This window comes from Camponotus vicinus, unplaced genomic scaffold (assembly GCF_025532165.1).
Source record: "Camponotus vicinus isolate PSW18456_S1 unplaced genomic scaffold, iyCamVici1.0 SCAF_1, whole genome shotgun sequence".
NCBI lineage: Eukaryota > Metazoa > Arthropoda > Insecta > Hymenoptera > Formicidae > Camponotus > Camponotus vicinus.
In genome coordinates, this window is record NW_028141945.1 from 14,161,604 (window position 1) to 14,305,782 (window position 144,179).

General features: G+C 34.7%; 1 protein-coding gene across 7 annotated transcripts; it reads right to left on the reverse strand.

The window, feature by feature from the left end:
- Positions 1-16,051: 16,051 nt before the first annotated feature.
- On the reverse strand, positions 16,052-116,797 carry LOC145976348 (transcription factor hamlet). 7 transcript variants are annotated; one of them, XM_083107420.1, is made up of 10 exons: positions 82,538-82,691; positions 82,320-82,427; positions 76,787-77,015; positions 56,735-57,097; positions 55,400-55,629; positions 35,044-35,175; positions 33,211-33,337; positions 23,298-23,397; positions 20,096-20,252; positions 16,052-20,017 (listed from the first exon to the last, which is right to left on the reverse strand). In XM_083107420.1, the coding sequence occupies exons 4-10, from the start codon at positions 57,027-57,029 to the stop codon at positions 18,008-18,010; spliced, it is 3,051 nt and encodes a 1,016-aa protein (XP_082963546.1). In that variant the 5' UTR covers positions 57,030-57,097; positions 76,787-77,015; positions 82,320-82,427; positions 82,538-82,691; the 3' UTR covers positions 16,052-18,007. The 7 variants fall into 7 exon arrangements, with proteins under 7 accessions (XP_082963546.1, XP_082963545.1, XP_082963549.1 ...); XM_083107419.1 differs by having other exon boundaries at positions 82,320-82,691; XM_083107423.1 differs by lacking the exons at positions 82,320-82,427; positions 82,538-82,691 and adding an exon at positions 80,667-80,832.
- Between the last annotated feature and the right edge of the window lie 27,382 nt (positions 116,798-144,179).

The window sequence follows — 144,179 nt, forward strand, 5'->3', positions numbered from 1 at the left end:
GAAAAATGTAGCCTTCTCGTTTCGGGAAAAGAAAAAAGGGAAACTGTAAATAAGAAATAAAAAATAAGAAATAAAGTGGCAATTCACTAATAATAACCTACATTGAGAAAAAAGTTATAGTAATGGTAGCAAAAAAATAAAATTACTCACAAATAGCTGTTTTTAATAAGAAAATTTTGTAAAGATAGCAAAGTGTAATAATTTTTTGTCTAGATAAACAAAATTTGGTAAATTTCTTGAATTAACAAAACGATATTATTTCGTTACTCACATTTTGTGAGTAGTAATATGATGTTTGATCGTAGTTACTAAATAAATTTTCTTTTAGTAATTTGAACAAAATAATCTACTGTAGTAAAAAATATTTTTGTTAAATGTAGTATGAAATGATATATGATATCGAGTTAAACAAATAATTTTTTAATAAATATTTAAAGTTGGTCAGTATTACTAAATATTTTGTACAGAGCTTTGATTCGGCAGAGGACTCTCGTGCGGGCCATGCACAATAACGTGAACGAACATACGCAGAAGAAAGGACAATACGCAGCGAGTACATTGCGCATATCACGTCTATCAGTTTTGTATTGCGTGATTTTCTCTGCAGTCACTCTGTTCGTTCTCATCAGTATTAGTTTGTTTGATATGTATAAAACGAGAAAATATATTAGTGGTTTGTTCTAGATATTAAGTGAAAAAAGCAAGTGCAAAGACACAGTAAAATAATTAATAGATAATAAAGTGATAGACATTTGAAGTGACCGTTCAGTTTTTCGGTTAAAGAAAGTTTCTTTCTCTCCTCTCACAATTTCTTTTTTATGGATAGAAAAGTTGAAACTTTATTAAAACATTGGGGCTTTCCGAAGAAATTATTTATTTTACGTTAACAAAAAAGTTTTTTTGGCTATATTATTCTTACGTAATTGTTTTGTTTCGGTAACAAAATATTCTATTTTTTATTTTCAAAATCTTTGTACATCATACAAAACAGTTGTGTATTATTAAGTAAATGAATTCAACGAATTAAAATCGGCGTGGAAACCAAAGGTTTAATTGGTCGCATACCAACAATTAATTTTTGCGTCAGTAACAAAATTTTGTTTGCTGATACAAAACATTTCTCTCAGTGTAGTGCTATTATCGAGCAATGCATTTCAATTGGAAAAAAATTCCAATGAAATGTAAGAGCGTTCTTTTAAAATCTGCCCCCAATAATATAAAAAATTTGTTTTTCTTAATACGAGAAAGAGAATGATAGTTTTTTTTATGATGGATACAAAGAGCTATTATGTCGTTTTAGCTTGTCATGTATTGAAAATCTGTTACAATTAAAGTTGTTAGAATTTTTAATCTCTTAAAAGAATATGTTACGGTTGATAAGATATTTATGATTATGGGATCTATTAATGGAAAATTGTAAATTATTCTATTAAGGATCTATCAAATATTTCTAAATACACTTATTCAAGCTTAAAGTTATTCCAGATTGCTAAATACGAATGTATTTAGTATTGAAATTAATAAATTCAAGATGGCAAAAATCGGTAAAAGAATTCAACATTTACTATTTTAAATTTATCAATTTTGATATATTCAGCGATCTAAGAAACTTTTGTTAATAAAGAAGCTCGAAATTAAAAACCTATATTTAATATTTTATTAACTGTAATCGACAAATTCTTTTAAAAGATTAAAAGTTTTAACCATAATATGATAACCATACATAATATGATAAAATAAATTAAAATAGCTCCTTTTGCATCTTCAAGCGCAAATTTATATTTGTTACTTAAAATTGTAACGTGTCAAAACAATTTAGAAACTGAAATCATATTTAGCATCACTGAAAATTAATTAATTAATTAATTAATCTCTTCCTCGTGTTTTTTTATTGTTGTATTGTATACTTAAATATGTACAAAATCCAATTAATTGTCACACATTGCTCCGTCTCTTTAATACATTAACATTGAATTACTTTCTAAGGTTGTGCATTCCTTATATACGATCGTCGTCATGGCCGGCAGCGAGAATAAATCCGATATGAGAAAAGATGATGTATTGGACCATTCTCGCGTAACGTACGACGTGATCACGAGTGGACGCATTCGACCGGAATATTAAGTGTTCGAACATAGACATAAAAAATTTGTTATTTTTATTTAACATATACATATATGTATATCAGCTCTTGCGCTCCGTTAGATATCAGGACGAGTTTTCTATTGCATGATCACGATGCGCATTCAGAGTAATTATTATTCTCGTCCATGCTTCTCATATTATATTCCTCTTTATTTTCTGATACTTTACGAGCATAGATTAATGTTGAAAGAAAAAAAATGAGTTTTATCGCCGTTATTATCCAATCGCGAAATGGGCGATCTTACGTCACAAAAGATATTTTTTTACTTTTAAATAATAGTAAATTGATAAATATTTATCTAAGTTATTTTTTTAGAATTATTTTTTAATGATCATATATAATAATATGATAAGTCATATAAAATCTGACTATATTGATTTTTTCTCGGATAAAACATGACATAGTATTGAATTAACAGAGTATGTAAGTATTATAAGAGACACTTCCCTTTAATGAAAAGAATTAAATTTAATATGACACTTAATTTGCAAAAAAGTATAATTTTTTATTGATCGATGGTCGATTTATCCTGCCTGCTTTTAAGGTCACGCATATTATTAATCGGATAAGTAGGAACATACTTGTCATTATATCTCTCTCCTCACATATACACGTATATGTGCGTATGTATACTTGAAATTTATATTAAATGAATGCATTACACATTATTGCTTCTTTCATATTCTCTTGCGTAAATAATTATATAGTTCTATAATTAGAAAGCAACATTTTACGTTCTGCACGGTCGTTAGAGACATCTTACTCAGAATTGAAACTAGATATGAGCATACAAATTAATGCTATTGCTATCATAAATTATTATTTTAACATCTTATATAAATAGGAGTTGTGGAAGAGAATTTATAGGAATTTATAAACGATAAAATCGTAACTCTTGTAACAATATTTCTGTCAAGTATCCTACTGATTGTAAATAAATTTATATTTTTACATCATATCAAATAAATCCTTTTTTTCTCTAGTTCCTTTAATATTTTAAATAATTATTACAATTTTATTAGATAATAATTATTATAAAAATGATAATAGTTACTATAATTTTATACACAGAATCATAGATTTTCTATTTGTTTCTATATAAAATTTTCTATTATTCTATAATTTTCTATGTTTTTACTTTTTATTATTCTATAATTTTCTATTATTCTATTATTGTCTATTATTCTATTATTTTAAACAACTTTTACATTCTTGAACTCAGAGTAAAAAAATAATTTCGTTGGCTTTTAATGCCTTTATTGCATGCGACGAGAATTGCTGTCAGTTTTATGAATAAAATAACATCGACGAAATTAATAGAGACAGTAAAATCGCTGCAACTATTGACACGTTTTACACTATATCATTTGCAATTATTTTGAAATTTATCGATAATCTCAACGAGAAGTGATCTCGATAAAGCTCATTCGTTAAATAATTCATTTTTCGAAAATTACCTCTAGCGTATTCGAAGAAAAGCATTAAAAGAGACGATACCGTCGATATTTATCATAATATCTGTGCTCCTTGTAACGAACAGAGGATTCTCATGTTCCTCGTAAGAGAACCATAAGTGCGCCGGGCCCAGATGCGTAACACGCGATAGAAATAGGCGTAAACCGCAAGCATTCGAGAACGTAACGGTAGCGAGCGAAGAAATATTTCAGACGCGAGCCTGATACACAGTTATCCGAGAGATGTGAGATGGTCATAATTTTCTGGAATCAAAAAAAATTCAAGAGACCCAATCAGTCACGATAAGTGCTCGAGGTTAGGTCCTGGTGTAACAGGTGATCATGCGTTGAAATCACTTTTTAACTCAAGACAGGATAGAATGTCGAGTGCAAGCGCGATAAACATCAGATGTTCGAATGACACGAGATCTTCGATCGATTTTTATGAATTCTACAAATATAGAAAAAACAGATTTTCCCCGACTTTGGACGAAGTGCAACAGTATTCATAATAACGGGGGAGATGAAAGTAAGTTATGAGAAAGTGTTTACTGGTGTAATAGATTAGTGTCCGTCTCTGTATTGCTCTTTTTTTTTAAGCAAATAATTGATGGATGTTGCGATATAATAACGAGGTTGCCTTCCATGATTCATCGAAATCCATAGAGATATTTCGTCGTGGAAGCAAGCGTAATCTCGCTATGGGAAAACGATCGGTATTATAAGGGAAAGTAATATAATACTAAGCAATAATACGCCCCTTTCTCCTGTCAAGGAAGAAGCAAAAGGAGAGAGAGAGAGAGAGAATCGACATTTACAAGATAAAAATGTTAATCCGAGAAAATAACGTTATCTATCGACAGCTGTCATGTCTCTCGTTCTCATAAAACGCGATGAACGAGCGATCGAAGGCAAATTTTGCAGAATTTTGCTCCACTTTTCACGCTCGGTCGCACGGAAATCTTCCGCCATTCGATTCATCTCGCTTGTTCGACGAGGGAAACTTTGCGAAGCTATCTTCCGACACGTTCGATTTCTTTCGCTCTCGCAACAGCGGTTGGATTAATGCATACGTCGAATCTCTCGAGGTCGTCGTGTGTGTCGAGACGACATAAATTCTCTTCGATAACACCGAACAGTTAAGAAGTCGATTAATTTTGCGTGAGGAAAATTTTACTCTTGACTATAAGTCATATGCGAGTCGGGATTTTTTAGCGATTATTTCGCTGAACCATTTTCCTTCGAATTTACGACTTAACGGTGTAAACATTCAGCATCCGTTAGTATTATTATTATGTAAAATCTACCGTAAAAAATTATAGGTGCAAAATAGTATTATATTAAACTGTTAAAGGACTCTTATATTAAACAAAATGTAAAATAGTCTTAATTTCCTACAAAAAGAAAGTGATATAAAAATATAATGCACCAACTAAGACTAAAAATTTGTGCAAATTTAAATAAAAATCAAAGGATTGGAAATAATGTAATCGACCAAACTAGTCAGAATTTTTGTTTATTAATTACGACGTTCCGACCATATGGTTGTGGTCCTTTTCAAGTATATACTGGAATATGAAATTACAAATTAGGTTTTCAACGGTTTGAATAAACAGAATACCCACGAATTAAATGTGAACAATATGAGTACATACAGATCAAGTGATGGATATAACTCATAATATTGTAAACTGCACAAGTCACATTTGCAAGATCATTACACCTTATTAAATTTAAATCAAGAGATAAAAACGATGTGTCAGTGTGAGACTTCGTCAACGAACTAAATGTGTTAAATCAAAAAATAATAACGAACTACACGACCTTTATTATTTTGTCGTAGATGTTATTTAAACTATCCGTGTCTTTCTGTAGGTTGATTAAATTGTTGAATTTCTTTATAAAAAACATTTCAGCAATTTCTCTCTTTCGTACATATTTTTCATTGTGTAAAATATTAGGTTTCGACCAGTCAAATTCATGTCCAGATTCCAATCTATGTTTACTTATGACGGAATGATTTGTTTCATGTAATTTTATATTACTAAAATGCTCTTTCACACGAGTACGTAGATGTCTTTTTGTTTGCCCAATATACGACACATTACAATTTTTGCAATTTAATTTATATACAACATTTGTTTTATCGTTGTTATGTAAAATATCCTTACCGCGTTTTATTAAAGTATTTAGTTTCTTAGTTATTTTGTAGACGACATTAAAGCCACAACCTCGTAGTAGACGGCACAAACCATGACTCACGTTTTCCACATATGGTAATGAAATAAAAGATGTCCTGTCAAAACGTGTAATATTTGCGTCAAGAGTATTGTTGTGGTCACGATTATTTGAAAAATTAATTCTTTTTTGTATGTGTCGTTTTATGATATGTTCCGGGAAACAGTTATTAAGTAAGGTGTCATGTACTAACTCAATATTTCTTTGATGGAAACTGTCATTCGATAATAAAATTGCATGGTCAACTAAATTGTAAATGGTATTAATTTTGTATTTCAACGGATGGTTTGAATAGTAATTTATATATTAAATAAAATAAAAATTTATATTTTAAATAAAAATATTTTAATTTAAAACACTGTTGTGCAGAATAGTTTTAATTTCTAAAAATAATAATATTAAAAATTAAGTTTATCTAAAAATTGAAAATTAAAATTTAATATAAAATAAAAAAAATTAAAAATTAAAAAACTTGGCGCTGCTAATAAAATTGATAATATTTCTAAGCTAATTAATATACTTATAAAATTAAAAGAAATAGCTATATAATTTCTGAATAGTTCAATCAAATACAAATCAATAGTGTGTATGCTGGATTTTATTTAATTTAAAAATCGATCCGCTTAGCCGTTATTGAGATTCGATAATTTAAGGTATCTCTCTCTCAACTATCCGACTTGCATAAAGATACATGGTGCCTCGCCATTGCTACGCGTGAACTTGGCCCGAAACACTATCGTGTCTCTTGATTGTCTGTTATTGTCTATTTGGATAATATTATTAGTTGGTAATGTTATTATTTTAGATAATAACAGACTAATTTCATATACATTCATACATATTTAATTCATATAAAATCCTTCATCGAAAATATAAATTAAAGATTTGTACGTTCGGCCATCTATATGATTGCTTTTTTATTGTATTTCTTGAAACAAAAGAATTTAAAAATTTTTTAAAGATCTCTGTTAAAAATGTGATTATTTTTAGTTATTTTATATATGCGTGTGTGTATGTTTAACGTGTTCTAAATTTGAAAAGCGGATACATGTACATATAATATAAAATATAATATAATATATATATATTAAAAATCAACAATATGACGCTTTTTTTGGATAATCTGAGGCAAAAATTAAAAATATGACAATAAAAGTATATGTATTACAAATTTATTGTTGCAATTAGTTTCGACATTTTAAGAGTCAATTGTGCTGGCGAAGAATTAAAAAATGACTACAACTGATGTTAGGGAAACAATAAAAAATTCATAAATGTAAAAAGAGATTCAATAAGAAATATACAAGGAGCGATTAGTTAAGAAATCGGTTAAAAAAATACGCATGTTTCAATTATATACTGCGTGCTCCAAAACTAATGGATGCCCTTTTATAATAGCAGGTTCTCTACCTAATTTAGAAGTGACTTTTTTTCCCTAGCCAAAATGGCATCAACAATTTTCTCGAATTAATAAAAATAAAAATTAATAAAATTAATAAAAATTTCGATTAAAAAAAAAGTTTTTCACACATTCTATATATGTACATACATATATACATTGAAAATATCAGATCATCAGATTGTTGGAGAGATAGAAAGACATATTTTGAGGATTTGGCGAAAGGAAACTTCCCCCTCCTCCTCCTCCCACTCCTCCCCCGAGAGAGGATAGACGGCACGGGAGCGCGCGCGACAAAATTACACATATATATACAGGCGCGCGACCGCCTACACACACATATATACACACATGCACGACAAGACATCATCCGATATCTGCCTATGCGGCGAACGTGCTCCGGACAGCAGGGCGTGGTACGTTTATGTAAGGCACACCGGCGATTTTTTCGTCACCCGTTTCGCGCGGTCCTCTCGATTTATCCGTTTAGACTCTCTAGATCGTGGTAGTATCCCCCCCTCCCCTTCCCTCTCCGCCGGCGGCGCGAAACGCGCCTCTATCGAGGGAGAGAGATCTCCCCTGACATTTCGCCGGCGCGCGAGATGTCGCCGATTGAGATTCGATATTTCCTCCTGTGTGTGAATGGGATGCTCTCTCTCCGGTTCTCCTTTGTCCTCCTTCATTCTCACATTTCTCCCTTTCGCGGTGTGTGATTCATGGGATCTCCTGACATTTGCCTATCGATGCCCACGTGAGGGAGGGTCGACGATCCAAAGCGCATTCGTAGGCATGTGTATGTACATGCGGGACCGATTCTTTGATCTTCTTTAATCCCTTCCATTCACTTTGATAGGACGTAACACGGATCGCACGATAAGTAAGAAAAACTGAACTTATTTAGAAATAATGATCGAGGAATATGGCGACGATGTAAATTCTTCTGGCTGGAGTATTTAATATACTTTGTGAGAAAAAAACAGCTGAAAAATTTAGTAAAATTGAAGCTAGAAGTCATACAAGTCTCAACTATCATAAAAGATTTTGCAAAATATTTCATTTGAAAGAGCACATCTTTCGCATCGCAAAAATATCAAAGTTATTTCATCTTGGAATGTATTTTCTGTTTGTGAATAAAATCGCTCAATCATCTTCCTGTTACCTAAAGACATTTATTTAGCATAAATTTTCTCGTTTTGATCTATTTTAATAAACATCATTAAACTGTCATTATTTCAATCTAGATTGTATTTGATACAGATAAATCATATATTCCATATATTATATATTCAAATTTTTATACTCACGATATGCCATTAATAGTATTAAGCAGTATTAACAATAATTAGTAAGATTAGTTATGAATATTAGTAATATTAATCATATTAGTAACATTAATAATATTAATAATATTAAAAATATATAATAGTAATATATTTTTAATTATTATTACTATTATATATTTTTATAATATTACTAATATTACTAACATTACTAATTATAATATTGCTAATATTACTAATTATTGATATATTAGCAATATATAATAACATATTAGAGTAATACTAGTAACATTAGTAATATTTATGTGATTTATTTATTTTGAGAGACAAATATATAGGATAAAATTTGAAAAGAAATAAAATTATTATTCACTTCAATTAATATCTCGTCTTGTTAGATTAAATTTATGTGAAGGAATTTCCGATTGTGCGCATTAAAGGAGCAAATTTAGGATAATTGTGCAAAACGGGCGATAAAAATAAACGTCGTAAATGAAAGATTAATTGCATCGGAATCTGAGTCGCCTCTTTAAGCTACGTATTCGATGTTTCTTGCTCCGGAGGAATCCCTTGACATTTGCACTTCGTGCAATTGTGTACGTTGTATGCACGAAACATGTACGTTGTATGCACGTGGCTATGCGCCAGATCTCCACCCAACGCGCACACGACGACTCCCACATTGCTATCTGCTTGTTAAAAGGGACTTTTATTCGCGCAACTCACTTCCTTACGTAACCGAGATCTCCTCTCCGTTTAACGTTTTATAAAGTTGAAATATCGTGTCGTCGCGCGATTTACGCTTCATCGAATAGACACGAACGTGATCACATCGTGATTTCCAGATCGCAATTAATGTCGAATCCGCCTACGCGATAGATAGTTATCATCAGCTCCGTGGAGGACAACGCGAGCATTCGTTACAGGCGGGTCAGAGGATTCCCAAGAACGTATAAATGGCTGCTTGCGCGCGCGGATGCCAATATAACAATTATTATATGTATTAGAGGCTAATGATGAGGCACAATTAGCGACGGGAATTTTCCGATGCATCGATTGACTAATCATCAAGGTAGAAAAAGATCGGTTACATAAATCGCTTCTTCTACAAGCATCACAGTAAACATGGCGTTGTCTTGTGTATCTCGTCCTCTAGTGGAGGTTCTCTTCAGACAGATGACGAAATTTTATTCGGGTGATCTTGTGGGAGAAACAGTCAGCGTGTCTGAGTCTCACGATGAACGTCAAATAATTAGATCAAATTTTCTCGGCGAAAAATCCAAGCCTCTTCTCTGCCTATCGATCGCAATTAAGCATCGAAGTGTGATTTAATCTGCACTCCCTGAGGTAAAGAAACGTCATCCTACTATTAATCGCGGTTCGAAAGCCGATTAAAGTCAGTCATCGTCGCGTTTAATAAATCGACATCTTTTTTTTCTTCTTTAATCGTGCATCCCGATTCTTTTTGCCGATCAGAGGCGAGGCATCGCTAATCAAATTAATCGAGAGATTCTTCTCTTTCTCTTTTATTCCGCGAAAGAAAATCGGGCGGTAGAAAGGAAAATGCATGGCAAGAACGAGAGACTGCCTCAGCGAGTTCGATCTCGAACAGTGAAAGTAATGTAAACTGATTTGCTTAGGTGCTTAGAAGAGAGAGAGAGAGAGAGAGAGAGAGAGAGAGAGACAGAATCTTCTTAAGTTTATCTTTGGATACGCACGTCCTTCCTACATAAGTTTAGATGTACATGCGGACTAGTCAACGATTGATTATTCTTCATGAGCGCTGCATAAACCGATCCATCTTTTTTTACGAATTATTATTAGCGTAATTTATAATTCCGCGAGAAGACATGCGGAAAAACCTGTCTTACATCTCGAGGACAATCATCGTAGGTGGTGGCGATCGAGTTAATTATATAACTACATAAAAGAAGATGTTGATCGCGAACAACTTTTTGTAACAATGATACGATGCATGTAAAACGATAATTACGTGAACATCTCTCGGATAATTAATAAAATATGACGCAAAAACGCTCAAAAATGTTGACTTGCTAGTTCTCGAGAAACTCGGTGAAGTCGCATACGATTATGCAAGTCGATTATAATAATCGATAATGATACGCTGACATTATCGAGAATTTTTTTCGACAGATCGACCTTACAAAAATTCATGCTATTACTTAGGAAAATTATTTCGTGTGCGAGAGAGTGCACATACATATAATTTATCATGACCATCATGACCACAATAGTGTCGTGCATCTCTCAAGCGAATTATTCCTTTTCCATTTCACGATCTACGAGCTCGATCCGCCGTTATTGCGTACACAGATTAGAGATCAATGGGTGTGTTGCGCCGGTCAGATCGGGTACGCGATCATGCGTTAAAATGAAAGGAGACGCGCGACGTGCCGAGATGTGAGAAATAAGGAAAACTCTCGAGACTCGCCTGCTGTTCGCTTCGGTGTCCTAAAAGAAGAGAGCTCTGCAGTGCGAGAAACTTGATTCTCATCGTGCGACCATAGATCCGCGTTTCAATTATTATTCTCGAAATTTTTCTGCATCTTGGAAGTAAACCGAGCATCATGTGCATTTTTAAAGTCGCACGAGACTTAAAACAAGACAAAATATTCGTAAAACTATTGCATTAATATTAAAAATTTTCAAAAAATTTTGTCTTGATCTTGAATTAATTTTTGTAGCAAAAATTTCGTTTTATATCGTCTTGTTTCGATTTAATAATTTAATTCTTGTTTAATATTAAACAATTATTTAAAATAATATATATTTAACATAATATTATTTATGATAATTATTATTATAATTATTTATATCATTCGTTTATTTATGAAAATATGTTGTATTTCAATAAATAAATGAATGACATAAAAAGTTTAGTGTAGCTAAATAATTATGTAAAATTTTTATATTGTTTATTTTGTTTATTGCACTAAATGTTTTTAAATTTGTTAATATAAATGTTTTTTACTTATTAAATAAAATTTTTTAAATTTATATATAATATAATGATATTTTTCTTATCTAATTTACAAATAATATTTTAACATTTTGACAAGGCTAATAATTTTGATAATTTTACTCTCTTTTTATTATTAATATTGTTTTGTGTGATAACTAATTAAAAATTTTGCCTTAATCTTGTCTCAAATTTTCAATATCAAGGTTAGTCTTGATATCTTGCACAATTCTAGTTAGTTCTGTCCATTTTCCTGCTTTACTGAAACTCCTTAAACGCGATGATTTGCGGTTTTGAGAGCGATAAAATTATGCTCTGTTGTAGAGGCGCGAAATTTTACCGCCATCTTTCTTCTCTTTCTCGCATTCCGCAAATTGAAAAAATCGCGGCAAGAAATTTCGCGGGATTAATTAAAATTAAATCTTCGTCAAGATACGATGATAGATAATAGATAGCGGTGCGCACTATTAGCGATTCGCGGGCGATCTACTATCGATTTGTACCGCTAATCACTAGATCGATCGATCGGCCGGCGCGATTTTTTTCCACTTTCTAAACATTCGCTTTGGAACAAGCGCGCGGAATTTCGTGATTAGTTCGGTTGTTTTTGTCAACGTCATGCTGGCAATAATGCTCGTTGGCGCGTACAATTATTGCCTCATCGGTGCCATTGTAGGTTGTCTCTTGCTTGTCTTGGATCGCTCTTTCGCGATACAAAGCGATCGCCGATATTCCTGACTACATTTTGCGACAAAAGAAATCTCTTCTTGTCTCGCTTCTATTCATATTTCATTTTTCTTATTCGCATTTTAATTTGCACGCATTTGCACGTCGATCGAGCTGGAATTTAAAATAAAATAAATTTGTTCGTAGAAATTTTTATCTTTAATATAATACGATAATAATAACATTGCACTAAAAAGAATTTTAAAAATACAAGAAAGAAGAATAAAGAATAATAATAACAATATATATACAGGGTGTCCCGAAACTAACGCTTGATATTTTAAAGGCAGATTCTCTGGCCAATTTAAAAACGATTTTTCCTCGCGGCACTAATAGTTTTCGAGTTATAAACGATTGAAAATAAAGGGTTTTTCGCAAAATAAGGCTTATGGGAATAAATTATTAATAAAGTCACATTCTTTAGTTCATTTTAGGTAGAATTTACTTTAATAGAATTTTAATTTAAGGCTTAGTTAGAAAGATACATGATGACAAAAATTGGGAATATGCAAAAAATAATGATCTCCCTCGACATTTTCGCTGAGGAAAAATCGTTTTTAAATTGGCCAGAGAATCTGCCTTTAAAATATCAAGCGTTAGTTTCGGGACACCCTGTATAACAAAATATATAACAATATATAACAAATATATAACAATATATATAACAAAAATGAAATGAAAAAGGAAAGAAAAAAGAAGATGAAAAGAGACGTAAAGAAATATGTGTATGTGATAATCATTAATTATACAAATTTATTTAAATTTAATTAAGATAGTAAATTAACGCATTCTTAAAGATACTAGCTGATTGAATAAAAAATAAATCCTCTTACTTTCGGTTGGGTTTTTTCTTAAAAATCAGTATCAAGCGTCTTTTCCTGTAATGGAAATCGCGTTTCCATCTAATTTAATTTTTATTATGTTTCTACTTTGTAATTTACTGATATAAATTGACGGATATTTTTTGCATGCTGACGAAATCTGACTTCTACTTTCTCCTCTCCTTACCTACGTCTCTCCTTTGATTATCCCATTCGCACCCTTCATTAGCGCGACGAAGAAGTCTCGATCTCGGATTATATGACGCAAATATCAGTTTTTCTCCGTTGATTAAGACACGCTCTTTTTTACGATCGAATCAGACCGCAAGCTCGACGCGACGAGCGGATGCATTTCTTGCTCATCGACGTAAATTAACGGGCTCAAGAGATGTTTGTAACGAATCACGGTGGAATTTCGAAATTGAAATTGTCTAACAAAGGTCGTCGGCTTACTTTCCGTGCAACTGCATTCACTTTTACTTTGCGAGCAGAAAGTTGTTTACATGCATCACGATGTTATATAAAGGAAAAAAAAACGCAAGAAGATACATATATTATGTTCAGTAATATTTAGATTTAGATTCAGGGTAATTGATATCTGAAGAGTTCAAGTAGTGTTTCTTATAAATAGAGTGCTAAGCACATCGGTAATATTAATTTAATTTTTTGTTTTATTGAAATATGTTACTCGATTTTCTTCCACGATATCTTTTTACGTAACGATATTATCACCTTGTGCGCGTTTAAGTTCAACAAACATAAATGGCATAAGAGTGCGAAAAAAATATGGTAATAAATTACACATGTTGATGTCGATAATTTATCGCGCATCATGATCCAAAAATAATAAATTTATATCTATAAGAAATATGAATAATAAATTTATATCTATAAAATAACTCGATGAGTGATAAAGTGATGCTATTAGAGTGATAACTATTACAGCGTCGAATTAATCGACGTATTTACTCGTTTCCTTCGACGATTCAATGATAAGGGTCCAAGTGGCGCACGTGTGAACATTCAGTCAGATAGACTTGAATGGGATCGAATGGAGTATTATTATCGTCGATAATAATACAATACAGCTGAAGTTCGAGTGGGCGTCGAAGATCGATTCAAGCAAACGTATATCACATGTATATACACAGGCAAAGTTCAACCTTCATTAAATCAACGCCAGATCGCCCATCAATTAACTCATCCAGTCACACTCAAGATTACCTTCATTTCACAGCAGCATCTGTTTGCACGTTTCTAGGTTAATTGTTACCGATGTCAAAACAAATTAGTAATATAAAATTAATAATAAGAATAAATTAATAATCAAGAATAACTTAATAAATTAGAATAAATTAAGAAATAATTAAGAATAATTTAATTGTAGAGATTTATAAGAACAATTATTGTGTATTAAAATAGAAGTTTGTTTGTTATAATGTGTATAACTATAACAAGAAAATAATTCATAATCGTTTGTACTTATTATAATGTCAAAAATTGTATTTTTTATTGTAAAATGAATTGTTGCGTTATTGATTGCGAATTGTAGAATAAAGCGTGATCTAGTGTCTTGAGAGTGAATCAAATATTGAAGAACCACACGTCTCTTGCCTTTGGAGCAGGAATCATATTTATTGTCGATAAGAGAAGTATCTTTACTTCGCAATGAAATTCTGAAATTATTTAAATAAAAATTGATAAAAATCGCTCGAATAAATTGCATTGTTGCATTAATTTCTTCTTAGTCTTTAAAGAGTTTCATTTATTTCATATAAAATTGTTTATTAAATGCATGCAACGCCAGAGCGCAACACAAGCCAGTAAAACGATTACTAGAAAGGTCCCACACAGCACCAAGTCGTCTAAAAGTACTACTAAAACTGGACTTTTTTTGTCACAGACATCTTTTACTGACATCGTTAAGTCGACGGAAAGATGGCTAAAAGTCGTCTCATGACCCGAATTCAGTGACTTTTTAGTCTTGTCCATATGATGACTAAAAGCTGACTTGATTCATTCTATATAGATTATCGACACTCGGTAGTAGGAATACTTCAAACACGCAATAAATGGGCTATTTCTCCCATTTATCCGCCTAATTTCTAATAATCTGTTTAATATTCTGAATCCCAACAAGGAATCCAGATTATTAAATAAATTATTTTAAATTCAATTTGTCAGAAATTAAACTGATAAACAGTAATGTCAGGAAAAGGATGCGGCTCACACGCACACAATCATTCTGCGTAACACATGTATGTGGCTCTCTCTGATTGATGCGTGCGAGCAGTATCCTCTTTCTGGCATTACTGCTCGTAAAAGGCAAAAATATGCTTCAGGTCTTATATTAATTACTAATTCTTTATATACATTTCGTGATAAATATTAAATACGAGATAAGTTAAGAATGGCTCGAAGCGTAGCGGCAAGCGAAGAAACACGTGCCACATACTATTATGTCTTTTTTAAGGCATCTTTTTCGACAAAGCGAAAAGATGTCTTTACAGACATCTTTTCGTTTTGTCGAAAAGATAACTTAAAAAAGACATCTTTTCGTTATCTTTTAGTATAATGTGCTGTGTGGGGTACTTTATCATATGTGTGTATATAGTTTTATAATTAATAAAAATACACATTTGGCATTTGTTAAAAATAAGATTAAATATATCAGCTGTTATTTAATTTCTTTCCAATTTGTTGAAAAATAACTTGAGATTTTTATGCAAAGTATATTTCTTCCAGAGAATAATGTTTATAATTTATTTGATTTATTCTATTATTTAACTCTTTGTAAGAAAAGTAATATTATCTTGTTATTTTATTTATTTATATTATCTCTGTAAAGTCTAGGCAACACGTGCAAAATTATAATCGTTTATTAAATAATTTAGATAGGAATATAAAATAAAGGAGAAAATATCGACAGGTGAAATCATCGCTTGGATAAAATTTACAACTTGAAGTGTAATATTTTTAATAGTAATCATAATGAGAAGAGTTACAGAATGTTTTTTATACAATATGTATAGATAGACAGCGCCGTATAATATAGTTTTTCTTAAGTAATTCGTTTAATATATTTACGCTCTAATCACTTCATAAGTTTATTATTCTCTATAATGAAAGAGAGAGATAGAAATAGAGAGAGGAAAAGAGAGAGAGAGAGAGAGAGAGAGACAGAGATATGTAGAATGTGTATTCATAAAATCTTTACGTGAAAAAAAAAACAAGTAAAGCCCCAACTCGGTGCTTGATAAAGCAACGATATATCCTTTGTATCATTATTATTTTTTATTAATCGCGAGCGTACTTGGTACACATGTAATATGCTGTGTATGTGTCTATCCTTTAATATCTCAACGTCAACTTTCTCGTCATCGCGGTGACACACGTTATTAATCGGTAGAGATACGCGTTTCTTAAATATGCTTACTGAGGTGAGTGAAACGCGAGGAACGGTATGTGACTCTTCGTTCTTCGTTCTTCCAGTCGTACTAGAAAAAAAAAAGAGACCTCTCTAGGGAGAATCATATTTATATTTCTATTTATATATTAATAAAAATCGCAGAAGAATCTTTCCCTTCGTCTCTTTACAAATGTTATATATATATATATATCACGTAATAGAAATTTGTACAGTTCACTTCGCGATAAGATTTTCTTGTTGCCTTCTAATTATTTAATTATACACACGTTTTCGTCGCATCAATTTTTCGTCTTCCTCGCCTCGTGACCTCGCGGACTAACGTACATGAATTTTAATATACACGAACACTCCCGCGATGCGAGAGTGTTAGACTCTTCTCTCACTTCGCAGATCCTAGATCCTTCCATCCGACAGATCTCGCATCGAATGGAACTTGTCTCTGTCACTTTTGCTAGTGCGATCATCTTATTTCAACTATGTTTGAGTAAAATTCTCGAAAAATCCTCAAGATTCGAACCGATTGAAGCGATTACAAGCGCGATCGTCTTATAATAAAATTTTTACAACAGTTTAACTTCCACGACTCCTCCAAACGTAACGCGACTATAATACACTGTTAAAAATAAATCAGTTGATAATAGCGCACACGTAGATATATCTAGGATCTACAAACATCAGTGATTGAATTATCAATCGACGATGGATACATTGCAAGCAAATTTAACAATCTGCGAAACTTTTACAGGGACGCTTCGATCGTTCGATGCTTATGACGTACGATCCCTTTTGCCGAGCGACGTTGTAATAATAACGATAAATTAACTTTGTTAATAATAGCAATAAATAATCTTATACCGCACGCTTCTTTCAATCGAAGGCGAAGATGGGGAAGAGGAGGGGAGTAATATTTAATTACGTGCGCGTATTACATTCATATAACGAGTCTGTAAAACTAGGTGATAGAAGAGTTTTTGATATGCGTGTGTGTGTGCGTGTGAAAGGGGCGCTAACTGGTCCATTTGTCGTTCTTTATAATGCCTAGTGCAAACAAATGCGGAGCGTATAAAAGAATCGCATAACAATATCTTCGGGGATTTCATTCGCCGAGTTCCTTGCATTCTTTTTTTGTAGAGCACATGTTTTACAAGTGTACAACTGGAGTGGTTTTAATTCTTCTTGTGATTATATTCTCTGGAGATTTTTCCGGAATGAGTATACTGACGCGTAATTATCACTGTCGGCTGTCTTTCATGGATATTTACAATAGTATCACGAAGAATAACCCGATTATATAACTTGAAAATACGTTTGTCTCATAAAAGTGCAAGTTATCAATATTCTGTAAGATCAAAGTACGGCGGACCATTCTAAGCTAGGGTAATCCTGCGCGTTGGGGTGTTATCTCTCGAAATAACACCATCAAGAATCGGAAGTCTTAAGATGAAACGGTTACTCGCAAACAGTTGCGTACATTAAGGGAAAACGAGCACTCCCCGTCCTTCGAAGCGCAAATCATCCGGTTCGACCTCTGGGCTATGTCGAGATCTCGATCACCGGCTCCGCGGTATTATTATTGAGCAGTTCCTGCTTCTCTCTAAGTTTCAAGTCGTATTGCGAGGGCGACGGCGATTCCTTGGCCTCGATCGGCGATAGTCCATCCGTCTCTTCTAACGGAGATGCACCCTCTTCGCTATCTTCATCTTCATCGTACTCGACCATCTTACTCTCGTTTATCTCCCGTAGTCGATTGGGAATGTAGGCCGGGTGATGGGGCAAGCCATAGCCACCCTCACCTCCGTAAGTGACCTTGCCCATGAAGGATCTAATTTCGTCAAAGTACGTGTCCTCCCGCTCGTTCTCGTTGCTGCTGCCGGGCGAGTCGGCGACCGAAACCACGCCGCTACCATCGTCGGCCTCGTGCTTCTTAAGATGTCGGTCCAGATTGGTCTGCTGGCCGAAGCATCTCTCGCAGAGCGGACACTTGAATGGTCGTTGCTTGTCGTGGATGTTCCGGACGTGCCGTTGCAGGTTACTCGAGATGCTGAAGGATCGCTCGCAATACTTGCATTTGTACGGCTGCTCCCCGGTGTGCGTCCTCAGGTGCCTTGTGAGATTGGCTGAGCGGGGAAACACCTTGCCGCAGAACTTACAGGAGTACCGGTCCTTCATCTTGCCGTGGACGTGATGATGATGATGATGGTGGTGGTGATGAGGTGCCATCACAGCCTCCTGAAATGGTTTCACGCCGGGGAACGCGCTCAGCGGCGGCCGGGCGAGCAAATCGAAGCCACTTCCTGGCCTAGCGCCGCTGAGCCCGTTCATAAGTGAGCCTAAAAAAGGAAGCCGCGGTGGACCAAAGGGCGGGAGCGGAGGTATCAGTCTGGATTCCGGAGCGGCTGTTCCGGGGGGCGGTGGTGCGCCGGGAAATCCCGGAAAGGTCCCCGGGCCGCGATACATCGTCTCGAGAAACATTGGATGTATCGGTCTAGGATAAGCCATATGCGGCGGTGTATTGGTCGGCGGTTGTTCAGTCGGCAGACTGGTCCTCAATTGTTGGGGACTGTTGGGAACTTCCTTGGGATCGATTTCCATTGGCTGCGGAACAGCTGCATCCTCTTCCGGTTTCGGAGGATCAGGAGATGCTGGTGCCTCCTCCTTCGGCACCGGCGCCGGCGATGGTGTGCGACTCTTTCTGTTGGTTTTCAAAGTAATGTCTTGCTTCTTGGTCTGTATCCTTAAATCCAACGGCTGTTCTGTCGTTTCTTCCTTCGAGACGTTCGACGCGCTCTCGGTTTTTATTTTTCGCTCGTTGTTTCTAGCTGCTTCTCTCTTCTTGGACAGGTCGTCGTCGCTTTCCGGAGTCTGCAGAATCGGAGGTCTAGCTGGAGACGGCCTGAAGGTAGAGGTGGCCTCTTCCGCCGTAGAAGGAGATACTTTATTGTGTTGTGGCAGCACTCTTGGGGGAGTGAACCGTTCTTTCTTGAGAAAAGGGCTATCGCTTCTTTTCTCAGCTTCCTCGATTTTTGGCGGAAAAAGAAGAGGCGTATTCAGGAAATTCGGTGCGTTCGGAAAGATTCCCGGATAAGGACCCATCAGACTAGGTGGATAGAAGGGCAAACCGCCTGGCAGACTCACGGGAGGTTGTGGATACACCAGGAAGGGATTCGTCGTTCGCGTCGGTAACTGCGGCATAGTTCCTGGTGGGCCGGTCGGAGCGGTGGAGTCGCAAAATCGCTTATGCTTCGATAACGACGTTACCGTGCTGAAGGACTGTCCGCATTTAACGCATTTAATCTGCATGCGACAGTCGGCGTGCATGCGCTTGTGCCGGCATAAATTCGAGAACTGTGTGTACGCCTTGAAGCAGACCTCGCACTGGAAGGGCTTTACGCTGCTGTGGATGTGAGTATGTTGCTTCAGACCGGAACTGGTCGCGAAGGTCTTGCCGCACTCTGTGCAAGCGTGGCTCCTGGCACCCACGTGATGCGTTCTGATATGGCGCTGTAGGTTCGACGGGTCCGTGAAGACCTGCCGGATATTCGACTTTTAGCGATATTTTGAAGATGTTTCTAGATCGGGAGGATCTGGCTTTGGCGAGCGTAGCGCAAATTTAAGACTTACCTTCGGGCAATTCTCGCAAGGATAATTTCTGAGATCACCGTGAACGATTGCGCGATGCCGTACCAGAAGCGGCCGCCAGGCATAAGCACGAGGACAGCTGTCGCAACGGTGTTGCTCCGCTGGATATCTGTGACAGGTCACCAAGTGGCTGTCCAATCTGAAAGTAAATTATTCAAACAATCCATTAAACACGGCACATAAAAGTAATAAAATTAATTACAGATTAAAAATGATTTACATGTGTATGTCTCAAAATACATGTTACTGAATATAATGTATATTTCTAAAATAAAAGCAGAGAAATTTATCATAGCATCTTTTTTATTTCTTTAAAAATATTTTAAATAAATATACGGAAGATGAATGATGACAGCTCTCAAGCATTTACTTTATATCTTGCTAGAACTTTAATCGGAACACCAACAAGAGCAAGCAGGATGCTTTACGGTAACCGACTTGCGCCGACTGCGCCAGGGGCAAGTCCTGGATGATGACTAAGTGACTCTGCGGCGAGTAGCGGGTCTCGATTCTCATGTAATAACGTTCGCACGCCCCTGAAGAAGAGGGCAGCCGTCGCGCACGAACACACGCCGTCACGAAGAAAAGCCATCGTTAAGGGGCAGGGAGGAAGAGGGGAAGCTTCAGAGTGGTTGTCACGGGGTAGGCATGGGTTATCGTCATACGGGACGGCGCCGTGGTGTGCGGCAACATTGATTTTACACCCCCGGACACACGCGTCGTGTGAAAACCTATTCGCGGTGAGATAGTGCCTTCATGGTGACGGTGTGCCGTGCCAGATGAGCTGCAGGCACGCGACGCCTTCGATGATGTATAAGGGGGGTGGCCCTTGGCTCGCTCCCGATCCCGGCGTTAGAGTTTAACGCCCCCCACAACAGGTGAATCTGCCCCGTCGAGAAGTTGGATGCTTAGCCCAAGGTGAGAAAACGAACGGGATATTAGAAACGTAGACGGCATAGAGCTCAACCGGGTTTTCATCGAAACTTGAATATTTTTCACAGGTATTTGATAATTATTACAAGATTACTTTGGGAGTATCTCGTTTGACCACGTTGCGATTGACTACAGCCAATTATATCGACCTGTGCCTAGGGTAATCAGCAACGATTAACCAATCAGAGAGTCCTATTTTGAATTGGCCAATTGGCGACGTGGTCAATCGGGTACCCTCCGATTACTTTTATTTATTGAAAAAAAGTTTTAAACATTGCACTGTAACTGTATTTGCGCTACATGAAGTCGAATATGATTGGTTGAAGAAGTTGAAAACTAATAAGAGAAAGGGTTAAACAAGAAGGTAACACGATTTATCAAGAGAAGAAGATATTATTGGTTTTCAAATATAATATACTTTATGAGAAAAATTGACTACCACGGTTAATATTGTGATAATTAAAACCTCTCTCCTGAGAAAAGGTGCTCCAATATTACAAAAAGATCATGTTAGATAAACATCAATATTTGACTTTGCGTTGACGAACGGTTGGTGAATAAAAATCAATTTTTTTGTCGAAATAGAAAGTGACTCTCTCATCAGTTGCAGATGCTTGATTAAGTTTTTTACATTTAATGTGATACTTTCACAATAAAGTTGCATTTTTTATGCATCATAAAATTATAGAAAGAGAGAGAGAGAGAGAAAAGTCTTCTTCAGAATAATTTATAGAGCAACATCGCACTTAATTTGCCGCCATTTTATTCTTGCCGTCTGGCTTCGCATTAATTATTCCTTAATTACAGGCAATGACACGGCAAGGCGACAGAACCAAGGCTGGGTAAGCATGTTCAATCACAATGAACAAGGAGTCTTGAAGAAGAACATCGGAGAGAAAGAGACAGAGAGGGAGAGAACCACTTCTTGAAAACAGCTCGCTTGCGTGACAAAAGGCTTTCGCGAGCGCATAGCCTCCGAGATTTAAAGGCGATTACGCGTGGTGCTCAACCCCTGGATTTCATCGATTAATTAATAATTGACGATGAAGACCGTCCTCTTCAACGCTCGTCAGTCGATTATGAAAGCCGTTGTCTGTCTTGATTTCATGTTACCTCCCGGACACGTAATAGTCGCTCATCTGATTTCAAAAGCACATAACGATTCAACATGAATCCTTCATGAGATAGCACAATGTATCGTCATGTCAACGATGCGACTCGCCGGATAATGAAAAATGCGTGAAAATATGTATAAAAGACATCTCGCGCGAATAAAAGAGAGGTTTTTTTTTATATTAGAAGTAATCCTACAAAGTAGAATTGCATGAGATACCAAGATTAATCTTGATGTTATCTTCTTTTGTCTCGAAATTCGAGAGAAGATCAAGACAAGATTGTTAATTAATTGCCAATTAATTAAAAATCTTGATCAAAGTAAGATTATTGGCCTTGTCAAGATTATTGATTTAAAAAAAAGTAGCATATATATATTTAGAAATTATGAGAAAAATATGATTACATTATTCACAAATTTGAAAAATTTTATTTATAAAATAATGGTAAAGAATTTTATTTAACAAATAAATTTTACTTAATGAATAAAAACATTTATATTGACAGGTTTAGAAGTTAATAAAGAAAATATCAATATAAAATTTTACAATTATTCAGCTACACAAAACTTTGTGTACATACAATGATAGAAATGTTTTGAAAAATAAAAGAATGACCTAAATAATAATAATTATTATCGTAAAAATTATGTTAAATATTGTTCCAAGCATTATTTATTATTCATTATTGTTTAGTATTAGATAAAAATGGTTAATAAAATCGAGACAAGACGAAATTTTGGCTACAAAGACCCACTCAAGACTAATTGTAAGAGAAAATTTTTTATAAAAATTTTCAATACCAATACAATGTACTCTTATTTTGAGTCTTGCATGCAACTTTATTATGAAAAAGCTGAAAAGTCTATCCTCGATCAAGCATTATTATAATATTAAAGCGCGCGAAACTTGTATTAAACAAAAAAACAAATTATTTTAGTCGCTCGTGAAACAAAAAAAAATATAAAATATACATTTTTATCAAATATAAAACTTTTCGACGGAAAGAAGATGCTTGAATTTTTCTCATGCGTTTGTAATTCTCGAAATCGTAGTCTCGGAAAAGTATAATAAGCACAAAATTATTTCCTCCTTTTATTTTTTGATTCTTTAAAAAAACCGTGAATATAAGTGCTTACAGTTCAATATCTTGAAACGGTTTGTCGCAGACGGTGCATCTCGTTTCACCCTCCTCCTCGTCCTCTTTGTCCTCGTCGATGGTTCCGCTGTGCTGCGAAGCTGTAAATGACGTAATTATGATGTAATATACATATATAGGTTACAAGGTATTCCCGACACACATTAAGAAGGGGGATCGCGAACGAAAGTCGCGATTTCATCGCGTTATTAAACGCGTGTGTGATTGTGTGCATACATACAATGTGAATGCGAACGATCGCTGCTCTATAAATTACAATCCCCTGCCAACAATGATACGTGACCCGTCGCGGTGTGGGCGAATTACGTGATCCGGAACCGCGCGAGGGCCACAGAAGCGTGGCGTGACAAGTGGACACTCGCGGATTGTTCCTGAATTATTAAATTAAAGCGGCAGTATCGTCCGATTACTACAAAACGAAGACCACCAGGGATTCGACAATGATTTAACTAACTTCGTAGAAATGGCGGAAATAATTTTCCAATCAACGCGCGTAGCGTGAGATTTTAAAGTCAACTCGTCGTTGACTTTAAAATCTCACTGCAACATTAGCGCTTCTCGTCGCGTTGTCAAATTATTCGCGCAATTCAAATTTGCACCAGTGTTGAAGCAGACATTTTCGTCAGTTATTTATACGCAAAATTAATTTAAGCATGGTTTTAACGCGAATTATATAATATATCTCGAAAATCGCCGGTAATTAAAATTACGTAGTATCTTAATTATAAATTAATTTGCGCAGAGATACGCGATTATGGAAAGTTTCTAATGAATTTATTTACAAATTAATAAATATTTTACCGCAACATTTATAAATTAATAAATGTTGCGGCAAAATGATTAATAAAAATTTTATACGTCAATAATTTCAGAAATGCAACTACTAATTTATTGAATGTGTGTAATTATTTGCGTCGTTATTTTATAAAATATTTACCTAGTCTAGTTAATAATCCCTCTCTCAAATATATCGGGAACTCATCTGCCCCACATTAGTAATACGATTGTAAGCTTGGGAAACGTGAATCGCGAATGCGATTCCAGTTACTTCTCACTCTGTCACTTTTACCTTCTTAACAAATACCATTCGACACACAAGCGTTCGCGAAGACAATAGACACAATGATGTTCTAGTTAGTTGTTAGTTGACTACACTGTTATCCGATGATTGGAAACACAAGCGGGGGTGCTCGGAATCGCTCGCTATTGGTACGAGCGACGTAGGAGACTGGCCAATCATAGGTGACTCGGCAGTCCCCCTGCGGCGTTTCACCCCCCGAATATCAGAACACAACGGCAGGTAAAATCAGAAGTCCAAGGAGAAGGAGAGGGTGCAATTATCAACGATTGAACACGCAACTAGCATCAGTGCTATAGGATAAGGAATATCGCGAATACGCGTACGGATTGGCATCTGTCAATCAATTCTCTCTTTTCAAAATTTAATTTATGTTTTGTAAGATCTATTAAACAAATAAGAAAAAAAAAAGAGAGATTTATCCCGATACATAATAGACAAATTGAAAGGAACCAATTGTAACTGAAGATTTAGAAATTTAAAAAAAAAATTTTTTTCATCTTTCAAATAAACTCTTTTCGCACATGTGAAAGTTTAAGCGTACTTAATACGATCCAGTACGAGTTTGAACGATATCCGACCTCCAACGGTTATTTAAATCTGCCGCTACACTTGTTTCCACCATATGGTCGAGTGATGGCCCCCAACGGATCTTCATGGGAACTGGGCACAATACCCTGTACCACCAACTACGCCCAACACTATGCTACCATCTCTCTCCCCCACCCCCACCCCCCCAGCTTTTAGTACGTTAATCTCTCCACGACTAATTCGTAGCGGCATGCCGTAAATTTAGACAATGAAGGATGCGGCTGACTTCGAGTTCACCCTCGAAACGGTTTCGCTCGAATTCGCAGTATTAAAAAAAAATCCCGAGTAAAGAACGAGATAATAATTTTTTTTAATCTTCAAATAATTATAACTATAGTAAATATATTTATATTTACTATAAAATATATTTATTACTATTTATTTACCGTATTTCTATTTACTATGGTAAATATATTTATATAGCAAATTTATATAGTAAAAATTATATAAATTGTCTTTAGATATAATTAAAGAAAATAGGCTTCAAGTATATTATAAGATGTATTATATGGATACTAAAAAATGCAAAATAATATTTTTGTATAAACGTATGTAAATTTATTAAACAGCGTCATCTTTTGCAAGATTGTTAGAGAATAATAGAAAATGAAATGACAGAAAGATAAATAGAAAATTTTAAGTATGAATAAAAAATAGAGAGAAAAATGCAATGAGATAATGATATATTTAATTCTTTACGCTGATGCTTTCGTGATAAATATTTTTCGCATAATTTTGCCAAAAAGAAAAGTTCAAATTCGTATATTCGCCGTATATTCTCAAGCGATCGTTCCTTCAAGATTAATAAAAACGGTTGAAAGCATTATGTTAATCTACTCGCGCAGAAGAAGCAGGAATAGAGTCACGTTGCGGAAAGTCAACAGGTGGGATCCATTGGCAACACCCCCCGCAGTCGAATAGTCAGTTGGCAGTTGCATGGGAAAAAGTAACGGAAATCAATGTTTTTGCCGCATCGGGGATTCGTGCTTAAGATTCAAAGAGGGTGAAATTATTAAAATAAATCGATTAATAAATCAAAATATTTATTTATTCATTCATCGCGTTTGTTATCTTTGTTTTTCCATCAAGATTATCTAAATCTTCATTCTTCCTCACCTAACATGTGATTTTCGATTGAAAATTGAATAAAATTTCTACGATGATTACAGAAACAACGATTTTTTTCATATAATAATTAGAATATAATAATTAATAAAAAATTGAGTATTTTTTCTTAAACTATCATATTCAATGTTTATTTTATCTTATTAAATGTTATAAGAAGTATTAAAAATATCTAAATTTATACGAATAAATTTTTAAAACCGACATATAAACATAATATAATTTTCATATGTAAAAATAAATATTAAAATAATAATAATAATCTAAATGTATTTAATGCTATCGTTTAATAACATTATAAAAAATAAATATTTTATTATATTACCTACAAATCTCACACATAAATATTTAATATATCTTTGTAAATTTATATTAATCATGTCTTTAAAAAGTCTTATTTTAATCATTTGTTTGAAACGTAAACGTTTAGAAAATAACAATACAATAAAATATCCTATACATATAAATGTATTTCCTTACTTTTAAAGAAATAAGAATTTGTTTCTCTTTTGGTACACGTTTTCCTGTGTATTCGATGAATAATTTACGAAAAGAAGAATAACACTTTTCCTTTCATGAAATAAACCGAAAATCGATAACTTACTGTAAAAATTTGTCGCACGCGACCGTAGCGATTTCGAACGAAACGTCAAATAAACGTGTCGTTAGTCCGATGAATCAGATGGGGTTGTAACATGTCACAGGCACCTCCCTATCTCACCACCCCCTCAGGAAAGAGTGTCGCGTGCTCTTTTGTACGCGAATACCCCTTTTTTCTTATTCTAACCCGTGCCCTTTTTTTTCAATCGTCCCTGGAACCTGGTTACGCGCGTGTTAATCGACAATAGTTAGCTATAAATTATCCGCCACCCTAATAGAGCTATCGGAAAATACACCGAATACGGTAGAGGCACAAAAAAAAAGAAAACGACGATAGAAAAAACAAGCACCGCAGAAAATCGCAGTCATAAATCATCGTAACTGCCCGCAATAATTGCATCTGTCAATTTTACACAATTTACAACTTGATTCATATAGGTCTAAAGGAATATCTAGGAAAAATCATAATATTGTAATTAATGTAGGTACATACAAGATCAGACATTTTTATGATGTAATTAGTTATTTACATGATTAAACATTTTAAAACGATAGTTTAGAGGATCTTAAATATATACATTTGCTTGTGCCAATACGTTATAATTATATACAATTATTTATTAAATTTTCTCCTAAAAAATTAGGAAAATCAAAAATAGACACTTGATGAGGAAGATAGAAGAGATTTATAAAGAAACAATCAGTACAGTTTTAATAGAAGAAGTTTATACAAAAGATTTTTGGACAAACGTTGGAGTAACAGGGATGCCCTTTGAACCCAACATTGTTTGCAATATACAGGATGGACTATTTTAATTAATCCACGCGAATATCTTAAAAAGGAAAAATTTTTCAAAAAAATGTTTCAGGCAAAAGTTGTATGGTTTCAAGGGGGACATAAGATAGTGGCAATTATTTGACCTTAAACAGTCGTTCGAAGGTCACATGAAAGTCATCTTCAAATTCTTAAATGGGAACCCTATTTTTCATTGTATCTTGTAGCTTATCTCGAGAGCTTTCCAAAACACTATAATAAAGTGTTTTTTCATCGTATTTTTCGAGTTATGAGGCTTGAAATAATTTCTTAATTTTACATAAACCATAAAATATCTAGTAAATTATTCATTTTTCTGTTATCTTACCTTAATACTTTTATGTACAAAATAATGAGAGGAATCAATTGATGTAAAGAGAACACATAATTGTTTCTAAGAAAAAATATGTAATTTGCAATTAACAATTACATATTTTTTCTTAAAAACAACTGTTTTTTCTTTACACCAATTGATTCCTCACATTATTTTGTGTATAAAAGTATTAAGGTAAGATAATCAAAAAATGAATATTTTATGGTTTATGTAAAATTAAGAAATTATTTCAAGCCTCATAACTCGAAAAGTACTCAATGAAAAAATACTTTATTATAGTGTTTTGGAAAGCTCTCGAGATAAGCTATAAAAATAAGCAATAAAAAATAGGGGATTCCGTTTAAAAAATTAAAGATGACCTTCAAACAATTATCCGAGGTCAAACCAATGGCATCATCTTATGTCTCCCTTTGAATTAAACAACTTTTGTCTGAAATATTTTTTTGAAAAACCTCTTTTTCGAGATATTTGCGTGGATATTGATTAAAATGGTCCACCTTACATATAGCTGATGTAGAGGATGTTCTGCGAAAAGAGCAAGCGGAAAACTTAGTAGTAGGTAGGAAAAAAATTTGGAATTTAGCGTATACAAATGATATACAGTATTAGTCGCGAAAGAAGCAAATGAGTTAAAAGAAATGTTGGAAAACTTTTCAAAATTTTTAAAGAAAAGAGAACTAATTCTTAGTGTAGAAAAATCAAAGACATTTAAAAAAGGAAAGGGCAGGAGAAAAAGGGAACAATGGCTGTGAGATGGGATAGAGATAGAAGAAGTCGATCCTTTTAAATATTTAGGTTATACGTTGTAAAAAAGTAATGGAACAGAAAGACATTAAGTAAGCGGTTAGAAAAATTATGTGTGCCATGAAGCAGGTATGGGAAATAGGACAAAGAAAATTTGCAAAAGATTTTAGGAGAAGGATCTGGATGTTTGATCATTTAGTAAAGAGTATTTTAATGTATGAAACAGAGGATGGAAGGAATATGAAACTAGAAAGGTGCCAGGTTAAATTTATTAAATGGATACTAGGATTATATACTGGAATACTCCAAGTTATATTGTTAGGGATGAAACAAAAGACAACTTTTAAGAATAGAGACAGGAAAAAGAGGTGTTAGTTTTAAAGAAAAAATTAGGGAGAAATCGAACAATAGATGTTTTATAAGATATTTCATAGAAATAAAGAAAAATAAGGAAGCTCAAAATAGGTGGAAAATAGACAGAGAGATGTATTTTTAAAGAAATGGAATGTCTGGGATAGAAATTAAAAAATTAAGAGAGGAAGGTTTCGAAGTAGTACAGGCTAAGCGAAAGAGATGTAGAGAATAATAGGCCCAACAGAATAAAATTCAGAATTCTAGATATGATATAAGATATAGAGAGTTATACATGATAAAAATACCAGATATATTTCAGAAAACAATATTTCAATATTTCAAAAAACAAGGTCAGAAAGATTTTCAAAGATCATAGCGAAATTTAGACGTGGAAACGAAGAACTCCAGAATAAATTTTGATGTGAACAGGAGAAGAAATTGTGTAGAGAATGTAAAAAGGAAGTAGAAACATTAGAGCATTTAGCAACAAATTGTACAGAAGATACGAGGAATAATAAAAGAATGAATCAAATTTCAGGAAAAAGGGGAAAGGAATCAGTTGGATGAAGAAAATCTAAGGTTAAGAAAAGAGAATAAAACCAAATAAATTATCAAGGACACTCTAGAAGTAATTGAAATTATTTAGGATAAGAAACAACATTATACACAATATAAGTTAAGCATATTTTTATGTAAAATATTATTATAAAGCCTGCAATGCACATTTTATGTAAAACCCCTTTCAATCCCGAAAGGCAAGAAATAAATAAATTAATCTATCTATTAAATTTTCTTCTTCTTTCATCAAATTTGAAGAGAAAGAGAGGAAGAGAAATCAAAATTTTATGTTTATTAAAATTTATTAAAATATATTAAAACGTTAATTGTGTAAAAAACTGTTATTGAAAGTAAATCGAATATTTCATGTGTGCGAGTGAAATATAAATATATTAGATAAATATATAAGACATATATAAGATAAATTCAATATTCAATTCCAAGTTGAATGCATATGTGTATTTTATATTGATATGTTTAAAATAATTTTTTCTTGTTAGAATAATTTTTAATCTCTTAATGGTTAATCTCTTAATAATAATAATTTTAATTTTTATCTTTCCTTTTGCATTTATTTTCTGTACTTCTATTTCTCTATATATATCTCTCTATCTCTATCTTCGCAAAAGAAAAAAATGATCTGTACGAGGGATCGCAGATGCCCCTCGCAAGGGTTGGAACAGAGCGTACACCGTTTATTTGACATCATTATTCCCGTTGCACACACCAGCTTGTCAGAGATTTCCCCGTAAAAATGGCTTTACAGTAATTCCTGTACCGTTTACAGGGGTATTAATCTCTTAATGTGTGAAAGTATATGTAAAAAAAATAAAACCTACTGTGAATCGACAATGAAAGTGTATTAATTATATATATGCCACAATAACTCTATTAATGCCTTCGCTTTTCCTTCTTGTATATACGTGAAAATTAGTTAAATAAAAGAAGATAAAATTAAAATAATGTAAATAAATAGCGAAAATAATATAAGTAAACAATGTAAGTAAATAAAGTAAGTAAATAATGTAAATAAGTAATATAAGTAAATAATATAAGAAAATAATGAAACGCAGGAAAATAACGCAACGCCCACGATTTATATTATTGATATAAAGGGAGAGAGAATCACGTGGATGCAACATTCTTTCTTACGTCATAACCCTCATCCGCCTATTATCGCAAATGAGATTCTTAATCTCGAAATTAATTCAGAGCAATTAACATTATTGGTAGGCTCAACTTAATTGCCGCAGTAACTTTTCTTGCAACTACTAAAGCCATTCCGTAAAATTGTACCTCCCTTCTTTTGTAACCCCTCTTCTCAACCATGATTCTAGTTTGAACTGGGAGCACATTTTTCCCGAAATAATTTCGTTATTTGTGGAAAGGGTGCTATCTCGTTTTTATCATATTGTTTCTTGTAATAAAAATATAAATTATTTCATTAAATATAAAATTATATACAAAGTTTTAATAATGATATATTTTACATGGGTTTTTGATGATAAACTATAGATCTATTCATCACAAAAGATTTCTAGGAATCTCTAAATTAGGAACATTTCTCATAAAGTAATATGACGTGCGTTATATAAATGATTTCGTCAAATTTAATATTAAATATATTAGTATCATCCAGGAGAGACGCGAGAAGGTCTTAAGTCTTAACGAGGTCCCGAAATTATGGCGAAAAACTGTTGGCGAATTAGCCGTAGACTTAGCGAGCTCGGCAGAACTTCGACAATAAGCCTGGTTTTAATTACCGCGACATCTGGATGTCGCGTATAACCCTCCGCCCCTACCAAGTCGTCATCCTGATTCTGACCATCGCGCAGAAGTTACAACCAGATAATTGTCGAGCAGTCAGGCACGTAGACGCTACCCTTCTTCGCAAACGTCCTCGATATATTAATGGTACAATGGTCCACATAATGAAATCCACGATTGATTGGCTAAATTAAATGGGCGGATTAAAATAGGCGTTTTAATTTTTCAAAAGTCGCATTGTGTGATAACATTATATATTTTTGAAAAATGAACATTTCTTACGATCGATTTCAGATTCATTTCAAAAGTGAAATATTAAAAATTTAATTAGCAACAAAATATGATTAATATATTTTTTGAGTGTGTATATCATCATAAAGATAAATATTTTTCTCTCTCTCATTTTTTTGGAAATTTCTGTCAATTTTTAAATACTTAAAAACAAGAGTTATAAATTATGTAATTTGGTGATTTTTTTCTCTAATATATTTATATATACATTTATATTTATAGTTTATAATTGTCTAAAAAGTTATATTGAGACTCCTAAATCGCATCATTACATTGTTAAATTTCGTATCGATATAATAATTATAAAATTTCAATTTTTTTACAATATTAAAAAAGAATTGCACGAAAAAAAAAGAATAAACAATGCAATTTACGAAATCTGTTGCCTAAAATCCGTAATCCAATTATACCAATTATAAAAATTTATAATTTCTATTTCTAAATATTTAGATATTGATAAATTTTCAAAAAAATAAGAAAAAAAATATTCAACTTTTTATTATGATGTGTCATTTTGAAAATATGATATTTTAAATATCTTCTTTAAAAAATTGATATGATTTAATCAACCTCCTCGATACATATACAACATTCGTTTATATAATGCAATTTTATAATTTATAAAGTTCAAGGAAAGCATCCAAAGGACCAGTATTTTAAGATACTTTATAAAGTTACATTTCGTAAGTAAAAAAAAAATAACAATATTTCAAAATACTAACAAAGAAATAGAAAAAACCATGTCTAGATTGTATAGCCTTTTGCATGTACACATATATCGATGAACGAGAAGAGATGGTTCCGGACAAGAGTCGATGCCGAGGGACGAGCATGGCGACATGTGACTCGAACACGTCTATCTGCAGATAATCAGCGCTTATTACCGGACGGGGGTTAATACAACGGTCGACCAGGTGAATCACGCCAGAGTCAAGGGTGCATGACGAGCAGCTCGTGCACACAACGATTCACGATTTACCCTCTGCCCGCCCCCGATTCGTCGTTTCGGAAAACACCTGTCCCCCTTCCCCCTTACACCTTCATTTGCGTTCGTACATTTGTAATCGTACGCGCACGAGCCGCCAACGCGCGCGATGCGTATCGCAGGGCAGAAAGTCATAAAGTCGTGCCCAAAATAATCGCAAACGCTAATATCTCTTGCCCACCATCTCTAAATATTATTTTGGCTCGCGTTTTTCATTGCGTCTTTTTTTCAGATTTTATTCTTTAATGATAAATATATTATTATATTCTTTTTATTATTTAATTATTTTTTATTATTTTAATATATTATATATTTTTATTTTTTTATCTTTTTAAGAATATCTGATCGATAATAAATATATTACATTGTTTATTTTTTATATATTTTTTAAGAATACCTGATCAATTCACTTATATAAAATAAAAATATTTTAGATTTATTAAAATTTAGTTTATTGTCTTTGTTCTATGCAAAAGAATTGCAATTATGTATGTATCGTGCGATATCATAGTATGAAAATATTTAAAGTATTTTTTACTATCAATTAGGTGAATATAGATGAATAAATAAATAAGAATGTTTATGTACATCTTATTCGTAAAAATTAAAGTATTACTATCTCTCTCGAGCAAGTTTTTTTAAAGACACTCACCAGTCTCTCGATCGCTTCTGTCTTCGGTTGTATTTTCACCTAGCATGTCCTGCAGCTGAAGCGGCTCCCGAAGACCCAGAAGAAGCTCTTCGCCCGTTATGATGTCGCGAATGGCTTCATACACCATCTATGATCATCGAGATTGATATTTAATAAATGCTAATATTTAATAATTCTTTATTCTTTTAGCACAAAGCTATGTTCCGAGCTAATTTTTAGAGCTCTTCTTCTTTACAGTGTGTTTCATATCGTAAAAATTAATTCTTTAAGATTACTTTATTATCTTTAAGATTATATCTTTAAGATTAATTTATGTATAATGTTATAAAAATGTAATAAAAATGTAATAAAAATAATTCTTTTGTGTTTATTAATTATGCGTGCAATGTATAATTATTATTAAATATACTTTTGCAAAATAACAAATAAATATCTTTGTCATTAAATTTCCATGAGATCAATGTTAATAATGAAGAAATCATCAAGCTCTGCTATAACATTGGGAAGCCGTGAAACGATCTTTATAGTGTCGTCACGGGGCCCCGAAGCATTATTACGACGGCGATTCTGCACTGATAGAGAAAGAGAGAAAGAGAGAGAAAGAACGGTTCTCCCCCATTCCCACAGCGATTGCGAGAGAGCGTATAGGAAGTCAGTGAAACGACCCCGTGGGGTGACTTAATAACTAAACACCCTGTATACATGTAGCTTACGGCGCGCCCACAACATCGTAGATACCATGTGCCATGGTTCACACAAGGGAAAATTAGAAAGAGAAAGAAAGACAGAGAGAGAGAGAGAAAGAGAGAGCCGAATGGACAGGAGCACGAGCTCGACCCTAAATTGACACCGTGACCTCCATCGTTTCCGCTTATAACGTCTATTCGACGGCCAATCATATGTGAGGATAGTCCCTTCGAGGGTGATTTGACCAAAAATCTGTTTTGTAATGCCTCTTGAGATTGAAATGTCCATTTAAAACTTACGCAATTCTCTCAAAATTCTCGCTAACAGCAGATTCTGTGATATTTCATTTGAGGTACTTTTTAGACCGTATTTTTTTAAAAATTCGATTTTTATTTTACTTTACTAGAAAAATAATATTTTTAAAAAATATATGAAAAAATAAAGTAATCAAAAATGAGTAAAAAAATTTATTCCCTTTTTCTATCGAACAAAATAAGCGTATCGCATTCTTTTATCGATACTATGATGCTTCAACAAAGTTTACGCGTAAGTATTACGAATAAGTATATAGTCGCTTATAATGGACACTCAAATATGCAGGAAATAACATAAGAGCTTTATGAGGTACTTTTCAACAATCGATAACATATGCGGAATAAATTGGAACTCTATTTGACGCCGAGTAATTATCGTTTCCTATTAACTGCAACTGTCGATCGAGTGCCAGTTGCGTATAAATGCTCGCTAAATAGAGGATGCGTGAATTGGAGAATAATCGCCAAATGTCGAAAAAGAAGGATCGTTTGGTTCATAACGTAAGCAATAATTTGATTTTCTCGTTACATTGACAATGATATCGTAAATTGTCAATAAATTTAAGAGAAATGAGAATTTTTATAATATACTATATTTTAATAATATAAAATAAAACCGTTTAATAAGCAATTTATTATACTAATTATTAGCAATTTATTACTACTAACTTATTATACTAATTGCAAGTATATTCAGCGTCAAATAAATATAATTTTATCACAAAATAATCACTCATACACGTCATTTGAACACAAAGATGTGAACAATTTTTTCTATTTATCTTTATTAATTTTATTTTTTTATTAATTTTTATTATTGAATCTTTGTTACCTGACCGCCGTTGAGCACATAACGCATGTTTACCGCATGTGGACTAGCAGTACTTCGAATGTACTTCAGCCAATTATTCGTCTCGTGAGATGCGTCCAGCCAGCCTCTTACTCCGCTGCCCGCTATGCAAATCTGCAAGAAACGTAGTATAAATCGTATAAATTATAATAATACTACAAGATACAATACAGAATTTTAAATGATATTTATGATAACTATAAAATGTATGTTTCATCAAAAATTTCGCCTTTTCTATATATGTATATAAATTGAATCAATTCAATAATAAATAAATAAATTCAATAATGCATTAAATAATAAAAATAAATTCAAAAAAATAAATTAAATAATACAAAAATAAATTTAATAATATAAATTCAATGATAAATAATTTATTATTATTAAATAATTTTAATTTTTGTATAATTAATAATATTTGTATAATTTTAATTGTTCTATAATTGATAATAATTGTACAATTTTAATTATTACATGTTTATTACATCTTACATCGTGATCGAATATCGTATCGCAAATTTCTGCCTGTTGGCACAAACATATCAAGTCACAAATTTCGCAAAATGGCAATATTTCAAAATTTATTTTATGGCAATATAAAAAGTTGTATACAAGTCGAAATACAAGAGAGGGGTAAATTCGAATTTCACTTCCTACATATCTGCGTTGAAGCAAAAATTGCGTGACTTGGTTTTTCCATTTTAGCACAATTCTAGGCACAATATCTAGAGTCGCGTGCGATCGTCAAATTATATTTTCCAAAAAGTCGCGTGTCCAAAGTGACACGTAAGATCGTACATATCGGGCAGCCAATGAGGCCGTTTCGGAACATTTAACGGACCCTCTCCTCCGTCATCATCTGCTCCGGAGCGACTTCTCGCTCCAGCATCCACGAAGGAGACGTCCCTGCTTTCAGGGCGAGACAAGTGATTTTTTTCAATTGTCTCGACGCTCCGCGACGCTTGACCGACCATGCGTCCCACCCCTGATGCGTCGGCGTCGTTCTCGAACACCCCGCTTGCCAACGGGAAGCTATTCGGACACTCTCCTCGGTTACCCTTGTCTCACGCGGTAAATACATTTTGCACTTCCACCGCGGACCTTGTTGTCCCCCGCCATTTACGAAAATATTTCCACCATAGACCATTGTATTTATCAAACAAGGTAATTTGGAACTCTTGTATTCTTGTTATCGAACAGGGTAGGAATATCAAATGGGAGGAATACGAAGTGAAACTGAAGAGTATCCATAATCATAATATTAATATCACTCGCAATTTTAAATAGTAAAATAATATTACATTGCATAAATGATAGAATTATTATTATGTTATAACATTAAAATAATTGAGTAATTATATAAACTTATATCTATTTTAAATAATTTGTATTCCAATAAAATTCGAAATAAAATTATATTTATAATTTTACATGTAAAAAATATTTTAAAAAATGTAATACTATTATATATATATATATATATATATATATATATATATATATATATACAAATATGCACTATATTAGAGAGAATATATTATATAAAATTATAAATAAAATCTCTTGAATCTTATATAATATTTAGCACGATTTTTTGTGAATCGTCTACTAATAATAATCAAACTTATATGTTACATATTTATATACTATAAATTAAATAAAAATAATTAAAACCTTACAATTATATTGTTATTAATTTAATGATTTAAAATTATAGATTAATCTATTATATGTGTTCGCGAGAGACAGCGATGTACCGCGACAGCGCAGAATTGAAGAAACGTGTACGCGAATAAAGTCTTATTGTTAGTCACACGTAACGTTGTGTAAAAATAAGTTTATTAAAGAGTCACAAAATGTAGAAAATGTTAAAGAGAATTAAACGGTTTTACCAAGTGGTTTATGCGAGATGCAAACGATGGAAATAAAGCGGTTGAACTTGCGAAGTTACATTCGCTAGTTACAGTCTAAAAGACTGAAAGTGTGAGAGAGAGTCCACGTGGATTTTCACCCCCTTTTATTGAGTGCAATTTCGGGATTTTTTTCCACGTGGACCAATCAATTTTAAATTTAGCGGTGACCTCAGGGCGCTGCGCATGCGTACAAATCTGTCTTGTCTAACTCACCTTTTCTCAAATATTTTCAGTCATAAGAAATATCAAAAACATAGAAGCCTATCATTGTTCCACTACCTGATTTCAATATAAGAAAGGTAAATAATGTCAAACGGCACATACCCAGACAGCACACATGTCCAAAAGACATCTAAAAGATAACTTAAAGACGTCTTAAAGTCCTCTAGACGTCTTTAAGACATCTTTTGGCCTTTTTGTGCTGTCTGGGTAGTCTATATACGGTGTCATAAAGTTACATATTATTCATTAGACATTTTTTGTTTATAAATTTTTTAATAAACAATGACTGCCGACTAAAATCTTCACAACATTACTCAGAGTGATGATCTTGATAACATATGTGAGAATTATTGAAATCGGAAGGTGGTCCGTATAAGTAAATAATTACCAAAATAATGATATTATCATTATCTGATAAGATCAAGGTGATTCTGAGATTTGCTCTCACATTTTTTCAAAAATTCATCAATCTTACATCCAAACGTGATATTTACAATTGGTCTGTAGGCTCACACCACCTGCTGGTCGTAAGTGTAACTAGGTGTGTGCCCATAAAAATCAATGAATCTCGCAGGTGGATACGCGTAGGTTCCACAGGTAAATAATCCCGGTCCTCGTTGAAAGCTTTAAGATTCTGCAGTCCAGGGATAATCCTGGTTTCAGTCTTCTCCAAAGATACCGGATAAACCGCAAGAATTTGTTACGCTTCGACACTTTTCAGGCTCTTCCCTTTCATTCACAAGCTTCCTCCCGATTCATATTTTGATCTTCATCTTCCTATTCTTTCATAAGCCTTTCATTTCATTTTTGATTTAATCTCTTCTGTGTTAAGATCTTCATTTTTCGCATTCAACACATTTCAAATGTTGTGTTTCATACGCGCCTTTTTTGTGAAATCTTTCGCAGTAAGTTTATTTTAAAATTTATTTTGTTATCTCGTCTTTTTCTTTAATCTTAATTTTCGTTATATACTCGAAAAAGTAGAAATATACATATATTTAATATATATTAATATTTAATATATTTAGTAATATATCAATATATATATTAAAAATATATCAAATATATTAATATATATTTAATATTTTTTTAATATTTAATTTATTTAATATTTAATTTATTTTGAATCCATATTATAATCCTTAATGATAATCCTACTTTAGTTATTTGATAATAGGATACGAACTTCTATAAAAATGGCGCGAATCTGTGACAAAACTTTATAAATCTTATTTAAATCAGTAAATTTGACATTAAGCTTTTTAATTAAATTAATGGTATCTTAAAAGTTAATATTTATCGAAAAATAATTTAATCTTATTTAGCTAAATAATAATAAATTTAATATATAAAACGTCACATAAGCTAAAATTAATATGTGCTTGACACTTTTGCAGAGAGTTCAAGAATTATTTCTCAGAGAAATATTTTGCAGAGAATTTATTTTATTATCGTTTTATTTGAATTATCATCTGATCTAATATCGCTAATCCTACCTAATTTTCGTTATACACTCGGAGAAGTAGAAATTTATATTTATTTCAAATTCATATAATCTTTAATAAAAATTCTATTCTCGTTATTTGATTTGATTTAAATCAGTAAATTTGAAATTAAGATTCCTAATTAAATTAAAATGATATCATGGAAGAAAAATACATTAACTTCTATTGAAAAATGATTGATCTTCATTTATCCAAATATCGATAAATCTTGATGCATGAGGATGTTGCTTGAGCTAAAATTAATATGTTACTTCCCCAATATCATGTCTCGCAACGCGTTAATCCAGGTAGTGCAGTCGAGAAACTCGTAATAGTCAACAATAACCCAATGGGAAACAGGACAGTCCGCTAAAGGAACGATGAAAAGGAATCAAGGCGGCGCGATTTCACGATGATCATAATGGCTATTTTGCTACCGGGGACCATTAAGGTGGGTTTTCAGAAGACGGGCACGAACCGGGCATACTATACAATGGGACTCGTTGGCTTACACGATAGATTAGGATCTGTCGCGGAATCTCGCCTACGACAATGATGCACCAACTTGTTCATTGGCGTCGCAGCGGATTTTTCGCCGGAATGGTTTTTTATTAAGAAAAAAAGGAAGTCGCTACCAGCAAGACATTTTTGATAAGGGAGAAAGCGATTGCGTGATCCGTAAAATGGGAAACATTGTAAATCCATTTTGTTAGTTTAAGTAAAATTAAATTAAATTTAGCTTAATTTGATAATTTAATTTATAATAATTTATTTAATATCATATTTTTCAAGATGACATTTTGCGAACACAGCAAAACTACAACGTTTACAAGACACGCTCCAATTATTATTGCGCGATGGATAGTCTCCGGGCGCGTTTTCAACATTTGTCGGAGGAAAATTGAAACGCGGATACATAGGATAGAATGAGAGATTCGTCATTGGCTTTAACGACTCAGCGGGAAGTTTCGTCCGCTTTGTCGGCATAAGCGCGGACATGTGCTAACAATTCGTAGGACAGATTTGTCCGGCCGTGAATATCTCCCATGATCGTGTCCCCCGTGTCATTCTGCGGCGAAACGGAAAAATCATAATGCCGAGAATTTTCTAACACATCCATCGCAAGCGCCTGAGGAATACTCGCCTCTAATAGATCGTATCTGATGTATCACAATAGAATTTTATTTATAATTTCGAAAATCTCGCGCGTTCTCCCTTACCCCTTTCCTCCGCCCCCATCTCTCTCCCAAAGAACAAATATATTGTCCTATTAAAAATCCGCATTGTGTAATCGATTAAACGTGTCAATTAGCAATAATAATGGGGAGTTGAGTTGATAAAATTATAATAACAGAAAAAGTGGAAATTAAAATTCTGTTTGAAACTATTGTCCTTCGAGAATAAAAATCCGAGAATTTTAGCGAGTTTTTTCAAAAAAAATAAAATCGGCAAATGAAGTTATCTCGATGAAAGTATCTCGGCGAAGGGAGATTTTCACGCGTTTCGGCAACTAAATCAAGCAAGCAACGATCCAGCACGATGCATCCTGTTCATCGGGGATGATCTACGGAACATACGAAATCGGAGAGGATTCTCTCTCGGCATGGGGCACGCAAGACTGTCCCGTTTGACACGAGAAAAAAACCCGCGCGCGCCTCTTTCTCTTTGTAACCTCACACCTCCAACAAAACGAGAGATCCCACGAAAAGTCCTTCCACGTCGCTTAGGTTTTACCGAAAATATCCCACACGGAAAAGAAGAGCTCTGCTAGACAAGATTCTCGTTCCTGAATGGTCCCTCATAATCGGTGACACGTCGCATCGTTGTCGAAATTTCAAGCGATGTAGGCAAGAGTAATAATACTCGCTATCGATCATATTGTCGAGATCTAATGGAAATTTATATATCTACTTCTCTTCCAAAAAAAAAATATATATATACGTATATATAGTATTTATAAAACATTAAATTATTAAAGTATTAAATAATTGTAAAAATATAATTTTTTAATAAAATAATTTTTATAACATTTATATAACATTTATATAACATTTTTAAACCAAGTTTTATAAACGATATTGTATATAAAAATTATTTTAAAGAGATTATGATATAAAAATTATTTTTTATCAAGATTATTATATTAAATTGTATAATATAAAAGTATTAAAATAATATTTTAATTATATATCGCTTATATTTTTTCAATACCTCCCCTCCGTTACTCTTCTATATAATGTATTTATTTATTTATAAAAAATTACTTATTATAAATTTGAATAAATATATAATTATTTATAGATAAATATATAGAATTTAGTTTCTAGTGAACGAATAAACTTGTATAAATGTAATTTTGATAGGAGATTGTGTAAAAGACAACATACATGTACAGGCAGCTGCGTTGAAAGCTTTTCATACAGATAAAACAGAAAGTGTCCCCGACTATAGCAACGACTGGCGAAAGTTATGAATAAAGCGGATCGATAGTAAATGATAGCTCCATGATGGCCGACGCAAAAATGCTTTTAGCCGACACAGCGTGTCCTCCCTCTCTTGTGAAGAGAAAATCCATCCAGCAACTTGACCGATTCATAGAGATTAGTATTGGCACCGTTTTCCGAATAAAACTTTCACTACGAGATTACAAAAATTCTAGTTATTGTGAATCCTAATATAAAGTATAAATTTAATTTATAATAAAAAAATAAATTGTCATTTTAAATTTGAAAAATTTAATAAATTGTTATTTTAAATTTAAAAAAATTAATAAATTTTCACTTTAAATTTAAGTACAATATTATTGTTACTTTTTTTTTTTATATTATCGCTAAATTAAGAATTGTTTTAACGGAAATATGTGAAATATTATATTTATCGACAAGAAGCCTTAAAAACAAGTGCAAATACGTGAGTATCGTAATTGATATCAATCGCAAAATGGAAAATCGATTATGATAAGAATGAGCGACAAATAAATAACAAGCGTGAAACAAGTTTGAATAAATAAAATCATTCCTTTACGTCGATAACTCTTAATTTTTTTAAGGCTGTTTATTATCAAAAACATCGCGATACTCGAACGAAATAATTGATCACAGTTATTAATATCAACTTGCCAGGCAATAAACGCATATCCATCACGGGAGGCAACAGCGAGTAAGCGAGATTATGCTCGTGTGACATACAACAATGGCGTATCGAATTTCATTTTCATCCCCTTTCCGTGAGAGCGAGAGAGATAGAACGAAAAGGAGAAATCGTCTCTCGTAAACATTAACTGCGTCAGAACGCACCGGCGAATTTCCCAGAGTCGCGGGCACATTTTCGAGAAATTCATTGAGTTGGCGCGACGGGGGTAGGAGGGCTGAGCGAAACGGTCAATTATCATCCCCTAAATAACGGAGTTGTTTACGAGTTCAGGCATCACGTAGCGTCGGCGCGATCTTACGACCGAGCGAGACATTAGGCGCGGCGACATCTTTGCTTAATTTCTACTCGACGAGGAGCAAGGGAGAGAGAGAGAGAGAGGAGCTCGAGAGGCAGTCGCTAGTCTTAATTAACGCTTGATTAATCCCGAGGAATTGCATCCCTGCATCCCCCTCCCCTTCAGCTGTTGCGATTTTCACGTAACAAAGTCTGATCCAAAGTCTGATGAAAACGGCTGCGACGAGCAAGCTCCTTTCATGGAATCAACGACGATTATTCCGAATTCTCTCCGGTGAGATCACGTGTTAATTGCATCAATGATTCGTTCTGGTCCGATTAGAATTCGTTGATATAGTAGCATTCGTCGCCTTCACACGTGTTTCGACTGTGAAATTGTACTATTTCGCGACATACGTTCGAATAATTACATCGTCTCGTATGTATCAGCGTCTCAAATGAATGACGCGTTACTTAAAGAATTACATTTTCGCAAAAAAGCAACAGTTGGATAAATTGACTCTTTATAATCTAGATAATAATTCAAGCTTGCGAGGATATTTGATGGATTTATGATTAATAATACATATCTGAGAAGAAAATTACAGATGTGCATTGTAATTTTGTATACAATATGTAATATACAGGGTTTACCAAAAGTGTGGAAACCCCTTAATATTTCGAAAAATACGCATTTAAAAAAAAAATGTTTCATACAAAAGTTATATAGCGCATTACACAGCAACATTATTATGACCTCGAATAGCGTTGTCAAGGTTATGTGAAGGTCACCTCCAACTTTTTAAATGGGACACCCTATATGCTTTTGCATAGTCCTGTAGCTTATCTCGAGAGCTTTCCAAAACACTATAATTAAGTTAGTTTTCATTAAGTACTTTCCGAGTTATGAGGCTTGAAATCATTTCTTAATTTTACATAAACCATAAAATATCTAGTAAAATATTCATTTTTCGATTATCTTACCTTAATACTTTTATGTACAAAATAATGAGAGGAATCAATTGGTGTAAAGAAAAAATAGTTGTTTTTAAGAAAAAATATGTAATTTGCAATTAACAATTACATATTTTTTTTTAAAAACCACTATGTTTTTTCTTTACACCAATTGATTCCTCTCATTATTTTGTACATAAAAGTATTAAGGTAAGATAATCGAAAAATGAATATTTTACTAAATATTTTACGGTTTATGTAAAATTAAGAAATGATTTCAAGCCTCATAACTCGGAAAGTACTTAATGAAAACTAACTTAATTATAGTGTTTTGGAAAGCTCTCGAGATAAGCTACAAGAATATGCAAAAGCATATAGGGTGTCCCATTTAAAAAGTTGGAGGTGACATTCACATAACCTTGACAACGCTATTCGAGGTCATAATAATGTTGCTGTGTAATGTACCACATAAAACCCTATAACTTTTGTATGAAACATTTTTTTTTTAAATGCGTATTTTTCGAAATATTAAGGGGTTTCCACACTTTTGGTAAACCCTATATATGTATTATAGACGAAAAAAATATGCAGATATAAAGTTTCATTAAAGCTTATTAAAGATATTAACATTTAATTGTCAAATCTTCTGATTTATAAATTTATTTAATGTTTAATTTAAAGATGATTAATTTTTTTCTATTTATGAGTGTCTTAGCTATAAACTATTGTAGACTCTAAAATAACTAGACTACAAAATAGCCAGAAACGAGAAAAAATGAAAAGAGAATAAATGGATGCAAATATATATGTTAAAATAATATATATATATATATATATATATATATATATATATATATATGTATATATATATAAATTTAATGAAAAATCCGAATGAATATATAACTTTATAATAAATGAATACAATTTTATATATAATAAATGAATGAATCATGCGCGCATTAGTGATTAAATATTAGTAACGTATAATAATTTATTAATAAAAAAATAAGCAAAAAGTATTTCCATGTCCGATGACATTTCTTATAAAGCAATATTTTTAAAATCATAATTTATTTAAATATTTTAAGTAATAAATAAAAATAGATTTCTTTTAGAAATATAATTCTTAAATAATGCAAATATAATTAATTATAATACACACACGCAATTGGATTTTACTGCTATTAACGAAAGTAGTATTATATGAAATAAGATTTACATAATAATTATTTACATAATAATAATTTTAAGGGGTTTCTAATCTCTTTATTCCAAGATTACCCTTTCAAATAATCTCAAATAATTCCAGCCGTTTAAACGTCAACGTCTGCTCGCCACCGACAATTTCTCCTCGATCGCATGTTCCTTTACTCATTTCTCTACTTGACCCACTTGACTCGCGGCGGGAAAGTAATGCAAGTAATGACAGAGCAAGCGGTGCCCTCCGACCCGTGTCTAACACGCAGCAGATGCCACCCCCGATACACACGCTCGCCTTCTCTGCAGTACGACTTCTAAGGGAAGCTACCCTCGACGTATCTAGCGGTATAAATTATATCCGAGCCGCGTCACTGCCAGCCTCTTATATGATCGATCATTAGAGAGTCCGACCCGCCAGAAAATTTAGCAAAACTCGACGATCCGCGGCCCGCCCCTACAAAACAAGTTTCCGCCTGCTGTAACTCGCAACAAAGAATGATGATGATCTTTACTTTTAACAAAATTGATGTATATTTATTTTTCTTATTATTATCTATTATTCTCAATTCCAATGTCTTTTTCATAGTAAAATAGATAATAATAGAAATAATAATCAAATAAAGTAAGTAATAATAAGATTTTAAAATGATAGTAAAATTATACAAAACTACACTTTCCAAAAAAATTACCAAATGCTAGATCTGTTAAAATTATACGTTATAGATGTTTATTTTAATAATTGAAAAATATTGTCATTTTTTTTAAACTATATATGTATGTTGTATAAAATTGTACGTTATGTTACGCAGATGCTTGTGAATTTTTATTAAAAGGTGTAACAATTCTATGATGATTCGTGTAACGGCTCGTAGTAGTTTAATATTATAAATAAATTATAAATACGAAGCAACAATTAACATAACATCAATGTTATGATTTCTTATTGAGTAATATAATTGCAATGTAACATGCCTTATAACAGTTAGTTATACATAAGGCATGTTACATGAGAAATTAGAACAATAATGTTATATTATTGTATTGCTTTGTATTTAGTGGACAGCGTTCATGCTCTTATTATTGTGTTGCATATAATAACTCATATAATACACATATCTTCACAAATAAATTAATTCGTTGAAAAATAATCAGAATTATATATAAGAAATATTTATGAAATATATTATTTTGTTTAATTAATAAAAATTTAATAAATATACTTATATGCACAATTTACAGAGTGTTACAAATATCAATGTACAATTATTGCTAAAACTTGCAAGTTTAAATAGAAATATTTTAATCGAAAATACTGTTTTGCAAAATAGTTAATTTAATTTCCAAAAATAATAATATTAAATTACAAAAATAATGTTAACAATTAATGTAATAATACTAAGCTTAATATGCTAATAAAATTAAAGCGTGTTTTTAATTAAAATATTTTTTATTTTATTTTATATTTATTTTCAGTTTTCAATTTTTAGTATTATTTTTTAGTATTATTAAATTAATTTTCAATATTATTATTTTTGGAAATTAAATTAATTATCTTGCAAAACAATATTTTCGATTAAAATATTTCTATTTAAACTTGCAAGTTTTTATTCTTAGTTTGATCTACTTAAATCTGTTTTAGATAATCTATAAAAGTTTTCGTAATTCTCAATAAAGAATGATGGTGATCTTTGTTTTAAACAAATTCGATGTAGTTATATATTTTTTACTCTCAATTCTAATCTTTTTTATAGTAAAATATAATAAGATTTCAAAATGATAGTAAAATTATACAAACCATCTGAAAGAAATGATCAAATATTAAATATGAAAAAATTATGTTTACTTCAAAAATACTTGAAAAATATTGTTATTTTTTAAATTTATAATATAAAATTCTATATATTGTATAAAATTCTCCCGATACTCGAATTTGTAAGTTCTATCATTTATGTAATTTTACGTTTAATTCAGTTACTTTAGTATCTCACTAATTTATTAACACCGCAATGAATTTCTGACAATTACATTTGTATTGTAATAATTTAATCAGCTTAACCCCGCTTTAGATAATTTATTTGTACTAAAATATTCTATAATTTCATATATCTTATAAACAGAAAATATTTAAGGAAATACAAAGTACACATACCTACAAAACGTATCTTAAAATACACACATATATTAGAAGATGTGGGACACAAAATTATAAATAAATTTCTTGTCGAGAATTTCAGATCTATCTCAGCAAACACCAAGTAACATTTACATAATTGTTAGTTGTAATTTCCCACTCAACAATATAATTGTTACATGTTATGTAACTGTTACATAACATATAACTGTTACATAACATGTAACAGTTATATTGTCGAGTGGGAAATTATAACTAACAGTTATATAACTGTTATTTGATGTTTGCTGGGATGCTTTACGTGTAAGCGCAAGAAATAAACACGCGGAGGTCAGGATTAACCGAAGGTCAAAATCAATTTGTGCGTTGGGATTGCTAAATATATATTTCGTGGATCCTTCATCCATTGCGCAGCGCACGGGACAATTAAGTCAATGCTGCGATTCACGAAGCTTCGGACTAACCGGAGGCAGCCCGTGATTTATGCAGGGCAATAGTCGCAAGCACACACGGAAAGCAACCTCCGAGATGCAGTGTATTCCTGTGTGTATATTGAACTTGGGCTACCTCCCAGATTAGCTCGGTCATTGTGGCGGGGACCCGCACGCTCGCATGAGCACAATCTGTCAAACCCTGGAGCTGCCGGGCAATCTCGAGCTAAGTGGACGTGTGAAAATTCACCGGGAGATTGGCATGCATTCCGCGAATCTCTCTATTATTTAAGTGCGCGACATCGATTTTTCTGAGATTCGCTTTTTTTTAAAGACGACGAATTGAGGTGAATGGAAATTTTCTTTTTCATCACATTACGAAAAATTCAATTCAATCGTCGTTGGTCGTCGCAACAATATCATTTCGATGCGTAACTTTGAGTTGTAAGAAAGATTCAATCAGCGTCGCTGGTTGATGTACTCTCAGAGTAATTTCAATGGTTCGCGCGAGGGTCATTGGTTTGATCAAACACACCAGGCTTTATTTCAAAGTGTCGCTGCCGAATAAGTCTTTTTTTTCCTCTCTCGGGACACAACAATTACCATTGATTGGTCATCGATTCATAGGTTAAATTGGGTTTACATTTTAAACACCGGTAGATTCGTGCGAACGCAATAGAAGGGGACGAATAGCGAGAAATTGCTCTCCAAGTGACGCGCCCGAAAAAATTGATGTTTCGCTTTATATTGTATAAATTTAAAGAGAAAAATATAATCGAAATACATCATTTAAGGATATAATTAAAGGTAGAGTTGCAACGAAAAGTCAATAATTAATATAAATAGATAAGTAGTTTTTAAAATTGGAGTTATTGCGAATTATAAAATATTTGATTTTTGATACCTCTCTTTCAATTGAAGAAAATATTTGCATTTAATATTTCTTCTAATTGATGACAAAAAACTTTTGAACATGCAAAAAATAAAAAATGAGTAATTTTTACAAGTAATTACATGCAAAATTTATTGATTATTGTAGGCAACTAATTAGTTTTGTTGCAAAATTTTCTTCAAGTCAGTGAATTCAAATCAAATCTCACACAAATGCTCGCTAGAATTTTATTATCATATGTGAAAAAGACGATCTAACGAATATTGCGTTTTTAAATTTATTAAAAAACCGTTTCCTATTAATTTTTTGGGTGCCATTTAAAAAAATGGAGTTTGGTGCCCTACACTTCACGAGGGAGCAGTTGCGAAAAATGAAAATAAGTCCACGTGAAAAAGCACATCAAACAGAGAAAATCGAATCCAAGAACATTAAAATCCATCTAGCTTCAAAGATATTAAGCTGTAACAATTTATTTAGCCCACCCTGTATATGTAATTTTACAACTTTCAATGTATCCTTTACTTTTTTATTTTATTGAAAAAAGACAAAAAATTTATTAGATTAAAAAAGTGAAAATTAAGGACTATAAAAGTCGTTTTAAAATCCATTTAATTTACTAATAAATTGAAAGCTCGCTTTTCTCTCTCTCTCTCTCTCTCTCTCTCTCTTTCTCACACTTTCTCTTTCTCTTTTAGAGGTAAGCTATTCGAGTAAGAATTCTTTTTCACTTGATTTTGTTTCTGCGACTACAAAAACAATTAATTGGCCGCGCGAAGACTATTAGAAACTATTGCTTATTCAATTCTTAAATTCGTCTTGGAATACGCACGATTGCACAAAAACCTCTTTGTCCAAGCTCATCGAAGTAACCGTTCTCGCAAATATATATATCATCTAGCGACAATCGTCGGCACATCAAAGGCGACGATTGTTTCGCGTAAATTATAACCGGGAGAGCACTTGCCTGACTTCTCGGCGAACAAGTTCAATTAAGTCCACGCCTGGGAAGACGAAGAACGGCTTCCTACACACGCCGAGGCCTTATCCTGTATCACCATCAAACCCCATCAACTCACCCCAACCATTACGACGAAACGGTGACTATGAGAAAAGCGAATTGCCCTGTCTGTTGCGTTTCCAAAGTGCAAAAGGATTTAATATTACAGCTTTACACAAAGAAGGACACAAACATGTTGCTTTTTCTTTATTTCTTTTTGTACATACGAATTTATTGTACATACAAGTAAATTAATTAGTTAGAAACAGTATGTTAGAAATAGTAATTACTTTTAAATTTTTCAAGCTAATAGATATCTAACAACAATTGAATTACTTAAAATTCAAAAGCCTGGTATAAATCATACTCTGCGCGTGAGATGCACTTAATTAATTTTAAACACGATTGATAATCTCATGGGAAGGAATGTGAACCCTATGCGACATGTTTATTGATAAAATTAGTATTTTATTTTAGTATTGAAGAGATGGGAATATAGTATTTCAATCCAGAGTTGATCAGTGTTGAAGACAATAAGATTGTAGCATCAATCATCCAGCATGGATGGATCGAAGGGATATGAAGAGGATGCCATGGGAGCCTTCAACGCCGATGATCCCGACGGCTCGATGATTCTCCTCCATACGGGATACCGAGATCAGCCTGACGACCGGGCAACACGTGTCGGTTATGTCTATTATCGACAGATAGCGGGGTAACGAGCAGGCGAGATTTATCACCCTATGCTGCTACCCCAGGAGGAAGGATCGAGGGTGCGACAGGGCGCAAAGCGGTGAATTGGACTTACAGTTGAGTTGGCAGAGAGAGAGAAGAGAGTTAAGCCTCAGCGGAGTCTCATATGGCCTCTTAATGTGTTCGCGCTCGTAAACGATTTTGCCGAAGAACGTCATTTCAATTAACGCGAAAATATTGATAAAATTAATGTGCATAAATGAGATGTCAAGTCATGTTGTATTTATACAAAAAAAATAAACGTTATCCTAGTGAATCCTTTAGTGAAGATTAAATCTTGTCGCTAGGACTATTTTATGAAAGGGCAAGCACAAACATTATAAATGTACAAAAAGCAGAATTAAATATGTCACAGTTTGTTCTCGAGGAACGCGGGCTTGGTGAAAAAAACGATAAGAGCGAGAAGATTCGTTCGCGAGTTGAAGGCGAGTAAATTTAAATGTCAAAATATGCGCTTTAACGGCACGGGTCGCAACAAAGGTGTATCATATCTCTATTAACATAATGCGGGAAGGTGCTTTCGCGGGACCTGGCGAAACCCGTCAATCAAAAACCCGATCCTCGAGAAAAGGGCTAGTTAGCTTGGTCGCGCCCTTGCATCCGCGCCCTTGCCAAAAAATAACGTATGCGCCATGCGTTGTTCTCTCTCGGTGCACGCTCTCTTCTTCGCCACCGCTTTTGTAGAAAAACTTTTTCGCCGTCTGTTACATTATATTTCGCAAGAGTCACTCGGCCACTTCGAGCAACGCGTCTCACGCACATCGCATCGTTGCAGGTTTTCTCGCAACACTCGTAGGTCAACTTCAGGACCGTAATGCGAAAGATTGCGAGCGCACTTTACGTTTCATGGAAAAAAATGTATTTCTATTTTTTCTTGCCTCGCTCGAACATGTTTTATGCGAAAGTAGCGGAAATTCTCCATAATCTTACTTTCTCTTATCCGGAGACCTCTAAAAGTCCCGAATCCAGGTAATCAACCGCAGAAAAAACGTTGCAATATTAGCCCGTGAAATGAAATTAACGCCTAAACTAGTACATGCGAGACTCACGGGGTGCCGCGACTATGGCTTACATGGCTGTTTTCCTTGATATAAACAGTATGTATATACATATATATTCACATAGATGACCGCGACGGGGATCTTTTGATATCCTGGCGCGTCAGACGCATGACAGCTCGGACAATACCGGCGATCCCTACATCACTGATTGTCACTTGTTTCTTGCCATTTTCTTCCTTCTCTCTTCGATTTCAGCTACGAATCCTATGCGTTTTCTCCTTCTATCTCTCTCTATATATATTCGCGCGATGCTTCCTTCTCCTATTTCAAATTCAAATACGGGAAATCGCAAGGCGGATCGTAACCCTACGCCTTGAGAACTGGCCATTCGGGTATCGATTTGAAATGCCAAACTCTATGGATGCAGCAGGAGAAATGATCACGTTGCATTTAGGTTGCGCTAAGGGAGTTAATAAGAACGAGGCTCGGCCATCGAGGAGAAAGTGAAGGAAGGGAAAGGAGATGGAAGGAGAAAGAAAGAGAGAGAGAGAGAGATTCTAGCGTACCTTATTGTCGAATCACTTCCGGGGCTTGACCTCCAGTAACGCCCTAAAGACCAGTTCGCATGGACAATGTCTTGTGGATAATAGGCACCGATGTGCCCTATTGTAAGTCCAAAACGGCGGACGCGCGGATTGTCTAAAATCCTACTTCAGGATGGACCGCCATTTAATAACATCGACCATACGATATCCTTGCATCGCTGTCCAGCTCGCAGTTCTTGAAAAATCCCGTCAATGAAATCCACATTTTCAATGCTGAACAAACTGATGCATTTCGATAGGAAACGGAAACATGGAATGTTAGTGGAATATTTATACAGAGTGTAAAAGAGTATTGATAACACTCTTGATAATTCTTTCTAATTCTGAGTAAGTAGAAGTCTGAATATAATGTTTGGATCTCCCAATAAGTTTGACATATCGATATGACAACGTCACATATTGCAATGATAAGAAACGGAAGCCTTGCGATTGATGGCACGTGTTTCTCATCGAGAATCATCATCAATATAATTTGTCAGCTGCATATGTCGGTAATAGCGAGGTTTTCCGACCGATTTGGCGAAAAAGTGCTCCGACGAGGCGCGTGCGGTCGTTTCAATATGAAAAACAAGCGGCACTTTGGTCCTCCTTTTCTCCCACGTGGTCGCCCCGAAAGGCGAACGGTCTTCAATCCGAGTTAAGAGGCCTCGAGAGGGGTTACTGGCAACCACGTGGAAAAAAAACGCCCGATCTCGATATAAAAGACGAGGAAAAGTGAGAGGGAAAATACCGAAGAACATACGCGAATATCCAAAAGAATAGAGGAAACCTCGTAGGCGTAAGTGCGACGTTTCGCATAAATGATTTTCTCGAGCAAGAGAGGAAAAAAGATTCAAACGTCCACAAATTTACACATAATTTCAAGTTAACACGAAAAATTTATTCTTCGAGTAATATATATTTTTTGAAAAAATAACAGAAAAATATTTAATCTTTGAAATTTTAAATTTAATAATATTTTCTCATTATTTTATAATTCTATAATTTTATTATTATTAATCATGGCTTAAAACCACATAATAATATAAAACCACATAATAATATAAAATATACTCGCAGTTAATATAAAATATTTTATATATATATTATATATATACATATATATATATTTTTTTTTTATGTATAATATATAAAAAATACATGTAAAATAAATTCTAAAAATAGTAAAATTCACAAATAAGTGCATACAAGACATTTATTTAATACATATTTAAATATATTGATTTTTTGTGCTGCAACTTATACAACGTATCGCGTTATTGGGAGAAAGCACGGCTCCTTACACATTATTCGGGCAATATGAGGAATCATTTTTCAAACGTGTCCGCCGAAACACTCCGGCCGTCGCGCAATAAACGCAACTCTCGGTTGATCATTTAACTTTCGGGTTCTCGAAATCATTCGGCAAATTGGAGCGCGCGAACCCTCACGCGAGGGGTCTCTCGGCCGAGTGAGCTTAAGCCGTAGATTGGTTTAGTCGCCACGCAGGCACGCCGCAGGTCGGTCGTCCTGCGGATCACGCGTCACCGAACAGGATACATCGAGGAGAGAGAAAGAGAGAGAGAGAAAGAGATAAGAGAGGGTCCTTTTCTCCTCCTCCCCTCTTGTCCCTCTCTCTTTCCAGCTTTCTTTTTTCCTTTCTCTTGTATTTTGTCTCACCCTTTTTTTTCGAGAGATTCGGAAAACGAGGCAGGAATCTCACGGCAGGTGATGTAATAGTGATACATCTAAACTTTCCGCGAATTCGAGTCCCGGCAATAATCCAAGTCCTTTGCAAAGACAACTCTCTTTCTCTCTCACTTCTCTCTCTCTCTCTCTCTCTCGCTCTCTCTCTCTCTCTGTATGTACCGCAAATTTTTCACAATTTTTTACATACCTGACAAGTAACAAAATATTCTTTCCGTAGATTAAACATTTATTTTTTTTATTTTATTTTATTATAGTATTACGAGTATAAAATTATGTAAAAACTTTTATATTTAAAATATATATTATATATATATATTTATTATTATATATATATATTTATTATTATATATATATATATATAATTATATATAAATTTTATATATATATATATATTACACACATATATATAAATATAATATAAAATTATATATATAAAATTATCTCATATATTTTCAAAATTGATAAAAAGTAATGATAAATTTCTTGAAATATATCATGATTGCGATAGTCTTAATAATATATTTTATTAGTAAAATTAAATTGATTTAATTTGTTTATTACTGGAAAAAAACAATATTTATAGATTGACCGGAAAATTGATTTGAAGCAATCTTACCCCAAGTTTGATAATCCCATGAAAACTTTCCGATCTCTCACGTGGAAATTTCGGTGTGGAGTGGATAAACGCCAAAATTTGGGGCGAATTTCGGTTTCGTGGTTCTTATTTTCCCCCCTGTCGATCACGCGCCGCGAAAACTTTAGTGCGTTTCCCGAAGGATGTGAGAAAAGGATTAGGATCGGGGAATCCTAACGTGTGAATCGAACGAAAGGGAGCTTTTTTGCTTCACCCGGATTCCGGAAAAGGTTCGCGAGGTTTCGAGAATTCGTATATTGTCATGGAAATTTGATATCGCAGAATAATCCTCCGTCGTTATGATTTCAATATTTTTATATTTGAAAATTCTAAAGCCTTTCATATTTCACATACCATATAAAACTCACAATTAAACTTTACATATCGCGATAAAATTCATTTTACTCCGATATTTAAAATATAACAATAGTCGTTACGTCAGATCCAATTTAACCTACTCCTTTAAAAATCCTGAAAAAAATGAAAGTCTCGATGATTTCGAAAACTTTCCTTCAGCCTGCGCGGCTTTAGAGCAATAAGCATGGATCGACGTGAGAAATCGCGGTCGACCCTCTCTCTCTTTCTCTCGCGATGTTTTCCCTCTCGCACGCTTATGCGCGTGGGGTTGATAGATCGGCCCGACGAAACGAAGGGGTAGTTTGGCTTTAATCGATCCTGTAATCGCCACTCCGACAGTTGGCCCCGGCTGCCTTTTTGTCGGCAGTTAGATGGATGGCGCCATTTACATTTTGTCAGTGCGACATGCGCTAACGTCGCCGCGCTATCATATCTATCACATCCCCCTCCCTCCCTTCCTCTCCCTGGACCAGTACGCGATCAGTTTCCTACTGTCCAGACTTGGAAATCTCTTCTGACGCGCGTAACACGTCGTGGCAGGTCTCTGAAACCTACATTATATCGAGAATTGCAAAAAATTGAAGATAAGCGCTTATCACGCACGAATTATTATCCATCCAAGACTTGAACAAGCTGACTTTTCCAGTCTTCTGACTTCGAACTCCGATTTTACGGTTGATTGGGAATGTGCGGCCCAGTGAAGGTACGCACACACATGCACACACTTCAACGAATTCCATTCGAATTTCGGAATCGAAAAATTGTCGGAGGAAGTGAAAGTGAAAAAGATTGTCCGAGATGATCCAGTTGACAGATCTGTCAACGTGGATGACACCTTCGGCGAACGAATCGGCCAGGTGGTTGCTGTCGAAGACGACTCTGTCTATCTGCTCTCTGTCTCCCCTCCCTTCCCTTCCCTTTACCGTTGCCGGCATCTGCCGGATAATACCCGGGATTATAGCAGTAGAGGATAGAAGAGACCCACTGACATCGGGCTTGGACGCGGGATGAAACATTCCTGCGTCGAACTCCAACCATAAACAGATCGATCATCTTTCAAACGGTTCGACGACAATCTAGAATCGAGATAATGTCGGATGAGATTCGTGAATCTTCGCGAAAGAAAAAATCTGTACAAACGTATAATATTGATGAGAAAAATCAAATACTCAAATATGAGGAAACTGACTTTATTGAATTTAATATTCTCCTATATATTTATTTACACATCATATCGAGATAAAAAATATATGTTACATGAATCATATAGCAGGAAATATGAAATGCTAAATTTCCAAAATAGATTTCTTTTTGCGAGACTGTTTCGTTTTTTTTCCGAATAACATGAGCTTTTGCTTTTGGAATCGACAGGCATTGAAAAAAAATACTGCGTTGATTGGCTTAGATAAAAAGTAGCGAAAGTTTGACTATGTCGCAACATTGAGATCGCTGCAAACTGCAAATCTTTCGCTTCAAAAGGTCAGTTTGAACTGATGGAGCACCGACCTATTCGCTTCACGATTTACGCCTCGACTGCCTCTGCTCGAGAATTCGAAAGCGGGTGCGGAAACGATAAACACACATACACACACAGATATATATGTATATACCAATTGTATAGACTGCGAAAGTTGTAGTATGCGACTTACCTCCCACGCGTAACGGGGGTTGAAGGGCTCGCCTGCCCATTTGCCGAGGTACGGGCCGAATCTCGCGCCGCGGGGGATGTCTTTGCGTGCGCGAACATACGGGCCACCCGGTGCCGAGCCACCGACCTCGACCTCCGGAATCGGTGACACCCATTCGCGACTCGAGTGATCTTTAGATTCCTGCTTCATCTCCTGCTTTATCTCCTGCTTTATCTCCTGCTTCATGTCCTCTACGCAGATAAACGTTATAATGTGTTTATCGGTATATTTATATTAAGAATCGACAAAATTATAGTCGCAGAAATTGTAAATTCAGAAAATAGAAGCTATGATTATATTAAAATATATAAATACTGGGATGCGTAATTTTGACAAATTTTAAATATTTTTTTAATATGTAACGCATTAAAAAAAATAAAGAACAGAATAGACAAAATTTTTATTCGGGAAAAATCTAAAATTCTTAGGGATTTCTTTTTATTCTGAAAAGGCAGCGAATCTTATGGAATTTTATTGAGAAATTTTATTGATTTTATTTTATTGTTTTTATTCTGAGATTTTTTTAAACCATTTGTTTTATTCGCGTATGTTATTATATTTTTCTGCTTTAGTATTTAGATTATATAATATTATTGCTCTTATTCAAATTGAGTTTATGATTAATAAATTGATATTAAAGCTAGAAAAGGTGTATTTTATTCAGCAGTTAAATATTTAAAATATGCTCATGAGAATATTGAATAATGTGTTTAAAATATATCATAAATATGTAATATCTAGTTTATGTTTTCAAAATATAAATATTGAATATACATTATACAGTTTTTAGTGTAATTCTTGATGACTAAAAAATAAAAATGTTATGCCAAATGCAAAAATACTTCTTTATAAAATCCATTCAGCTCTTTTTGTTATTGTTTTCTTAAATCTAACAATTATCAAATTTAAATTGCTCTTAATTATTTTTTCCTTTTTGATCGCTTGAGTAGAAAATTTAAAAAAACGCACAAAATAAAAACAATTTACTTTGAAAAAATTTTACCCAAAAATTCGATAATTTTGAATAAAAATATCCAAAAGATCAGAAAATTCTGAGAAATTTTTTCCATCACGTAAGATTTGAGTAACCCCGAAAATATTTTAGAAAACGCAAATAACAATAATAAGAATAACTTATTTTAAAAAATTTCATCTCTAAAAATTCTGTAATTTTACCTGGAATTTGGATAAAAAATATCTAAAAGATCGGAAAATTTTGAGCAGTTCTTTTCGCGCGCACAACTCAAGCCGAGACCGTGAAGACATTTCGCATGTTCGGAAAACTGCAAGACTCACGGTACTCGTTGCTGTGGTCCCGCGATCTCGAATATTCCTTCCGCGCGTTTTTCTCGCTATAGTCCCAGGACAACTTTCTCTCCTCCTCTCTGGAAGATGTCAACGATTGATGTTCCTTCTCGTAATTGCGTTGTCGGTCCATCCCTGGCGAGTAACCGCGCTGTTGATAAGCGGTCCTCGATTGCTGATTGTAATCCTGCGACACTTCGTGCGCCTGAAGGGTTCTCGGATCTCTGTAAACTGGATTGTTGTTGTTGCTGTTGCTGCTCGTGCGAGTCGATTCGTTCTCCTCCATTTCTACGCTCTCGTTGCTGCCACCCCCGCCTGTCGCGCCCGATGTCAACTCTCCCTCGTCGCTGCTTCCTGGAAAGAAAAGAATACCGAGATTCTCAATGTAATCGATGAGTCTTGAATAAATGTACGAGAGAATAAGAAATTAATTTGTAAATTTATTTTCATAAAGAAATATTGCAAATTTATTTCATTCTTCCCATATTTTTCAGTTCGATATTCAATCTCTGAGACTAAAAATAGAAAAATTAGATTAAGTAATAGTTTCTATCAACAATTGAGATGAATAAATATTTTTATTAGTTACTTTTATTAATAATTTGTTTTATTAATTAGCGTTTGATGACTATAACTCGTATTTATCTCCTTTCACGTGTCGATTATTTGGAGGAGGTCAGTTGGCACTTTAAACATTTATTCAGTAATGCGTATTTAATAACATATAATGCACCATTTGCGAAAGTTCTATTTTTACTAGAAGAATCTACACGTGGAACGTTGATGAGAGACGATTTTCCGGAACGTGACGTATTGATTGGTCATTTCTAAGAAAGCGGCAATTCGCGTTGTGTTACCGCGATAAAGTCGCGGTTCGTGATATTAAACCCAAGTACACGAGCGTTTTGTTGCGAGAAAGGTCGTGGCTTCGTGTAAACTTTGCTCTCAATGAAGGTCGGAAAATCATGAATGGTTTCACAGGAGAGGTGCAATAAATTCATTCTCTCTCTCTCTCTTTCTCGCTCTCTTATAACTTGACGAAATCCTAGACACACAAGGACAAGTGCCAATTGGCATACGCTATCTGCGGCACGTTTCTTCGACGCAGCTGCCGCATGTAGTGACACCCAAGCCGAGGATGTTTGCTGCGATAAGAATTTTATTGTCCTCTTGTCGGCTGTTCTTGATGCATCGACGTCAGCTAGCGAACATTCGCATCGTCAAATAATTTAAATTGCGATTATCGTCCAATTCAGAGATGTACGAATGTTATTAAAGAGACAAGTTGTTTATAAAAATCTGTCATATTTTAAATTCAATTAAATTCTCTCTATATTCCTCGCATCAATCGTCCATTGTCGATTTTTATTACGGCAATTATTTTAAATATCACGCTTTTCGAAGCGATAAAGAGGCATCGCATGAATCTGGTTTTGTTTGTACAATTCGCCCCTTTTTAATGGCCTGTCTTATCTTCGAATCGAAAGATATATCCGCGCGGTGTATCAGCTATCTAAAAACAAACTGTGAACTTTACATCCGCGAAGATTGAGAGTCCTCTGCAAATAGCAAAAGTCTCGTGTGAATCGGCGACTAAGCAAATGATCGTCTCAGCGACGAGCTGGTAGGTGTATTGAGTAGGTAGATAAACTGTCGAGGAGAGACAAAGGGAAAGGAAGAACAAAGAGAAGGTTATAATTTTACTATCAAAATTTTCTCACGATTAATTTCGCACTAATTCAAATTAATTTATTCTTGCTCTTACATATTTAATCGAAGCGATAAAAAGAAGAGACCATTCTTCAAAGACATTTTTTCAACAAGGGTGAACTTTGTAGGAAGTTCATATACAGAGCGATAAAACGTTAAAAATATCAATTTTACGATGCCGGCTTCAATTCCATTCTAATCGAGAGAGTAAACAAAGACTTAAGGATCCCCGTCGACTTACGTCGACTCGGGTGAGTCGTAAAAGAAAACGATGATCCTGCAAGGCATGCTCGGCGACACGAAGTTCAAAGAGACAGGATGTCTACGAGTGGCGATAGCGATGCGCCATAACTAATGGAAAGAAATATAATGAATCGTTGAAAGATAGCCATCTGATATACATTCTGATTCCCAAAATGGAAATTATTCTATTCAAACTATTATGCGAATAATTACATCACAGTTATGTAAAGAGAATCGTATAAAAATAAAAATAAAAAATTAAGTGATACCAATAGAATTGTCAATATTTTATTACCATAAAATGTCAATATTGTCAATATATTTAATTGTCATAATTACTTTAGAGAATTTTTCTGTAATAAAAATCTCTGGGAATTAACGATTTTTTGTAACATTACACTTGTGTTAAATTGTTTTTATAACAAGGTTTATACATTATATACAAGGTTTATACGTTACATATAATTTAAATAAAAGGAAAGATCGAGTAACAATAAATCTCGAAACAATTGCAGAGACGTAGCATGGTACTGTTATCCCAAATTTCTATCTAAATCCGACCAGAGCAAACACGATTCGGCGGAGCCATTCGCTCGCGGACGGAGATGATCGTAAAGAAGAGACTTGATCGCGCGAGGGTACGTCGGATACGCACTTCAGATCCTCTCGCGCCGCTAGAGTCGATATGATACAACAACAATATTTGGGAAACCCTCGAAAGCCCAGGGGTCTTTGACTCCTGTGGGATACAAGTGCCGGGAGTGTATTTTTTCTCCCTTGACAGAGAAGTACGAGTATACTTGTTGAGCCATGCGTGACATTATCCGCGATGATAGCGGCTCAAGAGGCTCTAGGGATGATTAGAGCAAAGTGCCGCTCTAGTAAAACGCTTAGTGTATCCGACGCAAATTAATCGTGGGAAGAATTTCTCTCTCTGTCTCTCTCTTTTTAATATCGATCGCGCGAGAAATTTCTCTGCTCGATTATCCATAATAGATTTAATCGTGAGAAGCACAATAAGACATCAATCTCTGTTTTAAATGTATACTCGTCATAATAAATCAAGAAATAATTTTTCTTGATTTATCAAAAGAGAGAGAGAGAATTTTGTTATCGAGTAAGAACGCCATATGTATCATTTTACATAAAGATTACAATAAATAATTATTACAATATTATTGGCTGATGAAAGATATCTATCAATTGCACTATGCTATTTAAAATAATAATACGTATTTAGCGAGTTACAAAGCAAATGACTCTTTTGCATCGCACGGGGTCTATTGTACGATCAATGATTGATGCGCGTGTGATTCACTTCGTGAACTCGTCCATCGATTGCCTCCTGTTAGAATTGCACGCGCCGGATGTATAGACGATTGACGTTTCGCGATCAAAAGGTTTAACAAATAACGATTGGGCAAATGATGGATTAATCAATCGTCAAGTAGATAAATTAAGCGCGCGTTAAAATATCGTCAAGTGAATCTTGACTAAATGGAAAGCCCAGAGATACTGCGAAGTAGAAGAAAAATTTCGACTGGCGTATATTTCAGAAGAGAGAATAATTTTTGCATGAGCAAAATTTATTTCGATCGCAATTTTTAATCTTTGATTTTAGCAGATCATTTCCTTTCGAAACTATTTAATCCATAGTTTTGCTAAGCTGCTCTAAGAAAAATTGTTTAAAAATTGCACTTTAAATACTATTTACTATCAAAGTTTAGAATCTAGAATTTATAATATGGGAAAATGGAGGTTGAAAATTTTCAACTCGAGTAGAGACGTTCAACAATATTAAAACAATTTTTCTTCTTTTATTATCTGTCTTCGTTTATTATGTTGATTATCTGTCATAATTAATTCTTTACTCAACGTTACCATTAAACCCGATACAAGAGTTAAGACCTAGAGGTAATAAAAATACTCGTAAAAAAAAATCCGGAGTAATGCATCTCGAATGTCCAGCAAAGTAGGACTTGTCCAGGAGGCGCGAGCGCGCGTGGACTTCCGGAAAAGATAATTAAGCAAATTGGCGACTATGGAGATGTCGGAAGGAGCGATTGCACCGCGCATACAGACCACGTTGCTCTGACCGCACAGGACATCCTGGCGATATGAGGATCCTTTGGAAAAACGGGCGACGCACGTTTAATTTGTCGCGTCGCGAGACGTATCCGAGAGCTCCGATTGCGGATAACGCGATTAAAGACGCAATCTCGCTGACAATATCGGATCTCCCTATCAAGGCCAGAGAGGGGGCGCAGATAGAGGTTAATTAGAAAAGCGACGGGATTCTGCGGCCAGGAGCAGTATCGTGGAACGTCGATAACACTATCAGCATGTCACGGAATTGCCAAGGGGCCGAGGCAGGCCAAATTGGACGAGACGATCGAATCTCCGGAGTCTGGCTTCCGGACAGTCTGCGGTTAAGCTTCCTTGCTCGATGTTTGTACGAACATCGAGCACGGGAGAATGCTTGGCCTCAAAGGCGACACTTGTAGGAGCTGAGTTCATGATAACAGCCTGACGAACAGTGCTTTGAAAGCTGATCTTAATAAAGTAAACGTCTTGTTTGCAGAAGTAGATGATGACAAATGGCCAATCGTTAAACTATCTCACTTAGTTTAACTGTATTCATGAAATTAGGCTAATACGTGTAATTTATCTATGTAAAAGTAGGTGCAGAGCACATTCGATTTCACGAGTGTATCTTAATTTGATAAGAATTATTTATTTGTTGATTAATTCGTCTGTCGAATTAAGATCGTTCGATTGTCGCACCGGATATCAAAGATTTCGTCTTATCAATTCGCTCGTTTCACTACGATATAAATCGACGCGATTATCACAATCATGGATCCGTCGACGATTATATCCATCACCCGTCCTGATCGCTTCTCGACTTACCGTTATTCATCTTGCAATCCACGACGGAACGGGACAGATCGAGATCGTTCATCGGTGTGACTCGCCTCGGATCCGAAATCCTGGATCCTCCAAATGACTCTGGGTTCGGAGAGACTTTGGAGGATACGGATCACTCCCGGCACATCAGCATCACAAGAAGTTTTCCTCTCACGGGATCACGTCAACATCACGAAAAATGACGAACGGCGAGGTCGGCGGGAATTCGGGCCGAATGTTTTCATGATCGAGCGATCGATCGGTCGGGTCGACTAAGAACGCGGTCGCGACTGGGATTCGAGTACCCCGGGTCTACTTCCAAGGGGGTAGATATGATCGCGCGCCGGGGGGGTAGCGCCCGAGCCTTTCCAGAGCGGGCTCTGTAATAGGTAGGTAGGGAAGAGACGGACACAACGGAAAGAGCGCTGCTCCGTGTCAGCTGGCCCTTGGCGAACTAGAGGATCCAAAATCTGTTGAGAAGAGGATGGCACGACGAGGGTTCTCTCGGGATCCCAGGGACGATACACGGGGTGTGGCGGGTCACCTCCAACGGGACCTCTGGTTGGTTCACGGGCGGAGCAACCCCTATCGCATCGAGGTCCCCACCAAGGCGACTACAGCATCCCTCGGGAGAGCGAGCGAGAGGAACCTGGCGCTTCGGCGATGGAGCGTAATGCGACTGTTGAGAGAACCTGAGGAGGGGATAACAGGGGAGGGGATATCGTAACGTGATGCTGATAACGAGGAGGAGATTTCGCGGTAGCTGAATGTCAAAGTCGGGATTCTTTTCTCGAAGACGCGAGAGCATTGAGCAAAAATCGATTTTCATATGAAGGGTGGGACGTAACAATTTTATCAGAGTAACAATGTAAATGAATAATGTTATAATAATATAATAAATAAAACAATATAATAATGTAATATAACACAATAAATAATTATTTATTCACAATTACAACGAATAATATTTATATATTGCATTTTTTACTTCTCGTTACGTGCAATCTTAAACATTGCAAATAACATCACATAAAGGTAAATGTCTAGATAAAATTAAAAAGTATGATAAAAAAGGAAATAAAATTACTATATTGAGTTTTTAAAGAATATGAGAATTAAGTAAACCTTTGCGTACAAGAAATAACTTTTTTATATTCCTCTCATGTTTGCAAATGCTTTTTACTGAACTAGTACCAGCATGACACAAATCAGCTGAGAAACTGTCCCAAATCTGAACGACACGAAACGTACCGTTAACGCCTGTATTTCTCACATTCACGTTTTATATTTTTTCTCGCAAATGAATTCAAGAACGGTCACGAAGCAGAGCAAAACCTCCGACTGCATTAGCAGTCAGCGATAGGATGTCAACGGACTGAAACATTTTTTATCGCAAAAAGTCTAAAGGTGCTTCGATGAGAGAACATGAAGGGAAGGAGGGACCTCACGCGGAGATGAGGTCAATGGGATAGCCATCGGAGTTCTCATTGGACAAGGGTGGCCACTTATTTCACTGCGAAAAGTGACCGTCACAAACCTCCAAGTCAATTCTCGATTTCTCTTTTTCAATCGCACTCGACAATCCGACGTGATTCGACCATCAACGTGACTTCAAAATCAATCGGAGGAGTAGAATGTCGGAAACGTCAATGTCGTCGTCACGTATTGTTACTCTTTGTATGACAGAAAAAAATGATGTTTTTCCATGAACATATGTATAACGTTCGTCTTAACCGATAACGAGATTTTTCTTGTAAAATCTCAAACAAGCTCCATCAATGGCTCTCTCGCATGCATATACTTTTTCTTTCCTGCAAAAATGTCTCATTGTTAGAATTTTTTCGACGGAATATCCGAAATTCTTATTCTTCAAAATATTATCAAAGGCCGAAGGTTAACGTACTATTCAGAAATCGTAAAACGCGAAGATATAGACTTATTTTTATTAAAAGAATTTTATTAAACGAGTGCGAGTATTTATTGGAAAATCAAGCTAAATTATTGGAATAATTTTTCCCGCGCGCAATTTCCCTTCTTTTTTCCACAATTTTGTCTCTTAAAAAAAAAAGAAGAAAATAATCGAAAATTATTCTGCTACTATTTTCTCTGTCGCTTTATTTCCCAGGCTAATGGCGGGGGAGAAGGCGGGGACGCGATGATTTAAATCTCGCGGCCATAAAATCAGGACGACCGCGGATAAAGCCGCGCAGGAATATATGACGGAGCCGGGAAAAAGACGCCGAAACAAATCTTCATTTCGGGCACGGAAAAAGGCTGCAGTAACGACAATATGACTGTGTTTCGCAGCCGGGAAGACATGTGTCGCGTGCAGTTATATCATTCTTTATGGCCGGCGACGCCGGTACCCTTCTGTTCACTCGTCTACCACCTTCTCGTCCTTCGCGCAATATTTGGAGGGGCTTGATTTACACAGGCATAAAAATGTCCCCACATCACGGATGTTGATATCGCCTATTGCGCGATATCACCTTGGCACCAACGACGGTAAGAAACCGTGTATTTCTTGACGAAAGCGAAAGAAAATGTCGTTCTGCGAATTTTCGGACTTTTTTTAATTTGACAGATGAAGATATATAAATGTCACAAAAGTCTTCAAACTATATAAAAAATATATATTAAATTTATGTCCTTAAAAACTCTTGCTCGGATGTAGAGAGGTAATAAAGTTTGCGAGAATTAAAGTTGAACAATTTAATTATGTGTGCAAGCACACGATATATAATTAGATAATGGAGAATAAATGTAATTAAATACTAAAATTTGACAATTAAATATGTTTATGCAACGCTTGTTTATAATGCATTATTTCCATGTTGTACTATTTAGAAATTTTGCAAATATTTATAATTAAAATATTTATATGTTATTACGCAAAATTAAATGTTATTACATACTAGCTTTAGTGATAATTAGATATTTATCGTTGCTCATATATGTAACGCATGCGAAGCATAATACTGTTTAATTTCACGATTATTTTACGAAAAGCGTAAAATAATCCGCCGCGATTTTTTTTATTCTCTCGCGAGATATCACTTTTATTCATTTTTCGAATTTTCATTGTCTATTATTCTCTACTAATTAAATGTATTCCCAATTACGTTCGAGCATCAGAATCGTGGTTTCGTGAAACAGGACGCAGGAATTACCCGAGACTCGAGGATTCAATCGATTCTCACGCGTCGACGACGAAGACCAACGAATCTACGAGGGGGCAATAAATAACGGGAATATCAAAGGGTTATCAGATCTAAGCAGACCTCCTACGTCTGGCGAAACTTCTGACACGTGGAGTGACGATGCTGTAATGTCGGCGGCAAAGTGCGCGCGTGGTAGGGTGAGTTTGTGGGAGCGAGGAGAGGGAGGGAGGGGGATTAGGAGGGATGAGAGGAGGTAGGTAGGTAGGTAGGCGCGAAGCTATTAAACTGACAGAAACACTTGCCACCCCCTCGTCGCTACCCCCGATCTACTGCTGTTCCCCTTCCCCCTCGCCACTCACGAGTCCCCGGCCATACCATCCCTTACTCGGGGAACCCTACGTCCTTTGCTCTGCAACACCGGAGTTATTAATATTTTTCGCAGCCCCCGAAAAATTGTCTCTCCCGCGCTGCGACCCGAGCTTCCACGCCAGAGAAGCAATTTTGCGGGCGTGTCGTCGACTGTCAAAGGATGGAGCGACAGATAGAGACAGGGTTTTCTCTTCCCTCTCCGCGATCCCCAAATGACACGCGCATGGATTGTGTATTTTAATGAAAAAAATTGAAAAATATATAGAAAATCCATTTTTATTTCAATCACTTGTTCTTTTTAAATAAATATCATATCTAATAGAATTAAGCTATTTCAAAAAATTTCAAAAATTTTAGTTAGCTATATGTGACCCCCTCAAAAAAAAATTAGACTAATAAAATTTTTGGAAAATTTACAACATTAGTACCAGAGTGCTAATTGTATTCTCTGATACTAAAATTAAGAAATTTATAAAAACTTACCAGAGTGCTAATCGTATTCTCTGATACTAAAATTAAGAAATTTATAAAAAACTAAGTTCGACACATCTCACACAGAATTTCATTTTGAAGAGATTCATATATATATATATATATATATATATATATATATATATAAAACAATATTATTTATACACGACTATCAAGATTAATTATCACTAATTTTCGTTCGATAGTGTTCTTTAAAAATAAAAAAAAATTAGGTTGTTCCTTAATAAATTCACGAAATTTGCCGAAATTGCCATTTTTGGACTATTTAACTATAAATTACTCGAGGACGTGACGTGCTAGAGAAATTCTGCAGCCAGATTCGTTATCAGCGTCAAAAAATCTGTCAGATTCACCTACTCTGCTTTTTGCAACTGACCCTCGCAGGCCTGTGTTATCGCTAATTTTCGTTCGATAGTGTTCTTTAAAAATCGAGATATTAGAATTTGTTTATCTCAACACATCATAATCTTCGTTTACTACAAATTTTTATAAATTATTATTTCCTGACAAGTTCTCCTTAGATTGAGAGTTAAAGACGTACAAACCGGAAGAAAAATTCCGATATTCGTCGGATTCATTTTTTTCACAGTACTCAAGTGCACAATATCTCATTATGCGATCCCCCGGAGTTCGATTGGAAATACATCGACGCCGAGAAAGAGAGTAGAGTCTGCTCGGCGACGTCTCCTCGCCGTCGACCGTTAACGGTCGCACGAGAAAGAGGAAGGCCGAGAAGAAAAAATAAAGAGTAAGAGAAGGAGAGCGACTAGCTCATTGAGAAGAAGCGGAAGGAGAGAAAGAAGTCAGTCCTCGAGGCGACTAAACAATTGTCTCGCGCTCGAGTGGCCTCCTGTAAAAAGCTCGCGTGGTCGACTCCTCGACATAGAGCCCGGAGGCGATTGGCGCGTCTCCCCACAAAGACACCGAGAGAGAAGAGAATGAGAGCCCAGATCCGAGCGTGCTCGATCCGCTAAGAAAGATCGAGATTCGAGAGAAAAAGAGAAAGAGAGAGAGAGAGAGAGAGACACGTGCGTGTCCGTGAATGCCATTTCAAGTACATGAGCATGAACGTATGTCCCAGAGAGTGGCCGAAGTAGAATGACGGATCTACGAAGTCGCGTCAACGGTCGACCCGGGAGTCTATAATTTGTGTTCGAGTCGAAAATCGCGTATCGGTCTCTCTCTCTCTCTCTCTTTCTCTCTCTCTTTCATCCCCATGTTGTGTACGCACACAAGACGCCTCTCCAAACGCTGGCTCCTAATATGTCATTGAAGGCATAAGTAGTCGAGAGGAAGAAAGAATGGGGAGGGCAGGGGAGGGGAGGAAGCGAGCGGGACGAAGAAGAACCGCCCTCCCGCTTGGAGGAACTTGAGACGCGATTATTGTTGCGCCGCGTGCACGCAGGAGCATTGTCCCTCGTTAGGCCACCGGAAGTCACCGGAAGACGATGAACTAACGGAAGACCCCGTGCCATGGGGGGCTTCTTTTGCGCTCGCGAAACGCCCCCCGTGTCTCGATAAAGAGACTCCGCAGCTTGTCGTTGTCGTCCCCCCTCCGTCCGTCCTCCCCCTCTCACTCTCCGAGAGACACGCTCGACTTAACGATTTTTAGAGTCGAGTTGAGATCGCCTCGAGATACAGAAGAATGATTTTTATTTATAGGAATGATTTTCTTCTTGAAATAGCGACTGTAGATGATTTCTCAAATTTTATAATATAAATTTATTTATTTGTTATATTTTAATGTTATATATATATTATATATAATATATATATAACATATATATTATAAACTCGCAAATATACAAGACGATTTTCATCCAACTTTACGTGTCTATTGATTCGTTTATTTTATTTGTTACGATTTTTACTGATGAAATATTTTATAAGATATTTTTTTTTAATTCTACATCTACAAGATATATTCCAATTGATATTAAAGAATATTTTGTCAAAATGAACGCTAAAATATATCGATAGATCGTTCGATGAATCGAATATTAATTAAAATGCCGATCGTTTAATGATGATTGACGCAATGAAGCGTTAGAGGAGAAGGAAACTGGGTTACGCGGCCAAGATCGGCAGAAAGAGAGATCCAGATGCGGGCGATAGAATTGCGGCACGCGAGCAACCGGAAGTCGACGAAGTAGGGAAAATCCGGTGTACGTTGAGCCCTCTTGCACCCTCGTGCAACTACCCCGTTCCATCGTGTCTGTTAACTTTGCGGCACGTCTTATGTGTTTTAAAGTTTATTAGCTTCTCTCCTGTTCAAGTCTCTCAATTGTCATGAATCCTATATTCAATTGCTAAGTACCTGTTTGACTTTCCTCGCGAAACTACTTTATCAAATTCCTCTCGTTAAATTCGGTAAATAACGAAGATTAATTGTTAAATCATCTTTACTCAATCTGATCGTTTCTTGATTATTGTTTATTTACACTTATGTCTTATGTTTGAATACTTCAAATTTATTGGCTTCTCTCCTGTTCGAGTCTCCCAATTATCGTGGTCCTAAATTCAGTCGGTCCTGTTTGACTTTCCTCGTGAAACTGCGTCTATCAAATCTCTCTCGTCAAATCCGGTACATAACGAGGATTAATTATTAGATCATCTGTACTCAATCCATCTGATCGGCCCTTGAATATTGTTAAAATAAAGGCATCGCTCGGTTCTTAATATTGCAACCGTGGTTAACGCGCCCGGAAACTACACGGGGCGCTTAGCATATATCTTTCTATGGCGAACGAAAATTCGTTTATGAATTAATCGGCGAGTGGCGCGCGCGATTCGCTGCGATTAATTCAGGTGCACCGGGTTTGTGCATCGAGTTTACACCGCGTCGGCGGCTCGTGTGTCCAGGTAAGCGTCCACCGAAATGGGCGAAAGGGAGCGAGAATGAGAGAGAGAAAGAGAGAGAGAGAGAGAACGAGGGAAGGAAAAATCGACGGGTAATCAACGGCGATATATACATATGTATGCACACCTACCACAGCCGCGTAATATCGCGGATGCAACAAAGTGCGAGCTTATTGGAAAGCGCGCGGCTCACGCGGCTGGAAGGCAGGACAGCGTGCAAATATTGATGCATTAACAATGCAGGCTAATTATGTTTTGGTTCGAGCGTGGCTCGTTCGCCCTCGTCAAACGGGCGGCGATGTTGATGGCGTGGGTTGTGTAGTGGTAGCGTGCTCCGGCTGATGATGATGGTGGTGGTAGTGGTGATGCTGGTGATGGTGATGGTGCGCGAGCGGACCGGGGGATAGTAATGCTACTGGCATACACGGCGGTGACGACGACTAAACTAACGATTGTGTGTGTGTATGTGCGTGAATGTGTATGTGTGTGTATGCGCGGAGTTTGCCGTGCCCACCGGCCAGGCCATTGCGCCATTGTGATCCGGGCTTCGGCACACAGCCCCCGGGTAATTCACAGGCGCAACTCGCCGTTAAATTAATTTTATCTCGTGTCCGTCATTAAATTTCAATCTCTCGGTCGGACCTCCCCACCCGTTCCCCCCCCCCCCCTTCCCATGGACGGTTCGCCCGTTCTTACCGTCCGAGAGCGAGAGAGCTTAGAAGGATAACGCGAATTCGCGTAACTCGTCGGCGAAAAAGTTGTTAATCAACCACCCCCTTGGGAGGGTGGCTCGCCATAATTAAGGTCGCGCCGCGGAGATGAGGATTTTATTATTTTTTTCTCCATTCGGCGAGAGAGACTTCCCTTTCAATTAACAGAACATTACACTTCGTTACTTTGTGATTCTTTTTCCTTTTGCCAAAGTATCGCAATACCGGTTAAAAGTGTGTGTATTCTTGGTCCAGCTGTTTCGCAATTCATCGAATAAATCAGTTATATCGCGTTCCTCCCTCGGTATTATAAATGATAAATGAAGATAAGAGAGAATTCAATCTTGTGTATATAAATTCCAATCGGTTCCGTGTGCGTGTGTGTGTGTGTGTGCGCGTGTGCGACTAGAAATAAAAGTCGACTGGAATTTAATTGATTCGTTTCGTTTATCTAAGCGGCCCGTACGTTTAAATAAGAATGTAATCAGTTGGACGCGGTATCGCGACCGAGAATATAAGATTTATCTGCGGGAGAATCGACGCACACGCAAGGACGATTAAATTCTAATTAGGCTATCCTTCGGGCTGTTTAAACGAGGCGCACGCACTCGACGAAATCTCGACCCGATCGACGTTTTCTCGCGCGCGGAGGAACAGGATCGAGGGAAGGGTGAGACCCCTACGGATATATCGGTCCTTAGCGGGGCAAACCGCGCAAGGGTGGAACTCGTTCGAGGAAGGAAAGGGAACAGATGTTTTTGAGCGCGAGCAAACGTCATAATCTATGTTCCGCAACATCGTAATTAAAGGAAAATGGAAGTTTTGCTCCTCTTCTTTCTTTTTTCGCGCTTTCGCTCTATTTTTATCGATTCCCTAAAAATGTTATAAAAATATTACATAAATTATATAAATATAAATATATATATTATAATTTATTCGAAACATTCTTTTATAATTCTATTATTTAAAAAATATATTTATAATATATATATATATATATATATATATATATATATAATATTTTTATATAATATTTATATAATATTTATATAATATATATATTATAATATATATTTATAATATAGAGTGCTTGATTTAAGAGTATACACTAAATTATTTTTTTAAATAATAGAATTATGAAAGAATGTTTCGAATAAAAATTCTTTTATTTAAGAAAATTTACATAATGACTCGAGCGAAAATTTTTAATTATATATTATCCATGAGATAATTTTATTTTTCAAACTAGAATAATATATCTATTTTATTTACTGCGTTTATGTAAGACATTTTATTGCATAATATCGGATTTTTTCTTAAAGTAAAATAAAATAAATACATTATTCCACTTTTTAAAATAAAACTGTCATGGGAAATATTTAAAAAAATACTTTAAAATTTTTGTTTAAATTTTCTTGAACAATACTTTTATTCACACTTATTCACACTTTTCTTAAACTAAAGACTATAATGAAATAAATAATCAAAATAATTTTAAAAAAAATTACCTTTTAATCATTCATTGACTAGCACATAAAGAAAAATAATGATCTCGACATATTCTAGATTATCATTATTTCTCATTTAAATCGATTGTGCATTAATTGCAGAAATAATACGCGACGAACGAAAACTTCAATTAACAATTGAAGGAAGCGGGGAATTTATCCGTCTAGGAATTCATGGTCGTTCCTTCTTTGTGCGCCCTGTGAAAGGTCTCCCGCTCTTTTATTCTCCATTCCGGGAATACATCACCGCTCCGGCCGAGCAATCCAATCTCGCGGCCTCCAGATATCGGCCGTAGTTAATCCTCGCGCGACGGTCCTTGGCCGAATAAATCGTCGCGAAAAGAATCGAATCTCCGCGACGGAATCTCACGCCCGGCTCGTAAACAAGGGGCCGACAATGGAAGGCGCGCGCGCGCGCGCGCTCACTCGCTGACCGTCTCTCCCTCCGGAATTTCATTCCGTTTACCATCCCCCGCGGATCCTGCGAATCCCTGTACAACGCGAGATAAAAAGCGAATTCGAAAGTTTAAATCCTCTCTTGGACTCGTGCTGCGCAACCACCGAAGGTGGGGAGGAAAGGAGAAATAGGGGCGGAAGGGCGGCTTGTATCGGCCACTTCTCTCCTCATCTGGATAGATACGATCTGACCGTTTACACCTCCTCTCCCTCCTTCCCCCCCCCCTTTTCACCCCCGCAACACCCACAGAATGAAATGTCGGTGCGCGCGGGAAAGGGAGATCCGCGGAGACTCGATCATCGCGATCGCTCCCCTCCTTCCCTCCCACCAGTTATCCCTCCATTTAAACGCTCGTGGACGATTGTGCGAGTCCGTCTCCGAATCGCGTTGGTATCGAGATCGTTATCGATCGACCTTTAACGTCGCGCGACCATTATTCATTTGCAGATCGAAGCTCGATAGCTTTCGATTAGATGAGAGAAGCATTTGTTGAAACGAGAGAAGATACAGTCGTTTAATTTTTTTGCAAACAACGGAGTTTCTGTAATTCGCGAAATATGAGAAATGGAGAAAATTTTTGCCTGTAATCTCTCTTAAAATTTATCTAAAAAAATGAATAAAATAAAATAAATATATATATAATATATATTTACTTTATTTTAGAGTGTTTCTTAATAAGTGCGAAAAATTAGGAGATGATTCTTTGTCGAAAATTAAGGGGGATTTTTCATATAAACATATATTCCTACACGCCTCCGGAATATGATCATCTAAAAATATGCATCAAAAAGTTTGATTTATTTAGAAACTTTTTTATTTTTTTATTTTTTTCTTAAAATCAATAGTTTTCAAGAAAAAAAATAAAATACGTTATCGTGCACAGCATGATGCTAAATAGCATAGGTTTCGAATAACGAGAAGTTAAATTTTAAAATAAAAATAAAATTAAATAAATTTATCTAAAACAATAAATGTTGGGAAAATTGGAACAAAAACAAAATTATAATAAAAACCTAAAAAATAAAAACCTAATTTTTACCCCCATTTTTGGAGGAGGTTTTTGTAACTCCACAGGGAGGGATGTAGGAGTATATGTTTATATGAAAAACCCCCCTCAATTTTTGACAAATAATCATCTAAAATTTTTCACACTTATTAAGAAATAGCCTATATAATATACTAAAATAATAAATCAAATAATTAATTAATTTATCAATGGATTATAAGAAAAAAATATATATCGAAAAAATAATATATATTCGTTTGTTTGGAGAAAGGAAGGGCTACTAGATAAAGATAGTAAATATTTTCCGTCACACAATTTTCTATTCTACGTGTCTATTCCATCGATCGACGGATGGATTCGATCGAATCCTCGCACACATTGCGAAGGATCATCGCTCGCTGACAAACGGATTCGCAATGGCAGAGATAAGAGGCCAGATATCTCCGGCAATCGTCACTCCATCACGTGCGAATAGACTCGCCTTCGCTCAACAATGCTCGGAAGAATAGCTCCGTGATTCTATTCAGGGAGGGGAGGGAAAAAGAGAAAGAAAGAAGCTACGCATCTCCGACTGCGCGAACACTACGGGACTCTCGGAACGAAAAAAAGGGGGATGCGAAACGAGAAAGATCGGGGAGAGGGGGATGAAAGTACGACAGCCATCTGGGAATCGAGTATCTCCGATCTAACGGCACCTTTTCGTCGAAATATCCGCAATTGTGGAAGAGTAATCGATGGACAGTGTAACCCAGCGAGGATGTGTTAGGGAAGGTGACTCGCGTCACCCTTTGGGACCTTCGAGGGCGCGATTGAAAGAGGGAACGTAAAGCAAGACGTTTCTCATCCCGGGGACATCTCTCTCGTCAACGTAACCTACAGTTGCATCCTCCCGATTTACGCACCGAAAGCGGCGTAAAGGAGGAGACGGGAGGAGAGAATTTGAAAGGCGTGAAGTTGAAGAGTCGAGGGTTACGGAGCACCCTGCGGTGCGACATCGATGGTACTGTAATTTCATAAAGATCGCCGAATTGCGACGAGATTTAATCGTGTGCCTTAAGAACAATCGCTGTAATGTCGAATCATTTATCGGAAAGAAGATAAGAAAATGCAAGAAATGGAAATTTTCTTTTGTAATCTCTCTTTTAAAATTTATCTAACCAAAGAATACAATTTTAAACAAAACAAGTATATATACATATTATATATAATAAAATAATAAATAAAATTATTTATTTATTTATTTCAATTATTTTTGATTAATCAATAAAGTACAAATAAATATCTTTAATATTTATTAATAAGAAAGTACGTAAATTATATGTTACGACAAATTTCAAAGTATAATAATAACAACAACAACATAAATAAAATTATTTAAAATAAATAATATTAAAATTAATAAAATTTTTTAGATTAGACACTATTCCGAGAATCATTATATAAGATTCATACGATGTATCACACAAGTAACAAGTTGAAGACTAATCGAGCAACAGTCTATCACCTGCGAGCGATCGTGCCGTGCTCGAAAAAAAAAACATTCGAAATTGAAAAGTCAATGCACCCTTTTCTTCAAAAAGCAAAAAATGCGACAACGCACAAAAAATGTTGGAAGAAAACCTCGACAGTTTGCAGAGGAGAAAGCATGCTTCCTCTCATTTACTGCGCTCAAGGGCTCGCGCGTCATTCCGAGGATATTGTTTGCGGTTAACCCTCTCGAAAATCTCAATCGAGCAGAAGGCAAAGAGGATCAATCGCGAGGCGTGAGAAATCACAGCAAGATATTCACGACTCTCCTGCAGCCAATAAGCCGAGAATTCATATTTCACTCGAAATTGTCAGGGGGAGATGCGACCGATTCTTTCTTTCGCTCTTGCTCTAATTTGATTTCGATAGTCTTGACGACAACCTCCCCCGCGACGCGGAAGGAACAACCAGGAGTCGTAAATAACTGACGAGGATCCGAGTGTCGGGGATAAAAAATTAGGGAAGCGCGATAAGAGGGAGAAGATCCAATTTCGTTGTCGTTCCTAAACGAACGATCATCAAACTCGAATCACGCCCCGCAAACTCGTGCGGGGGAAGGAAGGAGCGTGTATTGCCGCGATCCCTCTCTTCGAAAAAAAATTTGATATATTTCTGAATTGAAAAAAAGTAGCGCATTTATTTTACACAAATAAACAGAGAGAGAGAGAGAGAGAGAGAAAGGGGGAGGAGGAGAAAATATGCAACATTTGGAAAATGAACAAACGGATATTTATTCCCGATGACGTCCCGAGAGCGTCAAGCTACTTCACAATCGGCCTTTCATTGTTTTTCGAAAATTTCATTACTCGGCGTCACGTCGAACGTCGATCTGGGAAAAAACATATGAAATGTCAAAGGATCTCGAAATATCCGTTTAAAGCCTGCGGTGCGCGCGATTCGACTCGGTGTCCTATCGAAATTTCAAGTTCGATCGCGAATTCGAATCCAGCCGCCGACCGGCTGCTGATCGGTTGAAACGGGAGCGCGCGTGCATCAGACATCAAACGGCCCGGCTTGGTCCTTTGATCAAGCTGTCATTCCGACGCGACTCCTGTCGTGTTACGAACGATACTCGCGATCGACGTTAAATGGCAGCGGCGCTAAAAAACTGATTATCGTGCCATCGACAATGGCGTGATATCAATTTGCATTCGGAGTCTAAAATACACACACACAAACACACTCACACGTGCAATATTGTATAATCTGCAAGTGCGCAGATTACATTGCGAGCAAAGATTCCTATTGTATTTTGATAGTTTCGATATTTATTGATTCGATTTAAAAAAATGTTATATTTTAATGAAGAAGCTCTTTTGATATGTTAATAATTGATATGTTAATATGTTGATAATGTACGATGAACACTTATTGTAATAATAAAAAAAAAGTTTCTAATTTTTATCCTCATTTTTAATTTTGTAAAAATATCTTTAAAAAGAGTTTAAGAAAAATTATTGAGTACTATCGATCGGAGTGACTCAAAAGAACCTCTTCCTATTAAAAAAAAAGAAAATTTTAATTGCTAAATCAAGAGAGAAACCAAGGATATTTAAAGTTAACCACAGTATATTCCCTTATTTGACCTATAATTTTGATAAAGAGTATCTTTCTCTATCTCTAATCGTTTCGAAAAAAATGTGATGAATTTATCAGACTCACCCTATAAATATATAGTTGCTTATTGTAAATTCATATCTTTTTCTTAAAAAATAAAAAATGTGTGTTTTCTTTACACCAATTTTAACTCCTCTCATTATTTTGTGCACAAAAGTATTGAGATAAAATAAGCGAAAATATTTCTCCCGCTCTCTCATAGCTTGTGCAAAATTATGTCAAATTAAAGTATAAAATATCTTGTAAACTATATTTATTAATATATATTTCAGCCGTCCTTTATATATCCTTACAACTTATGCTAAGTATTGCGAGGAATCGATTTATAACAAATTATTATATAACAAATTATATAACATATTATTAATGTATATATAAATAAATTTTTTTCTTATCTTTCTTTTTTTTAATTTTATTTTTGTTTTATGTATTGTATCACTCTTTTTAATTTTTGTTATATGTATTGTATCTTTCTTTCGTTCTTGTATTTTTTACTATTTCTTTAATATAATATTATTATTATTATTATTATTATTATTATTATTATTATCAAAGCAAATTTCCCGTAAATAAAGTTTTTTATCTTAAATTAAAATTTTTTTTATCTTAAATTAAAAAGTAATTCCTTTTAAAAAAAATAAAGATAATCTTTGAAAAAATCAAAAGATAATCTTTTGAAAAAAAGAATTGAGATGATCAAAATGTGGTCCTTTCAAAATTATTCAACTTTTGTCTTAAACGTTTTTTTCGTGCAAAATCAATTGCGAGGATATCTTGGAAGGTAATTTCTCGTGGCTCACCCTATATATATATATTTGAACATTTTTCTTTAAAAAAACATTTTCATCCTTTGCAAAATCAATCTCGATGTAACAGACGTAGCTGTAGCGTGGAGCGTACTTATTTTCGTTGTTTTCGCGCGCCTCGCAACTGACACGTTTTACTCCGGCCTCGTCGTTTTGTAATGCTCGAAATGAATTTACAGCCACGACAAGAGCGGTCGTTAAACATTTGAAGGGGGAAATGCACGAAAATTCGACTCACCGTCGTTTTCTCTCGCGGCACGGATATCGAGCACTGACGAACGTTTCGACGAGAACGAAAATTCACCTAGAGATAACGGAAGCCCGAAAAAAAAAGAACGTTCCTTTTCCACCCCTCTCGCTTTGTAATTGATAAGAAAATATCATATTTTTTTTTTAAACACAAAATAGATGAAACGTTCAGATGATGGGGGTGAAGGTTTAAATGATCAATCCACTTCGATAGAAACCGAGTTCGCGCACTGTAACGTCAGGTCATGTCATCGACACATATTCGGAGACTTCCGATTAAGGGACCGAAGATGGCAATGACGTCTCGACGTGGAGGATTAATCGTTTTCAGCCATGACCATGGAACGATATTATATATATCGTATATATAATATATAAGTATGCGTATGTGGACGTATACGAGATATACGGTGAACATGTACCTGGATATAACGATGGCGATGTACGATACCCACCGCTCGGCGAAATGGCTTACATAGCGAAGCACTCAGAGAGGGTTTCCCGGTTTTGCTCTCGCTACCAGCGTAAGACAACACGATATAAAGAAGCTTGGATGGCAGCTTCTTGTGATGCTGTTACAGCAATCTATGGCCGTACATGACCGGTCGTACTCGTAATGGATGTTTTTCCGCAACATCGTAACCGAGAGAGCTAGCGAAAAAATAGATTTTATAATCAGGTGTACTTATATGTATCAAACACAATTCTGTGTAAAATTATTCTGTGTAATTAATTTTTTTACACTTATTCGTTATATATTAATTAATTCGAATATTTCATTATATCTATGAACACATCCTTTTTATTTAAGCTTTACTATTTTTCAAAAAATTAATCACCCTCTTTAATGCATTTCTATCTTATATGCGCTTCTGCTAATGATTTTTTTAAATTCTTCTTCTTTTTTTAACTAAAAGAAATTTTTTCCCGTTTATTCTTAATAAATAAATAAATAAATATATTTTATTTTGAAGAAAAACAGCTACAAAAAGATTTAAAGAATTTCCACGTTATATACAAAAATTTTGTTAATTTCAATTCTGTCAAAAAATAATTTACTAAATTGTAAGAGATTGTTAGAATTGGAAATAAATAGAAAATATTTGTAAAAATAAGCAATCGGAGATATTTTACAATGTCGGAAGATATTGACAAATACTTGAGTGAAATCAAAATGGCGCACAAGAACATAAATATACTCTGTGCGAATTCGAAAATCGAGCCACGCCGTGCTAAAACATCCCCCGACTCTCGTCCTAATGGGGCTCCGTCTCCGAGGGCACTTGAGGGCGTGTAATTGCTAGAATCCACGACCCTGCTACTACACCGCATTTACGTGTTATGCGGGGTGCGTGTTAGGCGCGGATCGACCACCTACTGGGTGTCCCGTATATCTCGAACCGCAGCTCGCCACGAACTTCATCAAGTCGTCCTTGCGATTGTAAATTACTTCCGATATCGCAAAATTGACGGCTCGAGAAACTTACTATTATTGTAAATTTAAATCCCACTGAGATAAAACCTTTTCTTCTTGATTTTTGATTTTTTTAATACTTATTAACATTCACTCTCACACCTTTGTAAAATAATTTAAAATATAATAAAATTTTTATACACACACACACACACACACACACACACACAAAATATCGATATTGAAAATATTAATATTAACAAAATAAAATATTTAAAATATTTAAAAAATATAAAAAATATACATGCAATGAATATAAAAATAAATGAGTATAAAAAAATATATATGTATTAATCTCAAAAACATTTCGAAAAAAATTCGCTGTTGGGAGAAACAACATTCTCGATGGATACACAAGGATGGGGAGGGGGGGGGGGAGGTAACAAAGGATCAAAAAATCGAGAGTCTAAACGGCGTTATCGACAACCCTACGAGGTAAGAAAGAGGGAGATGGCTCTTGTCGCTAAGGGAGGATCAGCAGCGGGGGTTAAACGACGAGCCACTAGAAAACAATCCCTCGGTCGCGCGCGCATTTATGGATGCTCTTTTCTTTTATTCCCGCAACTCTCTCTGTCTCACTTTCTCTTTCTCACGCGTGCGCGTCCGCCTCTTTCGGTCCGACAGATGGTACGGCCGCATTTTTGTTTCAAGACTCGCGCCAACAATCGTCGCATTAGAGACAAAACGGCTCGACGATCAGTTCTTTGAAAGAAAAAAAAGAATGCGAGAAAGAGAGAGAGAGAGAGATGGGTTGAAAATAGAGGTACGAGGAAAAAGAGAGAGGGAAGGGGGATAGGGTTACAGGAACGGCCGTGGTCCAGCGATCGCGGTCACAGCATCTCGTGTCGGCAACACATGTCCAAACAAAGAGAGAAAGAGAAAGAAAAATCTCGCTATCGAGAGAACGATACGATTGACACACAGCACGCGACCCATGAATAATGATTATATTCGTATAATCGTATTGTTCCCGCAAGTGTACGACTGTTTGTTGTTATATTGGCGATTTTTGTCGCAGGTACATGATCGAACGACACAGAGTTCGTTTCGAGGGTGGGTATAATCGTCGCGAATTGTTGCGAAACGAGGGCATCTGCTGCCACTTATTAATTACCCGCGAACAATATCATCGTTCGATTTGGGATATAAAAAAAATGTATTAGAAGAGTCTTACTTAAATGCAAAAAGAGTAAATATGTGTGCAAAAAAAATTTAACATATTGAAAAACGATAAATATTTTTTCTCCGCTCTAGACTCGCATGTAAAACTCGATAATCTCGGTTCTTTGGGAGAAAAAAAGAGAGAGAAAGAGGAAAAAGCTAGACATTTAATTTAGGAAATTATGTATTGCACACATGTATAAAAATTAAATTTATTAAATTTTAATTTTGATGTGATCGACAAGGGTAATATTTAACAGACAAGCAATTTAATCGTTATTTAACGTATTATTTACATATAATTTGTTAAAGCGAGATAAAAAAATTATAAAATTTAGAAATAATATTTTGCAATATAATTTCCACAAGTTCTGTCTATGATACATCGCATATCAGATAAAGATTATCCGATACAAAGATTTTATAACAAGCATACATGAAGCTTCTTATCTTGTTCCGAGAAGAGGAATATTGAGATTGCTTGGATATTGAATTATCTAACATCGTGAAATCCAAAATAAATAATAAATATGATCATAATAAAAAATACATGTGTGATCATGAGTATAAAATTTTTACATAAATAAATATTTTCAGAAGAAAAATTTTATGTATATGCGAATCTGACAAGAATTGTCAGATATCGTTACCAATTACGCATTCCTGCAGACAAACGTTCCGCTAATTAACATGTCGCGCGCCGACGAAGATAAACTGAAAAGTGCATTAACGATGCACGTGACACTGGAGGCTGGAACGTCACGCGATGACAGCCGGGAATTTCTACTACTTTGTCGTAGTTCGAATACACATTGACAACGGTGAATTTTCGCGCGTGAACATGTGTACGAGTACGTGTGCACACGGAGTCTCCCCTCTAATGGATTTCACTCATTTTTCTCCCTTCCCCTACCCTGACATCAATCTCTAAAGCATCTCGGGGATCTTTAAGGGCTTCTTCGCGCGTAACTCGTTTTATTCACTCCTTCTCTTCAACATCGAGAAAATGCGAAGAGCACATCGTTCGATCCTCATTTGTTCGCGTCGATTAATCCTTTCTCGGAAATTATGGTTTCATCCGTAATCTCCTCTCTCTTTTAGCAATTTTGAATTAAAGAATTTTTATTGTATAAAAAAATAGAGATAAGGTATTAATTATAAATAGTACAAAAAAGAAAAACATATAGTGCATATACTTATAAAAAATTAGAATTTAATTATGTAATTTATTAAATTAAATTTTACATTTAATTTTGTAATTTATTAAATTAGATATATAAATAAAATTTATTAAATTTTAATTTCAATAAACAAAATAAGATACGGACAATAATCGACTTTAATCGTTACCCAACGATATTGAGATTGTTTGGATATTGAATTATCATAACTCGCGTAAAAAATAGATATGATAATAATTACAAAATTTTTATATAAAAATTAATATTTTCAGAGAAAAATTCTTTCTAATATCTCTTAGTACATTTAATTTTTTCACTAACTCTTTCAATTATAGGATTTACGGTTTTATAAAATCCGAAATTATAAATAATCGTGGCCATTTTTTCACCAGCAGTTATCCTTCGTGAAATCAAATAGCATTTCTCTCTCTCTCTCTCTCTCTCTCTCTCTCTTAATCTATGCATTCGCCGAATTTCTTTAATTACACAGAAAAGCGCTCCTCTTGGTTAGATCTGTTCTCCCATTTCCTGATTCGGACCTTCCTGTCGCGTATCTTATCAATCATGACGGACATGTGATTCTATCATTAGGATCGAAAACTGTCTTGTCGAGGCTGAAATGGAGTCATCAGAGATACGAGATAACTCGGGTAACTATTATTAAAGTTACTCGAGAAAGTTTTATTTTATGTAAAAACAGAAAGAAAAAGGGATAAAAAAATCGTCTTGCATAAAATCATTCTTATATAAATTAAATTTTTGTGATTCTATAATTTTTATGATTCTATAATTTTTCGTTCCCTAAGACAGTGATCGAGATAATCATGTTGAAAACTGACAAGATATTTTATTGATAAATTGTTTAAAAAGAAATTAAAAATTTTGTTAAAACAAGACATTAATGTCTCAATGGTTCATTAATCGCTTTAAAATCGAGATATCTTCCTGAGGGATTTTTTCTTTATCAAAAACGAGAGCGAACAAGTTACGTACATCGCTCAAGATTGCGTGCCGAAAGTTGTTCTTTCTGACAAGGACGCGCGATTCCTTAGCGTCAATAGAAAGGGAGTGAAAAAGTCCGGAATAGGGCGACGCGGAGAGAAAGCGCGAGAAAGTCAATAAGGTAAATGGGCACTTCGTAAAGTTCGCTGAACAAGAAATGACACGAATTACGGTCCGTGTTCTCTGCCGATTTCGCTCTTTGAGATTATTCTGCGGTTTATCAGCTGAAATCATAATAGGAAGTACCGATGCGACTTTGTTGGTCGTTACGTACATTTGCAAACCATTGTCAATCTTAAAACTATCTTTTAAATTAAATATTCTAATATTTTATATTTTATACTTATATAGTTATATTTTTTTAATGATCTATATAAATTTAAATACCTCTTTTTACTCAAAATATATGCTATAAGAAGCAAGATTACATATTCGTTAATAAAAAAAAAAATATATATATATATATATATTAATTAAAATATTAATTAAAATATAATATAATAATATAATAATATAATAATATAATAATATAATAATATAATATAATAATATAATAATATAATAATATAATATAATAATATAATAATTAAAATATATTAATTAAATATTCTAATAGGTTTGAGAGTGATAGGAAATTATTAATTATTCTTAAAAAGTGAAATATAGACAAATACAGTAATGAAAACAATGTAGATGCTTTTCTAAATATTTCGAGTTACATAAAATTATTTTTGGATATGTCTAAGTGTCTTAAAAAAATGTTGAGCAAATGAGAGAGAGAGAGAGGGATAATAGCGTTAATATTTAAAAAAAAAATTGTCCTCTAAAATATAGATTTTATTCAAGTCATAATAAAAATTCATAAATAACATCGATCGAGATAAAATTAAATAATTAAATATATGTAAAAGAAATAAAAAAATATTCCGATATATTAATCAAGTATTGTGAAGTATTGTAAGGATTAAATAATTTTTATATGATCTCGCAATTATACTTTCGCTTTTAAGCATAGAACGATATAGATATGCAATTACCTTAAAAAAATCAATATAATCTCATAAATCGATATTTTTTTATTTCGAATTAAATTTTATCTTTGATTTTTGCGCTTTAAAAATTCAAAATAATACTCACAATTATATCTCCATGGAACGGTATCAAATTTAAAGACCCGCACTGTATACTTGCAAATCTTTACTAACGTTGATTACATTTATTTATTGATTACTACAAAGATCTGACCTAGAAACGTATAATGATAGCATGATGTCCGAATGTTTACTGAAACGGCCGAAACTGTTTCCGATGGTAATCAAATCTGCCAACAACACTTTCATGCGTGATATCTGTACCTATCTATGTATTTAACTACTCCTCTTTATCACTCAGGTCTGATTCACGGAACTCCAAAACTTGTATATATACTTATACACGTACTTATAACCGATAAAAAGTATCACGCATAACGCATGACGCGTGCATCTTATAAAGTGCTCAAAAATAACCTGGCCATCGTATATCGAATTTAATCTTCGAAAAGCTTCGCGTCTCATGTATGCAAATTCAAATGATACATATATATAAACAATGTGTACTCATTTTTTAAGATAAAATAAAATCTATCCGGATTAATGTCACAGAAAAGTGTCCTCTCGTATTTCTGCTGAACATTGATGACGTAATACGTGGTATATATTTTAATAGAAGTGAAAAATATATTCGTAAAAAAATAAAAATTTAAGAACTGCATTAAAATCACCCCAGCAAATACCAACTAACATTTATATAATTGTTAGTTGTAATTTCCCATTCAACAATATAACTGTTACATGTTATATAACTGTTGCATAATACATGTAACAGTTATATTGTTGAGTGGGAAATTATAACTAACAGTTATATAACTGTTATTTGGTGTTTGCTGGGACATATCTAATGTAAATAATTTACAAGCGGTGTAATATTTAGCGTGGACTTGCCTCGTGTATGTAAAATGGCGTCGAGAAAGTAGACATTAGAGATTATTAGAGTATTATGGAAGGCGCTATAAAATCCTCTTCATAAGAATCTAGGTTTCAAAGATAAATTATATCGTTAAACTGTTAACCGCAACTCGCCGCGACAAGGAGGTAATGGTAATGGCAGCTAATGAGCGTGATAGCGAGGCGAGTAACAGCCTGATTCTTTTCGGCGATTAATCACGAAGCCGCCCGTTATCTGTTAATGCTAGACCGGATGAGTCGATCTTGTACATGCGATTGGATCGGAATTGCATTTGATTGACAAGACTATAAAAATACCGATTACGTCAGGCAGAATCGCCGATAATCGAGTAGCTGATTCTCAGATATGGCGACTTTCCAATTCTCAATTTATTCTTGTTTATTCGAATCGCCGCTGACATTACGTAAATTTCGTTTCAAACTACGTCGCGCGAAATCCTTGTCTGGAAATTAATTCGTTAATTAAAAACGCATGCAAAAAATATCTACACGTATAAAAGTGATTTATAATATATAAAATACTAAAATAAATTTAATTTTTTTACATTATTATACTAACTGGATATAATTAAAATATATAGAGGGTATAATTAAATATTTAAAATGTCATAAGTGAGCGAAAAAGTAGTGAGTTATCAAAATATCTACGCGTATAAAAAAGTGATTTATAATATATAAAATTATATATTTAATTTTTATATTTAATTTTTTATATATTTAATTTTTTCATATTATTACACTAACTGGATGTAATTAAAATATATGGAGGGTGTAATGAAATATTTAAAGCGTCATAAGAGAACGTGAACAAGAAAATGGCGAATTATCGTAATATGCAATTAAATCTTCTGTCGTACAAAAAAATTTACTTTCTGCTTCACTCGATTATCTTATCAAACATTGTAAATATTTCATCTCCAAATATGTTTGGGTGAATTAAACCTTCTCCACTTGCTGCCATTGACAGCGATGCAGTGTCCTGCAGATAGAGACCTCTCGGGAGTCTCATGTCACAAACGCCTTTTATCTCCCGACCACCTGTACAGCGTGAGATCGTCCCTACCGTGATGCGCTTGAACGTGTCACGAGAGGTTTCGGCAACCTAAACAACCGACGAGATAAAGACAGGCCGCTCCGAGAAGCCTGCGGAGAGATTGTCGGATCCTTGTTTACACAGGAAGATAAAGAGGAAGACACAAGTCGCCGGACATCTAGGTTCTCTTGCGGTTCGTCGTCGTTATTTAGCTAATGACCTGTGCATTGTCCTGGTGATATCGTCAGCAGGAAGGATTGTAAACTGTCAGTCAGAGCGACAAAGGGGATAATCCACAATAGATTTCATCGGAAGGATTTTGTGAGACGCGAAGGAGAGCGATAATGGTCACCAAAGACGAGAGGATCGCAACAATGGCCGAGAGAATGCAGGTCGCAGGTGCACAGGTTAATAAATGTCCGCAATCCCATTTGGATTTCTCTCTTTCTCTCTCGGTTTTTCTCTTTGGCGTCGTGTTGGGAGAGAACGCAGGTGTATGCGGAAAATTTGTTTCACAGTGGAAGCAGCTCGATGCACGTCTGACGCGAGAACGTGCGCAGGAAGCTAAATCGAGCGAGCGCAACGTAAATATAGCATCCGAGCACGCATACATGCGTCGAATTGAAAATATTTTCAACGATATTCTTATCCCGAAGTATATCGATATTGACCGATAGCGGATTTCTCGGAGCGCCATTTAATCGAACGCTTTTAATGTCATAATCAAATAATAAGCAAGGATTTTTCTCCAAAAACATCGCGCGCACGAATACAAATATATCACTAGTAAGATGAATTCTTAGAAGCTCTTATTTCTTGTAAACAATTTGATATATGTAATTTACAATTAAGAGTTTTATATTTTTTCTTAAAAACAACTATATGTTTTCTTACACCAATTTATTCCTCTCATTATTTTGTGCATAAAAGTATTAAGATTAGATCGTCGAAAAATGAATATTTTACGAGATATTTTATAGTTTATGTAAAATTAAGAAATTATTTCGAAATTTATAACTCGAAAAGAATACTTAATGAAAAATGATTTAATTATAGTGTTTTGGAAAGCTCTCGAGATAAGCTACAAGAATATGTATGAGTAATACGGGTTTCCATTTAAAATTTTTAAGTTGACCTTCAAATGACTTCCAAATTTGACCCCTTCCATGTCGAGGCTGTCGTCAGATGCCCCCCTCAGAATCCTACAACTTTTGTATTTAACATTTTTCTCTTAAATACTTTCCTAAAGAGTTATAGAGTTATATATGTATAAGAGTTATTATAAGAGTCATATAAGAGTTATATAAGAGTTATATATCCAATGGGTCTTTTAAAAAAAAAATGGAACACCCTATATATATTTATATTTATAGCAAAATAATATATATACATATATAATATTATATATATATATATATATATATATATATATATATATATATAATACTCTAATTGTGAGATATTGTTTATAATATTGCTTTATTTATGCAGAAAGAGTGAAACAATATATTATTTAATGAAATGAATGAAATTTTTGTCCTATTTTCTTCCCTCCCCCTTTCTTTTCTCTCCCCGCCCCCCCTCCTCTCAAGATATATCGACATTGACTGATACAGACTTCCTTCTTCCTATAGATAGAAAAAATTTGGGGCGCCCGTATTATGAGAAACTAGAGACAATGGGCGATTGTTTATCTCGATATTATTCATTATGATCTTACGTTATCTACCGTGTTTCGCTATCAATGATTGACAATGATATTGAATGTCGCTATTTCTGTATATATCGATGTTAAGATAGCATTTATGATAATTCAAAATATACTGATGCAAATAAAGGTTGCCTTACATTGCGATCAACGATGATTTCAGGAAGCATTTAATTTAAATTTTCCCGTTTTTCAGTCTATATTATATTTATTTATATTTAGCTATATTTATTTTTATATTTATTATTATAGTTATATTAGTTATATTTATTATTATATCTTATATTTAGTTATATTTTATTTTTTTCTCAACAAAATTTTTGTTATGTAAAATTTTTATTTTGTATTATATTAATGTTTATAATATTAATACACATATGTTTAAAGCTCTTTTCTTCTCTCTTTTTTTCTTTTTTTCTTGCTCTCCCTTCTTACTAAAAATAAATAATATTATCTCAGTTTTAAAATATTTTTTAATCTTAAATTAAACATAAATAATTCGATTAAAGAAAAAAACTATTGTTTAGATTAATAGTAAGTTTAGTTTTCCCTTCCATTATAAGAGTCATTTAAGAACTTTTTAAACATTTGTTTAATTATCTGTGTAAATTAAAACTAAAGTTATTTACCTCTATTTTATATACGCGAGCAGCGTAGCAATTTACAGAAAATACACGTAGTAAAAATGACGAGAAGAGGTGAGTCTAAAGAAGCGGCTGTTCGTCAAACAAGCGTGAAATGAAGCTTCGAATTCGAAAAGCGAGCTCGCATTTTCGGTGACGCACAAGTAAACCGGAGACCAATGAATGTCCGAGTGCTTTATGGAGCAACCTGAGAACGCAGAGGCCAGGAGTGAATGTCCGTCAAAGGGATTCTAAATAATCGCCATCTGAAACACACAGTCCTGTCGGAGATGACTCCGGCAAAGAAAGCGGTTGTGATAAGTCAGTGAAATATTTTGTGAAGGGAAAGGCAAACGAGAAAGATAGAGGAGCCAGGAGACAGAAGCTCTACTTTTTTCCCCGAGGCTTGCGCCTCGTATATCATATCCCTAAGTCAATAAAGTCGTCGTATAAAATACTCGTTTGTAGAAGCGCTACATAACGATAGGTACTATTGAATTTTAGGAGAGAGAGAGAGAGAGAGAGACAGATAGACAGACAGACAAAGAAAGACAGAGAGAGACAGAGAGAGACAGAGAGAGAAAGGCACCGAGTTCTCTCTGTTATAGAAAATACAGCGAAATCAATCTCGGAGTTTGATTCCCCTTCCTCCTTTTACAAATGCATTTCAACAATTGTTGAAACTCGAGCATACATACGTGTGTGTATATGTTTCTGATTACATTTTCATTTGTTCCTGGCGAAAATTATGGTCAGAAATACATTTATACTTGAAAAGCATCCACAAAAATAGGCAATAATTGCTCTCTCTCTCTCTTTCTCTCTTTCTCTGTTTATATATATTGTATTCTTAACTTGCAACTAATTAATTTATAAAGAAGGAATTATAAATTTTTTTTGTATATACATACAGGGCGTTTCAGAAGGAATGATCATTCTAAAACATAATTGTACACATTATTTTAATAAATAAAAGATTAATAAAAAAAGATTGTATATAAATATGTGTCTTATTTTAAACGGTTATAAAGATACAGAGTGTTCAATTTTAAGAATAAAAACATTTATTATCTCACCAGAATAAAATTCTATGAAACAATTACTTTAAATTTTAAGTTTATAATAAATGTAAAAATTTTAAATTTATTTTCCTTTTATTTTTCTTAATTTTCTTTATTTTATTCATTTGAAAATTTATTATAAACTTATTATAAACTTGAATTTTAATGTAATTGTTTCATAAAATTTAGAATAACGCTCAGAATAAGATACATTTTTATATAAATATTTTGTTTAAAATGATGTATGCAATTATATTCTAGGAAGTATTCTACAATACTGATCATTTCTCCTGAAAAACACTCTGTATATATGTATATTTAAATTTACAACCTCTCTACATAAACTTATCGGTTGCAAGTGAAGAATGTGAAATTCAAGAGGAAATGTATCTCTGAAATATTCGGACGAGCCTCTTCGAGTTCCAAAGTGTTTGATCGATGGATCCTCCTGGCCTCGGACCGGAAATTATGCGTCGGCCTATCGCCCGCGCCGGAAGTAACGGCACGGCGCCACACCGATCATGCCACTATCTCTCGTTTTCTTGATTGCGTTCTTTTCCATGTGCCGAAAGTGGAGAGCTTGTATCTCGGCGCATGTATTTGTTTTTCCCACCGTAAATGACAGTGACAATCACGGCGTTATAAGATAGAATTCCGTAACGTGCAATCTATCCGAAATTGCATCAATAGCGCAAAATTAAATTCTTCATTTATCTTGTTTATTTATTTGCCAAATAATTATATAATCATAGTAACTATAAAATAATTATATATAATTATAAATAATTGAAATGCCATGTATACTAAAATAATTTAACAAATAAGATAAATTAGCAACCATACGTATATATACCTTATTTATCGAATTGCCCTCGTAAATATGATTAATTTGAGAAAGAAATAAAATAATTAATTTAAAAAATATAATTAATTGGATAAAATGTGAAATTATGTATGCAGAAAAACGATCTCTTATTAAATGTAATGTATTAAATTAAATATAAATCAATTAATTAAATAATTAGTCAATTTATATTTAATTTAATAAATTAATATAATGAAAAATTAATAAAAGAATAACATTTATATAATAAAAGAAGGAAGATTAATAAAAGAAGGAAGATTAATAAAAGAAACAAAAATATTTAATAAAAGATTACTGATATATATTCTGACATATTTTTAAAAATAATCATTACAAATTATATATATGTACCCATACAGCGCAGAACATTGTTGTAACATTGCAGCAATACTGCAGCAATATTACAATGTTGGTATATGTACATAAAAATGATCTTTTCATATCTATCCATAACCTAAAAAAGTTGTTCAATCGAAATGCAGATATTAATTTTAGAATTTCGAGGCTCTATGTGCACGTAATGTGTATGGCAGGATTTAATGGAGAGCAAACGTCAAGATAACACGGAATCGGATTGACTGTATGGAATATGTCGCGTGCCCTTACGCGACACGCAAACCCCGCAGCTGTATTCATATTCTAATGACGACATTGTACGCGAGGTCAGATGTTAGTAACCATACGCTATTATGTTCGATCTTCGACGTACTTATGTTAGACGCGTAACGTTAGAAGCAAGGATCCGCCTACGACCGAGCGTCTTTGTCGGTGATCAATAACCGGGAAGGAAGAGAGTCTTCCTAATGAAGAAAAGAAGAAGAGAACGCGAGATTGCAGAGAAGGGGAAGGAGAGATTCAATAGTAGAAATAACGGCCATTTTTTTCAAATAGACTTGTTATAGATGTCGCTATTACATCTGTAAATATATATATATATGTAACATGAGGGAATTAACAGCAAAGAAAAAACGATATTTATTGTTATAAAAAATTGTTACAAAATTGCTATAAAAATAATCTTACGTATATAAATTCGTTATTTTATTATTCCTTATCGAAAATACATTAAAGCTGCACCGAAAAAATTGTATTCTTAACTTAAGAATATGCCACTTATCTTTAGAATATATACCACTAAAATAGGCGCCAAGAGGATCCTCTTAAGTTAAGAGGAAAATCTTCTAAAGAGATATTCTTAATACACAGAGAAAAATATTTCTTTGGATTTAATAAATTTTGTTGAAGTCAAATAAATTTAATTATTGGTCTAAAAGTTTTTTTCCGCCTAATTTCAAATAATCTGTTTAATATTCTGAATCCAGATTATTAAATAAATTATTTTAAATTCAACTTAAAATTAAACTGATAAACAGTGATGTCAGAAAGAGGATGCCAGCTCACATGCACACAGAGAACCTGTTGTGTGAGCAGCATCCTCTCTTTCGCACCACTGCCAAGGGAAAAAAATATATTTTAGATCTTACGTTAATACAAGTCCTTTATATACATTTCATGATAAATATTGAATACGAGAAAAATTAAGAGTGGTGTCGCCGCGTAGCGGCAAATGAAGAAACATGTCGCGCACACGAAAATCGAGTTGCGGCGTAGAAGTCGCAAATTAAGAATATATTCTTATTCATTAAGAATATATTCTTATTTATTAAGAATATTTATTAAGAGGACTTATAAAGTATACATTTCAAGAATACAATTTTTTCGGTGTGCTATTTTTGCGATGGAAAGAAAATATCGTACGAGGGAGAGAAGTTGGAGAACGAGAAATCGAGATGAGAAAATTCAGAAAATTAGGCCTAGATCGTTAGGATAGGAGGAGTAAACTTTCGGATTAGAACGAAATAACTGGAATTACAGGCAATCCGCGAGCTTCCAGAGACCAATAAATCAAGCTTGGAAGCACGAGCATCCGGTAACTCGTGCCATTGTCTCGGCACACGCAACGACAGCCCGCTCGTGTCGGACCAATAATGCTCGTCCGACGACGAAATGATAGAATAACGATTGAAGTAAGACGAGATTAAGAGAGAAAGAGAGAGAGAGAGTCAATAATTTTTCAAGAATGTTTGTAAGATTTTTATCTTTTTCTGCGTGTGTAAAAAAAATTAAATTAGAAGTATTCTTTATGTAACTTGATACACATAATTAAACAGTCTTGCAATTAAAGTGCAATTTCATTACAATATATTTGTAATTCATACTTTGTTTTTTTTATAAAGCTATTAAATATAAATTATCTCGGTAGAATATTTTTTACTCCGAAATTCTAAGTTCTAGAATATAATTTAGATTAAATCTTTGCATAGTACTGATTATACACAAGTATGAATGTGTATCTGAAGATACTTATCATGCGGCTTTTTTTCCTTTCTTTTTCGTTTCTCGGAGAATCGAGGGCGATAAAACGATACGCAAAATCATTTATAATATATAATCAAAAAATCGAATCTCTCTTTCTCTCTCTTATACGTGCATCTGAAATTTTTCCATGATATCATAAGATTATAGCGGTATTCGGTAACTCTGCTATTTCTGATCAAGCGTTTATTTAACATCCAACCATCAGAATTCTATCTCGCATCTCGAAAGCCGCGCACACCGGAAGCTAGCTTTCCAATAAACAATGCATACGGACAAAGAGAGAAAAAGAGAGAGACATAAAAGCGGCGATCACAAATTATGATCGCTATCTGGACCCGACGCCTTATCTGCCATCGCAGGCAGAGGAAGAGGAGAAAGAAAATAGAGAGAGAAACGCCCCGCAAACCCCCCCGACATCGGGAGGGGGAGGAGGGTTAGATATGTTTCGTTGCATCTGTTGTCACGCCCTTTACCGCGTACGTCCGCTCGAAGTTATACGTCGGCCGATCAAATGGAGACGTACGTACAACACGGGAGTCGGAATCGGGGGATATTTTTCAGTCTGACGAGGGGTGGAGGTGTGGGAAAGGGAGAAGGAGGGAGGGAGGAGGAATTTCTAAATGTTTTATTACTTAATCATAACGCTCGGAGGGGGCGGGTTTATATATATATATATGTAGGAAGCAGCTCGTGGGACGCAGAGGGGTGACGAAATAAGCCAGGAGGGTTGCGAGACACGCGGCCGATGTAGAATTATTGTGTTCAGCGCGTCAATTATTCATATCTCTCGCTAGTAATCTCTCGAGGTAAGATTTGCATCTAGAGACAATCGCAAAGAGACTGCTGATGACTTTTATCTTTCGTCCACTGATATTTCTCTTAGTGTCCTTTGTCTCTTTCAAGAAGAAAGTTGTCACTCTTTTCGAAAAAGATCACATAATTTAAATAACACTCAAAATAATATTTTTTAGTACATCATCATAAAAATGGATGCTTTCCTCTTTTTCTCAAGATTTTTAACAGTTCTTATGAGAATTGTTAAAAATTGGAATAAATAAAGAAAAGAAATTATAAAACTTGTACCAAATTACATTTTCATATATTGTGTATTTAAAAAAATATTATTCTAGATTTAAAAAATAAAATTATTTTTATGGATTGTTACATAATAAACAATGTAAGAAATATTATCGATTATATATTTAAAAATCTATTTAATCACTTTACGTAAGTCACACATGTATACAGATTCATCTTTTGAAGTTTCAGCACATAATTTATGTGATCATTGTTTGCATAACATATACTTTACCTTCGTGTTATTCCCCGATATGCATTTAACACAAGTTAAAACTACATTTTTCTATTGATTTCAATATAAAAACACTCTAAGGAAAATATAATTTTTACTTTATTTTTCTTTTCGTATTAATCTTCTTAATTATTATAAAAAAAAAACAAAGTTACAATCGTATTAAGGGGGCATCATGATAATGTATTCTAGATTTTTAAATTATAATTAATCAATTAAGATGGAGTTTAAATAATATATGATGATAGGATTTATAGGTATTTATTAATCAATATTTAGGCAATTAATTAATATTTATTCTCTCTTTCTCAATAAAATACTTCCTAGAATATTTTTTGCACTTACAAGAAGGAAAAATTTTCTTAAAGAAATAATCGAGACTGATGCGTAAATCAAGAAACAATCCGCGATCGCAGATCCTGCGTTTTCGGACGGCACCGATGACTGAATTAGGCCGATAAATAGGGGTGGATTGTAATGTGACCGAGAGAGACGGAGGGATCGAGAGAGAAATAGAAGCGAGAGACTCGGTGTGCATTGACGCGGGAACCGCCGTGACAAAAGGGCTGAGGCATCCCCGTTCATTGTCGGCCGTGTCGCGTGAAATTCTAATATGTGTGTGTGTGTGTGAACGCGCGCGCGTCCGTGTTGGAAAGTACACTATATAACTACATTAGGGGTCGCAACCTACCCTGCAGCACGCGCCAGCTGGCTCATTGTTAAATTACTGCACCGCCGATATCTGCTTGTCAATGGCGTCGCACGAACCGATCGCGAATATATATAGCGCAGTTGGTTTCTCAATTTCGCCTTCAATATCCAATCGTTGATTCTTAATTCTTCTATTTGGCGAAGCAGCAAATAGCAAGACTGCAATTTTTCAGACTTGCAAATTTTTTTTCAAACAAATGTAAAGCTTGTTTAATATATATACATATACATATATATTGAATATTATTGGTTAATAAAATTTGTGGCTATTGAATTTGAATTCAATCCTGATGTTTATAAATTGAAATCATTATCATTCGCGATAAGTATTATAAATGAATTGTTGTAATCAAAAGATTTTATATTAATATATTAATATATTAATATTAATTTACTAATTTTTATAAAGATTTTTTAATATAATTTTTATATAATTTTTACATAATTTAATATGTTAATGTTATATAATTATTATATAATATGTTATATAATAATATAATATGTTAATGCATAACATGTTAATATATTAATTTCTTTTAACAAAAATTATTTTTCATATATTAATTTCTTTTAACAAAAATTATTTTTCATATATTAATTTTTTTAATAAAAATTTTTTATACTTAATATGTATAAAAATATTATATTATTAAATAAAAATAAAAATATAAAATTAAGTATAAAAGTATAAAAGATATAAAAATAGTAAAAAAGTACAAAAAATTTATATTAAAAAAATATTTAAATTCCAAATGACCAATTATCGATCAATAATAATTTAGTATTAAATTAAAACGTCTTGCGCGCGCGAAAATATCTACGCCAATGGGAGGATCATCCTCTAATGTATTTATACGGAGAGGGACAGGGGTGTCGACCGGGTGAGATTTGTCACCCAGTACACGGGACGATACGTGTCGTACACGTACCGCGTTTGTATCACTATTGTCATCCGAGCTCGAAGATTAAGCTAATTTCACACATGTCCGCCCGCTCTACGCTATTCACGTATGTGCGTTTGACACATAAAGTGTCATGTGACATAATATGAAACTATTACGTCGCGCGATGAAAGATCGATTCGAAGGATGACATTCGAATAACGGTCATTGTCATTCTTATACTCGGTGTAAATTGACGTAGTGTCAAATTTATTCGACATCGATTGCCATTAATTATTAATTTATATTAACAAAAAGGAAAAGAAAGAATGTATAAATACGGATACATATCACTTACATCGTAGCTTCTCCGGAAATCACTAACGATGCTCGAATAAAATCAGAGAGAGGAGCGCTGTCAGACAGTTGCACAGAAGATGTTAACATCTGTTCTAATGTAGCGGTCGATTAGATGGGACCCGACGAAGCGATCCTTCAAAATACGATCGTACTGGTCACGGAAGAACATCCCGCCCACATCCTCGGAGGTTTACGATTACGCAAGGATCTGCATGTGTCTCGGGAGAATCACATATGTCTTGCTTTCTTTCGAGCTTTCCAATACGCTTTCGGATTTCAATTTAAATAGACATCGATTGATCGAGATGTAGGAATAAAAAATCGAGAGACTGAAATTCCAATATTCGCGAACGATCCTTTATAATTTTTTGCGTCTTCTGAAATGAAGTGTTTAAACATTTTATTTTTTATCAAGACTTAAATCAAAACTTTTATGTTGCATTTAAAAACGAATTAAATCTGGTGTATAATAATTTGAACTCTCTCAGCTATTGTTACCTACATTTGATTTGATTACTATCATCGGAGAATATTGACAAAGAAAATTTTCAGTTACGTCCCAAAAAGAGATTTTCAAAGATTTTTGAAAAATCTTTTTCGAAGATTAGTCTTTTAAAATTTTATTAATGTAGTTAAATAGAGGCGTTCTTACAATAAAACTTTTGTAAGATATTTTTAAGATATTTTTTGATATCTCGATATATCGATATTTGACTTTCGAGAAAAGCAAAAAACATATGAAGGATGATTTCACCCTTTAGAATAGATTTTGAGCTGTACCTGGAAATTTTTAAATCCATCTATTTATAAAATTTCTAAATCCATCTATTTATCCTCCCTACTTGTGTGTAAAGTTTTATCAAAATCGGAATTTTCTAGGTCCCGAGATTCCTTTAAACTATTTATATTATTAGAAGACTGATATCGACTCAGAGAATCTATAAAAAAAAATATAACGAAGTTTTAAACACAATAATCCTATAGTTATTTAAAAAATCTTATGGTGAACGCGTCAGAAAAATTCTCTTGGTCCTTTCTCATCTGTGGAAACACGCAAAGTTTCAAATCAAAATTCCCTACTTAGCAAACTTTGTCACTTGGCAAACACGTTCTCCCTCAAAGGATTCCGAGGACTATTTCGCCGAAATAAGATCGCCAAGTATATACAGGACACTCACAGGCGTGTAATTCGGCGCTGGTCCTTCAGCTCACGGTACTCCCCCATTCTGGTGGCCTGTGACCTCCGCGAGTCTCCTCCTAAGAGTCGAGACTTCAGCGTCTTGAGGCAGGGAGAGTAAAAGAGGATGCCGGTGGAAGGATTCCCGGGACCATCATTGTGGCGGTCGCGTCCTGACCAGTGTCATTTGACACAGTTCTAAACCCGATTCGTGCCACCAGCCGATCCCTTGCTCTTCCTCTTCTCCTACTTTTTCTTCCTTCTTCATCTCCGCCTTTCTCTCTCCCTCCCTCCCCCTCTCTCTCTCTTTCCCTCTCTCTCTCTCTCTCTCTCTCTCTCTCTCTCGCTCTTTCCTACTACGAGTTTTTGTCTTGGAACGCTGGTTCCCAAGCGGAGAACAAACGACATGAGAACGCAGCACGCACACGCGCGTGCACGTGTAGGAGAGCGCATAAATATTCGGGGCTGCGCGTAGGCGTGCATCCCTACGTCGTACGTGCACGCGTTTTAGCGCGTGCGAAAGCGTGTGTCTATTCGGCGAAAAATGAAGACGATAAAAGAGAAAATATTTTATTATCTCTCGTTATTATTTTAAAAATTTATAAAATTGTTAAATAATTTATTTCTTTAAAATTTATAAATTTATTACTTCAATAAATTCATAAAAAGATACATACATCTTTTCAGAAAAGATTATCTTTGTAAAATTTAATTTCTCTGAATAGAAAATCAGTAATTCAATATATTTAATTCTCGTATTGATTAATATTCCTGTACACTTTTTTTGGTAATTTTAAATTTAATTTGCTCGACAAAATGCAAGAGCTAATATGTCAAAATCATCACGAATAATACATATACGTCCGTGAAACTGCGAAAGACCGGCGACCACGATTCCCAGAGCGGGATTCAATTCAGCGCGAATAAACCGCGCGAATCTCCGTGAAGATAAGGTGGTCTCTATTGAGAGGAGAATAAGACAGAGACGGAAAGAGAAGAGTACCTAGAAAAAGACATTCGAGACTGCGTCCGGCGAAATCCGTCCAGAAAGATAATGAGAACCCTCTCCTTTGTATTAGTTACTCGATAAGCGACAGGATACTTTTTTTCTTGTCAGAGAAAGAGAGAGAGAAACAGAGAGAGAGAGAGAGAGAAATAAGCGATGACTGACATGCATTTTTCCCCTTCAAGAACGGCCAGTTCTCGAGCGTGTGAACGGAATCAAATGACGGGAAGGGACAAATTAAAATCAAATGCAATTTGATTTCGATTAAACTCGTATATATGTTAATTCGTTTTCCAATTTAACAGGAAATAAGGCCTTCAAATACATCCTCTTAAAAAAAATAACTTTTATAAAATTTTTGTAAGATTTAATTTTATTTTTGAAAATTAAAAAATTTTACTTTTTTATTTAATTTTAAAAAATAGGAAACCGACAACTTTTCAATACATTTAATTTTCGTTTTGATTAGTATTCTCCTGTATACATATATATATATATATATATATATATATATATATATAATTTTAGACTTAAATTATTTAAAATTTGTTCGAAAAATTAATCGAAAATATGACTCTCTCTCTCTCTCTCTCTCTCTCTCTCTCTCTCTCTCTCTCTCTTTCCGTCCAAAATCTGTAATAAGGTAGAACGCCAAACGCATCATTTTTTTAATTAATGCAGTGGTCGATCGAGCATACTCCGCAGATACGATCCCTGTCTGTAATCTACTAGGTAAGACTCCATGACTCCGAGGAGCCATTTGTTTTATGAGTCGAGACAATTGAACGGCATTTAGTGGCCGGTTGGGCGATAAACCGAGTATCTTTACGGCCTCGCGTTGCGACTTCTAACCGCTTGTCTATCTGTTTTGTATATACGTGCTTGTGATTACATACACATATGTATGTAAAGCAGAGATTCTTTTCTCTTCCCTCAATGCACATCTGTGATGCGACGGGAGAAGCCATAAACTAGAAACTGAATCGAAAACTGATAATCACTTTCGATAATAGATATAAATCTTTTTTTTTTATATATATATTTGTTTCTTTTAAATTAAATAAAAGACTTATCTATAAATCAAAAGAAAAGGATTAAGTGAAAGCTCCCGGGCAAACGAGAATGCGAGCATCGGTGAAATGTGCATGTGTGCACCTGAAACAGAACGTGGAGAAACGTCCGGACTTTGTTCCGAACTTGTTCCGATTTGCCACGTGTATTGATTTTCGTTCAGTTGTCATCTAAAGACACGTGACGACAGGTCGCAATAATAGTTGGACACGTGAAACATTTCGCAGAAACGTTCCAGAGTCATCCAGAGTGACTGGTGTATTATTGTAATACGCGAGGAAAGGTAATTTCACACGCATCTCTTTCTCCTGCCGATTGTCATCGGAACAGAACGAGAATCAGATCAACGAGTTATGCTCTGAGGATTAGAAATCGACAAAAGAAATGTAAAATGTATAGATGCAAACAAGAACCCAATTTGCCTTCTTTCCTACTCCTCCGTCTTCATTTTTTCTTTATACAGGGTGTTTCTTAATAAGTGTGAAAAATTTTAGAAGATGATTCTTTGTCGAAAATTAAGGGGATTTTTCATATAAAAATACTCCTACATTCTTCCCTGTTGAGTTACACTCCTCTAAAAATGGGGATAAAATTTAGGGTTTTATTTTTTTCTCAAATTTGGAACAAGTTAAAAAAATGAAATTAGGTAGATATTTTCTATTTAGTAAAAAGGTTATTTAATATTTTTTTATTAATATTTATTTATATTTAGTTTATGAATATTATTTTCAGCCTCCCGTATTGTTATAAGGGGATGAAACTGGCAACCCCTATTCAATTTTTTATTAGAACTTTTTAATGGGCCGGAATATGATCATCTAAAAATATGTATTAAAAAATTTGATTTATTTAGAAACTTTTTTATTTCTTTTATTTTTTTCATAAAATGAGTAGTTTTCAAGAAGAAAAAAAAATACGTTATCGTGCACAGCTCGATGCTAAATAGCATAGGTTTCGAATTACGAGAAATTAAATTTTAAAGTAATGATAAAATTAGAGTAAGTGTTGGAAAAATTGGAACAAAAACAAAATTATAATAAAAACCTAAAAAATAAAAACCTAATTTTTACCCTCATTTTTGGAGGAGTGTAACTCCACAAGAAGGGATGTAGGAGTATATGTTTATATGAAAAATCCCTTTAATTTTCGACAAAGAATCATCTTCTAAAATTTTTCGCACTTATTAAGAAACATCCTATATAAAGTGTCTCCTTCCTGGAAAAATCAGGAAATTCCCTGATGGAATTTTATGAAGATTCAGGGAATTTAAAAAAAAATTATGTCTTTAAAATATGTTATATTGAACAAAAAATAAAATATGCAATGCATTATTCTTTATCGTAATTTTGATGAAAAAATGAAAATGTTATGCAAATGAGAAATGATTATCTTACAAAAGTTCACTTTTTTCTAAATACATTTGCACTTGAAACTTAAGTGGCTCTGTATTTCGCTTTCGAATGATCGAGTGAAAAAAATTAGAAAATGTATGCAATAAAAAAACTTATTTTAGATCAGAAAATCTTCAAAATATTCCCTTTACCTGAAATTTTGAATAAAAATACCTAGAAAGTCAGAAAATTTTTTCAGGAATGTGTTTTTATAAAATTAGAGTAGATATTCTGTGTATGTGTTGTATAAAATTTATATCCTCATGTATTAATTAATATTTTATAAAATCCAAGTCCTCACACACAACGCGTCGAACTCGAGAAAGGACACTCGAAATCGAATTTCACTGCTTTGCATATCTCTGACGTTCTAGAAGAGCATTACCCTCTTAGCGGAGAACACCGCAAGGATAAAATAGACGCAACAGTGGTGTACGTGCCTCAAAACGGCAACACATTTCTCCGCGGCTGTATGTTTGTGTTTCTTTGTCATTCTAAACCATTTTAAATATTACGTGATGCGTGGAGTCGCCCGAACCATCAGGATATTGGAGACAAAATATTCGGACTCAAATCTGTCGCTCCCTTATTAGCAACGCGTGACACATAAGTAAAGAAGAAATTTCTGAATTAAAAAGTTTCAGACAGGTTTCGTCATTAATTGATGTATAACGATTTTATAAGGATGCAGTTTGATGACGTTTTTTCACAATCTTTCGGAGAGTTTCTCGCTTTAAATTCATGACCTAAGCAGCTTGATGAATCGAGAAATTTGGATTTTCTTTGACATATTTTCTGATCTCATCAATTATTTCATCCGTTGCAATAGTACATGAGTCAGGTAAATCATGTTTCGATTCAAAATGCCATACATTTGAAAATTATCAATAATCCTGCGAAAAAATATTGAAAAACAAGTAAAATCTCAAATTATCAGCATAATGTATAAGAGAGATTAGATTACTTAAATAGATAATCCTTTGAAACTTATGTGCAATATCAGTCTAGAAATTATCGAACAATGATATATATAATTGAATAATAGAAATTAAAAGAAATCTTTGACCTCCTGGGTACTTGGCATCCACTTCTTAACTCGCATGAGATCTCGGAAGCTAATGAACTTAGTACTCGAGATAGTACAAGCACGACCTGAATTATGTAGATTAGAAGTGCTTTTGGAATCCAACATATCTTTTATAAACTACTGAAGCCTATCATCTCATGTTGAGGAAACTCATGTTGTTCAAACGCAGCATACTTTAAAAATATTAATTTTCATTTGTATAACACATCAAAGTACAATTACACATTATCATAATTATAATTAAACGTTTTCCGATTATAAAGTGAAAAATTTCTTTCAAACTATTTTCATACCTTTCTGAATTAATTGCGAGAGAACTGAACGATCCTTTTTCATTTTTTATATTTATTTTTTTCTTTATTCAGAATAAAGGGGTGGCATAGGCTACGCCATCATGCCTGTACATCTCTGTAGATACATACTTAATCGATAAAGTTGTACATAACCGCACCTGCGTATATTGAATATATGTTCGAATGGAAGAAAAAATTCCAATCGGAACCGATCTTTTGTATTTATGTTTTCAGAAGTGTAACAGCGACACCTCTGACGTCACGATACCTAAACATTTGTATATCGCTGCCGGACTGATCGTAAAATCGTGTCGCTATCGATAAATCTTTCGAATCTGTCTAAACACAACACATACGATCCTGCGCCAACGATTTCCAAAGCTATTGAAACTCGAGATTCCATCGCGACAATATCCCAACATCATTTCCCTAGACACATCATTGACCCAAGAATAAACGTTGATCTATCGGGGGAATGAATATAATTTATGCTTACCCAATAATCTCTTCCATCGTACAATTCATTAGAATCCCTAACCTAATCGTCGCGTAAATGAATATCAACACAGAAAATTTCTAACAAAAAGCGTCCGATGATGCGAGAGAATACTAATACCTAAAGTGGAATATTCAAATGAACGCGACCCTTTTTCAAGCCGATGTTCATTCTCACCTTAATCGCGAGTTACGTGATTTAGCAAAAGGGTAACGCAGCCGCGCGGCTGAAAGAAAAGCCCCAGTGTGGTCGGCAACTTTCCAATAAACGGCATCACATGCGCGATTCTCCCGAGGCGGCGCGTAAATCACAAGCCTCGAGCCATGCAATGCAGGTTCACAACGTGGTGCTGCCGACAACGTAGCAGTTCGCTAATGCGATAGACGAGAGAGGTGGAGGAGGCCTCTCGCCCCCTCGCCAACATCCTGTTAGGGTGTATTGCTTGTGGGTGGGTTGCATGAAGCGCGCGCGAGAACTTTTCCTCCTTCGTCGTCACAACTAGAAGTGGCAGCCGCGGGGATTGACGGAGGCGTTTGCCGAAGACGACAAGAGAGAAAGAGAGAGAGAGAGAGAGGAAAAAAAGAAGGAAATCTGTAGAGCTAATTCGCGTGCGAGATAACACGCCGACCGAGTACGGTAGTGTGCGCTATCGTCGAAATGGTCTCCGTCGAGTCACGGAGGGAGTCGGTCAGGGCAGGGAAAGGCTACTGTCGACTTATGCCAGAGGGTGGTAAGATGATCTTATCATGCTCTCTCTCTTTCCTTCCCCTCTCTCCTTCTTTTTCTCTCTCTACCTCCTTCTGTTAGTTCACCTCCAACCCTTTCACCACGTCTCCCCTATCCCGGCTGTTCTCCTCTCGTCCTCTCTCTCTCGCCTTTTCTTTCCCTTACGGTAACTACCTTTACGCCCTCTCACCCCTGATGACAATATCGCGTGGCCACTGAGATAACCGTTCATGTCATTCCTACATCGACTTCTTGGTGCGACCACGAGCGGCACGAGCGGCACAAACGTCTACGTAAGGACACTTTTATGTTGCACGAGAGCCGAATACACGCTCGCGAGCCCCGATTGTCATCGGGGAAATCTTAGCGCGCGTCTCGGTAATACGTCGTCGATCGATGAAGGCACGAAAACCGGGGGCTTATTAAATTACGCGACACACGGAAGCCGGTCAATCTTACTCTTAGTCACCCGATATGCTTTCTTTTTCTGTGTTCAAAATTGCGCGAGCATGATTTTGCTTAAAATATCATGACGGAGGAAGGATCGATCGCGCGATTGATTCATGAAAGACATGTGGCGTGGGATGTACGAACGTTGCACTCGCAAGTATTTGTCTGTCGTTCGTCGACTTATAAAATTTCCGATCCGGAGATCTTCAGCTTGCCATGGACGAAGTAAATGTTTAACAATCGTTTAAATAATCGGTATTGATTCTTAGCGAATGAAATTCGTAAAAGAGTCGCGTTCGAGACTTTCTAACTTAAAGAGACTCATGCATTTACGAGATTTTACCCATTATCTTTGCCATTTCGTCAACCGCTTTTGTCGTGTATCAATTAATTGATGAACGCATGCAAGAGGTGATGACGAATGTATGAATTTCTGTAGATAAGAATAAACATAATCTTTCTATTATATTATGTCTTAATAAAACAATTCTCAACAATGATTAGAATACATCTTAGAGGTCCATTTTAGAGACCAGAGATTTATTTTAGAATAAAAAAATTGATTTTTTGTTTTCTGAAAATATGATGTTTTCTAAAAATATGTCTTTCAAATTTTAAAAAATTCGCAAAATTGAGTTTAAAGTTTTTTAGGATTTTTAATAGGCTAGATCTTAAAATAAATCTGCAAATCTTTTTTTTTCAAAATACTGTTTTCAAAGTTAATGTGACATATGTCTTGAAAATTAACGGACCAAACTTCAGTTATTTTTTTAATAAAAGAAAACATTTTTTTGGGGGGTATAGAGTCTAAATAGAAATTAAAAAATTAATGATTAATATTTTTCTGACTTTCAAGAGATGAACAAATTTCAAAAAAACTGAAATATTTAATTTTAAAATGACATTGCTTTGCTGGTTTTCAATTTCCTCTAATAAAATTAGGAGTTTCAGTATCTCAAAAATATTCCATAGAATGAAACTAGACCGAAGTTATTCACTTCAGATAATTATATGAGGAGCAGCATGTTAAAAAGCTAAATATCTAAAAATACTGCTTAAATATTAGTAAAAATATATATGTAAAACATCAAAATGATCAATTTCTAATATTCTTAAAAGAATGCTAAAAATCTCCAATTTTCCACACTGCTAAGACTGAACCTTTAATTAATACTCAATTGGAAACTTGATTAGATAACATTACATAATGTTATGGTGAGTTTGAAACAACTAAAGGAACCACGCGTGACTGATAATCACGAAATCATCAAATGAAGTATATCGTTATCGCAGTTTAAATTTACACCAACTTCGAGAATTCTCCTGGGAACAAGGCATAAAAATTATCAACGTTTGCGCTCCGTCTATTAATATTCCTGGAGACAGCTAGACGAGAGATACTCATTCAAGCACGAGACAAAACGACGAGGATCGTCATTTAACGATCCCTGCGGCCTCATGCATGGACACGCATGCTCATCCGCCACGGTTCTCCTCTTTTCTTCCTTCCCTCCCGTTGTCCGTCTCCGAGACTCGTTTCTTCATGGCCCTCGGACGTACCGGGAATCGGGCGAGATAAAGGAGGACTCTGAGATTTAATAACCTCGTCAACAATAATGCACGCTGACACGACGCATTACGCGCGCGACGTGGCCGAAGTCGATGCTAATTCTTCGGCCATTATCGACGCCATTATCGCTGCAGAAGCCACGCGCGGCTAAATCCTCCGCAGACTCAATCCCGGAGTGTGACATCTCTTTATGAGTCGCGATGCGACGCGAAATGATACCGGTTCTTACCGGTCAAGAAACTTGAGGGACTTACTCTCAGATCTCCTCTCCTTCGTCTCTTTTGCACATTTTTCCTCCTCTTCGAAGGAATCATTTTCTCTTAGAAAAAAATTAAATTAATATCTACTCTTCACTTGGATAAAACAAATCATGATCATGATTATTTTTTCTATTCTTCATAATCATATTATCAATATTTGTGAAGTCTGTATATCTTATTTTAAGACTTTACTGTTTTGCAAGTTAGTGAAATTTACGGAGATGAGACATAGAACTGCTTGAGTTGCCACAGGCAATTTCACGGCTCAATAGCGCGAAGTACAGTCCTTATACAGGGGCCGGGCGCGTTAACTATCATATCTAAAGCCGGCTCTAGATAAAATATATTTAATAGATTTATTTATTTCTTGCCTTTCGGCGTTGAAAGGGGTTTTACATAAAATGTACATTACAGGCTTTATAATAATATTTTACATAACAATATGCTTAACTTAAACAATGTTGTTTCTCATCCTAAATAATTTCAATTACTAGAACAAATACTAGATTGTTTTTAATAATTTCTTTGATTTTATTCTCTTTTCTTAACCTTTCTTCATCCAACCAATTCCCTTTCCCTTTTCTCCTAAAATTTGATTCATTGATAAAATATATTTATTCGGCAAATATATAATATAAAAAATAAAGTATCGTATAAAAATTGGATGTATGTGCAGATAAAGACAATCTTTTAGACAAGATATTTGACAAATATTTATCTGATCAAATCAGTATTGTCATATGTATTGTGATATGATTTATATCGATATTAAAACTTTCGTAATTATTAGTTTTTAATAATTATTTCGTAATTATTTCGTGATTATTTCGTAATTATTAGTAATTTATAGTTAATAATATTTAATTGTATATTTAACAATTCAATACAAAATTCATCATTTAAGGCCTCTTTAGACCTATAATTTAGGTTTATAATTTGCGACAAAATTCAAGACAAAGTTCTATTTTTATAAATTTCTGTAATGTTAAATTCTGAAAAAGTTTGAAAGTTTGAAAAAGTTTGAAAGTTCTGAAAAAGTTTGAAAGTTCTAAGTTCTGAAAAATATTAATTGAAAGTATATAATTTGAACATGTAAAATACGTATAAAATATATATTAGAATACATGTAATACATAAAATATGTGTTGTATAAAATAGAATTGAAATTTATCACAGATTACATATCGTCTAAAAAGAGCTTCAAAATAAGTTTGATTCGTGAACAAAAATATGCATTCATTGATACTAAACTTTCTTTCAATCCATATCTGAAAAAATACGAATTTATAAAATAAAGAGATATCTGGATTTTGACGAGAAAAACATCCTATTTTCTCTAAAAGTGAATTAGTGAAAATATCATTAATTTAAACAGTAAAAAGATAAATAAGATTCCATTAAGAATCAGTGAAATATCCGATGAATAAATGAAAATGATCCGTTCATTATCTATTTAAGATGACAAGTTCAATCTGCATGCAATATAAATAAAATAAAATTTTTAATATATAACAAATATAAATAAAATATTTAGTAAATATAAATAAAATTTTTAATTTTATATGAAATAGAAAGATAAATTTATAGTTTAATATTATTGATTGAAACAGTCAATATCATTAATTCTTTCTAAAATATTACTGACTTACAATGCTAAACTTATAACTGCTATAATTAGTGATTATTTACTGTTTTTCAGTGATGATACATTGATTCATTTTTAGAGAGTACATGAATGCGATTAATATTTCACGTGTAAAATGTTTTCTCGTCAAAATCTAAATATTTCGCTTTATTTTATAAATTCATATTTGTTAAGATACGAATTGTAAACAAATGCAGTATCAATGAAAATGCATATTTTCGTTCAAGAATCGGTCTTGTTCAAAAACTGATACATTCATCTTACAACTCAATATCCTATATACTCAAATATACCGATTATTTAACAAAAAAGCATACGATGTCGACCATATTTATGCATTGAAGCGCTTTTCAAGTTACAGTTCGATTTTGCATTAATCGTCTTATTTTCCGGCGTTTCTTTGATCAATGTCGTATCTGAACGTGAGATCGCCGAGCGCCGATTGGCAGAAATCGCGAAATCGACCTTTAACGCGCGTTTATATCTGTCATACAATAGGCCATTACGAAAGGAAAGATCCCGCTGCAGGGAAAGCCGGATGTCTAATTAGATGATTAATAGTTTAATTGCGAAGTCGCGAGCAACAATGGCGCCTTATCGCCCAGTGCGTGTCCCCAATAGCAACACTCGCCTGTTGTCTGGATTAATATCGTTCGGAATTCAAATCTATTAAGGCAAACACACAGATCGGTTAGCATATAAAACTGAAGTTAAATACACGTACTTGTAAGACTAGCTATGGATAAAAGTCAATCAATTCGATTATATTGGGTTAGGTATATATGCCATTACAATATTGCACAGAAAGTCCTATATCATTTTGCAACCACGTAAAATTTCGAGATATTAATTTAAAAAAATATAAAAATATAAAAATCGATCAATGAACGCGCGATCCACGTGGCTAGACCATAAGATGTGTGACAAGTAACTAGAGAATATTTTTGGAAGATTACTTTTTGTCTCAACGAGAAGCGAGAAAGCTTACATTTAAAATTGTTGTCCTCTCCCATTTTTATTATAAAATACGAGATGCTTTGCACATCCATCATTCATGAATAAATTGCAGGCATGGATCAGATACTCTATGTGCAGCGTATTATTTCGGAAATACTGCCACGATTGATTATGAACGTCAGAGTGTTGAAAGCGTATACAATACGTGTAGTAGATCTGGCCGCCTCTCGATCTGCGCGTGTTTGTTCGTCATGCCTGATTGGCTACATTTGTTTCCAGCCGGTCTGATTGCATTCCCAGCCGGAAATGGTAAAACAAATGATAAACGAAGGCAAAACGAACGATTAATTGATGACGATAAACGTGAGAAGGGAAAAAACCGAAGTACAGAGAATATCGGCGAACTCTTTGCAGGGTGGTAGAGGGTCTTTAAAGAGAAGCATAAGAGGAGAAGATTCGAGGTTTATGCAGACGCAGAAATGATTGTTCCAAAGTTTTTGTTATCGGATTTTGCATAACCACACTCGGTTTTTCGAGGAAGCACTGTGTTGATTATTTCAGCCCGCGTCGTTGGAATCGATCACGTCCGGCTCGCCAATGAGAGTGTTTGAGCTACTCTTTCAGAAGTGACGTCACATTGAATTAGAGTTTGATATCGGTACCATTGCGCGCGATTTGACGAACCCTCAACAGACGGTTTATGTTATGTTGGCATCAGTTTCGCCTGCGTCAGCATTTGCATTCGTAATATACCGGAATCTTCGATTAAATCGTACCATTGACATTAATGTAAAAGATGAAAAATATCTTAATTGTTTAACTACAAAAAATTATTAGTTACTTATTTGTCTTTAATTTTTTGAAAATATTTTAATATTTATTATTAATTAGTTATATAATAGTTATATAATATAATAATAATAATACAATTATTTTAACCATTAAATTCGTTCTTTCTCTCTCTCTTCCTCTCTTTCTTTCTTCAAAAAATTGTATAATTAAAAATTTTAAATAGTAAGTATTATCTGAATTATTTTTTAAGAAAATATGCCAATAAATTTATATGTACAATTTTTTTGTAAAATAAATTTAGAAAGATTCACATATATATATAGAATTCGAGAAATAGTATTTTCTTTAGAAACATTTCGTAATGATAAATTACATATTGGATGTTATCATTTTATTATGCAAATCTCTCTGAATTTGTGCGGGTGATTCGAATAGCTTTCTTAACAAATAGGAAAGTTATCGACTTGGCAAGATGTCGCGGTAACGAAATCTGTTTTGCGAATAAAAACTACATCATTATCTCATTATATATCGATTTTACGAGGCGATCGACTCTCGATCAGCCATTTCCGCTAGTAGTTCGCTTAAGTATTATTAACACCAGGTCGTGCCGTAAAACGTGACTACACGAGCTGCCTGGCATACCTGTCACACACGACACAATACGAACTGCGATAAACTATTTAGAAGTCTATACACACATACACACGCGCGCACGCGCGCGCACACACGCATGCACGGCTGTCAATTAAAAGCCGCAACAGCGAAACGAAACGGGAGACAATCTGTGATCTGGCATATTATATTGTGCCTTAATTTTAATTATGGTCCTCTCGAGAAGTCTCTTTAATATTTTTCCCATATTTTTTCACACGATGACAACAATGTTATTCTAGAAAGAAGCAAACGATTATTTTTTGAATCTCCAAGATAGGAATCTCCAAGGAGAAAAGGAATTGATGAAAAAGAAAAACTTTGAGAGAGAAAGAGAGAGAGGGATGAAAGCAAAATTAAAAGAATGTTAAAGGAAAACGTTTTACGTCATTAATTCCACCTACAATAAATTCACCTATAATATTCTCGAATATAAAATTATTCCATTCAACAATTTGGAATTGACGGCTGGGAGCTTCAGTTTTCATCAACCCAGATACGCCTGTCGAGTTGCCTCTCAACCCGATTCATTTTTCTTCTTCTCTTCGTGATCGCTTCGTTGGTCGCATACGTCGTTATAATACGCCGTAAAAGTTCGTCCATTGTAATAGAAAAGGGGAAGATATCGCACGCCCGTGACCGATTGATCGACCGATCAATTGTTTCATCGCTTACGGCCTGTGCTCGATGGCAGAGAACTAACTTTGAATTCGCGTGACCGCTATATTGTATACGCTTTTCCACACGCAAAAATGCGGCATAGGTGTGGGTAAATAGTTGAGATATTGTATCACCGTGTATATATTGCGGATACTGCGGCTCCATGTCATTTATATACAGAAGTTCCTATATTAAACAAAACTACCGAGTGATTGAAAATGCTAGAGACTCTCTCTTTCTCCTCCCCCAATAACGTTTGACAAATTTTAGAAGCTCACGAAAATGGCCCATAGATCGTAATAAAAACTTAAGAACCAATTATCGATTAGCGATTGGAAACCCAAAGTTCTTTTTGGAAGAATTAATCACCGATTAATTGATCGTCCTTTTTATAATCGATCAACCCTATATGTCAACTTAGACCTATTTTCCCTTATCGAGTCGTATACGTCATTAAGCTAGAGACATCTTTCAAATATACTAAGCATCTCGCATGTATTCCAAGACGAATGTGAGCGATCATATTCAGCAAAAGAAGACATCCCCAATTGTCTAAGGAGCAGCGGAAGGACAGCAAGAAGAAGAAGAAGAAGAAGAAAAAGAAGAAGAAGAAGAAGAGGTGGAATTTGCGGTAGCTGGAGTCTCCCGCAAGACGAGAATGGACTGACCTACCTTAGGATCATCCGATCTATTCATACTTTTCATTCAAGTCGTGCTCTCTCTCAGGATGCGAGACAAAAGCGACGATGAAACAGAACTCCCCCTCAACCCCTCTTGTACTCCTCCCACGTATTCCAGTGCGTTGTGTTTCTTTGGCTTTGTCTCCTCTCAGATACGACTTCCGGTGCCGCGCGGTTAGATGCGACTCTCAATAGGATGATGCGTCTTTCAAATCTCCGCGGTGGGTGAATTCTGCGATTATTCCTGTGACCTGGCGAATAAGAGAGATAGAGAAAGAGGATATATCTTTTTCTTTCCGCTTCCTATCAGTTTCACGAATTTCCCGCTTGTCTCACGAATACAAAGAGATGTTGATGGATCTCAAACGAGACGAATTTTATATAATACACGTGTCATTTGCTGAATAAAAAGATAAAAATTATTTTAGATATTAATTATTTTAAATTTATGTTATATAGATATTTTATTTTTTAATTATATAGATATTATATAGATATTATATAGATATTATATAAATATTATATAGATATTATATAGTTATTATACAGATATTATATAGATTTTTGACATTTTTTTCGCAAAAATATATATGTATATATACAGGAGGTAGATAAAGTAATGCGAAAACCTGAAAAATAAATACTATATTTATTTATTAATAAGATATTGGGCCACCATTTGCCTTTAATTAGCTTCAATTCTCCTTGGAATAGGATCATGCAATTTTTAGAATAGTCTCTAGTGAAATATGGTATATTCTTCTATCAAATAATGGCATTTTTCAAGATGCTAACGTACCAAAACACAACTAGAAAAATTCAATCTTGATTTGAACAACATCAAAATGAACTTCAACATTTTCTCTGGCCAGCAATTACTCGATTTAAGTATCATCGAACCACTATGAGCAGTTTTAGAAAAGAGAGTGAGAAGCTGATTTCCTCCTCCCAACATCTCTGAAGCAATTGGCAGATATTTTGATAAAAGAATGGGATAATATTCCACTGGAAACTATTAAAAAATTGCATGATTCTCCAAGAAGAATTGAAGCTATATTAAAAGCAAATGATGACCTAACATCTTATTAATAAACAAATATAATGTGAACTTGGGACAAAATGTTAGCATAATTCAATCTACTTTTATGTAAAAAGGAGTCAATGTCTTAGACATTATTAATTTTAATTTTTTTAAATATACTCAATTATTTTTATATATACATGTTTCTCTGGATTTCTCTTTCTTTCCTTTCTCAAGTATCATCTCATAAAATCGCGTAAATGCAACGGTGAATTCGACGGGTCGAATTAGTGTTTCGACGATTTGTGAGTCAAGCGTTAATGGATTTTTAGGTCTTACAGATTATAAGATTCGCTGACGATGACTATCTTTATAACAAATCGATTTGTAGGAAGGGAGTTTATTACGTATGTTATTGTGGCTACGTGTGTAAAAATTACAAAATTAAAAATTATAAATATAAAATTACAATTAAAATATAAAATTAAAAATTATAAATATTAAATTATTCAAAATAAATTTCTCAAAACAATCAGTCCCAAGTTAGTACATATTTACGTGAAAGCATATTTCCCAAAAAATTTATAACGACATATAAGATACATAAACTTCATTTCTGAATTATTCTTTCTCAATACATTTACACGAGAGATAATTTTATTTATGTGGACTTTGTGGAAGATGTTGCTGTATTTCTACTCGAATCCAGCGCGCGTCCTAACTAGCGGGAGAAGTGCGAATTTAATAATAAATTCCGCACAGTAACATGCCAAAAATAAATGCAAGTCAATGGCTCACGTTCACTAAAGGTGGACTCTCGACAATCTCTCCATGTGCGCGGCGCGCTGTCATTGTTTTCTTCCGCGTTTTGAGAGACTATGAAAGATAACTATACGTAACTGCATCGAAAATTTACCCCGCCATCATTCACGATACAATAATAAATTAATTGCCGCACGGACGAATCTTTTGTACGCTGATGCTGCATTGTTAACCGGCGTACAAAGGGAAATCGATTTGCACTTTTATCGGACATGCTCGTTCGCATCCAATATTTATCTCTTTCCAAAATTTCACTCTTCTGCGCTGAAGAAATAACATCGAGTATTTCAAATGGACACACATTCCTTTAATGTCGATTGTATTAAATGGTGTTGAAAAACATGAGCAGAAGCTCTCGATCTAGATTTGTTCAGCTGAACGCACTAGTATACGCTAAAAACGAAATAGATATATACTTAGAAGTTAATGAGAAAGGGAGGAGAAACAAAAAGTGCAACTCCGAAGAAGAAATCTCGTGTTTGGAAAAAATTGTTGAGGCAGATGCTGAACAAGAGTTATGCGAATCTTTTGTTCAGATGGGCAATGGGCGGGACTTTCTGTAACGAGTGGTGGAACGATGATGAAAGGACGAGCACCGGGGTGACTAGACAAGACAACGGGAAAGGAAGGAACGGAAATATCGACTGGTTTCTGGTGCGCCAGCGCGAGGACCGCCTACTCTTCTTCTTCTGTTCCATGCTGCGTGACACATCACGGACAATGACATGTTCGCGACGCCGTTATCGGAAATTCGCGTGGCGGTTTCGATCTCTCGTCAACGGCCAATCGCGTCGCCGATGTCTCCAACAACCGTCATTTCACCTGGAGATTATTAAAGACCGATAGACGACAACGCTGTTATCAGAATTTTATATCCTCGCGTTGTGTGTGTACAACATCTGCCGAAAGTATTTCTCGCGATTTAAAGGCGGGAAATATCATGCAATTGCCGAGCTTCAAAATTATTCCTCGATATTAAATAATTTTGGTGATCGATAAGATAAATAATTTATACGAATGTAGCTGATGCGACCGAAAACAATAGTACAAAGATTACATGTACATATACACCTCCTCTCCTGCCTTACACAATGCTTTCTCTTTAATCATAATCATAATCATAATCAAAAATTGTTATATAATTGCAGTTAAAAATTGTTATATAATTGCAGGTAGATTAAAAACAAAATTCAATATATTGTATATGTGATTTTTTCATCTAATTTACAAATATACATATTTCAGCATTTCTTAAAAATTTTGATAATAATCTTAGCAATCTTGACAAATTTATTTAATCACATTTAATTTAATTGTCAACATTGTATAGAATTTTATTATCTAATTCTATTAAAGATAATATCAACTTGTAAGTTATTTTGTCATTTTAATTTGGGTAGGAGATTTAATTAAAATCACAGAAAAAGTATTATTTTAGAAAGATAAGAAAATGAAAGGGTGGACACCTAATATTAAAAATCTTGATAATAATCCTGACAATAATCTGAAGAATAATTTTGACAAAATAAGTAATTTTGACAATAATCTTGACAATAATCCTAACAATAATCTTGAAAATAATTGTAACAATAATTTTTAATTTTGATATACATTTTAATTTGGATAGGAGATTTAATTAAAATCACAGAAAAAGTATTATTTTAGAAAGATAGGAAAATAAAAGGGTGGGCACCTAATATTAATAATCTGGATAATAATCGTGACAATAATCTTGAAAATAATTTTGACAATAATTTTGATAATAGACAATAATCTTGAGATAAGTAAGTAATTAATTAGATAAGTAATTTTGACAATCTTAGTTTTGATATCGTTTTGCGAGAGCTAATTAACAATCTTGTCTTAATCTTGTCTCGGATTTTGAGACAAAACGAAACAGTATCAAGACTAGTCTATCTCCTAAATATGAAATAATAATGTAGCAGCGCGTTTGTCAAAAATAAAACCTGTCAAACGTTCACGGAGTCTTGACTTGGCCGAGACACAGGCTCGTTTTGCAACGACGAAGTCTTGAAAATGAGTTTTATATAGTACCCCTCGTACCATGGTATATATGCTTTTATTGCCTCGTTAAATAAGTTCCGCGGAAAGACTTGTAATGTCTTCCGTTCTAGTACAGCAGTTTCTAGGAGCGCGATGGAATCGAATTTCATTTCTGATTCCCTTCATCGATCGCGAGGATTCGCAAGCTGTCGCATCGTTGGTGAAAATTGATAAATTTTTAGTTAAAGTTATAACTTTAAATACCTTTGTAATGAAATTTCAATATTATCTCGGATAATTTCTTTAAAACTAACTTATACATAAATTGATTTAATTAATTATTCCCTCAGTAATATCACATCAACAAAATAATATGGATAAAGTTGCACAAAATTCAAGACAAGATTATATTTGTATTGTCATAGCAAAAATACCATTTTGTCTTATCTTAACAGATTTTCTTAACAATTTTTGTCTGATACTGAACTATTGTTTATAAAATAATATTTAACAATATTTAATGAAATAATATTTAATATAATAATTTAATTTTTATTTTTAATATAATTTGAGGTAATTATATTATTATTTATGTCATTTGTTTACTCAAAATATAATATATATATATATTTTCGTTATCTTTATAAAAAGACAACGAAAATAGTTAGTTGCGTAGAGTGATGCATAGAATGTTGCATAGAATGTCAAAATGCAAACGCGACTCACATGCACAAGTTAGAGAATTTTATACGAAAGTTTTGTGTAAAAGTTTATATTATTTTTATTTTGTTTATCGTATTAATTAAATTTGTTAATATAAATGTTTTTTTATTTATTAAGTAAAATTTCTTAACTTTATGTTAACTTTTATTTTAAATTTTTAAGTTTATAATATAGTGATTTTTTTCTTATCTAATTTAAAATGTTATATATATATTTTATATATATTTTATATATATTTTTTTAAAAGCTAATAATCTTAGTATATTGTTTTAATAATTAATTAAAAATACAAAGACCAATCTTGGTATCTTATGCAACCTTAAATATGAAATAATAATAAAATGAATATTAATAACACATAATATGAAAAAAACATAAGTATAATAAATCTTGTACATTCTAATGTAACGTGTATACTGAAGAAATGTAAAGTTGAGCTAAAATTGAGATGTAACAGATATATATATAGATATATAACAGATATATACGTGTCTTACGTCGAGTAATTGTAGATACTTTGCATAACAGGAGAAAAGATTAAATACGAAAAGATCAAGAATCTGGACAAAATAAAATTAAAAATGATTGCTTAAAAGAATGTAAAATATTAAAATATATATATATATATATATATATATATATATATATTTATTAACACTGCACAGTTATTTTTTATTATCCATAATGTGTCCCATACACGGTTTACGGTGCGCATCATATGTAAGAAATTAAAAACTCCCCGATACATTTTTTTGAAAGAGTTCTAAATGCTCCTATTCGTCAAGCAATTTACGCAGTAATTATACAATCTTCTCGCATATATTTTTGTCCATCGTATTTCCTAGCATGTAATTAAAATTATAGAGTTCTACTTGCCAACAAGACGGTAAACATGTATGGATAAATTATGCTCGAGACAGAGTACATGATACAAGATAAAATAATATGGAATTTTTAAGAATATTATTTTTGTTTTCGTTTTATTTTTCACATTTTTTTCCGTCGAATCTTTATGTTTCGAAATTTACGGATTGATTTATCTTATGCATTATTTATTCTAAAATATCAATAATTCAGTAGTTTGTACAATAATATTCAGTAGTTTATACAAAAACATACGAGTAAATATATAATGTGTTTTGAGAATAAAAGATTCTAAAATTTTTTTAAACCTTTTGTTAAAAAAAAATATTAAATAAAAATATTAAATATGTATGAAAATGCGTATTCGTACAATTTGACAGCTTCATGAAAATAGAATTAAAAAATAGAATTGTATATAATTGCGCACTTTATGTATCTTTCTAACATATATTAATTTTTTCGAGTCAATTTTTGAATATTTATTTAATGTAATTTAAAATACTAGTCATTGATAACGAATGACCGAAGAGTCGCTACTCACCCTGTGCCAGTCTCCTCGCCACCGGCTTGGATCTCATCGCTGCACGACGGGTGGCGAACTCGAAAACAAAACACTAACTGTAAGAACGTCGCTGACGGTCCTCCGAGCCATGCGAGTTTATGCACCGGTTTATTATCCTGTCGATCGGCTCGCACTGTTCACCCCTCCCGCACCCCTGGAACTCGTCGATCCTGGATTGTATCGCGGCCTCGATCGATCTCCCAACGATGAGTGAGAGATCGAAAGATCGATTCGCGGAGGCTTACGAGATGATGCGCGTACGCCGGATGACGCTCATACAATCCGGACACACCGGACGACACCGATGTCGTGAGAGAGCCCGCGATCGGATCCTCTCTTTCTCCGCTTATCCGACGGCAGTGAGGTCGATCGGTCTCCGTCCGGCTGGGATCCTGACGCACGTCGGATCTGTCCTCCGGACGCGGCGCGGAGGAGGCTTCTCCTGTCCTTCGCGTCTCCTCCTCTTCCTCACCATCCCTCTCGCGACGCTCTCTCCCTCTCTCCCGCGCGAATCCTCCACCCCCTACCCTTCTCGTCCTCCGTCGCCTCCTCCACCTCTTCTTTCTCCCTTCGTTTTCCTCTTGCTTACGCCACCTCCGTCGTTATACCTCCTGCTCTTCCGCCCTCTTCTGCCTCCTCTTCATGCCGTTACCACTACCACTATCCGCGACACTACCACCATGGTATCGGCAACGACAACGACGACGACGATGACGACGACGACGCCTCTTCCTCCACCGCCTCCTCCTGCCGCCTTCCCCACCTGCAGAGTCGACCTGGTGGCTTCCCCACCACGTAGGCGACCCGGCTCCGCTGTCCACCAATGATCAGCGGCTGTCTCTCCTCCGCGGTGCACACGGCGGCTCTCTCACGGCGACCTCTCGCCGCTACTCTTCGCTCCTGGGGCTTCTGTCCTACCTGCCTGTCTCTGTCGGCCCCGCTTATGCATTCTTCGTCGGAGGCGGAAGACGCCGACGCTGGAGGCCGCGCGAGATTCTCATATCTACCCTAGTAGATGCTGCCTCGATCGATATTTCTCGCTATTTCAAAACTCTTAGCCTGGGGGGTAGCCTATCTCATTCATGCTTCCTGATGATTGTCTTAATTCCTTTTCTTAGAAGACGCTCGCAGGTTTGAGCATGAATGAAAACGTAACGTGTTATTTGAAATCGATGGTATCTTGTTTGGATTAGAAGCGAGTTTTTGAAGAAAATCAAAATTAACATCATGGCTTAAGGTTCATTGGAAACTTTGCAGCCTGTGAATCCTTCATTTACGTTGCACGAATTTGCATTTACTGGACGCGAGCTGTCATAGATGGTCATAGGTATCACATATTGATACTAGATACTATCTTGATAGTGTGTACAAGTTATCGTTATACGCTTTCCGAATTTACTGTTTGCTAAAGTGTCATGTATCATCGTTCAATTTCACAATGTCCGTGTAGTGTCCAATTTCGTTGCATCTCTTCTTACGTCTGCTTGAGCTGTGCAACAGCATCCGCTGTCGGTGAACAGGTGTTCGTGCTTTCTCATTTGCTGACGATGCTGATTACCGATCGCCTTCGTGTCCAGCCGCTATCGCTCTGCCGATTGCTGACGTGTAGTCTGTACTATTCTCGTAGTATTCACCACGTGCACAGATTATAAACATTCTTGTTCGATAAAGTTATCGCGTAGCTCGCCAGTGATCATGTCTCGAGTTGCCACATCCGACGAATCTTATCGATAATTTGGTGATTCATAGGATTATTCGTCTACGATTCCTTTTCCTAAATTTTGATGAAAAATACTTTTTCTTATCAAATCAAGCGATTTCTCTTTTGTTGCAAAAAAAACATTTTTTTTATATCAGTGTATGATTTAATCAATTATCGTCACTCTTTCTTAGGCAAACGCGCTTTAATGATAACATGTCACTCGGGAAGCCAAAAGTAATAATTATACAAAAATATTTAACGATGAAAAAAATTGTGAAGAAAGTGTGAAAATCGAATATGATATAATGAAGAACTTTGTTATTTTCTTACGTAATTGTTCGCATAATTCCGAGTCATTCCTGCCATTGTTGCATAATTTACACGTGGTTGCACACAGAGGTTGTCACGCTGTTTGCGAACACGTGGCAGCGGGCGCAGTATCGATTGATGATTGCGGTCGATGCCCGAAAACGTTTGTATTCCATCTATCGTCTACGATCACTGCTCGTGAATAAATTTAATTCACGCTATCGAACGATCCAGCACGAATTGATCTACTGTCATCGTTAAAGCGACGTTATCCTTCGACCGCGCACACGTTCGAGTGGGCGGAGAAGATCCTGAGGAGAAAACCCTGTTACGCACGACGACGTCGAACCTCGACGGGCAACTCGCGCTTCACGCCAGCACTTCGACTTTGCATTTCTGGGTGCGTTTACTCGACTAAGCGTCCCTCCTCTCCGTCTTCGTCGCACCTGAACGCGACCTCCGACCCCTCGTTCGGCGCGAAACGCGCCCGCGCACCCTTCCGGGCGCAGCTCCGCCCTGCTCCTTCGTCCTTTCGGACCCAGGATCGGCTTCTCTTATCCTATTCTTTCTCTATTTCCTTCCGTTTAATTCTAACGGATTGGCGCGTTCGGATTTGCGTGATCCGAGAAGACAACTTGCTCCTATGAGAGAGAGAGAAAGAGAGAGAGAGAGAACTCAGTATTTAAGAAAGTTATGTTTGTTTCGACTCATCCCTTTAAATAATATCATAAAATTCAATTATACACGGAGAAAATTTTATATTAATATGTAATACAATTTTATATCACATTTTACTATTTTTTGTATGATCGGTGGACCATCATGACTTTATAGAATAAATTACAGTACAACATAGTAAAATTTTAAACTAACACGTACATAACATGTTTTATTATTTGCCATAGTAAAAATTCGTAGGTGCTAAATTGTAATCTTTATTATGTATTATTGTAAAACATTATAATACTAAATCTCAACTTCGATAAATGTATTTTTTATTCTTTCTTTTATTACTTTTTTCCGGATTCTTCCTTTTTGCTTTTCTTATTAATTTTACTTATAATTAATAATATTTCATTCATTATTGAACGGACACAATAAATAATATACAATTTTATTTAATCTAATAAAAATTTATTAAAGACAGATACAAAATGTATCTGTAAGTATTTATAATTGAATCTTATATCTAAGATCTCTTAAATATGATCAAACTATTATATGTGTTGTAAAGCTATTTTTCCCATACACTTTATTAATTAATTTAACAGCACTCAGAGATATTAATTATAAATAGATGAGATACATTAACAGAAAAATAATAGATAGAAAACGATAAATAAATATGTAATATAATAATAAAGATTGCAAATCGACTTATCGAAGAGATACTTACGCTTTCTTTTTCGTTTATCTTCATAGCATTTTCATTCACAACACTTTCTTTTATTCTTCTATAACGAATAAGAAAGACAATAAAATAAGCGTTAAACAAAGCTCAACAAAATGCATACGTTATCGAGTTAACGATTGAATGCGACACGCGGTAGCTGTAACCAGAAGTGTACACTAATGTATGATAAAACAAGCTTCTGCGTGTTTCGGCTTATTCTTGCAGGCGACACCTATCGCTTTCCTCTTCTCTCCGATTTCTTAACAACTAGTACATGATTTTGACGTAACTTTTATTATGGCAACATTGTTTTTTATCACATAAGTAAAGTAATTTTTGTTAAACCGACACTCCATATTCTAAGGTGGAAAGAGTTAATTTTTACTATAGTATACAGTAAAAATTGACTTTGTATATATTTTTTATTTTTCTTTTCAATACTAACTTTTATCCAGCAAGTTTTGCTTTAAAACATAATAATTTCTACTATGAGAAAGTGTAAAAGTTACGTTGCTTTCTTGTTTTTAAAATAATGACTATAGCATTTAAGCTTATAAATTCTCGATGGTCCGCAGCTACTACCACATTATAGTAATCTTTGATATAAAATTTTCTCCGTGTAGGTATTATATAAATTTACAACTTTGGGAGAAATATATATGTCAATATTATTTTTATATCATATTTTTTACAATATACTAATTTTTATTTTATATTCTTATTTTATATTCTCATATATATCAATTTTTTTGTTAAATAATTCAACATCTATTTACAAAATCACTAAAAAAAGTCATTTTACAAACAATATAGTATCTATAATGATATTTGCCATAATTGTAACCTTGTCTAATTAATAAATCAGCGCTTCGATGAAATATGATGATCTGCTCTTTATGAATGTTTTAATGTGCGACGAAAATGCTGCTGAATCGAAACGAAAGGCCCGGCTGAGAATAACCGAAATGTGTATCGTTTTCCGTTATAAGCCTCTCGAATCGTAAGGACTCGTTATTTTAACGACAACTGGCCGCGCCGACTTATTGTCGACGGTTCGCCATCGCAATTCTTGGCGACCACAAGTTCCACGCGGCGGATGGCGCAAAAATATCGCGATGCGATCCGTCCGCGCCGGTTTATTTCCATCCTGGAAAAAGACCGTCGTTGAAGAAACGATGAGGGCGAGCTTGCCCGCTCACAGGAGTTACGGTTGTCGCCGCGATTCTTTGCTGCCAGATCAAAGGATCCAATCATGCAGTTCGATTCTATTTCCGCGAGACTCCATCGAAACAATTAAAACAAAATAGTGCGAATTTCAATTTTTTGCTCGATACAAAAATATGCACGATTTCATTAATTTGACAATTGACAAGTTGACAATTTGTACAAGTTGATAACTTGACAATTTGAGCAAGTTGACAATTTGACAATTGACAATTGACAAGTTGACAATTTGTACAAGTTGATAACTTGACAATTTGAGCAAGTTGACAATTTGACAATTGACAATTGACAAGTTGGCAATTGACAAGTTGACAATTTGTACAAGTTGATAACTTGACAATTTGAACAAGTTAATTTGACAATTGATAAGTTGACTGTTCGATGCTTCTTAAGGAATTCTGATAATCAGCGCTTGTACATGAGAAGACTCTGGCAAGTCGAAAAGCTTGTTGTGTCGAGAAACGTAGCTTCCATCCAGTAGAATCGCATAGAATCAGAAGCGAGACAATGATATTTATTACATGTGGTCGGACCCGCTTTTCAGATTCTCGATCGATAATTCGCAATGGATTAATCAAGGCTACCCGCTCGAATCGTTGACATTACATCGCGATTCATTTAACATGTCATACATTTTTCCGCTCTTCTTGAATCTGTAATTCTATATTCCTAAATTATATATGTATAAAGAGAATTATATTTATATTTGCGCATTAACGTGCTCCAAGAAATGACTTGTACAATGATGAAATTCCTAATTTTCGATAATTTCCCGTTTTTTCCCTCTCATCGAATCGAACATATCCAGACATCTCGGTCATTGACGGGTATCCAGCATGTATATTTTCGCTCCAGTTTGTTCTCTTGTATCACACAGAGCCGTTGGAAACCATTTCGCATACTCTCATTCTGCCTGCGCGCTCTTCCTCCTGCATCATTTTTCTCTCCACCCCATAACCCGCTCCTCGCCTTCTCTTTCTCTCGCGTCGCCTCTCAGGTCACCTCTTTCCTCCGCGAAGCGCTCTTTGTTTCCCATTGCACGTGCTCCACCCGCGTTCGTGTACGGGTAAAAAACACGGCCGACAGGCAGAAAAAGAAAAAGAGAGAGAGAGAGAGAGGAGTATGAAAAAATGTAAAAAACAAAGGGCAAGAATGAGAGAGGGTGGACCAGGTGGGAGGAGAATATGTGTGACTTCATAAGGCATCCATATTCAAATGGATATAGTATTACGTGTGCGTGCTGGTTGCGTTATGCATTCGCAACGACGAGAGGCAGGTGTCGGTCGTTGGTGTTGGTGAGGGTCAGCTCACGCGTGAGTATGCGTATCTGCGTGCGGCGAGAGTGCGCGCACGTTCTATGGACGAATTGAATGTACGCCTGTCAGTGGCGTAGGAATGAGTCTCGGTCGCTGATAAAGTGATAGTGAAATATCTATATAAATGTATTTATATTTATAAACTGACAAACAGCAGCAAAGTAATAGATACTCTTCATAATTTTTATTAAATAATATGTATGATAAATAATAATATAATAAAATGCAACTTTACGTGCAATATTTGAAGACAAATAAATTACCAAGCAATTTATTTGTCTTCAAATGTTGAAATTTTCCAAATATTGAATTTTTCAAGTATTGAAATTTTCCAAGATTTTTTCAGATATAGTTGATTCCGATAAAAATCCCCAAATTTGTTCCAAATAAGTATTGTACTAAGATATTAATTAACAATTCCATTTTTATTCCAAGTTCTCGATTTAGAATCGAAATGTAAATTTGCGTCTTCTTTTTTTTTATAAATTAGGTTGAATGAAATCAAATATATTTTTATGGAATCGGATAAGAAATCCCATTTCTATACCAGCTGTTAAATTCTTTCAATAGAAAATAAAAAATAAATATATTAATTTCTTTTTATTCACCGTAATACATGTGACCCATCGACCTTCTCGTATTTAAATTTCTGCTGCAGATTGGATATAAAAAGCGCAGCTATTATAAAATAAAAAATTAAGATCCATTTTTATTTTTTAAAAATCTGATTTTGTCTATAAAAGATTTAAAATAATTAGCTGATTTCTTCTAGCTTTACTTAATTAATTCAGAGCTTCAATAAAAATTATATATCGACTAATTGGATTATTATAAATTTCTACCTAGGCAAAGTTTTAAATATCCTGCTTAAAATTAAAATATTGAAGGTAATCGAAAAAGAATTTTAAGAAAACATTAGAGGAAGCACATGAACAATATGTTTGAGTTTCCCGCGTGTTCAAATCATTACATTTGAATTTTTATACTTCTCCTTTCTATACTTTATATTTCTCAATCTGAATCCAAAATTCTTTTAGAAAATTTGATTATAGATTCCGGAATTTTTCTTCTATACGAGATATTCTAATCTGTTATATTCGAGTGCCATCGGAAACCTGTGATTTCTTGAGATTGAAAATTTCTTGGAACATGACATGCGGCCCTGTTGCGCTCTGTGTACTCAGTATATTCAATTAATCTCCCTCCTGACGAGCCCTCCCAGACGTGGACTTTACGACCTTCACGTCGAAGAAAGGACTCGAAGAGCGCACCGCGATTCAAGCGCGGCTCTATGTCACGTTTGACACTACAAAAGATAACCGCGCATGTGCATTAATCGTAAAAACATATATGTAGATCATGCATGTAATTGAATAATTTTTTTGATAACAAAATCTTTCTCAGTTAATTTACGTAAAATATATTTTGCGACAAAACTGATTACAACATTTTTTTCAATTATCAAGATATCGAAATGTGAAATAGACCTATAGTAACCTAATTTCATGTAAAGACAATACAGTGTCTCAATAAGTTAATCAAAGTATAGAGTCCACGTTCCATTCACACAAGAAGCGTATGATTCGATTTTGGTCAAGGACTACCAGGAAATGACGTATGAGAGGGCCAGTTTTCGGAGCAACCATCCCGCTCGCGATCTCGAATATTATCGTGAGAGAAAAGAGAAATGAGAGAGAGAGAGAGAGAGAGTGAGAGAGACTCGAGAGATCGACGATGGCGGAGGGACGAGAGGAAAAATGCCGTTAACGGATGACGTATATTAGGGATACTCTGGTCGAGTAGGGTACCCAAGGATCCAGGACCCTCCCTGTCCTTTAGCTGGCTATAAAAACCACTCGCCTTCCTTCTCGACCCTTACCTAAAAGGCCAATCCGCCCTACCGCCCTTATCGATCCGCGCGTTCGGTTACTCTCTTTGAGACTTGCGGACTCCTTTCTTCCTTTTTTCTTTTTTTTCCCTTTTACTAGACCTCTCATCAATCCACCTCCAGCAACTTACTTTTCCGACCAATGTAAACGTTATCCTCCGTTGCTTCGCTATTTCGCAATGACTTATGCTTAACATATAATTATATTACCTGAAATCTATGCATCCTATAACAATCTATAAAGATACTATATACAAGGTGTTTTTTAATAAGTGCGAAAAATTTTAGGAGATGATTCTTTGTCGAAAATTAAGGAGGGTTTTTCATATAAACATTAAAAAGTTCTAATAAAAAATTGAATAGGGCTTGCTAGTTTCATCCCCTTATAACAATACGGGAAGCTGAAAAAAATATTAATAAATAACCTTTTTACTAGTAGAAAATATCCACCTAATTTCATTTCTTTAACTTGTTCCAAATTTTAAAAAACCTAATTTTTATTTTTTTCTCAAATTTGGAACAAGTTTAATTTTCCCCCATTTTTAGAGGGGTGTAACTTGACAGGGAGGGATGTAGGAGTATATGTTTATATGAAAAACCCCTCTTAATTTTCGACAAAAAATCATCTCCTAAAATTTTTCGCACTTATTAAGAAACACCCTGTATATACACGCTGATTGTGTTATATGTTTTTCTCTTTCACGAGATCATCTATCTTTGCTACTAATCGATATTGTTTAAGACGTTACGTACTCTACGAAGATTACCCAAGACTTTGCACATATCGTCTCTTATAATCTTCTGTTTTCCGTCCTCGTACAACTTTGCACGAAATTCCCGATCGGTTGACCATGCTTGAGTGTTTTTAAAGTCCATTCTCGCGCCAATAATCGCCAAGTGTAACTACATCGGAAAACGTACAAATATTTATCGAAACGTTCGAGAGATATTTATCGACAAACGTTGCTGCTGCATGTGACCATGCCAAATAACCGTATTATTACCGAAAATTTGCGCTCCCTTAACAATGCTTAATGCGCTGTTAGTACAGTATTAACGGGAGAATAATACCGTCGCGCGCGCAAAACGCGATTATCTGGAAAGCATCTATGAATAAGAAGAATGAGCTTTTACTCTCTTTCTCAACGTGTATTAACATAAGAGAGCTTGATGTAGTAGTAGCCCGTATTCCTTTTTCTTTTATCCCAGTGCGTGTGGTACGGCTATGCTGATTGTCGTCAGGATAATAACCAGAGGAAGATGAATTAGATCACGTTTACCTGCAATAATCGCTCAGGAAGCGAGAGACGACTTTTGAATTTAATCTCATTCTATAGTCATCGTAAGTATACATGTGTAGGTGTGTGTAATGAAAAGAAGATTGTATCATTTGCATACAAGTTTAATTCTACCCTAGGAATCTTATATGCGTGTCTTGAGCGTTTTATGTAAATTATTAACAATAAATAAAGCTTTATCTGAACAAATTTTATAAAATTAACAATTGCATAAAAATCTATCGATTTGAAATTAAGAAGATTACTTACATTTAGAGATACACCGTGTGTGTAGGGTTAACGATCCCGCGGACTAGTAAATTCAACTCTGTTAGTTTTATTAGATGCAAGCGTTCCTATTATGAGGAACATATAAATGCGAGCGAGTCGCGCGTCGTGCAAGCTGCATATTTTCCATCGACGATGGCAGCAGCGAGACAAGAGGGCGGATAGAGAGGGCGGTGGAGAATTGTGACGGCAGAAAGAGAAAGAGAAAGAGAGAGGGGGGGAAGGAAAGAGCGAGAGAGGAGAGGGAAACATGTCGTGCAGCCTATATCTAAGACGGTCGCATGTCATATCAGCAGTCATCGGACTGGGATATAGGTATGTCTGTATAATGCCGCGATAGTACCTCGTCAGTGCCCCTGTGTGTACGGTACGGGGATTTCAGCCTTTCCCCATCCATCCCTCCCACTCTAGGGGGGGAGGGAGAGAACCCTCGCATGCTCGGAGACTGATGTGACCGCGGAGAGACCGCCTCGTTGGGACATGCGAGCCGCCTTGTACGCGCAACCCTTGTCGCCTTTCGAGATCCGAGCGCGGAAAAAAAAGAGAAAGAAATAGATGTTCCCGATGGCGAACGAATCGCCGGAATTAATCGATTAATCGACCGGGAAAGCCGCCGACTATTAATCGCTGCGCTCTGCATTCGAACCCCTTTCCTCCCCCCTTCCACCCCGCCGCGTTTGTCGCCCAACGCGCGGCAGAAATTGGGGGATGAATCTCTTCCGTGATATATTTTTTCTGTATGCATACTTAATTTATATCTAATGCCTGATAAAACCGCGCGGTGACCGAGATCCGACCAGCGGCATGCAAGCGAGTTGCTTTATAAAGGCAATTCTGCGTTGCAGTTTGTGTGCGCCGTAAGCCTTATATTCCCCCGGTTTCTTGGAAATTATTTCTGATTCTTATTTGATATTTTTTTTTCTTATTTTTAAAATTTACCTCGTGTGTGACTGATTATATTTTTTATGCGAAATCTGCAGATACTGTTGGCACAACATCTCGTTTATGGTATGTTAAAAATATTAATAAGATAAATTGATACATTTTCAAAAAGAGCTTACCATAATTTATTAATAATTTTTTTTTAAATTTATCTGAATAGCTTGTAGAATTTAAAGTTTAATATCAAAAATATTAGAAAAATAATTTAATTATTTTTAGATAATGTAATAATTTGTAAATAACAATATTATTTTTGTAACGATAACAATATTATTTTTTTAATGAATAAATGTATAAGCAGGTTTTATTATGAAATAAAATAAAGATGGAATTTCATTTCTTTATTAAATTAGAAGTTTAATTTAGTTTACTTTATTTTTTTATAAATGTATTAAAAATATCTTAGAAATAATTCGTTAAAGTTATCAATAATTATTACCCTTTTACTTTAGTTTCAGTTAATATATAAGAAAAAGGGTAAAAATGGGAGGTTTAAAAATATTTGCATTTTCTTGCAGATTATCTCTTCGTATTATAATAAATTGCTATATTATGTTAAATTTTAAAATAAAGTTAAGGATAATGGAAAACTAAAATATACAATAATATTATAAATAAATGCGATAAATAAATGCAAACTACTTTTTAAGAAGAATAACGCACTGCGAAATACGAAAATTTTTATTCCTTTCTTTCTGCTCAGAAGAGGGAGCACAATTATAAATAAGTTAAGAAATAATCAATCTCTCTCTAAGCGCGCGCCTGAAGAAGAAAGATCATCTAGATCATACCAAGTAAATACATATGGAATAATATCGTGGTCTTCATGCGATTTCTTCGAATTCCCATTTATTCCCTCGTTAACGTATCTGATTGTTCAATAAGCACGAAGATATACATCGCGGATATTCTGCGATGTATATGAATAAGATGGCGTGCATGAGCGGTGAAAAAAAAAAAGAAGTAGGTTGACCATAGCGCGCGAAGATTAAAAGCTCTTCGTATTTAAATTAACTTGTTATTCTGAATCCTTGAATTAATACAAAATCGAGCATTTGTGAGGCCGATTAAGGATTCTCGTTAGTATGCATTGATCGTCTTGCAACGAAACCCATCTCATCTGACAAGCCGCGAACAAGCGTGACGGACGTACTTGTGACGCGCGACATACGATGTACACGGATTTCCTCTTGAAAACGCGAGCGAGAAATAATAAAATTCTGTTAGCAAGAATATATTATAACGTGATCACGACACGAAATATTAAACAAAGGAACCTTGTAATCTAAAGAATTCTAATTTTGATTAAATTTTACATACATATATGGGGGAAGATAAATAGATGAATTTAGAAATTTTTCGTTGCAACCTTAAAACAACTCTAAGAGGTGAAACCACATGTGTAGGGAGATTTTTCGCTTCTCTCGATATATCTTGAAGATTATTTGAGATATCAAAAAAGTTTTATCATAGGAACACTATTCTCTATTTAATCACCTTAATAAAATTTTGAAAAAATAATTTTTTTTAATCTCTGACAAGAATTATTTTATCAATGTGATGGTCATATAGAAATATTCTTACTATGAAATTTTTGTATAAAATTTTTTTAATATAGATTATTTTGGAAATATACGAGGGTGGTTTGAAAAGTCCGTGCAAAGTCAGAGAGATGGCACCACTGGTGTGTATCGAGGTTATTTTCAGTTAGTAGCATCTCTTGGAAGAACACACACCAAGTTTCAGCCAGATCAGTCTACTTCTCTATGTTTGGCATTCGTTTGAAGTCGAGTAATTTCCAAAAAATGGATGAAAGAGAATTTGGCCGCAAAATTGATGGAGTTTAGGTTCCAACTCGTTTCGCATTCCCCCTATTCTCCAGATTTGGCTCCCTCGGACTACTACTTATTCCCCAATATGAAGAAATAGCTGGCGGGAAGGAGATTTTATTCAAACGAGATGATTGCGGAAACGAATGCCTATTTGCAGAGTTGGACCAATCCTATTATTCGGAAGGGATCAACAAACTGAAGCAGCGTTGGACGAAGTGTATAAGCCTAAAAGGAGACTACGTTGAGAAATAAAAAAGATTTATCCCGAAAAATTAAGTAGTTTTCATTTTTGCACGGACTTTTCAAACCACGCTCATATTAGGAGAAGCAAAAAAACGCTGGATAAGAGGTAGTTTCATTTTTTAAAATCGTTTTTGGGCCAGAACAAAAAATTTCTAAATTCATCTATTTCCCTACATATGTGTGTAAGAAAAAGTTTCATCACAATTAAAATTTTCCAATTCAAAGTTCCTTTATAAAATATATCTCCAATATGATATAAAAAGAGGAGAACAATGCCATAGTTATTAATTAAGAGCGAAGAATGAGAGTTAATGTTTAAAGGGGTACGCATATGACCTTAGTCGTCATGCGTTTATAACTAGCCCGAATAAACTGAATAAACAAGGGTGATAAACTCGATAGCTTATCTTTTTACACGAACGCATATATATCAAAGATAATCGTTCTCTGTTCTAGATTTATTTCTGTCCCGATCTTGGAACTCTCGAGGAATTAAGCATCTTTAAAATCGACATGGATCTAATTGTGGGTCAATGGATAACGTGCACGCAAATAAATAGCTTACATGTTCTTCGAACTAATTAGCGATTTAAATCGAATTCGAAGAGGACTAACGAGACACGCCGGGATATGTCCTTCCGTGGCGTAAATTATTATGCGCGCTCAATAAGGTGGACAAAGAACCATAGCGTGACTTCCGTATTTCAGGTCAAGACGATATATTTCGTCATTATATTATTACGCGACTGGGTAAAAAGGCATCGTGTACTTATCGTTAGAATATTAGTTTTAATATGGGCAAGATACGACACGTATATCTCCTAAATAAAGATTTAGCTTATCCTTATTGTACGCGAGCTTTAAATTTTCGATCGATGCTGCATTCACGGCATATGCTACCGTGTCATGTCGATTTTTACAGATATATTCTAGCTAGCATCTGTCGACGAAAGAAATGAGCATTAACGATAACGTACAAAAAATATGTACAAAAACAATGATTGCAATACGCTTGATATGTCAAAATAATGAAACAATGACACATGCATATATTATTTTTTCAATTTTACCTCGAATGTTGTACAAATTTTTTATCGATCTTGAAATATTAAACAATTTTTATATATTGCTTTCTTTATTTATATCTCGAAATTTTAAATTTATTAAAAACCTATTAAAAACTCATTATCTAATAAATATAATAAAAATGATAAAATTAAAATAATAACAAAATAATGATGATAATAATGATAATAATAATAAAAAATGATAATAATGAGAATAATCAAAACAATAATAACAATGATAATAACAATTATAACAATAAAAGTGATAAGAATTATAATGATGATAATAATGATAATGATGATAGTTACTAGTTACTAATAAACATGTAAATATCTATTTGCTTTTATGATTATTTCGACAAAATTGGCAAATTAGATTCGCTTTATGTCTACATATGTATCTCGATTACAAAACAGGAAGTGAAATTTCTTTATCGACACTTCTCGATTGACATAACATACCTAATCAATCGTCATCATATCATTTGTCACTATAAACAGACTGTTGAGAGAGAATGTACTATGCGTGTCATGCGCAACTTGATGTGTGCGAATTCATAGTCACGTATGTATATGCGGATCAGATGTACATGGGTGTGCGTGTTTTCGCGCGTAAGTGGGTTTGAGTAACTGAAAGCCAACCGTGGGTCGAGTGCACGAGTGTATCATAGAGAGGGCATTCGAGCGGAAAAACGCAACTAAACGGGAGTAATTGGAAGACTAAGGAAGGTAGGTGGGTTTCGATCTGACTAGGTCTGTCGACACCCTCGCTGCGTCAGGGACGGTCGCGCGCGTAAAATTATATTTATTTTATTTCGTTTAAATCTTATCATTTAATCTTACTATCTGTATTTTTCACGTTATCACGTATTATAATTTATTTTTTACGCGTTTATTTTTTTTTCTATTTAAAAGACAAATAATACAGGTAATGTAGACAAATAGATAGATAATTATATATTATTTTATAATAAAATATATTAATAAAATTATATTAATAATATATTATATAAAATAAATACAAATAATTTTATAAATAAATTTGAAAAAAATAATAATATATTGTATAAAACTATCAAGAGAGAAAGAATTCTCTCTCTCATAAAATTAATTAATTAATTTAACTAATTAACAAATTAATTTATCAAAAATATAATCTCTTATGATGACTATCCCTGAAATGAAGAAATTAATTAATGTACGTATATGAAACAATTAAACACATGAACACATAGATATATATCATGAAATTTTTTGTTATTTAATTAATATTGCGAGAAATTTTTCCTTCCTTATGATGTATGCTGCCCTGGAAAAGCGTTCGAAACTCGAGAGAAAAACAAGAAAAGGGTTTCATGTCAAACTTTCTCGCGCACACACTTACACACACACACACACACACACACACACACACACACACACACACACACACACACACACACACACACACACACACACACACACACACACACACACACACACACACACACACACACACACACACACACATGCATGCGTTCCAGTTTAACACGAAAAGTGATGATTGACATTAATGCCGTTTTTGATTATTTTTTCACTAGCGAAAAGAGAAATTTTATACTCATCCATTCTCGCGATCTCGGCTCGAGTAATTAAGGATGCTATTAAGGACGCGATGAATTATAAGAGGAGACGTAAGATTATATATAAGTACTATGTATGACTCTGACTTAATATGTATATATCAAGCAGAAATTGAATTTTTAAAATCGCAGATCGTGTTTCTCGTGCTACTGCCCGACAGTATATTCGGAGCAATAAATCCAATACAAAGAGCACCCTTGTTCTACGAAGAGCGTCCACGTATAGGATAATAAAACAGAACGTTTCGAATTACATTGCGGCTGTTTTCAAAACAGAATTCAATCTTTCGAACAGTTGTCATTATCATAAGTATCACGAGTCTTTCGTTACGCTAGACGAACGGCCATAAAAGTCTTCGCCCATCGATCCCTTTAACCATTTTTAGGCTATATTTAAAATATTTTCTAATATTTCAACATGTCACATTTTATTTCGTTTAATTAAATTTATACTGATATATATGATGTATGAGAATTAATATTTTAATTATATATTTTTATTATTTTCATATTTTAATATATACATATATAATTAAAATACTTTATATATATTCCTTATAAATACAGTAAAATTATATATTATATACGACCACATAATTTAAAATTGTTATACAATTTTATGCAAGTTTAATCAATTAATCAATTGAAAGAACAGTAAAGGGCCATTTTGCTCTTACAAATTGAAAAGTTTAAAAATTCACTGGAAGCTGCAGCCTACAATTATCCTTTCTACGAGAATCCTAAAGCGCAGTGAGGCAGGACACAATCCCGACTTATAATAGAATTTGTAAACCGGAATCAACGCGCCCCCTCGGCGCAGCATCAGGGGCTGTTATTCGCGGAGTTCTACATTCGACGCGAAAGTGAGCGAGATGGAGCGGGAAGTGATTTAAGACGGTCTCCTGTTCCTCCCTTATCCGCCGTTTCCATCTTCGTCCTTTCCCACTCCGCGCTCCTTTATCTCATCCCCTGTGCGTGCATCCTTCCTCCCTCTCGCCCGAAAAGCGGCAGCAGGGGTTGCTTCGCGGCCGCCGTTGGCTTTTCGTTGCGGTTCGTGCGGGGGATGTTTCCTTCCCTTGTGAACATATCCGCCTTCCCTTCATCCTCTTTCGCCTAGACTGCTGCCGTCTGCCTCTTTCTCCCGTGAAACGTGGCATATTATCGGTACGATGGTGTGCCTTCAGCTCAGTCAATGTAAACCCTCGAAGGCATTTGCTGATTCAAATTAATCACAACCGAGGTAGCCTAAACCACCCCTTTACGCCTCATCTCTACGCGAACATCAACCAACAGCAGCCAAACAAGAGTAAACTGTAATCACTCGGCTTTTCTATCCTGTATTGTCCTATAAGACTCATTATAATAAATGTTTATTATAAATTTACTACAAATTAATCACAGATGAAATTTATTACAAATTAATCAAAAGTCACTCTTTTAGTACATGCAACGACAACATTTCATCTCTCGTTGTAAAGTTGGAAAAAAATTATTTTTTCAAAAAATATTACATTTTACGAAGAAAATTTTCCCTTTATTTCTCGCAATGTTTTGCTAAGATTTAAAAATGGCTTTAAATAAATCACAATAAACTTCATGTATAATTGAAAAAGCAATAGTGATTTAGAATTAAAATTAGATTTTCATATTTTAAATTTACAAATCGTAAAATTAGTGAATTATATTAAGTGAAAAAAACTAGAGAAAAAGAATAGGGACAGATGAAGAGCGTAAGAAGAAAAAAAAAACGTTTTTCATCCCCATGACATGACTATCACTAGCCTGTTAGATTTTCGTTGCGCTGCAGTGCTCGTTTCGTAGAATTGGAAAGCAGAGAGGAAGAGAAAGAGAAAGAGAAAGAGAGAGAGAGAGAGAGAGATAAAAAAAAGAAAGAGGGGAAAGCGGGGAAAGTGCGAGTCGACGAGAATGCTTTTTAGAATTAGAGCAGAGCAAGCCTCCGCGCTCTCCCTCTCTATCTCTCCCTCTCTCTCCATTCCACCGAGATTTCCTTCCTCCTTCTGTTTCCTCTTCCTTCTTTTCCTCCCTCGTTCGATGAATCCGCGAGGCGTCTCATCACGCAACATTACCCACCGGGCTCCGCGACTCACAGCTTCCCTTTTGCTCTTCTCCCCGCCATCATCCCCATACACTGCGGCATGCGCCCCCTGTTCACCCTCTTATTACCTACCTATCCCCCATCTATCCACAAGCCATCCCGCGGCTTCCGTCGGCAGCACTTGCATCCTGGCTACGCAACATTAAGCCCACTCCTCCGTACTTTTCCTCGGATTCTATGTAGTTTCTTTCCCGAGGAGGGAGGAACTGTTCTTTTTTTTATTTTTCGTATATGGAAAAAATTGTGCGGTATGTTCAAGTCCCCATAAAATCACGATGATTTCAATGTTCTCTTCGTGTAGATCTGATTCCGATAACAAAATTGAATATTAATTTCTCCTGATGTAACCTCAAATATTTTAATCGTATAAGTAAAGCGATAAGTTTCAAGTATGTCGAATTAGAAGATTTTCTTACATCGAAATTTTACGATGCATTTCACGAAAAACTAATCAAGCTTTTAATATTGATCTGCAATTTATAATCTGACTTATATGTGTGTGTATTTTATATTTACTAATAAAAAGAAAATAATCAATATTCTACGCTATTATCTTGAATTTTTCTACATCGTGTTACAGTTGTTAATTATCCTTTCACCTATAAATAATGGCCATAGAAAAATTATGAAACCTAATTAATCACAACTTAAAAATCAATAATATATAATAAACTATTTTTAATGCAAAATTATTTCATAATCTCACCCTGCTATTTTGTTATCTTTATTTTCCATTTTCAGCCGCGAGTATTGAGGCAACGCGAGAGAAGTAGAAGCGTGGCAGAGAAGTCGGAGGAAGGGTCCTTCTGGAAAAGGTGCTGCTACCAACGGATGAGGGAGAAGAGAGAAGAGAGCAGCGAGGAGGAGCGCGGGGGGTGGGAAAGAGGTCTCGTCTCCCTGTCTATTGATCCTCCGAGGAGGAGTCGCGCGCACCTCGTCTTCCACCCCTCCTCAGTAACAATGTCTCTCTCTAGCACGAAAGAGAAAGAGAGAGAGAGAGAGAAAGGGGGAGGAGAGAAAAAGAATGAGAGATAAGCAGAAAGAGAGCCGTCATATACCGGTTAGCTGATGCTATTCCGGAAAATGCGGCAATAAAACATAATGTCGGTTCTTTGTATCAAACTCGTGTAGCTATGTTTGTTTGTTTAATAAATTTAGAAAGTGCTTTTATTTCTCCTCAGTTTCCTTATTATAGAGGTGTCCAATTAAATACGACGAAGTCGCGTCCAGATTTCCGCTTCTCCTCTTTTCATGGACGAAGTATTCTTAAAAGTGCTAAAGCGAGAGTACTGTCAACTTTAATTCACGCGTCCGCTGTCTGCGAGAGAGATCCCAAAGTTTCTGTTAGGAATCGCAGATTGAGCAGATCCCTCTTATTTGTAATGTCATATTTGGAAGGAGTAATGTTAGAAAAGAGGAGACTACATTGTTAAGATAAATTTTGCTTTTATGAAAGTCCTTTGTAGGAGTTCCCCAATAAGAAAACATAAATAGACACAATGTCTCGCAATTGGCTATCGAATAGAGAATTTCTAAAGTTCCTAAAATTTTTTTATTTGACAATTAATCATGTGATATTGTGTGTTTCCTGATGGAAAATTTCCTGTAAAAATAATGAAAGGAGCGGGGGGAAATTTATATCAACAATTTGCATAACATCTATGATGAATCCAACAGGGAAAAAAATTTTTTCTCTGTAATAATCAGGTTTAAAAAATTATTTCTATCATGCATTTTACGTCAGACTCCCTTGTATTTATCGTTACTAATTGTAGACGGTTCGTTGAATGCTCGTTGCGTTTCCTGTGTAGGGATCACGCGACTGCCATTGGCGCGATGTCAGTCACTATCTTCTCCCACCGTCTTCCCCCTATTCTCCTCACACGCGCATAACTCGACCCATTGTTATCTCTGCCGAAAGGGGGGGACTTCCCATTGGTCGGTGATCTTCCCACTCATGGCGATGCTTCCCTCGCTCATCAGTGCCGTCTTTCTGCGCGAGCTCCCGCATCGCTCGGCTCCTCGGAATAGTAGTGTGCGTGCGTAGAGCCAGGATTGGGTCGAGGGAGAGCATCCTCCATTCCTGATTGGTTCGATCACGGGAGCATCTCTGCTCATCTCCGTAGTTGCGCGCGCTGCCACGATGATATTCTCGGCTTTCCGACTATCAATGGAGATATCGTTCAAAATGGAGGAGCCTCCTTGATCTCCAGAGAGAGAAAGAGAGAGAACTCTATTGGGGTTTCTATTCTATTCACGTTTTGAAAAGATAAGAGTGTAATAGTTTGCGGAAAAAACTTCCTATCTGTTTGTTACTGAATTATTTTATGGACATTCGTTAAATAGACTTCAAACAGCATTAAAATGGGATGTATCGGAAAGAGATTGTCAACTGGTACCATTTGTAATTTTGCGACAGAGTTCAACAATAACGTTTCCGCGACAAAGTGTCAAAACTCGCTCTCACCACCGACCGAAATGAACATGCTCCTTTAACGTCTCTCTCGTCGGCACCAAGAGCTCGTCTCCCAGAATAGCAGAAACTGTTAGTCATACATCCTGTCGTACATCGCGCTATAACCGGGCGCCGTGACGGTCTAACGCCATTATGGTAGACACGCTAGAAGAGAAACGGGAGAGTAGAATAGAGAGACATCGAGAATAAGAAGGAGAGCGATATTACTCGTGAGAAAGAGGATAAAGGAGGAACGGAGACTGCATCGGTCGTTGCAGCGGCAGTAACACGGTGCCGCTGCATCTATTCATACACACCGTCGGCTTCACCGACGTCAATGGCATTAGCAGCGCAGTTTGCGCGTATCCAACGTGACGAGAAAGAAAGAGAGAGAGAGAGAGAGGGAGAGAGAGGCAAAGAGAATGAGAGGCAGGCTTAGCAACAGTGGCTACTTCTCGGTTGGTCTTCTTCTCTCTTTTGTTCCTCATCTCTCTCCATCTTTTTCCATATCTCTCTTTTCTCTCTCTCTCTTTCTTACTCTTGTCTCAATCTTTCTTTACGAAAGAATTCAAAGCCAAAGCGATGGAGCGGAGAAGAGGACGCAGCGGGGGAGGAGTGCAGTGACATCCACGACGGGTGAGACTGAGCAAGATGGTATGATAATTGGACGAGGAGATGAAGGAAAGAGAGAGAGAGAGAGAGGGAGAGGGAGGGAGGGAGGATCGCGCAGAGAGAACCGATGCGCAGGTGGAGAATGGCGGGAGGGGGTTTGATGAGGGAACAGAGGTAGCGGAGTCCCCTCAGAAGGCAAAGGAGGAGCAGGAAGAAGAGGTGGAGGAGAATGCGAAGGGGAAGAGGGGTGGTTACCATGACTACCAGAAACCGCAGTCGCCGCCGCTGCCGTCGACGATGCGAGAGGTGTCACTGACTCCTGGCAAAGCTACCGCGCGTACCAACACGTACGCCCGCGAGCATTTAACACGTAGAACCTACGCCTACACACACACACACACACACACACACACACACACACACACACACGCACGCACGCACGCACGCACGCACACATAAATGTACACATGCTCGGCCACGGACAGGTAGGCACGAGGGGGCGGGTGAGTCGCGTCACCACAAACACGCATTGCGAGACACTGCCTGGTGAAGTACGTAGTTTCCGGTCTATCGCTGCCGCTAAGCCGACACTCCGCTCGTGACGAATTTCGTCTTTTACGTTGCGGCCGTTTGATCTCAGGTTTAACATCCAGTTCGAATCGTTAAGGATGTTGAGGAAGGCAGCGCGATTGGAAACGGCACAGGCTTTACACATAGACATTTCGCGACACTTTGACAATTAGAAAATGTGGTTTAAGGTAGAAAAAAAAATTTGTATATTTTATATACATACATATATATATGTACATAATGTGGTTCTTAAGTACGTTCCGAAAATTAAAGAAGTAAAGTCTCAGATGATTTCATGAAGAAAAGTTTATGTGCACTTTTGTCACGAACGGTTTAGTTCCGAAGATACAAGATGTTCAACAAAAAGATACATTTTTTGAAATCTCAAAGATGGTTCCAATTATTTCTTTGAAATTTATTGTTAGTAGTAATTAAAGGGCTAACTTTTGGCGACTGAAAAATTTTGATATCATCAATAATATATAGGCGATTATTGAAGATTTTTGACAGTAAAACTAACAATAAGTCATTTATCACAAAAATGCATAACAACTTTTTTTCATAAAATTATAAGGAATTACTTCTTTAATTTTTAGAACGTATTTAATGATTACCTTAGTATATATTGTAATAAATTGGGTGCTCTCTTTCTCTCTCTGACTTATTTTTTTCTGCGATGTTCTTAACCAAGAGCGTTCATATATAACACTAATCATCTAAAAACACAATTATATTCATAGTTCTATTTTTGAAAACCGATGCCTCGAGGTATTTCGGAAATTTTGAAACATAAGCGGATGCGTTTCCCAGATACACTAACTGTAGTAATTTTCGACCTGACAATACACCCCTTTTTGCAATCTTTTCGCTATTCAATTCTTTTCCTCCTAATTATGTATATAAATATATGTACTGTGTGAATATTAAGTAGAGATATTTAAATGACAATTTTATTAGATATTAGATAGAGAATATAAAAATAGAAATGTAGCAAGAGTCCTTAGCATATGTATTAACGTGTAGTAATTAATTAATTAATTAATCCGCGCGAAAACCTAGACCGATGATCAATAATCACAGTCGTTCTATTAGCATAAGCCAACAGAAAAATTGGAACTTGCGTAATTCATTGTATTCCATAGACACGTACTATCTCTCGATGTGACATCTTGAATTTCCCGAGTTAAATAATTCGCTCGAACTTCGATAACCAATAATCGTGGTTTCTCGATTCTCGAGTCCAATAAAAAACTTGGATTTCGTCGACTCGCGAAACATCTTACGCTTTATTGACATTCCAGGTTTTTTTTATCACACCCTCATCGCATCCTTCTCGTATTCACTTATCTCTAATTTTTCCAAGTACGCTCGAACGAGCATCGCTCAACTTTGCCGGATTTGGCACGCAGATAAAAATTAAAGCAAAAAATTTACGGATATTTTTTTCACCTATTTAGATGTCGCACATCATATTGAAAATGTGAAATAACATGATTATTTATTATCATGTCCAAGTGTCATCGACTTTCTTATCGTATACAAGTGATTTATGTCTCAATTTAATTACTCACACAAATATATTTCATCTATTTTAATTACTCACACAAGCGATTATAACATCAGTGTGTAGTTTTGAGCGTTTTCTTGAAAGTTAGTTTATTGAAGAACCGTTTAATATGTTATTGATATATTACGATTAAAGCAAGCAACGTCATTTATATAAAAAGGAAAATTTTTGCGCATTATTTGTAATCTTTTAATTTTCAACTATAAAGTGATGTTATAATTAATGTATATTAATATTAATTCACTTTGATGATTTTTTTTCATATTTAAAATATATTTAAAATATATTCTATTTTCTAAAAAAATATTGGTAATTATGCACCTTACGGACGACCTCATCGATTTCAATGATCTTGACATATGTTGTCAAGCTCACTCTCCTGAGTAAGTATCAAAAGGTTTTAAGTGTCGCTCGTCATTTATTAAAAAGTTATTAACAAAAAAGTTTTACGAATTATGTGCAATTTTTAGACATTATGTACGTTTTAAGAGTCAAGGTACATGCGTGGATATAGTGTGTTCCGCCCCCCCCCCTACGGGGGGGCTTCACTTTCGGAAGATATAACCTAACCTAAACCTATTCTGATTTAAATCATAATTTTAATTTTAAAGCAGAAATAGGTTTGGGTTAGGTTATGTCTTCCGAAAGTGGAGCCCCCCCGTAGGGGGAGCGGAACACACTGTCTTCAGGTATGTACTTTCCCAGGTAGCAAGCACACGTCATTTTGACGTTCCAAACTAGTCATTTTTTGTCGTATGTCGTTAAAATGACTGATTTGTTACATGACTTTATATTGATGTCTTGATATAACATTATTTTGACGTCATTTTTCAGTCATGAAGTGACGATTATTTTATTATTAATGTCATTAGTTAGTACATCGATCCCATAAAAAAATCTTTTAAAATTTATTATATAACATGACTTTCGCGATCAGACTTTAACAATTGTTAAAGTAAAATTCACTGTAAAACCAGTAAATTTCACTGTAAAACCAGTAATCGCTAGTTCGTTCGTTTACCGCTATGATCGCTATCTCTCTCGTATTTAGTTTTAGTCATAAGAATTATATAAAGTTTGCAAAGAGTGACAGATAAAATTAGAAATATTACTTCGATTTAATTTCTGATACAATCTCAATAGAGAGGCTTCAAATATTAAATCGATCTTATAAGTCGGATAAATAAATGTCTGGCTACTTAATGAAAATTATTCGTTCGTTATCTATTTAAAATAACAAGTTCAATATACATGTAATATATAAATAAAATAAAATTTTTAATATAATAAATATTTAGTAAATATAAATAAAATTTTTAATTTTATATATATTTATTTATATTTATATATATTTATTTATTTTTATTATATTTATATTATATTTATGAAATAGATAGAGAGATGAATTGTAGTTTAATATTACTGGCAATAACGAAAGAAATATTACTGATATTGAGAAATATTACTGAGATATTACTGATTAAAATAGTCAAAATTATTAACTGATTCTTTCAATAAAATATCATTGATTTACAGTGCTGTACTTATAACTGCTGTAATCAGTGACTATTTACTGTTTTTTCAGTGATAATACACTGATTCACTTTTAGAGAGTGCTTTATTCGACAACACTATTAAATATATTATTATGCTAAGAAAAAGACGTCAAAATATGGTACATTTTATGACGTCAAAATGCGGTACATGTCATGACGTCAAGAATCTGTGACATTAGACCGTCACTTTTACGTCATAAAAACGTCAATTCGTGACGTCAAGAATAGTCAGTGAATGACCAATTTGAAACGTCAGAATGACGTGTGCTTGCTACCTGGGTTGCAACACAAAACAAAGTTTACTCTACATTTAATGATGATCTTCGCTATCTATTGAACATGTATTCGATCAAATATATCTTCTTAAACGTACATGTCGCAAAATCATATTATATTCATTAAACTTTTTTCGTTAATAACATTTTAATAAATAGTAAGCGACACTTAAAACCTTTTGATACTTACTCAGGAGAGCTGGCAACATAATTTGTCAAGATCATTGAAATCGGTGAGGCCGTCCGTAAAGTGCATAATTACCAAAATATTTTTTGAAGATTTTACAAAGAAATTTTTATCTCTATGAGAATAATTTGCAGAATAAATATTTACCTAAATATATATATATATATATATATATATATATATATATATAATTATGTTAATTTATATTATTTTATAAAAAAAAAGATGCATAAATTATATAAATTTTAAGATACTATCCTTTCTTAAATAAAATCTTGTGTCATTCAAATCTACTCTAATGCAATTGTGTTTTTCAAATCTAATAGTAATTATATATCAGTAATTTTTTTCTCATTATTATTTATTATTGTCTTATTAATAATTTATGCATCTTTAACATCTCTCTATGAATTAGAACAAATTTTTTTAGTTTTGACTTTTTCTATCAAATTTACAGCATTTACATTAAACGTACGATGCATGTTATTTCTAATTTGCGCGACTTTCGCGTTGAACTTTCCCAAAAATCTTTCATTTAAAAATCGCCAATTTGGTTGACAGAGGAAACGGAATCATCAGATGCTATAACTTATCGTGAACACGACGTGTGATTTGCTGCGTGTACTTTCACTCAAAATGAAATTTCTAAGAATTGATGAAAGAGACACACGTGGAAGACATGAGTGAGAGACCACCCACATTTCAATAAATGTGCGGGCGTCTCGAAGTAATTTATGAAATTAATTTATTTATAAAAGATTTTTTTTTAAATAATAAAAATTTGCATCAGACATTCTCTCTCTCTCTCTCTCTCTCTCTCTCTCTCTCTCTCTTCAATCTACAAATATACATTTATTCATATGAAATTTGTCGAAATATGTATTGACTATTCTCTTTTCGTAAAAATACCTATTACAATATGTGAAAAATATTTTTTTATTTAAATGAGATAATGAATTTTATAAATAATAAAATTTACAGATAATTAATAGATAAATTTTTGTTAAACTAATTTATATTCTTGCTCCTGGGAATTGCTACATGCATAATTCACACATGAAGTGCATTTCTTCTTAAAATCTAATTTGTACAATTTAATTGGACAAGTAGGCCCTGTTAGAAAGTGGACATCAGTACGTCCTTTCTCCGGAAAGGTCAACGTGACTCAAAAAGGCCATTACAAGCAGAACCGCTCATGGCGGGAAACAAAAGATTTGTCCCTTAACTATAGTTCTCTTTCTCGTTCTCTCCTTCTCTTTCTTCTCTGTTTCTCTCTCTTTCTCTCTCTCTGTCTTTCTTTCCGCCTGTCGCGCGCGCGCTGGACGGGAATTAAATTAAGGCTTCCGAAAATAAACTCGGGGACATTCAATTGTTTCTCGGGCGAGGCCGAAACGACGACGGCGGCGGTGTCGAACCTCGTAAAAGATGAGAAACGATCTTAGCAAAATGGCCGACTTGACGATGCTTCGAATACGATCGTACGCAATCCGATGGCGATTGCGTCGAGTAAGGGCAGTTAAGAGAGCCGTTCAACGTGTTAGGAGAGTGAAAAAAAAAGAATCGAGAAAAAAGGGAGGTTCAGCGGGAGGGATCTTGACAGACGGATCTTTTAATCGATTCACTGTGAAAGTTTGTTCGAAAGTGGCTTCAGCGATCGTCATTCGACGTTTTTTGAAATCTTTTTTCATTTTTATTTCCTCTCTGACGCTAATTTAGTTAGGGTAGAAAAACGCGTTTAATAAACATGTTATATTCTTTCTGTAGGAAACAAAAGAAATTTTCAGTACGCATTCAATCCCGCGGAACTCTGAGTGCAATTTTACATTAAAAAATAATATAAAATCAATTTTTAAAGAAAAATAATTATTAAATTTATTGATAAATATTTATAATTATTTTTTATTTCATAAAAGTATAATTGTCATTATGTTTATATCTGTATTTCTGAAGATATAACTTATAAAATAATACAATCGATAACAGCAGTACACAAATATATTTTCTATTCGATATGTATGTATTTTTATTTAATCCTTTCGTACCTCCAGGACATATATGTCCTACCTACGAAAAAAATTATAACTTTTAAACAAATAATTCTACTTTCACCTTGTTTTAAAGAAGAAAGTTCAAGCTACATGTAAAAAAATCCTGCACTCTGAAATGTAATATTTGCAATAAAATAGTTATCTAAACTTTGCAAAAAAATCACATTTTTAGATAGGGAAGAATAACCGTATATTATGTCGAATAATCATAGAATTGATGCGCTAATTATATAAACTTAATCCAGCAAACACTAAGTAACAGTTATATAACTGTTAATTATAATTTCCTACTCAACAATATAACTGTTACATGTTATGTGTTATATAACTGTTATATAACTATAAGTTATATAACTGTTATGTGTTAAATAACAATCATATTGTTGAGTGGGAAATTATAACTAACAATTACATAACTGTTACTTGGTGTTTGAAATAAAACTTGGGAAATTTTTATTTAAATGTAATTAAATGTAATTACAACTTTATTATGATAAATATTATAATAGTTTATATGTGTAATCAAAGTGTACGCGAAGTAAGATGACGTGCGACGGGCATCCGAAAGAGTTTCGCGGCAGATGCGCAGCTTGCAAAAAAAAGTGTATAATGACGTCATAAGTCAAACGTGTATATTCGGAAAAAATATAATATATATTTAAAAAAATAAAATCCCAGCTCAAATTTTAAATATAAAATTTTATAATTAAGGAAAATTATTTTTATTGACTGTAATTATCTATAAGGCATTTTTTATCGAATTCCGGAGGAGGGCGCTTCTTCCAGTATTTTCAAACAGTTGATCTCATAATTAGAATGTTTTAATTAATCAAAAATTGGCGCAATTATTAATTGTAATATTAATAAATGTTTATAAATTTCAACTATCATCAAAATTCGTTCATCCGTGTATTTATATTAATTTAAGCAAATGTAGAGCGCACATTATCCCGTTTTACTCCATATATTGAATATTTCGATTATATTGAATATTTCGTCAATAGACTGTAAATTAAATGATTTATAAACTTTATATACGACGTATGGGGAGAAAAAAAATATAAATGCGTTTTAGGAAAAGATCGTCTTCGATGAGTAACTTCTATGTAAGCGAGTTACAGTTTTATTCGTTCGCGACATTACGTTTCTGTGACACGAAACGGTCTTATTGTGGCGCGCAGGAGAGAACTTATGTAATCTCGCCGAACAGGAAAAGGCAGCGGGAAACGTAAAAGGGGGATGGCGCTTACGCCACTGCGGCGATGCTCTTTCTACGTCTTCGTCGCTTATCGCGTGTACAGTCCGATTCGCCTCGCGGTCTCCATGGAAACCCGCGGAAAAACCTATCGATTCTCTCTTTCGAGAGACTCCTCTGAAAGAGAACTCTTTCAAGAATCCCTCGGTCCTGCTTTCCGTTCCTCTCTTATCCCATGCTGAATCTCTCTCGCGTCTTCTCGCCGAGAGGAGAAGCTTTTTCCACTTCCGTCGGCGCGTCCCTCGCGGCCAAGAGGAAGTGCGAGGACGAGCGGGAGGGAAGAGGAAAAGAGCGAGAAGCGGAGAGCGTGGCTGTGTCGTTAAAAGAGGTTTATTTCGCTAATAAGACTGGACCTCTCCTGTGCCGTGCTTATTGAAACAATAAAGAATCACCCTCGCACAGGTGGAGTGAGAGAACCCTTCAAGATGGCGCCCCTTCCTGGTCACGCCAAGCGGATATGCCAAGAATACGTGCACTGGCTGCAGAGTGTCGCCTGATCAATTCCGATGGATTTATCGCTGTGATATTGCGGTCCTCTCCCGCACCTTCCTCCCCCTTGTACTTCACAATCTGCCTCTACAATCCTCGATCGACGTCCTCTTGTTATGAACAAGCGCTCGAAATTATGTAGTAGTGATATATACGAGCTTCGAGAAATGTATCACGTTTTACATTTTTTTACTTCGATATGACATGTATACATTTATAAGCTTATTGTCTGTCACAACCGGTGCTATAAATGTGTTATGTCTATCGAATTGTACTTGTTGATGGGACATAGAAATTAGAGTTGTGACAAAAATTATAATAATTTATTAATGATACCTCTTTCTTTCTCTTTCTATAATCGACGCGAGATATCCTTCACGAAAAATTAATGGATTAAAAAAATAACGGATAGCCAATTTGTGATATTAACTTTGCGGTATTTGAGCGCCTCATGTAGTAGAGAGAAATTTATTGGTTATCGGCTACTCTCGCTTCTCCTTCGTGGCATCGATAGTTTTATTTCACATCTACTTTTCCCTTACTCTTTCTGTCATTTCCGTAGATTATTTGATACGCCGCTTTTTTTCTTTTTTTGAAACATTAGATACACAGTTGCAAAATTTTCTTGCATAAAAGCGTTTTCGTGCAAAGATCTTTTCTTCTCATAAAAATATCAAAGAGCAGAGATTAAAGTTTATCGCAATATATCGCAAGATAACAAAATCGGAATCTTTTTATAAAATTTTCATTGAAAGATAAAATTTAATAAATTTTCGCGATAATCTGAATGCATAAGTTTGCAAGATTTAAATGCAGGGATGTTCTGCTTGTCTATTAAATTTCACATCTTGTTAAACATTTTCTCTTCTACAACTTTTGTCACACAATTATTCATTCTGTGAGTAGTGTTAAAA

Coding starts and splice junctions, on each gene's coding strand:
- LOC145976348 (XM_083107411.1), bottom strand. CDS start 61,658: ATGAACGATCTCGATCTGTCCCGTTCCGTCGTGGATTGCAAGATGAAT. Junction 35,176..55,399: donor ACCCCCGTTACGCGTGGGAG/GTAAGTCGCATA, acceptor CGTTTCTTGCAG/ATTTGCATAGCGGGCAGCGG. Junction 23,398..33,210: donor CAGAAGCGATCGAGAGACTG/GTGAGTGTCTTT, acceptor CGTCATTTACAG/CTTCGCAGCACAGCGGAACC.